We start from the raw sequence: 114,318 nt of genomic DNA, 5'->3' as shown, positions 1-114,318 counted from the left end.
CGTAGATTACAAGTTTGTTCCCTCTCTTATATGGTGGGCCCTTGGTGTCCTTAAATGTTGTTGGGCCTTTCAATGCCCACGAATGCTTCTTATTTCCCACACGGAAGCCCATTTGACCCAACAAAGGAAATGTCAATTACTCAGTTTAACAGCTTGTAGGGTGGGGCAAGTCATTTTTCTTCACTGTACTATATATATGGATACACACACGAGGGAGATTAATTGGCTTGTGCTTGATTGTTTGTCAGATGTTAAAAAAGGAGGAGGAGGAGGAGGAAATTTCGACGTGACAGGTGATTGGATCTTTTTGTGGTGTTTTTTTTTTTTGATAACTGATGTCATCATTGGCTAAGTGATTGGATCTGTTAGGACTGAGACAACAAACAAGACTGCAACTTATAACTCATTGCCAAGTACTGTGTTTCATTGTTATTGACTAGTTGTATTATTAGTTGTTTTCATTTATTCTTCTTCTTTGTCAAGTTTGCGTAAAGTTCGTCATTGTTTTTTATTGAACGTCAATTTTGATTAAAACCCAGTTGCATTACGCAGCTTGGAAAATACAAAACACACGCATTACAAGACTTTCTCCTCAGATGGCTCTTATTTGCCTTTTCTCACACTTTTTTGGGCCTGGGGCATTCATCTCCAGAAAACCAAACGAGGATAGGCTTACTTAATGCATCATCAAGACGTACTTTAGACTGTCCACAAAAAAAATTTCCAGTGCTGTTTACCTTCAGCCAAAAAAGCTAATACTCCTCCGGTCTCAAGTTATAAAATATTTGTAAATAAAATTTTACATATTTATAAATATTATTAAATATATTTAATAATTTTATCTATTCAAAACAAAAATATAAACTTTTTAAAATACTCATCATTTAATATATTACAAAAAATGATGGAAATTAATTATAAAAAGAGAAAGGATAATATTAAAAATAGTATATTTAATGAAACTTCGATCTACTTAAAGTGTCTTATATTTTGAGATGAAAATTTTTTTTTAAAAGTGTCCTATAATTTAGAATGGAAAGAGTACCTTGCAATATGATGGATTTATATTTAGAGTTATATTGAAAAAATCATTTACATCTAATAACCAATAATAATACTAGTAAAATGATATTCTTTTTGGTTTCTTACAAATATCTTCTTATTGGAGATGGTTATGTTCGAAGCCTTGGCCTAGGTTAAATATATGCACTTTATTTAATGAAAATTTGAATTTGAATTTATCATATTATGATGAGTAGTCCTTTTTATTAAACTCAATCACTATTGGTGGCTAATAAAATGATATCAGTGCATAACAAAGAGAGGGAGTGGGAGAGAGGTGTGTTGGATTGCTTGCTTATTAGTATCTGCTTTAGATCTGGGCCTATGCTCATTTTCTTGTTATACAAAATGAACATAGCAAATCGTCATTACAAAATTTAAGTCTAAATTAATACGATATAATGCTACTTGTAGTGCATTGCATAGAATTCTTTTAAGTTATAGCCATTTCATGGGAATTAAGAAATTTTATTACTTCAGTCAACGGTAGCATTAATTTTTGTTGAATAATTTGCACGTTTTTTTAATTTATTTTTCAAATTATTGGATCTTATTCTCGAAATCTCTTTCCGCAGGATTAATTAAATGTGGAGCAAATGAGGATATTTTTGCGAAAGAAACAACTAACAGAATGAACAATTTAGGGTAAGTCTCATAAAAAGAATCAACGCAAACTCTCTTCCTTTAAAAAAAATAAAATACTAGAGAGGTTTCTTTTTGGAGGATCCACCGTAATCCCATGTATTTTTCCAGCCACACCTAATGGCTTCATCTACTATTATTCAATGGCACGATCTTCATTATGACGATTTATTAATATTCAATTAGTATGTTTTTGGTAAAAATCTGGCCATGACTCTATCTTTCACTCTTTTGGGTTTTCTCTTGGTTTTTTTGGTTCTCTCTTCCCAGGCCAACTCTTTTTTCTTTCCTGCCCAACCAAGACAGAAGACACACTCACTGATCCAAATCCAATTTTTCTCCCCCACACCCCACCCCCCCCCCCCCCAAAAAAAAGAAAAGAAAAGAAAAGAAAAACTCACTGTAGTTTTCGGTCCCATTCTTTTTCCGACTTTTCGGCTCCTCGTCGCCGTGTCTCCGGGGAATGGACACACTTCGAAATTCCGCATCTTTAGCAAACGCGGACGTTTTGGAGCTCAAAATATACCTCAGCAAGTAAGTGTGGGGTTGCAGTTTCCTGCTTTTCTTCTTCGGTATTTGCAGTGAACTTAACACTGTCAATTTATCAAACGCATTACTATCCCACACATTACTGTTCTGATGGTAGCATGCTGTCGTCGGTCTCTGAACTTGTCAAGCTCGGGTAAGTGATTCTATGGAATGTGCTTCCTTGCGTGCCTCTCAGTTCGATCGTAGTTAAGACATGAACCACAATTTGTGTATGAGCATTTTCGGTTGGAATTGAAGGAGCATTATATTTGTCGGTGGTATTTTATGTTCGCGTTTTAAAGTTGATTTCTTCTTAAGTTTTATTGATTATGTTATCTATTCAGAGTCACAATTGGTTTCACGTGGAGATCTGAGCTCGGTCGCCTGCAAATTTGGGTGTTTTCAAGCTTCTTTTGATTAATTTTTTTTCGAGTGGAAATCTTTTGATTAAATTTTTAATACAGCCAGATTACACTACTTGCGTATTGCATCCTTTTATTTCCATCCACCATCCACCACACCCCCCTACCCCACCCACAATATTGTCAATAACAAATAAGGAAAACGAACGAAAGAAGTATATTTGTATAGTCACTAATTAGACACTGGAGTTCTACTGGCAATGGGACATCGCATCACAGTTCATCTGGTGCCTCATTTCCCTGCTCTAGATGTGAATGGGATGGCTATGCGGTACTTAGTGACGGTCAGAAGATTTGCACCTGATGATGATACTAGGGAACACTGAAGATGATTGATAGGTTGCTATTTTTGTTGTCATATGAGGTGGCATATTATCTAATGGCTCCAATAAAATCCTCAAATTTAGTCAAATACCAATTTATGTGATGTACCTTCTGAATTTTTCAGTGCTGGCGTGTGTGCTTCTTCCATTTTGGAATCCATACCACTTTTAAGTCAACCTACGTGATTATATCTCCTATTTGTTAAAAACCACATGGTAGCTTCTTATTGGTGTAAAGGGACCGTTTCTTTTCCAGTACACTAGCTTCCTTGTTTAATGTTCAAAATTGAAGTAATGAAGAACTCACGGAAATGCAACTTCAGTTTGTTTTCTACAACTGGCAGGACAAGTTGAGTCTTGGTTTACAGGTGTTTAGATTTCACTTTAGCATTGGCTATTTGCAATTATAAGTTAAAAAAAGAAAGGATGATATATATAATTGTAGTATTGAAATGTTAGTTATAGTTAGTTAAGGGAAATAGCTCTTGGGTAGTTATGAGGATTAGAAGCCTATATATACTAGAGATACCTTAATCCTTATGCCTTTATTATTCAAATGGATGGATTGATCGTATTATTCAGAATCTTTTGTGTCTCTCATTCTCTTCTCTCTCAATCTCTCTCCGCAACTCTCTCTCTTCTCTGTTCTTCTCTCTATTTCTCCCTATTTCTCTCTATATCAGAATTACAATCATATAACAAAGGACTAACATTGAAACTTTTTGTCCAGGTTCTTATGGTGACACTTCCACAGCTCTATTCTGGTCTATACTGTAGAGTCAGTTGACGCTGTATAATGGAAAATTAGATGATGCTGTTGAGTGGATTCTCTGCATTAGAAATTTTTTTAAAATAGTTCTGGCCCTTTGTTGTCCATGTGGTAGTTGGTTAATGCCAAATGTGAACTTACACTCAGAAAACAGAATTTGCTCAAATTTCCTGTACGTTTTATTTTCTCTTATCCTCCCTCCCTCTCACTTTGTGTTTTTGGCAAGATTTTCTCATAGACATGCCATCATGGTGGGGAAAGTCTTCCTCCAAAGAGGGGAAGAAGAAAGAAAATAAGGAAAGTATTATTTATACAATACAGCGCAAGTTAAAAAGCACTTCGGAAGACAAGTGCAACAGTGGATTGGGAGGATCTAGGAGACATACTGTCTCAAATAAGAGATCTCAATCTCCTGTGTTTTCAGGATCAGCATCTCCCTCGACACATGTATCCCGATGTCAAAGTTTTGCAGAAAGGCCTCATGCCCAAGCACTCCCATTACCTGGGCCGAAACCTTCTACCATCTGTCGTACAAACTCTGCAATTAGTGTAGCATCAAAATCAGAAAATGCTAGAGATTCTAAGCCATCTCAGCATTTTTCCCTACCGAAACCTGGATGTGCTTCTAACCAGAGAGAACCTACTAACGCTGAGGAAGATATTGCCACTGCATCCATTTCCAGTGACACCTCTAATGACAGTGACTGCCCATCCAATTCACGTCACCTTAGTTCTCTGGCATTTGCCTGTGCAAATTTAAGAAGAATCACTGTTAACAGTTCCTTCTGGTAGGTTTGGATCTATGTAAACATGCCATTCTTCTTTTCTGCTGTTCTCTCTCTTATATGTTTGCTTCAATTTTTCTTTTTCTCCTCTAACAAAATCTATTATCCACCTGAAGCATGGTGCACGAGGATCAATCATCTGTGACTCTCCCAAAGAACACAAGAGCCTTATCAGAACCAGTTTCCCAACTGTGCAATAATCAGTCTTTGTCTACCTCACCTAAAGGGGGGGCTTTGCATCTGAAGAATCTGCAAATGGTTCACCCAGCTGGTTTATGCAGTGCTCCTGATAGTTCATTGTCAAGTCCTTGTAGAAGTCCAATGAGAGCACTTGGTCCTGAGCAAGATTTAAATGCTGTATTCTGGACAGGAAAGCCTTATTCCAATGTTACTTCTGGACACTGTTCAAGTTCCGGCTCAGGTCATAATTCTGGGCATAACTCTGTTGTTGATCTGTTGGGACAGATATGTGGTCCACAGAGCAGGGGCAGCGCTGAGTTCTCTCCAATACCTAGTCCCAGAATGACAAGCCCTGGTCCCAGCTCAAGGATACACAGTGGTACTGTCACCCCTCTGCATCCACGAGCAAGAAGCACTGCATCGGAGTCACCTAAAATACATCCTGACGATGGGAAACAACAAAGTCATCGGTTACCTCTTCCTCCAATAGCAATCAATAATTCTTGCCCTTTTTCTCCAGCCTATTCTGCAGCCACAACTCCTTCTGCGCCACGTAGTCCTAGCAGAGCTGAAAATCTAACGAGCCCTGGTTCACGCTGGAAAAAGGGGCAGCTGCTTGGAAGGGGAACATTTGGCCATGTATATCTTGGCTTTAACAGGTCTGTAGCAAGTTGCATGATTGGGCATTGGCACATTTTTATTTGTATTTAACTGTTTGATCTATTACTTAATTCTATTTATTGGTATTAAAATTTCTGTATGCATAATTTGTGGAATTTCAAACAAGTTGCTTTTGAACTTGTATATGTCTTTGACCTTCTTTCTAACTCTTGGTCTAAACCCTGGGCTTGACTCAGTTCGTATTTGTAGTTGTTTGTGTCGTATTTGATATGAGCTATCTATATTTCCTGGATTAAGTTATTTCAACTTGTAAGTCTGATTTGATTGAATCAACTTTTGATTTGTAGTGAAAGTGGTGAGATGTGTGCAATGAAGGAGGTAATACTCCTTTCAGATGACGCAAAATCAAGGGAATGCGCACAGCAACTATGTCAAGTAAGCTTGCTTTTGTAGATTGGCGAAAATCCCTTTCTGCCTTCTGTTTAACGTGCTTCACTCATAGTTATTAATTAAATGCAGCACACATGTAATGACAAGGTCTCCCAACATGTAATAGTGCCTGGCTTGTTGTATGCTCCACTGAATTGTAACTCACAATATGCTAAGATTATCTAATATAAAATATATTTAATTAATTTATTTCATGAAGACGACACTATAATTAAATCAACTATTATATGTAAATAATTTATCACGTATTCATGACAACTTAACAATCATTCATAAAGCATGACATTAAGTACTTAATTCATGTTTTCAGTCTCTCTACCACATGATTCCTCCCAACACTTCATACAGTGTTGAGTGATTTCAGTGATGAGAAATTTGAAATCAAAAACAGAAAGGCCCAGAAGTGAAAAAACAGAGAAGAGGGTGCGGTGCTTGAAAGTGGCTGCTGGTGATTGCATGGTTTCCAAAGATGGTATCTGCAGAGACAGAGTGTAAATAGCTATATAGAAAAGAATAGGGTCCGCTGGGCTACAAGGCTGTGTAACTTGTTGCCCTCAGCCTTTTCAATTTTCTTTTTTTGGGGATTTTTCCTATCAGATGGCACTTTATAGTGCATGTAATAGTTGTACTCTGTAATGACATTTCAGCTGTAGGGTAGCTCAATCAATAATAGCAATACGTTAGGTAAGGGCTATTTCAATATCTTCATTTAGCCTGCATTTAAAAAAATATGGTATCATTTTCCTTCTTGGGATTTGCATATGGTATATCTTAAAGTGTTAGAGTAGTTGGTGTGACTAAAGTTTTCACTTTTCAAACAAGAAAAAGATAATGGAGGATTTTGGAAATAAAATACTTCACGTGACCAGTGAAATTATATGTTTCTTGGAATTTGTGTCATACTCTGCAGTGAAAAAGTTTTCTTATTAGAATTTGTGAAAATGACAAAAATTAATGAAGCATTTAACGCTGGATAGAGTGTGGATGATGCATATCTGCACTTAGTGGATACAGTTGGCCAGAATATACGCTACTGAGTTACTTGCAGCACCCAAATGTAGTTCATCATATTGCTATGATATATTCACACATATATAGATCCTTCATATTTGTTATTGATGTATAGTCACACTTGCCAGATGCCTCTTGCAGGAAATTACACTGCTAAGTTGCTTGTGGCATCCAAATATAGTTCAATATTATGGATCTGAGACGGTACGTTTATGAAACTTTTGCCTATATTCTGGTAATGGATTTGACTTTTTGAATATTTTTCCTTTTAAATATTAATACTATCACATGAAATTTTGAAACTGCTGTTGTTTTATTCATAAACCACTTTAGTGATCATTATTGCTTCTGTTTTAGAATCTTTGACTGCTTGAATTATATAAAGTTCTTCACAATAATCTCACCAAGAGATGAAACCTTATTGCTCAGATGGGCAATTGCTATGATATATTCTTTTAAATACTAATCTTTTTTATTTCCTACAGGTAGACGACAAACTTTATATATACTTGGAGTATGTCTCTGGTGGGTCTATCTATAAACTTCTTCAAGAATATGGCAAGTTTGGTGAAAATGCTATTCGTAATTTTACTCGGCAAATTCTGTCAGGTCTTGCATATTTACATGCTAAGAACACGGTCCATAGGTGAGCATGATGTATGATCCTATGAATGCCATATGACTTCTGTTTCTTTTCTCATATTTAGGTTTCAATATTTTGGGAATTCAATTCAACCTGGTAAAATTATTGGATGTCATTTAGGGACATAAAAGGAGCAAATATATTGGTGGATCCCAATGGACGGGTAAAATTGGCAGATTTTGGAATGGCAAAACATGTGAGAGCCTTTTTAAGCTATTTTCATGTATACTCTAATTTTTTATTGTCGTCAATGAAGGAAGTGCCTTCCGGGTATTGGATGTTCTAAATTGAATTAAATATACTATCTACACCTCAACGATGGGGCTGTGGTTTCTAATGTTGCTTCCCTGGAATGATTTGCAGATGAATGGGCAATCTTGTCCATTATCTTTCAAAGGAAGTCCTTACTGGATGGCACCTGAGGTCAGCATGACTTTTTGGTCAAATTGGAGCCTTCTGTTACTTATGTTTTTTAGTTAATATTTTCATGTGGGAGCTTGTGTAAATCTAGGTTATAAAAAATTCAAATGGCTGTAATCTCGCTGTTGATATATGGAGCCTTGGCTGCACTGTTTTGGAGATGGCTACTACAAAGCCACCTTGGAGCCAGTATGAAGGGGTTAGTGATTTGTGAAGACCGGCTTAAACTGTTGTTAATTTTGTCGTATGTGCATTTGATATCTATTATCTGGTGCTAACAAATCTCCATCCGAGCATTGGCATGTCTTGGAAATATCTGATTATTTGCATATTCTGTCGGACATTATGTACTTCAAAGATTGCTGCCATGTTTAAGATTGGGAACAGCAAGGAACTTCCTACAATTCCAAATCATTTATCAGAAGATGGAAAAGAATTTGTCAGGCTCTGTTTGCAGAGGAACCCACTAAATCGACCGTCAGCTGCTCAACTTCTGGAGCATCCATTTATTAAAAATTCTACGATGGAGAGACCCAGTCCGGCTGCTGATCATTCAGAGCTATCTGCTTTTACAAATGCAGTGAGATCTCTGGTAAAAACAATTTAGTTGTTCAAGATATTATTCCTGTGAAGTTTCTGTTATATGACATATTTGTACGCGTATATGGACGATGCACATATGCAGTACATGATTTCATATTTTATCTCCAATTACTTTTCTTTTTGCTGCGGTGTATATCTATATCTATGTTAAAAAGTGGTCCAGGTTCCAATAGTATAATTTTCTTTTAAATTGCATGATACATGCTCCAAACTAAAATATTTACTGAAAGGTTATTAGTACCAGAAAGCCTCACATTGTTTCAGAAAGCATGGGGTTCTGAGTAGATGATTCATGAAATAAATCAGTCCTCTGTGCTTTGATTCTAAAACCTGAGTCATGGCCACCGATTCATGTCTTTTTATGTGGCAGTCAGTTGGGTGAGTAGTTGGGAGTATACATGAAGCCATTTTTATGTCTTTTTGAATCATGATGATGAACACGATAACATAAAATGATGTATCCGCCCCCTCTCCTTTTCCCCAGATTTGCTGTTGAAGTTGATTTCTCTCTTAGTTTAACTGATTAAAATATATGGATACATCTTTCATATCTTCTCATTTACTTTTGCTGATTGCGTTACCTATATTATTCTGTTTGGATAATTCTCTCAGGCCATTGGAACTGCAAAACAAGAGTCATGCATAGACTCAGAAGGGGCTGGTATCTATCCATCTAGAAGCTTGAAACTTGGTTCAAATTTGAGGTTTCCTCTCTCTCTCTCTCTCTCTCTCTCTCTCTCTCACGCATACGCATGCACCCATGTATGGAAATGCTTGAGCACAAGAAAGATCAGTTGCACATGTAGAGAAAACGCGAGTATAGATAAGTGCACGTATATATTTCTAGTGCTTGCTTCTTTCTGGTGATTGCTGTATCCATTTCATATTTAAGTCATAGTACTAGTTTTCTTGGTTGCTAAATTATCCACATGTTCTCCTTCTATAAAATAAATCTTAATATAAAAATCAGATTGAACCTGCATAGATTTAGCATATCGGAAAATCAGCAAGGATATTTCTGCTCTAATCATTTTGGAAAAGCAACAATTAAGAAACTGTTGTTATGATCCTTGTGGTTAAATTTGCCGCTGATTATACACACGGATATGAGAACTATTGTCTGATGTCTAAAAGGTAATTTTTGCTCTAATCATTTGTCCTCTCTATCCCTTGTTCTCATTCTCAGTAATACCCATGGATCAAGGAACATATCATGCCCTGTTTCTCCCATTGGAAGCCCACATTTGCCATCGAGATTGTTGCACGCCAGCGGAAGGACATCTCCCTCCCCAATATCAAGTCCTCATACTGCATCTGGTTCATCCACCCCAGTGACAGGCGGTAGTGGTGCGATCCCATTCCACCAAGCAAAGCAGCCAACTTTTGCACATGAAGGTGTTGATAAGATCCAGAGGTCTCAAATCAGTTATAAGTACGACGCAAAGCATGACCCGTCTTGGGGGATTCCACAAACTACTCACGCCTCCCAGCATACAATGTCATTCGATACTGGTGCTTTGGCAAACCAGATCTGGAGGCCTGTTCAGCAAGACCCAAGAGAGTTTTATAGCGGTGATAAGTCATGCTTGGCTGATTGCGTTTCACAGCAGCTGTTAAGAGATCATACCAGGCTTAACTCATCCATAAATCCCAAGCCCAGCACCCTAATGCATGGCTTCATAAGTGGTCCGTGGCCTGTATCTCAATGATAATCTGGATATGGCCTGAGCTAATACTAGGATGCTCTTCTTGTGGTCAGAGATTTTATAGTCAAATTTTCATTTTTGCTTAGCATTTTGGTTATCGTGATCTGCCTTGGCACATGGTCGTGAGTCGCCTTCAAAGTGTTCCTCGGATTCACGAGCCGTTCTCCAGTGCTGTGAAGTTCTCAATTTTACCGAGGATCTGTCTTTGGAGATGCCAGCATGCCGCAGTCGGCTTTAGTCCTGCGAGGGGGTACCCAAAAAAAAAAAAAAAAGATCTTTATAAAGGAATGTAAAGCTGGTGCTGTCACTGTCTGAATTGTATTTATTATGCTTGGTGAAAACGCAAATGGTGTTGGCACCGAAAGAATTAAAATGAAAAACAGAGAGTAAAAGAAGAATTGGACAGTATTCTGTACAGATGCTTTGGTATCCAAATACAATCGTAGAATTAACCTCGGGTTTCCTCTTGTTTCGATGTTTCTATATTTTAGACAGCAAGAAACAACTGCCTCTGCCCGAAATGGGTTGTTTGCTCCTACTAAAAGCAATGCTTTTAAGTTTTAGTAATGGATAGTGTTAAGTTATTTGAGTTAAGATAAAAAAAAAAAAGTCTTATAATGGATAAAGTTAAAGTTAATAATTAATATGATAAATTATATAAGTCTAGAAAGTGTTTGAAATTTTAAACTTTTCTTATACAATATTCCTCTTCAATTTTTAAAAACAATGAAAATTTAACTTCTATAGTTAATAAGAGTTAATTTTGACCGTTAATTTATTAAAAAATGATAAAATAAAAACTTCAAAGATAACAAAAAAAAGATTGAGAAAATTTTCTCGATCTTTTTTTATATTATTTTTGAGGTCCCTTACTATAATTTTTGAGTTTCTTGATCGTTTTCTCTAATTTTTTAGGTCTTTTACTATAATTTTTGAGTCATTTTTTAAAAACAATGCAAATTTAACTTTTACAGTTAACAAAAGTTAACTTTGACTGTTAATTTATTAAAAAATGGTAAAATAAAAAATTTCAAAGATAACAAAAAAGGATTGAGAAAATTTTCTTGATCTTTTTTTTTTATTATTTTTGAGGTCCCTTACTGTAATTTTTTGAGTTTCTTGATCATTTTCTCTAATTTTTTAGGTCTTTTACTATAATTTTTGAATCATTTTTTTCATAATTTTTAAGATTTTTTTTAATCAATTAACGATCAAAGTTAATTTCTGTTAATGATAGAGGTTAGATTGCATTATTTTAAAAAATTCAAGAGGGTTATTGCACAAAAAGGTGAGTCAAACGTTTTTAGATATATAATTTAAGGGATAATTTGCTTATTTACTCTAACTAATATATAATAAACTAAAATGCATAAAACTCTCTAAATTTTAAAATAGTTACATATAATCTATCTCACCTTTAAAGGTTTTAAAATTAACTCTCCTAACTTTTAATTTTATTTTTTGAAGCCCTATGGTTAATTAACTCTATCATGTTATTAATAGAGTTTTCCATGTCAAATTAATAAAATACACATAGTACATGATATGAAAGAAATATTTTTATTATTTTTTAACACAATTTAAAGAGATACAAAATTATAAATTTTACTTCTGACGATTCTATCATTTTTTTCAGTTGAGAGACTTTGTTTTCATTTTTCATTGTTAACACAATTTAAGAGAAAAATTATAATTTTATTATTCTTTATCAATTAAAAAGGTCTTTTATATTAAACAAATAAAAAAAATCTAAAAGTTGTCATTTATAAGAATTATATAAATAAAAATTTATCTTTTAATTCAAGAAAACTATACACCATTAATAACAAAAAGATATAGATAAAACTAATACAAAAGTAAATGTTTAAAAAATAATATAATTTTTATACATTCATTATTTGCTTACATAAAATAACACGTAAGCTTTTACGTGGTTTTTATTAATTTGATATGACAAACTCTGTTAATAACATAACAGAGTAATTAATAGTAGGGGTTTTGAAAAATAAAATTAAATATTAGAGGAATTAATTTTAAACATTTAAAGGTAAGGGAGTTACATACAATTGCTTCAAAATTTATAATAAATTTGTACATTTTAACTTATATGATAAAGAGATAGGAGTTATAAACTCAAGTTTTAAAATTTTGAGTTCAGATGTCATATTCTTCTATTAATTTTGCCCTTCCTTTCCTCATTTTTAGACAGTCGCCCCTCATTCCTCGCAATACACTTAGGGGGAAAACTTACAAACTCAAGCTTTGAGATTTTAAGTGAAAATGTGACGTCTTTATATTAATTTTATCCCTTTCTTTCTCTCCCCCTATTCCCAAATGGTCTCTCCCATCTTAACAGATAGGTCATCAAACCAATGGATGAAAATATAGATAAAATATCCATAATGCCCCTTAATTTTAAGCTAATTATAGATAACTAGCATATGTTTTAAACATGATGGTCATTCTCCTTGAACTTGTATTTTTATGCTAAAAGCCCTTTACTGTTGTTATCTGGGTTGTCTCATTTACGGTACTTGTCATGTCAGATTATCAATAACAGATGGTATCTTACATGGGATACACAATACTTATATCATGTATAAGTTTCTGCACATTAGATTAGTGAAGGGCCAAAAGCGTCATTCTTACCTCCCTGCCCTTTACCAAATAACCCCAGCAATAGAAGTGCAATCAAGTGAGAGTCCTCCAATTTGCCTGACGCAAGAGAGCAAAACATGAGGAGGGTTTACGAAGAAGCAATCTTTCACTTTCCAGAACAGCCAAAAGAGTGGAAAAGGATAAAAGTGGAAATCAATATACTACTTTTGGTGGTGATTTACTTACAAGGGATGCAAGAGCATGCAGTTTCTTCTACCTGTCTCTTATAATCATCATAGTTAGAAAATTTGCGTCTGAGCATCGTGATGGAGAGGAAGACCAAGGTAATCGCTTAAAGTTAAGAAGGGTTATATAGGCCTAAAAAAATATTGGCTCAAAAGCTATAATCCAATGAGTAGTAACAAAATTAATATGCTTATTTTATATAGTAAATTATTGTATAAAAAATTAAAGATTCTTTTTGATAAATTTCATAACTTGATATTTAGATCTAAATAAGTTAATGTTCATGAATAACCACATTTTGAAATTAAAATAATAAACTAACAATATATCATCACATTCATTAGGTAAATCTATAATTATTACTAGAAATACAATGCTTCTATAATATTAGAAGGTAAGAGAAGGTTTATCCTTACATTTTTAACTTTAATATTTTTAACGTTTAAAAGAAACACAAAATAACATAATTTTATAACGGTACCTATTTAAAAACAATTATTAACAATGAATAAAAAAAATTAAGATACAAATTTACTGTCAAAATTTTCACGTAAATGCATTTGGTGTTCTCATTTTTTTTTTCAGTTCAACATTATCCCATCATTTTTTAAATTGGTGCAATGTCATCGTGACGTGATGGTTTGACCAAATAAATTGTTGGTTGACTCGTTTGACCTATTAATGTTAACATGGCATGGCTATGTGGCATTCACGTCATTTCTTCTCTCAATAAAATTTCCTAGATTTTTTAAGTGAGTCCCACCTTTTAGGCTTTCACTTGTTTAAACCAAGACCTCAAACACAAACCTTCAACATCTTCAAGCACAAACCCAGATTTTCGAAATCAGATGAACTAATAACAACAACAATCATCTAGAGAAGACAAGAAGAAATTAGCAGAGTTTCCACATCCCTAGATTATTATTTCCACTAATATAAGGTGAGATTGAAGTATAATCTACGTTAGAATTAAGGACAAAGCTAGGCCCCTCACAAAGATGCAAATGAAAACTTCAATACATAAAAACAAGGAATCGTCATTTACAAGAAGCAAAACAGAGACTCACAGTTTCAAATTAGAAAGATAATTGAGAATATGTACTTTTTTTTTTATAAAAAAAGTGGCAAGCTTGAAGCCTTGAGAGAATGACATTAAAGTCAAGTCCTATAATACAATCACAAAAGAAAACTACCAATTAACTGATAGCATTTGTATCTTCCCGGATTAAAATTCTGCATTTATCAGGAATGACCGAAATCAACCACATCATCATCTCCCCTTCATCTGCACTCCTCGCTAGGCAATCTGCAACTTTCAAAGCTTCTCCATAGGTGTGATTTAGACTCACTTCCTAGTCATCAAAAATCATATTTTTAGTCTCCTCCAAAATATTCCTATATTTGTGTCCATCACCCCCATCCCTCATTAAAATATCAATGGCTTCGAGGGATTTTGAAAACAATTTCACTATAGTAAATCCAAGAGATTGACAGACTTCCGAACTAGTTTTAATTGCATGTTGTTCAGCCGTAACCACATTCATGAATTCAAGTTTTTTTATAAAAACCTCAGATCCATTCTCCTTGCAAGTTCCTTATCACATGTCTGTGACATCTCAATTTAAATTTTAATAGTTAATTTAGGTTAATAGAAATTAAAAAAAATATTTAGAGGTAAGTAAATTAGTAGGAGATGATTATTAAATTTAACTTAGGATATAATTCTAAATTAAAATTAAGAAAAAATTTAAAAAAATTAATTAAAAAATAATAAAATAATAATAATAAAAATTATTAAATTATTATTTTAATAAAAAAAGAAAAGGTATTTAAAAAAAGGAAGAAAAAGAAGAAGAACGAGTTTGTTTTCGGCGATGTAATGATTACATATAAAATAATAAAAAAAAGAAAGAAGAGAGAGGAAAGAAGAAATAATAAAAAAATATGGGACCCACTGAATTTTTATAAAAACTCAACTGTTTTCTTCATTTCTTTATCCTTCCCTATGCGCGAGCTGAGGCAGAGAGAGAGCGTCTGTGAGCATGAGTCGCCGATGCGGAAGATCTGAATTTTTAAGATAAGAGTTTTAAATAGGATATTTAAGGTGTGATTTTAAGCTTTTCAAGACTAAGTAAGTGTTCTAAAAAATTTTTTTAATCATCCTTCCTCTTTGGTTTCTGAGTTTGTGGTGGTAGAAAATTTAAAATTTGGAAGAGGGATGAATTTATGTTGAATAAATATAATTTTTGAGGTTGTTAGTAGTATAATAAATATTCTAGAGCATAAATTTATTGATGATCTTTGAATTTGTGGCTTATGGATCAAATTCTAAACTAGATCTAAAAATATATGTTAATTTATTGAGGTTTAGATGATTATTTGGGATGAGAAATGAATTATTATGGCTATAGGATTATGATTCTAAGCTAGAGACTCAATTTTTAATTTTTGGATATTTTAGGTGCGAATTTATAAAATAAAAAGAAAATTTTGATAATAGAAATTAGTTTAAAATTTAATTTTTAGATTATTAATGTTTATTGATGAGTAAAAGAGGAGTTAAAAATTTTACTTAATAGTATTAACTCTAAATTCGTATTAAGATTGAGATTATGAATTATGTTATATTTTTTTAATTCTATTATTAGAATTATTTTATTAGTTTCAATAATTGAAACTAATATTTATAAATAATATGTTATTTGTAGATTGTGTTATTGGTGAAGATTGTGGTGGGAGAGAAATTGTAAGGAATAATTTATTGAAAAAGCCACAAGGTAACCATGCTTTTAATTTGTGATTAGTATTACTTCATGTTAATTGGGTGATTATTGAAAAAATTATGAATTTTTGTAATATTGTATAATTGTGTAATATTATTATGAATTTGTTTGATTATTGTGAGAGGTGTTGGGAGACTTGCTATTATTGTTGTATTTATATGCCACATGGTACGCCCCTATTGAAGCTCAATAGGTGGCTTGTAAGGGCTTGGGCTAATCTACCTTTGGCCGGGTAATTTAGCACTGAGTGAGGGCTACGGCTCGAGGTTAATGAAGGGATATAAGGATGGTTATTTGTGTGTATTATAATATTTCTTATATTTTATTAGAATTATATTTTTTTAATTCTCACTTAATAAGCACACACTTAACTGTTTGTATACACTATCATAAATTGGCTTTGGTTACTGGGACTTTTGAGTCTCATTATGTAGTTAACAATTTTTAGGAGAAGAGCCACAAGTGACATGTGGAGGAGTCCCAGAGGCTTAGTGGCATAGATCCACTGTCTCTTTGGGTATTTAATTTATGATTTATAATGTGTTATATTGTCAATATTAGGGCTTTTTGTTTATTGACAATTATATGAATATATAAATGTAATCATGCCTTTCAAACTATTTCTATTTTTGGTACAATTTGGATGACTGTAATTTTAATATTTAGTTTACTTTGGATTGGTTAAAATGGCATGATTATGAAGCCAAATAACTGGCTTGTGTTGAAAATTGACTAAATTATTTATTTTACTTGTTAGGAGTATAAGGATGGATAAATGTGATTTAGCCTAATGGCGTGTGGGAGGTAAAAACTTATCTGAAATGTTATATTGTGTGAGTTGAAGCCAATTATAAAATATTTTATATTAAAATTATTGATATAAAAATGTGTTGGGTGGCTGTAATCCAATTATGATTGAGTTAAATTATTAAAAAAAATTGGTGTGTTACAATGTTCACAAGCTGCCTTTTGATTTTGTTGAACTGATGCATCTACATCAACTCAGACAAGCTCAAGTGGTGAGGGAGTCCAATGTAGCTGTAATTCTATAGCATCAAGGAAAATTCTATTCTTGATCGCACCATTATTATTTTCTTCCATAAGTTGAGCAAAACAAATATGCAAAATTTCATTGGTGGACATTGAGTTCCCATCAAATACTTTTTGACATCTAGTCTTCCATAGAGTTTAGCATACTATACCAAATATTTTCACCTTTGTCCATTAGCTGAATTTACTATTACTTGGATTATGATGTGAATTCCAAGTTGTCCGAACCTATAAATTACCACAAAAGAAATTTTGTAATGTGTTAGGTTTAATAATAGCACTCTAAACCTCATAGGCTCTAGGACACTCACAAAGTATATCTATGATATTTTTCTCTCTATTACACTCAAAGGGACAAAGGTGATTGTTAGTAAGCCCTCTCTTAGCTCTTAGGGAATTAGTTGGAAGTCTCTCATGAGAAACTTGCCACAAGAATAACTTAATTTTTTCAAGAACTGGCCATCCCTAGAAAGAAACCCACCTAAGATTTGGTTAGTCATTCTCCCATCATAAAATGAAATCATAAGCCAATTTAACAGAAAGGTTCCCATCTGAAAATCCTATCCATCTATAATTATCTACCCCTTCTGATCTAGGGGCATTGATCTTACATGGAGAATTGATAGCCTTTTAAGGTAAACATCTTCTCCATTTTTTCAACATTTCAGGTACCCTTGTTGGTGACAAAATCTCTAATAGAAGCTCTCTGATTTCCAATGTGCTTATACTAGTGACATAAGATATGAGGGGTTGTTCAAAATTCAACCACAAGTCCTACCAGAAATTGGTATCTCTTCCACCAACAATCTACCTCCTAACCTTTTTAAAGAAATAATCCCAAACCTTCACTATACTTTTCCAAGTATAAGATGAGCTCCTTTTCTTTCTAATATTTAGAGTAGCCTCACTATCACATTGGTACTTAGCTCTTAAACACTGAACCCAAAGACATTGAGGTTTGCACAAAATTCTCCAACAAAGTTTAAACATAAATGCTTTATTTTGGGCATGGAGATACTTAAAATTCCTACTCCCTTTAGAAAAAGCATGGATTGCATTGAGTAGCTAAGAATAGAAAATAAGATAGAATTTATGAATATTATGTGCCCAACCATACTCAAAAACTTTACCTTTTAGGAGGATAATTTTTCCTAACTTTATGAACGATAGGGTTAAAGATGATTTTAGTTGCTCTAATATGAAGAAGAGGGATCCCCAAATACTTTCCCAAGTCATTAGTAAGACTAACCCCTACCTGTTGACTTAACTCTATAGCTCTATTGAGATGCATATTAGTCGAGCAACACATTTTTGATTTGGTCAAGTTCACTTTATGTCTTGAGGCTCCATAGAAAATCTACATGGCTTTCTTAATTGTATCCATTTGCCCCCTAATAGCTTTTGCAAACAAAAGCAACTTATCAGCAAAGAAGAGATGAAAAATAGAAGGACCCTTTCTAAAGAATTTAAAAGGTTTCCAATGTTTAGCCTAACATTCCTTCTTAATGATATGACCCAATCTTTCCATGCAAAGAACAAATAGATAAAGGCTTAAGGGATCTCCTTTTTTGAGCCCTCTCATGGGAGAGAATTGAGGAGTATCTTCCCCATTCCATAGAACTTTCATGATGCTGGTAGTAACACAGGCCATGATAAGATCTATAATGGATTTGTCCAATCTTAACTGCTTGAAAGTATCCAACAAAAACTCTTAATCAAGTCTATCATAAGCTTTTTCCGTATCCACTTTTAAAGCTATAAAACTTTTTCTTCTTTCTAATTTCTCATGGAGTGTATGATTTATCGAGCAATAATAATATTATCACAATTCTATCTCCATTCAATAAAGCTACATTGTTGGGGTTTACTGAGTATTTCATAACTCCTCTCATCCTAATTTCAAGGATTTTGGTAACAATCTTAAAGCTTGCATTGCAAAGAGAGATAGGTTGCAAATCTTTGAGAGAGGAAGGGTAATCAACCTTAGGAATAAGCACCAAATTAGTTTGATTGACCTCCCTAATCTTGCTTGGATCAACAGAAATTCTCTTAATCATAGAACAAATCTTATCCCCTATAAAATGCCATTGTTTTAGAAAAAAGGGTGCCTAAATACCATCAAATCTAGGGTTGAAAGCACCCATAGTGAAGCAGACAAGACTTCGACTTTCTTAATCTTTCCTTTAACACCATATGCCAGATCCAACCCACTAGCTTTCACTATCTTTAGTAGACTTCAAAATGAATTGTGGAAGATCTAAACGATAAACACAACACTTAAAAGAAAAATCACTAAGAACCATGAATCAAAATCATCAATATAACAAATCAAACATCCTTGTGATATGATGTTGGGAGAGCAATTATTAGGTATTCTTAATGTGATTGTGCAACCCATGCAGAGGAAAAATAGAAAGAAAAACTAGAGGAGAACATAAATGAATGAGGAGATTTTGAGTTGGGAGAGAACGATATGAGTTTCATTGAAGAAGCTTCCAGTCAATTGTATGGCCTTATTCATTGGAGGAGCTTTGAGAACAAGATTGGATGGGAGAAGAGAAAGAACAAATTGATAAAGGAGAGAAGTAACATGTGGAATGTGGCAAGCTTACAAAACATATAATAGTCAACCTAGTAAGACCCTAACGATAGGGCTACATTGTACCAAATTAAAAAAAATATTGAAATGACATTGGCCAAAAAATATTTAAAGATACTAGGTATACCATAAACTTTGAGAATAAATTTATACTTTAACCCATGAATAAATAATAAGTTTAAAATATGAAATTTGTAGGTCTAGCCCACAATGCTAATGGAGCAAACAAAACAAATCTGAGTCTACACTGATTTTTCCGAATGCATTGCATACATCCCTTGAATTATCATGAAACAATGGGAGAGACAAGAATAGAGAGATGTTTATCTTTGATTCCTTTAAAATTCTTTTAAAATTTAATCTTCCATTAACGAATCATTAAAAATTTATACTCTTTCCGTTTAAAAATATAAAGCATTTTTGAAGGAATTGAATGTTTAAAAATATAAAAAAATTTTAATCTTTTGAGGTTAATCACTGTCTTTTTTTTAAAGCGTCCCTATTAATGTTAACTTTAATTTATTGTAAAGTGTTTAATAAGAATAAGTATAAAAACATAGAATTAGTTTGAAAGTAAATAACTATTTTATTGAGAGTGAAATTTAATTAAAAATACCTTATATTTTTAAATAGAGAGAGTAATTTCTATGTTTTTATTAAAAATCTTCAAAGAACATTTAAGAGTCACACCCTAATTTCCCTACAAGACGCATGATATTTACCGTTAAATGGTTTTCTTTTAAAGAAGCAAATTTTAAAAGCATCAAGCATATTACCACATGTTGAAATTCGTAATGGGTCATTCGCCTTGTAACTTAGTGGTATGATCCTGTTGGTGACAAGCCGCAGGTTCAATTCTGCCATTTCAAGCATTTCAATGTTTACCTTTGTGTACTGGGGAAAAAAAAAATCCTAATAGGCGGCAACATATCATGTTCTATAACAGTTTTCTCGCCTAGAAAAAGCCCGACAAAGCTGCGAGCTACTTTGGGTCCTCTCAAGACCAAAAAAAAAAAAAAACCTATTTTTGATCCGTCAGGCTCAAGCTGAATTCCCAGAGTTTTCTCGCCAATTCTGAATCTGTAGCCAGAGAGGTGGGATTAGCCATGTTGCTGTCCATAAAATATTCACCAGATATTCCCTTGACTTGTGGATGTAACGCCACATAACATTGAGTTGCAGCTCCCTACAAACAACCCCCAGGATTCAGTATTCACAATGAATTATTAAGAATTTAGATGACAAACAAGCGCATCAGCAACAGAAGGCATAAATGTCAACTCCAGATATTCCCAGGAAAGACACAAATTACCTGCTGCACAGTTTTCAGGAAGAACTTTCCCACCACGCTAGCAACGGCTGCAAAATCCCAAGTATTAGATGCGTTATTATAGAACAAAACTATTCCCCAGGCAAGGAATAATCCAGAATTAAGAACTGCCAGTGGCCACAAATTTTTATTGCAAGTTCAGAAGGGATCATAGGACAATCTACGATCTCTTGCATCATGGTGAAAACCTTTGATCAAAATCACGTTAAATAGATTGGGCTATTGGCTTTCAAAACGCTAACCTGACAACCATATTAATGTGAAGTTTGTCAGTGTTTACTATAATGCCTAACCTGATCTTAGACAATAAACAGAGCAATCTTGTCATTTAAATCGAAACAGCAGTTTGACCGAGTAAGGATACTTTAATAAACATATTCACGTTAGATTAAGAGAATAAATGATACCATTAAAGAAACCATGATACCGAAGAATATTTGTTATAATTGTCCCCGGATGAAGGGAGTTAGCAGTTATTTCCACTCCTTCTTCCTGTCAACCAATCAAAAATAAAAGTAGCTATAAATCAAACTCAACCAATCAGTTAAGACCATTGGTTTTTAAGAATGTTTGGTTTTTATGGCCATTGACTGTAAAATTTATACAGCTAAGACCCTCAAATATCATTTTCCTTAAAACATAGAAACATCAGTAAAAACATGTGAAGTTCTAACTTCTGAGAGTTAAAGAAATATTGATGTAATTTGACAGCAATTTATTTCAAGTTGGTATAGCTATGTTTACTGAAGGTATTAAGTTAAAAACACATGAAATTAAAAAAAAAAAAAATTATGCCTTTTACAAGTAGAATACCTTCAAGCGCCTTGAAAGCTCTTTTGCATGCAAAATATTAGCAAGCTTTGATTGTCCATAAGCAAAATAACTGTTGTATCTGTAAAATGTAAATAATCAAATAGAGAAAGGGGAAGCATTTTATTTTGGGAACCAGGAAAACTATATATCAAAGGGGGAACGGAACATCAAGAAAGAACATCTATCAAAGGGGAAACGGAACATCAAGAAAGAACATTTATAACATGGGTTTAATAGCACGCAGAAAGAGGGAAAAAGGCACCGATTTATTTAGCCAGAGCATACCTGGATTCATCATTGATCATATCAAAACGAATCCCTTCATTATATGCAAATCTGTGTGCCTCTGATGATAGAATAACTATTCTTCCCTCCCGCTTGCATTCATGCACAGTTTTCTTCATATTTTCCAATAAAAGGTTTATTAACAGGAAATGACCTGCAAAATAGTATTAATCCTTAAAATCCCTAAATTCCTTATTTTAACTTATTCCTAAATATAATTGACATATGAATCATTCAGAGATAAGCTGATGAAAACGTATGATTTCCAAGTTCACTACCTAAATGATTGGTTGCAAACTGCAACTCAATGTTGTCTTGAGAAAGAGTGAATGGGGCAGCCATAATTCCTGCATTATTACTTCAGCCAAAAAATTATGTTGAATTTCAAGCGTGTAATTTGAAAATCAATAAAGATGGAAGTTTATTTCTATGCAATATTCCTAATAATTCTCCCTCCGTATCCCCAACACTGTGCAGGGTTGCAAGAGAAATAGGAGATTGCATTGGCAAATTTCAGAAGAGTTTCTAAAGGCACCCCAGGAAGCAAAAAGGTAATAAATCAACAAGCTATTTCTTACAAACAGAGAGCATTCATTAATCAGAAGATATCAATCAACTGAATTCAGCCACCTGGCGACACATACATAGGCCAGGAGAAACATAAAGGGCTAAAATTGATAAAAAGAAGCTCTAATTTATATGTCTACTACAACTATTGCTGAACATTCTTACATTAGAAGTTTAAGAGGCAGACCACATATTACTAAACTTCTTACATTAGGATATTGAGAGGCAGACCAGAGGAATTGTAATCTGCAGCGAATTTCCTTACTGATGCCATTGAGCTAAGGTCTAACGTCATGACATCAATTTTAGCAGAGGGGATTTCCTTGAGTATTCTGTTTTTGACATTCATACCAGAGTCCACATTCCTTACAGCCATAACCACATGGACTCCACGCAATGCTAGAACTCGGGTGGTCTCAAGACCAAGACCACTAGATGCCCCTGAAATTTAACTAAATATGAGTACCCAAAGAGACTAGTGGATAATCATTCCAATTTCAGATTCCAACTAAGTAATAAGCAGTAGTGTAGTATATCATACCATGTCGAATTGCATTCTGACTCGACAGTTTAGTAATATATGACGGAAAAAAGTTTTTTTCTTTCTTTCTTTTTTTTTCAATTTTGTTTTTAGTTGAATAAGTTTGGCCCTCATCGTCAATCAACCATAACCTCAACATGCTAGATGATCAGAGAATGGCTATATAGTCTAAATATCAAGCTCCTACTACTTCCCTTCCCCTTCCTATCTACATATAGAAGCATTCAGGACATTGAGACATCATCAAAACATTGTTAGATTATAACTTCAGAGTTACGGAGCCTCCGAGGAGGGTATTGGCACTGTCAGTGATAAGTTCGCTCCAGGTCATTGACTAGATTAACACAACTGGTTTAGAAACAAGTCACCACCGATGCATCGTACAAACGGAAATCAACATCAAACCAATAAACAACTTTCCAGTTTTATTAATTCGTCCGATAATCTTACTTACGCTAAGCCTTCATCTAACAAGTGTTGTTAATGTTTAGTTTAGAGAGAGAGAAAATCCAGCCATCGGTCATCAGTGATGACTATCAATAGAAGCACTGCAAGAAATTTTCTCTCGACACCAAAATGATAGTATTTGTGTACAGTAAACCCAATCAGAAGTTTAGAGGGAAAAAAACAAGGAGAAGGAAATGAATGGAAGAAAAACCTGTGACGATGGCGGTGAGATCGTTTCCATCGATTCCTTGAGTAACTTGCTCCGCAGTGGAAGTGGCTGAGAATCCTGATGGCCCCTTCCAACCAAACATCCACATATTTTGCGTTCGCAGAGAAATACGATCATGTGCAAACCAGGAGCTGACTCGTTACACCATTTTCGTCGTTCTCCTTTCATATTTCATCATTTTGCGAGGGATAAAAGCGTACTTTTGTTCACTTGTGTTTTCCGGTTACTTTCGGTAACTTTTAAATTTCATTCCAGATATTAATTTCATTATTTAATAAATAGTTCCTCCTATTTAAATTATAAAACATTTTTTTCAGCTCATTTTAATTGAAAATACAAGATACTTAATAAATTTTAAAATTTTTTGCCTATTTTACTCTTATATTTATCACTTTAGTTTGTTGTGTAACCTTATTAATATTTATCACAATATAACCTTATTGTTAGGTAATTTTATTGATGTGTAAGGAAGTTCATGCGTTTTTATATTATAGTACTTTATTAAAAAAATATTATCTCTCATTTAATTTATTATTAACAGTTCGGGAAAAGGATAAAAAGGAAACTGAATTTTATTAACATTCAAATTATAATTAAAAATGTTTTATATTTTGAATTGAATGCAGTATATTTTAATTTCAATTTAATTTAATTAATCTGTTATTAGATTTAGGGACTAATCTCTATTGTTAAGAATTAAGAATTATATTAATAATTGCTTATTATCAAAATTGTTATAATCTGTCGCTTGGCCTCATCTCCACGGATTGCCTCGCCTTTTAGGTCTCAGAACTTTCTCCCCGGAAAACAATCACTTAAACATTGACCTGGGAAATTGTGCGTGTGGAATACCAATTAGTAATTGCCGATTGCTCGTGGTCCAATGAACATAAAACAATGCTAATAAAAAGAGATAAACATAAACGAGTTGAAATAATCCTCTGTTGAAGACGGTTTCTCGTAATCAAGTAACATTCACTTCCATTCATTGTTCATAGAAAACTGTGAAACATTTTTTATGGGACAATGAGTCTGCTGATTCAAGTGTTAAAAATTTCTTAACTTGTGGAGTTGACCCAAAGTGAATCAAACATGTTCTTCACAATTTGTGGCTCCTTCAAGAATTTCCTGTCTGTCTGCTCCACATTGGCAGCTCAAGCTTACAAAAATCACAGTTCATTCACTATTATTATCAGTCCAGAAGGATGGTTTGCACGATGAGAAAATTGAGGAAGGTATCATGAACCCCCAAAAAAAAAAAACCAGATATGTTAAAAAAAGAATTCTACATTCGAAGTTTGACACAAAGAAAGAGGTCATGATCTCATAATTTACACACACAAACGCAAACAAAAATAAGATCCAAATAATAATACAAAAGAAGCAGAGCAGAGAAGATGAGGGTCTTAAGCCCTTGACTTGAAAGGAATGGCTCGGATGACGATCTGGTGATATACAGCAGCCAGGGCAGCTCCAATGAAAGGTCCAACCCAGAATATCCACTGCATGCATGTAATATAGAGAGATTAGATAGCATTTAACTGTGAATTTTAGGCAAAAGGAATCAAGTAACTTGATTTATTATAAAGAATCAGAATGAGAGGAATATTACTTGATCATCCCATGCAGCGTCCCTGTTGAAGACGATGGCAGCACCCAAACTTCTTGCTGGGTTTATACTCGTTCCTGTGATGGGAATGGTTGCCAAGTGCACTAAGAACACAGCAAATCCGATGGGAAGAGGAGCCAAAACCTACAATTACATCAGACAACATCAAAATAGGTCTAGTCTCTGTTACCAAACAAAACCAAAAACAACAAAACAAAATAGGTCTAGTCTTGCCAAAAAGCAAGACGTTGCCTCTTCTGAGAAGTTCACAAATCATCTTATGCGTTCCCATACAGCTCAAAGTTCCCAGCTTTGGTTTTAGTTTCACAACAGAATAATCTGACAGAAACAAGTAAGCAAAACCGAAGAATCCGTTGGCCAAATAAATAAACAAATAAAATCATTATCTTGTTAATAAAATATTCTACTGCAGATAACTGAAAAGAGTTCGATCAGTTGAACTAATGAACTAACAGATTATGTATCAATTATGTGACTTGTTTGTGCTAATTGCTGTAGGTGAAACTTTGTGGTTGAACTAACTTTGACCTATCATGGTAAAGGACTTGCTTTTGCGGGTATCTTGTTCGTACAATTTCTTATGGACTAACCAAAGTACCAGAACCCTAAAACTTTAACAATGAAAACCAGCAGAACCAGAAGATGTTAGAGAGCCGAGAAATACATACAGGAACATGAGAGTCTCTGGCGCTTCTCTTGGCATCAGTGGCAGAAAACACAGTGTAGACAAGGACAAAGGTGCCAACAATCTCAGCTCCAAGAGCATCACCCTTGGTGTATCCGTGGTTTACCATATTTGCTCCACCATTGTACATCTGATACCGAGCATTACCCTCAAAACCCTTCACAACACCAGCACCACATATGGCTCCCAGACACTGCATCACCATGTAGAACACTGCTCTGGTGAGGGACAGCTTCCTCGCCAAGAACAGACCAAAGGTCACTGCTGGGTTGATGTGTCCACCTGTTACAAACCAAACCAAACCAACATTTACTCAGATCTGAGCTTTCAACACTAGAATTTAACGTCACTGGTGAGATTTAAAGGTTGAAAGAAGAAGAGAACGAAGGGGTTACCTGAGATTCCGGCAGTGCAGTAGACCAGAGCGAAGATCATACCACCAAAGGCCCAGGCAATGCCTTGGATGCCAACCGAGGCACACTTGGGTGACCTCTTGACGCCCATGACGGTCAAGATGGTGATGTAGAGGAACAAGAAGGTGGCCACGAACTCGGCAATGCCGGCTCTGTAGAATGACCATGACTTGAGCTCGCCTGGCTCAAACAAGGGTGCTGGTGGTGGTTCCTTGTAGTCCTTGTCGGTCTGAGCCGCCGTGCCCAACGGCTGCCTCTCTGAGAATTTGTTTGCTCCGACCCTCACATCTTCTTTTGTATCCATGGCAACTCACTCTAGCAGTCTAGCTCTCCCGAATAACCCCCTTTCTTTCACCGAACTCTCAAAGCAAGTTTCTGTGGATGAGGAAGAGATTAGAGGCGTTTTATAGCAGAGGAGGTCATTGCGTTTTTTTGCTCCCAAATTACAAGAATGGACAACAGTCACTTTTGCCGTACACGGAGCAAGCGTAGGCGCCTGTATTTTGAGTATTTTTTGTTTGAGTATACTTTAATATTTTTTATCAAAAAACTATTTTGTCATTTTTGTATTTGAATTATTCTAAAACTAGAAAACAGACTCGTATCAGTAAGAAAAACTACAAAAATATTGTATAATCATAGTAAAAATAAGTTTATTCCTTCAATAGAATATAATATAGTACGTTATAACCTTAGCTCGTCAACATTGGATCCTTTAAAAACAGTAATAAATGTCACTCTAATGGATGCTATCCTTTTCTTTGCGCCGTTCTTAATACTTTTATCTTGGAAGCTTGTTGGATATTTATGCTTGAATATATATATATATACATATATCAGGATATATGCCTTCCCCAGAAGAAAAGAAAATAAAAGAAAACGTTGGAAACTTTCCTAATGCTTTTTAAACGAGGGGCTTAAGTTTCATGAGAGGGTGCACTTAGGGATAGAGGGAGGGAGAGTAAAGTTTTGATGGAAGGATAAGGATTATTCTGGAAAGCAGGGGGAGCGGATGTTGGTAGATTCTGGTTGGGATGTCTGCGTTGTCCTTATCCTGAGACGGGAGGAGGATACAGATCAGGGATGAGTCCAAAAAAAACTAATTAATTTAAATTAAATTTTAAGTGTTAAATTTTAAAAATTTATAAATTTATCTTTTAATTTTATAATTTTATTATAATAAATTTATAACTTATTTTTTAAATTTTAATGTAATTAAAAAATAAGTAAATTTATTTTTTATTAAAATTTAAAATATAAAATATAAATTTATTATAATAAAAATTGAAAGTTAAATTTATAAATTATTAAAATTTAATGTTTGAGGACTTTGTTATACTCTGTCCAGATTCAAGGGTGGCATCCTTGTCATTAATATTTGCTTGTCCTCACATGATTTTGTTTTAAATTAAATTTTGTGCCGTTTGCTTTGCTGCTAAGGGCCGTTTGATCCTTCAAGTAAGCAAGACCAGTTGGTGCCGTCAAGTAATTATGATAATGAAATGTATTTTAAAATATATAATTATAAAAATAACATTAATTTATAATCATTAATAATTTTTATTATATAAATATAATATAGATAAAATTTTTAAAAAATATAATAAATATTTTAAATAATATAAAGTTTGATTCATAATATTAAAAATTAATCTCTAATTATTTATAATTTTAAAAAATGTAGTAAATATTTATAATCTTTATTATACATTAATATTAAAAATTAAATTGATTAATTAGTAAATTTATAATACTTAAAAATTTGATGTCTAATTATTATTATTATTAAAATATTAATTATATTTTAAATAAATTAATTATTTTTTAAATAAAAAATAAGTGATTAAATTTAGGGTAGTATGATTAAATAATATTTTATTTTTTAAATTCGTTATTTAAAAGTTTTATTATTTTAAATTGATTAAAATATATTCAATAATATTTAAAAAGGATTTTTTAAATAGGTTTTTTAAAAATTAAAATCAAATAATATCTGACCTTTAAAAAGTAAGAAAGCACCCCCCCTTAAAAGCCACAAACCCAGACGGATCCCTAGGCCTGCTTGAAGTGCTTCCCGGCCAAGTAAATTTCTTCTCACGTTGTGGGAGAGACGGCCGTTAGCTGGTGACCGTTGGGAAAGTGACATGACAACTATTGGCAGCACATGCGAAACATCAAACCCTATTTACCGTTGCAAAATCTCCCTTCCACATTCAGCTATGCGTTGCGTCCGCTCATGAGTTATTTATTATTCGTGTAGACTTGGTTTCTAATTAGATCTAAATAATAAGTCATCAATGCACCCTCTTACATCATACATTTGAGGGGTTGTTTGAGTTAACACAATTTTATTTTATAAAACAACAACAAAGGGAGAGGATTGTGGGATTTGTTCTGTTAGCATCTCCATCATGGAGTCTCGAAGAGGTCATGTAATCAGCTGGCTGGGCCAGAGACACCATGGTTTCCGTTGTATTTTGAATAAATGCACGATTTAATTTATTTTATTAAAGCCATGGACCTCCATTATATAATTATATTCCTTTCATTTAATTTACTAAATAAATCCACTCGAGATGACAACAAGAGATTCATACTGAAAAAGATACGCCCCTTAATATTTTAATTTCAGAATACATTAATTTTACTTTTTTTTCACGAAAAATATTATAATTTGTGCATGTCAATTCTTATATTAGATTTTATTTTTCCTATTTTTTTAACAGAACTCAGCCAAAAAGAAGAAATGTTTTCGAGTTCCCTAGATTTAAATGCCGGGTATGCATCTGACAGAAAAACAAAAAAAAAAAATGCCGTGTATGTAGAGATCCTCAACTTCACTTGCAGTTTTATTCCGTTGAGAAGGATCACGGTTGATAATGAGGCGGCGCTATCTCAGCCGTTGGATCAACTCCATATCCCTAAAATTCTACCAAATTCTTGGGCGGGGCCAGCTTTAAAGGCACCACCATCACATGACCCTAATCCTCTTTCGGCAGATATATACATGCGAGACAGCTCACCCTGGTGGGCTCCAGCTCACATGCAGGCACGCAGCCTCTAGCCCCCACCCAAGCTCTCACCTTCATTCCTTAGGAGACTTCCCTTACCTGCTTTTTGGGTTACTGCTCCAAAAGCAACAAATAAGTGAGAACCAAAAAGGGGAAGGAACATCAACTGCACATTTATGTCGTGAAACCAACATCTCTATCTCTCCCTGCTTGCCTCTTCATTTATTCCAACGGCTCCATTTCAACCTTTGCTCTTGTTTCATGTCTTGTTTCCTGATGCCTATCCTCTCCGTTGCCAACGAACACTTGAATTGAATGAGACATATCGTATGCATCAACTTTTAACATTAACAATTTCATTGTCCTTGGGATTATTGCCATTTGAATTGAATAATAGTAATAACACCCACCAGTCTATGACAAGTCAAGACTAGTTACTTATCCCGATAGTGTTGTGTTTGGAATGGCAAATAAACTAATCGCATGTTAGCAAGAGAATTGAGTACTCCCATGTAGTAATGCTCGGAATTGAAGATTAATCAATTTTGCGTCATGTCAGGTTCTTTATTGCTTTTGTTCGATTGTAAGAGGCAATAATACCTAACTAGCCAGACTGCTGCTCAGGAATCAGAATGCACTTTTATTATTGATTAATTAATAATTAATTCTACATGTCTCATTGCCTCCCTCAGTTTTTGTCTACATATACCATCTACAGCTGTGGCCCCTCCCTTCTCACTCCCAACAATTTTGCCGATGTCGGCTTGCTGCATTCTTTTGATTTTTGTTTCACGCATCCACTGACTGCCACAGCCATTTTAACAATATCTCTTTCCGTTTTCCCCCTCTCGTTTTAATTCAAAAGTACATCACAATTCAAAACCCAGTAAGGCGCATGAAAGAGGAACGATCTCATGGAATAGAACAGGTTAACTGTACACTGGATATAGAGTAATTAGAGGTCAGATTTACATCATCGTTGAGGGTTTAATTCTTCGATGTTCTGAGGTCTTAACATGATGGCAGGGTCTCTCTGGTTCTCCATTTATCCACAGATTTCTCAGATACCCACGTTTATGCCCCAATGCCAGAATGGTCCCTGCATCAATGAATGAAACTGCGAGCATATAACTGTAGCTGTTGAATTACTTCGTGGATAATTTCAGGTTATTTTCACCACAAAACCTACGAAGGGTGAATGGAACAATGTAAAGCAGTGCTGGTTGGCCTTGCCCATCCATCAAGTTTAGTGCTAAGTATGTAATCATAAGACCTGTCAAAGTCATTCTTTCATTCAGCTATCAAAAAGTTTTGCTCTGGGAAAAAGAGAAAAAAAGTTAAGCTCACATGGGAACAGCCGAATAGACAAGTTGATTGCTGGTTAGCCTCACCAAAGCCATATGCGAGTATTGTCCACAAAAGAAGTATCCATCTCGAAGACTCTTATTTGCCAGCCAATCGTACCTGCATGAATGGCCCATACTGTTCATTGGAAAAGCTTCCTCTCCCACAAGCATGTAACAGGGAAAGTTAAAGTTACAACTGTCTAAGCGTGTGTTTCGATAGGCGTGATAATCGATTTTTTAGTCCAGAATCAATTTTTTGAGCCAAGTTATTCAAACAGCTAGAAAAGAGCAAAAATCGATTATGGCCGTAAACGCGCGTTTTTTCTGAAGTTATCTCCATCAGCTTTCGCGTAAGCTTTGTCAAAAAGTATTGAAAAAAATTACAAAAAAAAAAAGGTTCAAGAAAAAATTACAAAGAAAGCACATAATTTAATAAAAATAAAATTAAACTCTCTTCTTTTTTTTTCTTAATAAAATTTAAACTTTGTATATTCAAAAAATTAATATTTGATATTTAAAAATTAAATTATATAGTAATTTATATAGTTAAAAATTAATTCTAATTACATTATGCAAACATCTTCAATTCTATTAAAATCAATTTTAAAAAAAATATCCAAACAGATTGTGTTATAACATAATCAATTATGATTAAAATCTACTACTTAATCAATTATTTTCATAATTTATTATACCCAACTGAAATCCAAACGAACCCTAAAATATTACAGAAACCAAGGCATTTTTCATTTCATATTTTTCCCACTTGGACATTGTCAATTGTTAAAAATGGCCAAAGTTCGATTTGACAAATTAATTGTTTTCCTTTAAAAAGAAGTTACCATATTGCTTGTAGTTAAAAACAAAAATGAGGAAGAAGACAACTAAGGAGGAGCACAAACCTGAGTCAGAATGCTACCAGCAGACCTGGTATAATAATATCTCCAAATCCTATGATGCTGTAACCACAATGCGTGGAAACTTCAGCAGCATTGGCATACCATCTTCTCCGCTTTTATCACCTTGGGCTGCCTATTGGAAAAATTTGAGCTGTTAAATTACTTACTGCACAGGTACTTTGCTGATGTCATGAAAAAGGTTCTTTATGAGTGTCACGGTTTTAAATGGCAAATAAAAAGACTAACCTCAAGCATCGCGCTTGCATTGAACAGCTTCTTTAAGACAAACACCCAAAACAGGTCGTAGATAAGTGCACAACTGAGAAGAACAGTGCCTACCCGATTTAGAAAAACTGAAATCACCTGAGTATTCTATCAATTGTTGAAGGGACATTTCATGTGCCCTAAACAAAGCTACAGAATATCTAATGTATAAAATAGATATGATTATTATCTACTGACAATCAGAGGGGGAAAAACTTTATTCATCTTAACAAAACTCTTAAAAAAAAAAATCCGTACACAACGGTGTTAAAATAACTTCCTATAGATGATAGCCTGAGCTGAAATTACTACCTTGAGGTTAGGTATTTGCACAAGCTGGAGAACTGTCATCGTGAGCCCAATTCCCTGTCTGAGTGATCAAAGCAAGGTAAAAGGTTATTAACAGCTTGCTGCTTTCTAAGCAGAGACTTGATAGAATCGCCTGAAGTCAGTATCAATGCTAGAAACTCCATATGTTAGATTCAGTAAATGAATAAATTGATGTTCAGGAGAGATGTAAAGAGATTTATAGTGAAGTTGTTATCAGCAATCAAAGAAAGCTTTCATAAAGAGTGTTTTCACGTGAAGCCGAGTCCCAATCTTGGTTTAGCTTTCTTCTAGCTTGTCTAAGCATAAACGGTACTCACAACTAAAATTTTAAACCTTTCCGGGAAAAATGTGGAGAGAAAGAGAGAGAAGATTTTTAAGACTAGGGAAAATATGTCCTTACTAGTATGTCTTGGCCGATCCAAGGAAAGAAGGCCTTGCGATAAATTGCCCAGAGGATAGAAAATGTTATGCAGAATGGAGAAATAGCGAGAGCCAGGTGCGAGATAGCTCCAAGGAAAGGTACTTTAATGCATGACTCGCCAGCTCGCTAGAACCACCTAACTGGAAAATAAAATGTTTCTGATAACATGTAATAAGAGGGACAAGACTCTACAATGGGGTTAGTTTTTGGTCTGATCATCAAAGGAGGCTAACGCTTTATCAGATCCATTTTAAGCTTACCGAATGGAGAAACAAAAATAGTTTCCAAAGAGTTCAAAACTATTTCATGGTAATGTTACTACAAATATGCCAAGACACGAGGTTCATAACTTCCCACAAGTAAGATATTGATAAAAGATGAAAAATCCACACCTTGAACATAAAGCAATCAAGCAAACTTGCAAGCCCTGCAGGTAAAAGAAACTAAGGTTAGAGCCAGTGGTGGACCTACGTTAGTCCCAGCATGGGCAACTCTGGAATCTTCAAAATTACACATGCCTTGTTAGTCTGGTTGCAATATGCCCCCACTTGTTTCTTGATTCTGCGCGCACTCACTAAACGAAGTTGAGACTTGATGGAGAAGAGAAAGGCTAACTTGGAAGAAAAGTGAAAAACAGGTGAGAGGAGTGTGGTACGGCCACCTCAATTCATCTTCACATCATGAGATATTTTATATTTTTATTTACCTTATTGTATTGATGAAAAGATGTTTGAGGTATATTGTAGATATTTTTTAATGTGTATTTTTGGATGAAACTTTTAGTTTTTTTTTTAATTTGTCCAAATAATTTTTACATGCATTTGTTTAAATTGTGATTTAAAATTTCTAATCTTTTGATTAATCAAATATACTAAAACATGATTTATAATGGACTAATTGTAAAGTTTTAAAATTTTGAATAGAATGCTATTTTTTAGAAAAAAAATATCATTAAAGGAGTAACAATGTTCAACTATATTTTATGAATTGAGTTTTGAACAGAATGAATTAAGATAAACTTAAAAAACTTGCTACTATATTTAAAATTGTAGGGTGTATAATTTATTCAATCATATACATATATACACATATTAATTACTTTTTTACATGATCTTATAATCAGTATTCACATATAATTTTGATAATATATTTCTTTTTTAAATTTATTATATTACCCTCAGTAATTATATCTGTGTCTATGTCTATGATGATAATATTTATTATTTAAAATTAATTAATTTTTATTTTAAAAAATTGCTCCCGCTGGTTCCAGAACCTAGATGGCTAGATCCGCCACCGGTTAGAGCTAACATGAAGCAGAACATAATGTCAAAACCAACGAAGACAGAATACACGCAAGAAAATTGAAAAAGATGGTGGCAAAGACGTAATATTTTCATGAAGTGCATTCATGCATTATGATAGTTTTCTAAGCACAGATATATAATTTAGAAATTTGAACATACAGTGCTCAACAGAGACTGCGTCTGCATATACCTCAGTCCTACCAACACAGTAGAGAACAACCAAAAGTTCAATGAACCACAACGACAACGGCAGTAGTTTTTATACTATAACAGGAGACTCGAAGCAGCTACTACAGAAAGGACTACGCCTTTCGTGTTTATGTTTATCACACCACCATCAACTCCATCTATAGCACTTGGCATTTCCTCAACAGCGTCCGACAAAAAAATCATTTGACAGCAAGTGGTAAGATACAAAAAAATCCCAATGCACCAAGAGAATGATCTCTTGTTTAAGGAAAGTCGAAAGTTATGTTCAAAACAGTTGAGAAAACTGACCTTTAATAGCTTGTCTCGTTCAGTAACTGCTTTTCTGGCTCTCCTTGCTGACCAACAAGATGCACACATTATGGTCCCAGTTACAATCAACCGTAGAATCACTTCTGCTACATCAACTGCAGGTCGAGATAGAAAGTATAGTCGCACAAACACTGCAGAAATCAAAGGTGGAGGAAACGATATATTAGTATATAGGAACAGTTGCAACACTACAGAAGGATGAACAATGCATATGTTAATATGTCGTAGAGACAAGAAGAAACCTCACCGGATGAAAAGCTCGTCAGCATTTTCTTCAACCTTTCTCCTGATATTTTTGGTAGTATGACAGCAAGAATGTGTATGTCTAAAAGGGTTTCATCAGCTTCGCAGACCATCTCGAAAAGTTCTGCTAACGAAAATAGACTGGCTATAAAAGTTAGTAATGGAAGCAAACCTAACATTTTTAGCATCTTAATCTGTGTTGATACTGACAGTGTATATTCAAAGCGCTGTGATGTAATGCTCTCTTGGTGAAGTTTAGCGAGTAGATTAATTTTACCTTCCTTAAAATTTATGATGAGAATAGCCGAAGCATTGGCAGCTTGTGCATTTTTTGCCTTTCTAGTGAATTTGCAGAGGCCTCGATGTGCCAAGATCACTTCTCCAGCAAGCTAGCAGAACCCAGAACATACAGTACGGTTATCTTAAAAGGGCCAAGAACTTCGCAATCACAGTGATCAAAGTACATTTGATCGTAGTATAGATAAGCAAATAACCTTATTGTCTGTACTGCAACATTCTACAGGATGTGAAAGAAAAAGGCGAGATTTCAGAGCATTTTTCTTTCTGATTCAATTGTTCTTCCAAATCTGGCATTCATACCAACAAACTCAGCATCCTTTCTGCCATCTACCCAAGTTTTCACTTTTACCTGATAAAAGAAAAGACATAATATGGTTTTCCACAACAGTTTATCCTAAAGTACAGAGGAACTACCAGTTTATATGGAATGTTTGATTGGAAAAGCTTGAAACATTTCATAACAACAAAAAGGCCTTGATTGGAAATGCAGAATGCAGGAAAGTTAACTAAAGAAAGAAGAATTGTAACAGAACCAACAAGCTAAGCCGCCATGAAGTAAAAGAAAAGGGGGTGGACTGGAAGCCAGAGGTGGGACATAGAATTTTGCCAGGTTAACCTTAGTTCTTGGGAAAGTAGTATCCAGCTCACTCCATTAGCTGAACTAGAAGTAATTGCGTACTGCAAAATATTTGATTTGATTACTTTCAATGATAACGTATTGTTATGGTCCAGTTTTGATTACCTTCAATGATAACGTATTGTTATGGTCCAGTTCATATTCTTTGATCGATCTTCCAAGTACTTACTATCATGCAAATACATATGAAAACAAGATTTAAAGAAGAATACATACTCCTCTCATGAAGAAGAATAAGAAACCCAAACAAGATTTAAAGAAATATTAGAACAGGATGGAAGAGAGTATGCATGGAAATACCAGAACAAAATTGTTGCTGCAATCGGGCTTCTTCGGAGCGGAATCGCCATTGTCAACAACGTTCCCAGCTATCATAGAAGCGTTATGGAAGAGCAGCAAGAAAAGTGCAGAAACTAGAACAATCCAGAAAATCTTCCCCAAAGCCATGTCTAGTGTGCATCGTTGAGTCCAGAAAAACAGGTTGCCATTATATATATTGCCATTAATACTTTGGCAGTGCTGCATTTTTTTCACTTCTTGTGTCTCAGCCGGGCCCGTCTTAATTCTGTTACGTTTAGTTACATCTTCACTAAATTTGTTATGTAGTTTACAGAGTAATTATCCACTTGTACACGCTGTATATATACTGATGTAATGTTAAAGTAATAATATTCGTTCTTCTATTCACCATTCCCAGACTTAGTAACATTGTCCTCTCCCGTGGATTCACTATCAGTTCTTTCGAACGTTGCAGGCTATTATAACAAAATGAAAAAGAAAAAAATTAAAAGGACAACAATGGGAAAACACCACCAAGCCACGGCGGTGAAGATGATGCATGTTGCCATGACACGAGGTCCATATACAACAATATATTGTTCCATCTTTCAGTGTTCTTGTTAACGTGTTCGTGACACCCTTAGGCCTCGTTTGCTTTGTGCGAATGGGTGGAAATAGAATGAAAATGGGAGAAGGAATGACCAACATCGATGTTTAGTGCATTGGATTGCTCATTTCAATGGAAGGAAATTTCCATTCCATCAGACCATGTGAATGGGAATCCATTCCTGAGAATAATTATTTGAAGGACCAAATTGTCCTTGTTCATGACTTTTTCCGAACAATCCTACCTTCTCATTTTGCCCTAATTCTCACTTCCATTCTTGTCTCCCTCTTCTCTTCTCCGCGTTGTGAGTCCAAGCTCGTCGCTGCAATCGCCAGCTTCACTGGCGGTAAGTCGTTGCCCATCCCCATTCTTGTTTCGCTGCAATGGCCATGCTTCATTCCTTTGGTTTCTCACCCATTAGCACAACTAGCACAGATCTCGTCTGGTGTCTGAATCCGTAGCCGCGTTCGATAGCTTCAACGCCGGCGAGTTGGTTGCCATTCTTCCTCCTTCACCATCGGCTGAGTCCTATTCTTCCGCCTATCACATTTGCGTCTCTGTTTGGGCATCTTTTCAACGATCCCTGTTCTTCTTCTTCTTCATTGCGTCCCAGTTTATTCATTATTTGAAGTGCTATTTTTTTTTTTTTTTTGGTTGGTTAAAGTCTCCATGGTTGAGTGGTCTGTTACTTCATTTTGTTGGACTTAGCGGGAGAATGAGGTGATTGCTGATTACTTCAATGATAACATAATTGTTATGGTTCTTTTATCGTCCAAGTACTAGTATCATGCAAACACATGTGCAAACGTATACCTCCCATGAAGAAGAAGAATATGAAACCCAACAAGATTTGAAGAGAAATTGGATTAGAAAATGATGGAGCAAAATATGGAAATACCAGAACAAAATTTTTACTGCAACCGGGCTTCTTGGGAGTGGAATCGCTATTGTCAACAACGTTGCCAGCTGTCACAGAAGCATTGTGGAACGGCGAGAATAGAGCAGAAAGAAGACTGATCCAGAAAATCTTCTCCAAAGCCATGTGTAGTGTGTATTGTCGACTCATCTACACATCCATTTCCCGCCTATCAGAGCGCGAGAGTAATGGCATCCGATCCAGAAAAACTTCGTCTTTATATTGCCAATATTATTTTTGTTAGTACTGCGTTAACTTTTGCTCCTGTGGGCTCCTTTCATGTGCTCCTGTGGGTTCCTTAGTTCTATCGAACGTGGCAGAATATTATAATAAAATGCAAAAAGACAGGGATAGAAAAATTAAAAATACCACCAGGCCACGGCTGAGAAGATGATGCATGTTGCAACTGGCCACGGCACGACGTCCATGTGCAACAACACATCGTTCCATCTCGAAGTGTTCTCGTTGAAGTGTTCGTGCTACACTTTCAAATAATTTAGCTGGTTGACTCCTTTTTATTTCTAAAGATAGGAAGAAATTACTATTCGCTCTGCTAAAAAATATAAAATATTTTTAATTAAATATCACCTCTTAATAAAATAGTTATTTATTTTAAAATTAATATTATTTTTTTATATTTATTTTATTAAACACCCTATAATAAATATAAAGTTATTATCAATGAGAGGTAAAAGATAAATAAACACATTACAATAAATATAAAGTCATTATCAATGAGGGACACTTTTGAAAAAATGATTACACCTCAAAAGATTAAAAATATCTTATATTTTTAAATATATAACTCTTTAAAAAATACTTTATATTTTTAAAAAGAAGAAATATTACTTATTTCCCATGGTACTAATTTACTTGTTTTGATATTTTTTTTTATGTATAAGTTTCTATTGAAAGTAATATATTTGGGTCAGCGTTGGATATTAAATATAATCATTTCTCATAGTAGAAATTTGAAACTTATTTTGTCATGTTGTAGAAACTATTCAATACTTGTTTGGTCTTATTCTATTGCTTTTTAATAGCAGTTCTTTCAAGAAAATTTTTGTTTTTATTTACATGTTATTTAAAATTTTAAGAATTTATTAATTATTACTTTTCCAGCTCTACACAATTATGTCTTTTTTAAATATAAAGAATAAGTTCCACCAAACATACAAAATATTTCCATCAAGGTATTAAGAGCACTAGGTAGACTCCTTTTAATTTAACTTCAAAAGTTCAAAACAGCTAAAATAAATAAGAGTATATTAAAATAATTGAAAGAAATTATGACATATTAATTTATTTCTTAATTCTTAATTTATATGCTAAAATAGATTTAAAAAAATGTAGAGAGCAGTTTATGGTACTGATACACACAAATATGTAATGAATTCCATAAGTGTACTATTCGTAAAATAGTAACTGATAAATCAATGTTAATCCCACAAAGAATCAAGTTAATTGATAATTAGGTAATACATTTTTTATTTTTATTTCAATCAAGCAAAGTAAGATTTAAATTTGATTTCATGAATTAAGAAATTGAAATTATATGAATGCACTAAAATAAAAGTTTCAATAAACCACAACTAATCAAGACAATCTAGGGTGACTAATCTCTTTTTTAATTCATAAAGTATGTAATTACTTAAATAAATTTACTTAATATCAATTTGTTAATATAGAGTATCAATAAAAATAATTATCTTTCGATTAATTACACTTCTCTCTTGTATCTTATTCCTAACAAAAATACTCAAGAGGCAAAAAAGCATAAACTCATTTCAATGTGATTATATGAGTTCAATAGATATATTTCTATCTTGTTAGTAAATTGCAATAAATTATAATCCCACATTACTCAATATAATGATCTAATTCATATTCTTCTCTTCCAAGGCAAAACTTAAACCTCTAAATTCACACTCAATGGTAGCCAAGGATTAAATAGACAAATAAGTATAATATTAAGTAAATAAAACTAATATTAAACTCAAATAAATGGTTCAAATATGCTTTAATCCAAAAATTAATTCATTGCTACCCTAAATTAAGAGAAAATTAATCATACATGACTCTCATAATAGCAAAATCAGTAATATATACAATAAAATAAAAAGAAGAAAGAGAAAAAAAAGCTTAATTAAAACAATTTTGAGCAAAATTTTTAATTTTTCACTAAACCTAAGCTTCTTCAACCCTCTTTTGGCTCCTTTTGTTCTCCTTGAATGTTCTATAGCTATTGGAGATCAAGAATGCTCTAAAATGCGGTATCCAGACCTTAAAAAATTCATTAAATATCAAAATTATCGTTTTACTAAAATTGCATTTTTGTTGAACATGACTTATTCGTATTTTCTTTTTAAATTTAATTATTTTGACTTGAACTCCAAAATTTTCATCTTTGAGACCATAAATTAGGCCTTTCTATATACATAAAATCCAAAATTAAAGATAAAATTGATCCACTAACTTTTAATCACATTTACACACTCATTTTCACATATAATCATTCACTTAAACATATTTTTGCTAAAAAAATTAAATGAATAACTTTCAATTATATTGAAGATATTAATAAATTTAATAAAATATTATAAGTCATTAGGTACATTATTTGAAGATCATCAAAACTAGTATGTATGATGTGAAATATTCGGCTTAAAACTTTTTTGTTAAAATGATTACTCCCTACACTTCATGTATCATTGTTCAAGGACCAAGGTTATGTATTTCATATAAATTAGGATATCTTTAATTAAGGTAAAATATTATATAGTATTGTATATGAACTAAATGCTCTCAGTTTAATCACCTCTTATTTTGTTTAATATTTTCTTCAATTTCTAATAAATTCGAGGGTATACTTGGGAAGAAAAAAAAAAGTAACCCCGCCTTGGACATATAAAAGATGGTTTTAAAACAAAAGAAAAAGGTTAAAACAAAAATAGACATAGAAATGACGGTGGAAATAATTTTAAAAAAAAAATCAGAGTAATCTTATATATAATCCAACATTTTTCAGTATAAATATTTTGACCTTAAACTATTTGATAACCAACGACGCCAACAATGCCCCTTAAACTATCAATTGGGCGTTTTAGTTTAAGTTGATTCTAAGATTATCTTGTGACACACACACACACACACATATATATAGAAGGTTTGTTCAAACCCTCCCTGATATAGTCATTATCCTCCACTGTATAAGTAATGGAATAATTCGGGGCCAAAAAAGGATATGACAAATTTTCCATTTTGTTTATAAACTTCTCTGAGGTTTTAATTTTCTATGTTTTATCTTGGGCTGAATTATTGAGATTTCTTTTCTTGTTAAGTTGGCGCAATTCTTACAGGTTGAACCGAGCACTTACTATCGAATTTTAATAATATTAAACCATAGTGATCGAGAGACAAGGGGATGTCGTTGTCCAAGTTAAAACGTTCTCTCCACACCAACCCCACCATGTTCCAGTCCATGCCATTCGAATACTTCGATTAATCAGATACTACTACAAAGCGGAACGTTTATCATCTTGTTGGGCCTTTTGGTTTAAAACACTGCTAAAACAACGCCACTTGAATTATCTTATTATATTGGTACTTTCTAACCACCCATCGAAATTAAATAAAGGTCGTTAAATTATTTTTTGTGAAAATAAAATAAATTTTTGATTATTACCTGTTTTTAAATATAGGATTTTCATGTTTACATTATGTTTTTTCATAGTAAATTACTTTAAACAAGAATAACATTAAAAAAACTTAATTAATACCTATATACTAACTTATAATGACATGGATTATCTGTAGTGTTTAAAATATATTCTCTCCATGCTAAATTATAAAATAACTTAAGATAAAATTACACACACTAATAAAGCTAAACTTATTTTTTTAAAATAAAAATCATAACCTTTCAAAATATAAATATAAATATACAATTATTTAATTACTTATCGAGTAATATTAGAAAAATATCATTAATAAAATATTTTTTTATCAAACAGTCTTATATTTTGGAACAACAAAATTTTATTAGTGTTATTTTATAATTTGAAATAGAGGGAGTAGCTTGTAGTAAAGACAACCAACTCATTTGATAATTTTAAGCAACAATAAGAGCCGGCACTTAGTACGACGACGGTGGAAGCTATGCTTGAATCTGAGAACATCTATACATATTACATATAGCCTATTGATCTATACTACTACATGGGCATAGGATTATCGTTAAATGAAGAATGAGGACAGTTAACGGGGGAAATGGGGACCGCTCAACGTTATTCGTGTGAACTAAATAATAATACGAGGTTCACCGTCAAGCTTTTAATTATGTGAGTGTACACTTAACGATCAAATTACGTTCATAGATCTATTATTCTTTCCCCAAAAAACAAAGTATGTTTATATGTTTTTTTAAAGAAATTAAGTAAATTGGATTCGGAAAAGACCACGACATGCCTTTAAGTTTGAACACAACGTGCAATGGTGAGCGCCCGCCAAAGTACAAAAGAATTGGGCGGTTAAAAGACCACTTGTACAGGATAATTCAATACCTTTCGTTTTCTGACTTGTTAATCGGGAAAGAGAATTCTTACATTTCTCTGTGTATCAAAGGTCGAAATAAGGATTTGTGTAGGTGCGATGACCTCATTTTAAAAAACGTCAAGGACAAGACGAAAGTGACAAGCAACGATGGCAGAAACATGAATATATTGTCATTGCGTCGAAAGGAACAGACGTCATATGATTTGTCCACACGTTGAACACAAATCTTCCGCTGCGCGCTAAATGACTTGCTGGACCAATCCATTACGCAGCCATTCCCTGAGAAGATACAGAAGGCCCAACGGCGCCGTTTCGTGAACATTACAGCTGCACCTGGAGTGTGAGGCTGACTCGTGAGGATGAGACAGTACTGGAAGAGGATGAAATATTTCATTGTCAGCTGTCACATGGAATATTTAGTCTGCCTTTTTTGTTCCTGTATTGCTTTATTCCTGGCTTTCCTATGTACTCCTCCGATTTCATTTATAAATTTCATTTTAAAAGATTTATTTAATTTTATTTATAAATTATGATACGTTCTGATATTTAAAAAGTATTTTTAAAATTACCCTCCAGGAGAGAAAAAAGATAATAGGACATTATTTTTTAAATTTATTATATAGGGCACGTTTGTAATTTTATTTATTTTTATTTTTTATATTTTTATTATATTAATATTAATGAAGTTGATAAAACTGACTTGTAAATGAGATCGGACGAGTATATTTTTTCATTTATATCTTCAACGTCTTTGATTTAGCTACACGCTCATGTTGGCTGCTTAATTACTTGGGTCCATGCAGAACGCTCCAATTCTACCCTATCGCACCTCAAATCATTGGCTAAAATCAGGTACCGTGTTTCTTTATCTCATCATTTTTTATGTGCGTGTGTAGTTGAAGATAACTTTTCCTGGATAACCCTTCGAATCCTGTCTAAAGAATTCAACTCCCAACCAACACATTCACGAAATAAAATTCACAAGTCTGCTACGCCCTAGTAGATTTAACATTTTTCTCACGTTAGTGGCATTCGGTTCCCACTGAAGAGTTCTGGGATAAAATCATATAGTATGAGCTCTCTGATGATAATCTGGTGTGTGATTTGCAGGTTAGTGTTGTTTGCGTCTGTAATGGTTGCTGGTTAGTTATTTGGTAATGAATCGTCTTCAGGTTTTAGAGCTGATTTTGTTGCGAGTCTTGCGACTCGTGCCGTTGTGAGTGTGGCCCACCTCCTGGGGCTCACCAACTCGTTATAGTCGCATCGGAAATTGGGAAAGTTCATTTGGGTTCTCACGTGTTATCATTTCCCCCCCAGGTGGATTTTCTTCCTTTCTTCTTTTGGTTATTACTTATGATTAATATTTAATAGTTTAATATATAAATGGCGATTTGCTTTTACTTGGCATCCATCTCTACCCATTTTTTTAGCAAAATTTTTTCTCGGCGAATCTTTACATCTTCTAGTCAGATATGAAACTTAACATCGTTATCATTCTTCTGTGTACACAACATTTCTCAGTTTCTGGGCCTGAACTCTTCAATCTGTGCTTGCATGGATGGTTCTTATATTTCAGACTACAACATCATTTTTCCTTTCAGTTAAAATTGACGATATAGCTGGAAACTAGCTTTTCTCTTTTTATCATGGCGAGACGATCGTCTTCAAAGGTAGCCGGTGTAAGCCAAGTGTGCGAGACAGGTTGCAGCTCACGACTGTGCAGAATCTTGAATTTTCGAGAAGGTCAAACCACGAGAAGATTGGTTTCTAATACGGGACATTCGAATATACATGCCATTGGTAAGAGTTCTTCGATTTTATTTCTCAAAAAAGATTTGAGTTGCCTTTCTGCCACAGTAATGTCGGCTCTGTTGAACGAAGTATGGAAGTTTCAGCAACGCTTATGCGCTTTTTTCCCCGTTATTTAAAGAAGCTCGACGATCAATGTTTCAATTATGTTCAACTCTAGCGTAAGACCCGTGATTTTTTTCCCCCAAGCTGCAGATAATGTAAACTCAGGAAGTAGCCCGGATGTGCTAGCCATAGTTGACGAGAAGTGCGCTCACAATCACGCTAAAGTAAGTTCGTCAAAGTTGGTTACTTCAAGGTTTGATATTTTGGGATTAATCTCCAAAGCTCATGACTCAATGATGCTGCTGTCGCCAGTTAAATTAAATTAGCTGCAGTAATGCATCTATTGTCAAGAATTAAAACTCTCAAATATATTTTGCTAGTTATGTGAACTCTGAATCATGCTGCATACAGAATAACCCCCTGTTACTGTTGTTCTCTGAAAAATGAAATGTGAAGAACTATAGGTGAAGAGATAAAAGATGAAAAAGTGAGACTGACCCTCGTAGAACCCATTGTCAGAATTCGATCCTAAGTAATTTGGATTTCTTCAATCACTTGAAGTGAAGAAAGAGATAGAGATATATATGAGATAGGGGCGCTAATTAGTGTAGATCTCATTCCATTTCTATTTCTTTCCTCATTTGAGCGATTGAGCAATTGAGGTGATTGAAATCCAATCCTAACTCATTTTTTATCTCTCTTGTCAAGACACTTCAGATGAATTTCAATCTAGTTGATTAATTTGAATTGTTTATCATGGAGATTGGTAAATTGCATCGCATCTACTCTTCTCTTCTTAGTATATTGGGTAGTTCAGTTAAGAGGCTTAACGAAAGAACTCTGACTACAGGTAAATTCCAAGAGGAGTTATCATGGTTGTAAGAGTATAAGCTGTGTGAAGGTTACTGACCAGGTAACAACAGTTCAGGGAAATGAAGCAACAAACAAGGTTGTAACTCAGAATTTCATCAACTGGAAATCTCTACGCAAAGATGGAGCAATCTCCCAACCCCATCAATTCTTCGATGCTTTACAGATTTTATACCCAAACAAGGAACTCCTCCTAAAAATTCAAGACGAAAACTCTCAATCAGTAAATGAACAGTATCAGGCAGGGCAAAAAATGTTGACCAGATTTCCCTTTGAGTCCAAATGGATCAACTCTCAAAGAAGTTATGCAACTCAACGTGAAACTCCGTGTAAGTACTTTGATAGATATAATTTGTTGTGATCCTCAGTCTTTAAACATAGTAGTACTTTTTTTGGCACACAAAAAATGAGTAGCAGTTTTTGAAGCGTAGACCAACAAAAGTGCAACTTTTTTTTACAGACGCTGGCTGTCACTGTCCTCTTCATTCTCCTGGGACATATAATGTGCCATCTGTGAAGCACTCACATTTTCCTTTTTCCCATGCAAGGGGAAATTTAAGGCATGCCATGGGATTAAGGAAAAAAGGACGGTGGTGGGAGACTGCTGATAAAATGTTGCGTAAACTTCCCTATAGTTGCCAAGGAATTAAAGATGGTGATAAAGCACAGGGATTGGAGAGTGTTGGGAGGAAATCAGTCAGTAGTGTCCATTTTGGTTTTGGAAAAGGGGGGAAGTTATCACTTGACTTCAAGGAGAGAGAGAGAATGAAGATAAGAGACTTTATGTTATGTAGAGGGCAGAACGCTGTTTCGGCTCATGAAAGTTGTGGTAGGAACATAACAAGAACTTCAGTCAGCCCTTCACTGCAAAATAAACAGAACATGCATGTTGAGTCTACGGAAAATCTGTCTGAGATATTAAATTGCAGAATTGAGGAGCAGAACAATGAACCACCAGCGGCTGCTGTGAAGACAGTTAAAAATGATTTGCATAGTGTCAAAGAAATTGTCGAAAGGAGTCCTCCTGACAGTAGTTATGCATATTATGGGATTTCAACAGGTATTGTATAATATTCTACCAATCTTCTCTGAGCACATGCATTGGCAAATATTTGCCTTATTTACGTGATCCAACCATTCTTATGCAGGTTTCGAGAAGTTCATAAAATCTGGTAGTGACTTACATCCCAAAGGAATCAGACATATGGATGTGCCCTCTGAACAAGGTAGCAGAAATATGCACAGTCCCACTCAGAGCTTTGACGTGGATATTACAAGTGAAGGAAATGGACCTTTTATGGTAATTGAACTGTTGTCTTCAAATGACAGAGACACCCTTTTTTTTTTTAACAGTCCTTTTGTAATACCTATTATTTTGTTATGATCCCTAATATAGGAATATTAAAAATTGGGGCTGACTAGGATTCACCTAATGTGGTCGATGATCTGAGCTCCTCACCAGAAGTTGCTTCATCAAGCTCTTCATCTAGTCAGAGTGCAGATGATCCTACGGACATGAGAAACATAATTGATGAGCGCCTCAGTGCTAAATCTGCTACTAAGCAAGTTATGAGAGGGGAAATCACCAATCCACCAACCGCAGCTTCCCAACCTGGTATGGTTTCAATTAGATCTTGGGACATTTGAGCGGTTTAATTCATCTATTAGTCTCTCCTTTGTCCAGTGAAGTTAGTTAACACTTCAGGACTCATGCAGATGAGCTGCCAATTCAAACAGTAAATGGTAATTCTAAAGAACACCACTCTGTTGATCTTACAAGATCCTCTTCGGGTCTTGTGGATGATTTAATTACATCAAGGGACATGTCAGTGTCAGGCTGCGACGGGGAAATTTTGAGGTCGTTGAGCCTGAAATGGGATGAACTGGTGATGAAGTGTGAGTTACCAGATCATTTACTGGATCCTTCCGCCTTTGAGGAACTAAAAAGGTTGACGAACCAACTCTCTTACACTACAATCTTGTTTGACTATGTCATGGAAGTCTTCATGGAGCGGTACCAGCACTTGTGTAGATTTCCGCATCATATTTCGATCGAGAAACCAAATGTCCAAGCATATGTCTTGAAGAGAATCATGGTTCATGAGGTTAAAAAATTCATTGACTTGCATTATCACCAGCACCATCGTCCACCACCAAGAACGCTAGAACAGCTTGTCGAAAAGGAGTTGAATAAACGGCGATCATGGCTAAATGTTCAGGTTGATATTGATGATATTGCGACAGAAGTGCAGGAAGATGTTCTCCAATCACTAATATTGGAAATTATATCTGAGATGGATACCAGAGAAGCGTGATACATTGTGATATATCAAATATGAACCAATGCCTGCAACCTACATCAGTCGCGGGATTATTACGCCGCTTACAAGGGTTTACAGACATCATTTCTTTGTTAATCGCAAAATGTTGTGAGCCACTAAATTTACTTAAGCATAATTTTTGTCAGTTGGTTTTGAAGAACAAAACAAGCTTGATTGCTTGATTGCCTTTGGAAGATTACAAGTTTACTTGTGGAGTACAGACATCAGCAAGGCCAACCACTTCACGAGAAATACTTAGATTGACAGGTGCACACGTCATTTGTAGTTGTCCAATTAAAATGTTATAAATAATTTAAATAAAATCATGTGTGATATTTTTTAAATTGATTTTATTTTTATAACAAAATGTATATTTGATTTTTATGTCTTTTTTCTCTTCACTATCATTAATATCATAATCAATTTATATTTAATGTCAACTAAATATCATGTTTTTACTAGACAATTAGATAATGTGGTGCACTTGATCCATTTAAGTATTTCTCCTGTTTTGTTCTCATTTGTAAGAAAAATACTTAAATAGATTGGGTGCACCACGTCATTTTGTGGTCTATCCAATTAAAATGTTTCAAATAATCTAAATAAAATTTTATGTGATATTTTTTAAATTAATTTTATTTTTATAACAGAATATACATTTAATTTTTTCCTTTTCTCTCTTTACTATCATTATATCAAAATTAATTTATATTTAATTCCATTTAAATGTCATGTTTTTATTGGATAGACTACAAATGACATGATACATCCGATTTATTTAAGTATTTCTTCATTTGTAAACCTTTTGATTTCTTTCCATTCTTTGAAAAGAAGAAAAAGAATTTTTTTTTTATCTAGATTGATAGTTTGGTTGTTGATTTCGTGAGATTTTATGGTGTATGTTTAAATTTTTAAAAATAATTAAAATATAAAAAAAATTGTGAATAGTTTGAGAAGCTACCTAGGTAGTTTTCGAAAATGACATGATGTGATGGAAGAATAAGAATGTCAAAAAAATATAGAAATGCACAAAGATATCAAGAGTTTTAAAATAATTAAATAATAAAACATCTTTAAAATAGAAATTATAAAATTCAAAAATAACTAATCAATAATATTTTTTATTGCTGTAACTAAATATAAAATAATTTTTGCTTCTTTTTAAATTTGTATAAAATAAATCTCTCTTTATAAAATACCTTCATTATTTAAAAATTATTTTTTAAATTTTAAAAAATGGGTCCAATCTTATATATTTAATTTTTTTATTAAATATTGTGTTTGGTTTAAAATAAAATAAAATAAACCACATATTCTAATAAACATTAAATAAAGGATTAGTTTGTTATAACTTATTTTATATAAAAATATTTATTTTTTGAAAAAGAATTATTTTATAAGTTTTAATTATATTTTTTTAAAAATTTTAAAAATAATTGGAATATGAAAAATACATTTTTAATTATTTAAAAAAATTACTTTGAAAAAATAATATAATATATTATATGAGAGAAAATATTTTTAAAAAATATTATAACTAAACATAAAATAATATTTACTTTTTATAAAATTTGTTAAAAATAAATTATTTTATAAAACTTTTAAACTATATAAAAATTATATATTTTGTAATCTTAAGCAAATAGATTTATACTATAATTTGAAAGTATATTGAGGATAATCATAGGAGATTGATTTACACAGTAGAACTTTGGAATATACTTTACTCTATCAAGGCATCAAGTGAGCATATTTCATGCCTTATAATTAAGCATGTATTGTCCACAGTACCCACGTTCATTTGTACTTTATTATCAAGGCCAAGAGGGAGCGAATTTCATTGCTGACCAAAAAAGGGGAAAAATTACGTAAAAGTCTAATGGAATGGAACATATTTTTTTGTCAATAAATCTCACAAAATTTAAATCACAACTAATTTTTTTAAAATTTAAATATAATTTAAAATTAAATTACAAAGAAAATAATATCTTTATTAAACATATATTATATTAATTAAATAATTAATTTATAATTTCTTCATCAACAATATACAGTTATAATTATAACTTTTTATAATTATAACTGTACATATTTAATAATTAAATAATTATATGTTATTAGTAAAATTTAATATTAATTATTTATAATTATTTATTAATAATTATTAATTATTTAATTAATACAATAATATATATTTAATAATTTTAAATTATATTTAAATTTTAAAATATTTAATCATGACTTCTGAATTTGTAAAATTTATTTATAAATATAAAACTTGTATATAAATTTAAGAGAAAAAAAAAACAGAAAACAAAGTGAGCCAATTTCATGCCTCATAATTCTTTGCTTTGTGCTGTCCTCGGTTTCGCTGACCCAGTAGTACTTTGTTTTCGTTCCCGCCAAACCTAAAACCCTAATTCCTGTGCCTTTATAGTTGAGTTGCGTTTCAGTGCTCTAGCATACCTTGCCTTCTCAACCTACTACGTGGCCAAAACCCCATCACGCCACCAAGCAGCGCCTCCCCATGGATCCCAAAGCGGTGAAATCAGACCTGGTTTTGATTTTAGACTATGGCTCCCAATATACTCATCTCATCACTCGCCGAATCCGAAGCCTCTCCGTTTTCTCTCTCTGCATCTCCGGCACTTCGCCTCTCAAATCCATAATCGACCTCAAGCCTAGCGTCGTTATTCTTTCTGGGGGCCCCCACTCCGTCCACACCCCGGACTCCCCAAGTTTTCCTGATGGTTTTATTGAATGGGCTGAGTCAAATGGCGTGTTTGTGCTTGGCATTTGTTATGGACTCCAGTTATTAGTGCAGAGGCTGGGCGGGGAGGTGAAGATTGGGTTTAAACAAGAGTATGGGAGGATGGAAATTCATGTAGAGAAGCCTTCTGGGCTTTTCGGGTCGAACAACGTTGGGTCTAAACAGCTCGTCTGGATGAGCCATGGTGACGAGGCTTCAAAGTTGCCTGATGGGTTTGAGGCGGTGGCAAGGAGCGAGCAAGGGTCTGTAGCGGCCATACAGAACCCATCAAGGAAGTTTTACGGCCTCCAGTATCACCCTGAGGTGAGTGGGTGCTTTATGTCTGTTATTTGATCGTTTTGTGAAATTTTAAATGTTTGTTTTACCACTGGAGTAATAATTTAAATGTCAATTAATATGAATTGCAGCATCTTCAGAAATTAAATGTTCTGCTGTCTTTTGTCAATTTTCTTGTGTTCGCACTGCGGTCATAATGTAAGATTGCTATTGATATTGTTTGTCTCATTTATAGGTGACGCATACGCCTCAAGGAATGGAAACTTTGCGGTACTTTCTATTTGAGGTCTGTAAAGTTGCCGCGGGCTGGAAGATGGAAAATGTGTTGGATGAAGAAATAAAAGTTATCAAAGATAAAGTGGGGCCTCAAGAGCATGTCATTTGTGCGTTGTCAGGGGGTGTGGATTCCACCGTCGCTGCTACTATTGTCCATAAAGCAATTGGAGACAGGCTTCATTGTGTCTTTGTCGACAATGGTTTGCTTAGGTGAGAAAATTAGCTTATTCCTCAATAAGCCAAGTTCTTGATTTGTAGTGCATAAATTCTAGATATGGGTATCTATGTTGCTTTCCTCACAATGTTCACTTATGTTCCATTTAGGTATAAAGAGAGAGAGCGAGTGGTGGAAACTTTTGAAAAGGACCTTCATTTGCCAGTTACATGCATTGATGCTGCAGATCAGTTTCTTACTAGTTTGAAAGGTGTAACAGATCCTGAGATGAAGAGGAAAATTATTGGAAAAGAGTTTATCTGTATATTCGATTCTTTTGCGCAAGATTTAGAGCTTAAACTTGGAAGCAAACCATCTTACTTGGTGCAAGGAACTCTGTATCCGGATGTCATTGAATCTTGTCCACCACCTGGTAGCGGAAGAAATCACTCCCATACTATTAAGAGTCATCATAATGTTGGAGGGCTTCCCAAGGACATGAAATTGAAGCTTATTGAACCACTCAAACTTCTATTCAAGGATGAGGTTTCATTCTTTACCCGTTCCCTCATTCTGATTGCTTAAATTCTGAGCACATGATTTCCCATTTGCATGCATGTGTATATAATGCATTGATTTTGGTAATTTCCTTTCATGTTTTAAGGTTCGTCAATTAGGGAGAATCTTGGATGTTCCCGAGGCATTTTTGAAACGCCATCCATTCCCTGGACCCGGTCTTGCTGTACGAGTCTTGGGTGATGTAACTGAAGGCAATGCCTTGGACATCCTCCGTCAGGTACATGATGTTTGTGTATTCATGTGTCCACAATGTTGATTCTCCTTTATGATTTGACCCTGAAGATTCCCACCCCCCAGGTTGATGAGATTTTCATTCAATCAATCAAGGATGCTGGACTTTATGATTCAATTTGGCAAGCGTTTGCAGTTTTCTTGCCAGTCAGATCTGTTGGAGTTCAGGGTGATCAAAGAACACATTCCCATGTCGTTGCTCTTAGAGCTGTTACGAGTCAAGATGGAATGACGGCAGACTGGTAAGGTTTTAATAGGAGTGCATGGTCGTGCTTGTTAGATATCTTGTAATCTTCATTGCAGCTAGTTCGTACTCCATTTGTAGAATGTAATCTTAGGAAGCTTGGGCATGTCAAATTATACGGAGTTGAGATGCTGCAAAATATATTATTATAAATATATATATTTATAATATTTACCTCTAATGAGTTTAAATTGCCAGCCATTTGCTGCTAGGAAACCTACTAAATGAAATAGATGAAGTTATGTAGGCACGTTGCAGGGTTGTCCCCATTTATGACTGGAAATCTTGTTTTGCAGCAGTATTATAACTGCATGATTATTTGCTAGGAATCGGATCTATATTTGTCAATACTGTAGAAATGTGTAAAGACATCCAGACCTGCTTCTTAGCCAACTTGCTGGAGAATTTAGGTGCTTGGTACCGTATTTAACATACAGGGGATTTTCGGGAATGGTTCGGAGGATGTGGTGTTCCATGGCCACATTAGTCTCTTATTATACTATTAGCATTGTACTAATTTATTAGCTCATCTTTTGTTGCATTGCCCCCATACTGAAAAGTAGATTTCAGTTTCCAGGGCATTTATTTTGTGACTTGTGATGCATGTTCTACCCTATCAGAATTTTAAGTATATCCGCATGTTATCTTTTTACTTAAAGGTAAAAAAACTTTTCAGGTATTACTTTGAGCACAAGTTCCTCGATGATGTTGCAAGGAAGATTTGTAACAATGTCCGTGGTGTAAACCGTGTTGTGCAAGACATTACGTCAAAGCCTCCATCTACTATTGAATGGGAATGATGCCCCCATTGCCCTTTCTTCTCAGCATAAAGTGGTAATTTCTTGTATTTGTATATTCCCGAAGGGGACTGACGCTATTCTATTTATCCTGCCCTCCGTTTACAGCTTGGAAGATAAGTGATTCAAGCCGAGCTGGAAAATTTTGAATTGACTGACATGATTTTTTAGATGTAATAGCATTATTAATAGAGGATTACAACCAATGGGAATTGATATTTTCACATGAATGGATTTGGATTTAGGAGGATCATTATTTTACAACCCACATTTTGATTTGTGGAGTTCTGGGTGTTCATATTCCTCGGTTATGTTTGTGTAGTTTTGTGAGGAAAAAGTTTTCGCTATTTCTTGTTAGTGAGCAGAACGTGGAAATTGTGACTGGGTGGGATTGTAATAATTATCATTTGTGTGGCCTACACTGACATTTGTCAGTGAAGTTTTATTTAATAAAATAAAATTAAATACTTTAGAATAGGTGTAAATCCATATTTGCTTCCTTGCCTACTCTCCAAATAGTCAACGGATAGTTGCCACGCGACGGCAGTGGTTGCGTACATGCTACGAAGTTATAGGGTCAAACTGAATGGTTTTTATAATCCAGATTCAAACTGAATATGCGTTCAATCGTTGAACAATTTATGGACCATCCTTGACCCAAAAAAACGAAGAAAAGAAAATGGGCAATAAATATCGTATCTTGAATGCAGATCTCATTGCTGAATCTTGGGACTGATTTGATGATGTTCGCATCAGATCTTTAGCATATGGTAAAAGCAAAATTTAGGAGGAAAAATGATAGCAAGTCCTTCGAAGTGCAAGCTAATTTTTAGCACAAGATCTCTTACTCGCGCCAACACGCAAGATGATCAGGGATTAACTACATGCATTACCCCTGAGAAGTTTATATATATATATATATACACACACAATCACCCTTGAGAAGTTGGTTAAATAGCATTGGTTGCACTGCTGTACAGCTGAGTTCTACTTCAGTTTGACTAGAACCAAGCTGAACCGGGGCCCTAAAAAGCCAAGCTGTGCAGTGAACTTTCCTTTTTGGGCGGTGGGGAAGCAATCCAGTCAAACTAAAAGAAAAGACCAAGTCCTTTCCCGAAAAAAAAAAAGGCACAAAAATAAAAAGACGAAGTCCTCGCTCCTAACCATGGCCGACTCAGTTTTTAAATAGTGCATAAGTGTTTAAAAACTTTTGTCCTTCATAGTATATTAAAAGAATATGATTTCAGATCCCTGTACTTTATTTTAATTTTATTATAAGTTGTTGTACTTTTTTTTAGTGTCCTAAAACACCTAAAAAAAATGTAGTGACCTATAATAAAATTCAAGTGTAAGGATTTAAAATTATATTTTTCTTATTATATTCTTATACTATGATATTCTTCCTTGTGGCTCTGAATAGAAATCAGCAAAATATTAAGGAAAAATAATAATTAAGGACCCTCTAATAACATTAAACTTCATTAAAGACCATAATATTTTGAAATTCTAGTTAAGGACCATCGCCCTTAATTAGGATAAAAAATGTAGTTTGTGAAGTGAGATTTATTAATATTACTTAGAGATTTACCAACCCAACTTGAGAAAATTGCTAACATATATTGTAAAAACATGAAACCTTATTTGAAAATTGATTGTTTAACAAAAAGAACCACTTAAAAATTCACCAACTCGACTTAAAAAAATTTCCAACGTATGTTGTGAAAACATAAATCTCCACTTAAAAATTGATCGTTTAACTAAAAAAATTTCAATTTGGACAAATCATTTTTTGTTAAACAATCAATTTTCAAATGAGATTTTATTTTTTCACAATAGAAGTCAGGTTAGTAATTTTTTAAGTGATGCTTTTTGTTAAACATTAGATTCTCAAGTGAAGTTTTATATTTTCACAATATACATTAAAAAAATTTTCAAGTCAGATTAATAAATTTTCAAATGATGCTTTTTGTTAAACATTCGATTCTTAAGTGAAATTTTATATTTTTACAATATACGTTAGCAATTTTCTCAAGTTGTGTTAGTGAATGAATCCCACCTCACAAAATATATTTTTTTATTCTAATGAAGGACCATGATCGTAATTGAGATTTCAAAATGTTATAATCCTTAATTGAAATTAATGTTTTTAAAAAATCCTTAATTGTCATCTTCCCAAATATTAACATTACTTGAATGACATGCAATTCCCGTTTCCATAATTTCTAGTCGGCTGTCAGTACTTGCTCTCAATTATTGTATGTTTCAACGCATATATATTGACCAAAGCAAGAAAATCGTGAAGGAATAAACGAATCAATTTTAATAAGAGGGATTATTTTCAATAAAATTGTTTTTAGTCCGAGATTACTGCTTTTCTCGTCGAGCTTATGTAGATTCCTTACACACACTGATGATTTCCCGGGAGAAAAATTGGGTCCTTCCTGGAAATGATTTGATTGGAGAGAGCATGAGGTAGGTAACATCTAGAATCCACTTGAATGCCTTTCACACTCTTCCTTTCTTCAATTATTCCATAATTCTTTCCCTTACCAGAATCTTGCTCCCAAAAAGGTGTGGCTTTACCCAGAAATAGGGGAGAGATCCATCCAAAGCAAAATGATAAGTGAGAATTAAAGAATTATAGATTTGATCAGGGAAAAAAATATTGCAGTTTACTTCATTACAATCTCCAGGAAAATCATCTTAACGGTGCCATGGTAAATTTCTCACATGCATGCAATAAGCATTCACCTTCAATTCTTCCCCTTCCTTGGGGACTTGCAGACTCAATAATCTACGCATAATTAACAATGTAGGATTACCTACAAGCACGAAGTCATTGATCAAAGCTGAGTTAGGCTATAGGAGTTAATATTACATAAAATATAGTGAACTAAGCTCCACTTCCCATCTCTGATTTCTTGGGAAAAACTCCATATTTCATCATCAGGGTATTGCCATGACAACTAAGCTTCCCTCTTAGAAAATTTCCTGCAAAATCTAGATCAACTCATGACTCCAACAGTCTAAAATTTACAGAGTGTAGAAGACCAATATAAAAGATTCAACACTTCCAAGCTGCCTTAAGGAGTGCTTGTTTGATCTTTTTTGTTGAGGAAAGAGCTGCTCCTCTGATCTGCACATGAAAGGGTGCTCAAACTAAGATAAATAATATCAACGTGCTTCAGGAAAGACCCTGAGGGCGTGCGTGTTCACGCTCATGCGTGGAGGAGGGTAAACATGAAACATATAAAATCAGCAGGTCATATCCTGCTGTTATCTGGCTTACCTTGGATTTCATGGTTAAATAAAGAGTCCCATCGGCTTCTGATGAATGAACCGAATGAAAATCTAAATGAAGATTGCTTACGGCTTCCATTATCTCTAGCAGAACTCCTTCCCTCCAAGGACACTTCATTTCAATCAAAACCTCATTGTCGTTCATGCAGATAGTAACATTATTAGAAATATCTTTTAGACGAACTGAATCCATCTCTGTCACTGTCTCATCAACGTCACAAGCCTTCCTTTTGTTCATCGCTGGCTTCTTGCCATTATCAGCTCTGTTGTTACAGTAATTATCGCAAGTCCTTTCCACCACATCTTGAGGTGCTCTTTTAGTTCTAGTCTCTGAATCTTTGGACTCCTTGAGAGCTTCCAACTCTCTCACCTTTTTCTCCAGCTTTTTAAGGTGTTCAATTGCCTCATCTAGTATCGAAACTTTGTCATCCTGCAGGATTGTTATGCTTAAAAATAAAATTAAATGGAACAGAGACAGTCAAGTTAACAAGTACGAAGTATAGAATGTATCACGAAGTATAGAATGTATCTTACCCTAGTAATCAAAGGAACCATTGATTTAAGGGTTAAAAACCTTTCATTCAGTTTTGCCCTTCTCTTTCTTTCAGACAGTACATGGCTCAAGCCAATTTCATCAGCTTCAGGTCTCATTCCCTCTTTATAGTCATTTTCTTCTTGAGACTCAAGCAACCAATCTGTGTGCATACGAGGAACTTCAAACAATATCTTCTTCAAAATTCTTTGGTGGGTTCCCCCTCTTGGCCGTTGAACAACCATTGATCCTTCTTTCCTCCAACTGACAAAGTTGGATTCACAATGAGAGTTTTGAAAATGTGATCCCATAATTAATTGGTCTGAGCTTTTAAGAAGAGAAGAAAGAACATTTTGGTAATGCCAATCATCACTATGAACATCCACTTCGGTCTTTTTTTTGTTTTTGCACTCTTGAAGATCTTGCCCACATCGATCGCCTTTGGGAACAGAAGCATTCTTTTCAGAACTAGCAAAAGTTTGAGATATACAGTCACTAGTATTCATGGAAGTATGGGCACAATTACTCAACTCATCCTCCATCACTTGCCAGCTTTGGACATGGGAAGCAACACCATTTATCCTTTCAACCATGAATCTCTCATCCGCTTGCTTATTGACTTGAAACCCATTTGAACTATTATTGGGAGAAGTTGCATTGGGTACGTCATATTCTGATTCAGGAGTCAATTTAACGTCAAAAGCATTATGATCAAATGCTGCACCAACAATTTCTTCACCGTCTCCAGTGTTGAATGCAACTCCAGAGTTCTTGCGAACTTTGGCATCTAAAATATCCAAGTAAGAAGTTCTCATGCGTTGAATGAGACTGAGGTCCTCTGAGACCTTCACCAAAAGAAAGAGGTGACATGATCTATGACACTGGCAGCTAGAAAATCACATGAACAGAGAGATACATAGGTTAAAATGGAGGGGGGAAGCTTACCAGATCGGTTGTGCCTAGCTCAAGAACACCATCCAGAAAAGGAAAGCACACCACTGTCTGAGTGTCAATAAGGAACTAATATCAATATCTATGTATATATAATAAAATCTATGAAAAGTTACACTACTCACAAGTTGTGGACTATGTGGCTTATTTCTTAAATTCCATGTAATGCACAGAAAAAAAATTTAGATAAAAATTATTGTTTTTATTAGATTTCCAGTACTAAATTTGAAACAACTTATATTCCAAGGCTTTCACGGTCTTGGGTGAGGTGTGTCAGTTCCTTGTTTGCAGAAACTATACTTCAACTTATTGCATCCAGTGAGCTGTCACAACTAAGTAGAAAATTATTTTCATTAATCCCTTCTTTTCAGTGTTATTTCAATGCTTATGCAAGTGCCATACTGAACATTACTACAATTACTTTCAAAAGCAAGACTTATTCTCAACAGCACCGACCTAAATGTTACCAAAAGCAAGACTAGTTAGGTGCTTTTATATGAGAATAGGTAAAGGGAAATTAGAATGATACCTGAATGGATGCACTCTGATAATAAGAGGAGATAATCGCCACAAGTGCAGTAATGAAATGGAAACCAGACAAAAGAAGACATGTTTCAGACTGAATGTCATTGAAAACCTTTTAAGGGTACATAAAATAAACCATATTGTAATTAAAACAGAAGAACAAGGCAATAATAACCTTTGCCAGAAGGGAGCGACTAAAAATTCTGCTATCAGCCAAATGGGCATTGTACAGCCAAATGGGTAGGCCTTTCGCCAGAGTTCTTCCAGGCAACCTGGAAACATCCATAGCAAAACATGAGGATTGTATGCGCTCAAAATGATGATTCTCCTCTTTCTAAGCAAAAGGGAAATTAATGACTCCAGTTGAATGAAATTAAAGTAAGAAACTGTACCCTTGGCCCATGTTGAATACGAACGACATGCACACCAAGTAATACCATTCCGTATCAGTGAGATCCTCAGGGGATAGCGCAGCTGAAGACCTTTTAGCTTGTGGACTGGATTCTGCAGTTGCAAGGGACTCATATAGATCTCTGAGCTGCTCACTCCTCCGTGAACCTATTTGATCAGAATTAAGTTCTCCTGCTTGGCTTGTTTTCCTCGTCTTTATGTCCCCATTGTAGTACCCTTCACCCCACTCGAACAAGCTGCATCGCTCAATGCAAAAGAAAGTATGTTTCTCAGCATAAAGATTCCTAACCAACGACCGTACAAGCAGTAATTTCAGAAAATTGAACAGCATAACAGTTCAGCATTCAGAGAGAAGATTGCCGCATTAGCTTGAGCAATACAGATAAGAGACGAAATAACGGGAATATAAAGCCGCCAGTAGAAGAACAGCTCAAGATCTCAACTATAAAATTCCTCAAAGGAGTCAAAGATGGACGAATTTATGTACCCGGGGTTGTTTGGTGAACCAGACCAGTAGATTGCGTAGCTCCACTGAATGCTTCTCACAGCCAAGGCGAGTTGTTTCTTCAGGTTCTCCGGGACCATTTCCTGGTTTTTCCAATCCAGCAGCCACAACTTATCATGAAGATCGAAATTTCATATTTAAGCCCAACATGCGCTCTGGCCGACTTGACCAGATGAAGAGGATAAAAACCAGAAAAAAACCGCTTGTCTGACTCTAAAACTTTGATCCTTTTACTCGCCTAGAACACAACCAGATTCTCGTTTCTGTGATGATAAGAGTATTTTTTTCCCCCAAGTAGCAACAAAAGCACGCGTCTAGCTGGGTTTACAGAGTCCAAGAATGGCATAGTCCAAAACTGTTATCCGATTGTATGGTTATCGAGATTGGCCGGTTTAATTATCAATTAAACCATCTCAGTCGGTGGACACCACTGATTAGAAGACTTTTATGTCCTAATAATTTTCCTTTTGAAACAAAAAACGTGACGTTGATTACTTCAAAAGGTATAAAAGGTCGAAACGCAAGCTATGACAAGTAACAACGCTCGCATATAAACCAACCAAGTCCAAAGTCCAAACCTTTTAGCGGTGGCCCGCCGTGAAGACGTGAAGAATAATACCATCACCAACGTGCTCCGGCATCGTTTTCTGTTCTTAAATCCGAAGAAGAAAAATACAAAGTAAAAAAAACAAAATAAACTATCTGAATTTTAGTGGTACCGGGGACCTACACAGCGTAACACAGCTTAATTTTTGTTTCTCCTTTTCAATACCATACTCAAAAAGGAGAGGACCTCGATAATACGTGACTGTAGAGAGAACAGTCATTCGTAGCTCCATAATTCATACACATGGTGTCGGAAAAGCTTTTTCTTGCTCTCCCATTAATGAACTCAAGAAGGTATTTGTCTTTGTCCTTGTGTGTGTCACACATTTTTTAGCCAGAAAAGAAAAGTCGAAATTACTTACAGGAAAGTTTCCGAGGCAACGTGGCTAAATTTAAAAACAAAAAAATTCCGAGGCAAGGCCCGAGAGGGAGAGAGAAGGAGAGTAGGGCCGTTCCGTGGAGTCCGGGACCATAATAGTGTTTGGTGAAACTTAATAAGAAAAAAACAAGAGTTATTATTACTGTAAGATTAGAAAAATATAATAACGGAAAACAAAAACCAATAATAATGACTTCTGAATTCTGCTGTCTTGTCGGTTTTGGCCCGAGATGTCTTGTCGGTTGTGCACTTTTGTTCCGCCCGGCTTCATCTGCCTTCTTAATTTCCGGTGCCGCCTTGACAAATTTTATGATCAGCAGTTCAGAACAATCACAGCTTATATTATCAGTCCATGTACTATTTTTAATTAAATTTTACTCATTAATAAAATAATAATTTATTTTAAAAATAACTATATCTTTTAATATTTACCTCTATATAAATAAATATTTCACCTTAAAAAATAAAATTTATAAAGATACTTATAAAAAAATAATAATTATACATTAAAAAAATAAAATAACTTATATTTTTTAATATCTAATTCTTTAAAAAATATCTTATATTTTTAAAAATGAGAATATTATTTATAATTTATTTTCAACATATTTTATGATAATTAGTAAAATTTTGAAATTCATATTTTATAGCATAAAATTGATTAAATTTATCTAAAAATTTAACAAAGTTTTCAATTTTATTTCTATTAATGTACTATGTGGACCTTATTATAGGTGTCATTTAAAAAAAATTCATTGTCATGAGACACTTGGAGGATATTAATTGCATTTTTTAGTATTATTTTTATTTAAATTTATTAATTACCAGAGAAGATGTAATATAAATTTAAAATTTTTTATTTAAATATAGGTAAATTAAAAATTTATTATATTTTTAAATAAAGTTAATAACTTAATAACCCCTCATTTATTCTAATAAAATAGTTAAAAATATCTTATAATAAAAATTAAAAGGAATACATGCTTTATTAATATATTTTTTTTCACCGATAGTTAGTGGAGATAAAAAGAGAAGTTCATGATCAAAATAAATTATACAATTTATAAAGAGAATAAAAAAATATTTTCTTTTTAATTTATAAATAGAACTGTTTAAAAATATCAGATATTTTTAAATTAAATATTAAAAAATATAAAGTATTTTTAATTTTTAATATGTAATTATTAATTATTTGTAAATTATTCAATCCTTCACTCTTTATTGGATAAAAAATTCACTTATGTTTAAAAAAAATTACTCAGCCTTCACAGTCACTTTGATTTAAATTCACTGCTTTTGAGACGTGGTGAGATAGTACTACGTGCCAGAACTCGTGGATTTTTAATTTTTCCGGTTCATATGTTGAATTGCATGTCATCCACGATAAGATATAATCCAATCCCGTCCAATATTATTATAAAACTAGGTTTTGTTAACACGCCATGCAGGGTGTAGGGGGAGGAGAGAAGCCTTCATCTCTTTTTTAAAGTTGAGGTAAATTTGAATCATTTATATTTAATTTAAATAGTTTAAATTTAATTTTTTTTATTTTTTATTTTTTATTTATATTTAAAAAATATAAAAATTAAAAATTTTAATAAATATATTTATGAATTTGACAGTTTAAATTTAATATATATGCTCTAAATTTAATATAAAAATTTTAAATTGATTTTTCAAACATATTTTAAACAGTTTAAATATATTCTGAACAGAATAATAAATTTATTAAAAAATTTAATATCAAATTTAGAGCATGTATATTAAATCTTAACTGTCAAATTCATAAATATATTTATTAAAAATTTTAAAAAATTTTATATATATTTTATTTTAAAAATAAAAAATAGAAATATTAAATTTGAATCGTTCAAATTTACCTCTACCTTAAAAGAAAAATAGAGGAGGCTTTTTTTAGAAGAGAGAAGTCAACTCCGCTGTACAAGCCTCTTTCATCTCCTATCATTCAAAATATTGTGTGTTAAAATTAAAATATTGCACATCACAGGGACAATATATGGGTATGTCCTATTATATTACACATAAACAAAAATTAATACTCTTTTTATTTAAAAATATAAAATATTTTTAATTAAATCTCATTTCACAATAAAATAGTTACATACTTTTAAATTAATCATATCTTTTTATATCTGTTTTATTAAATATCCTATAATAAATATAAAATTATTATCAATGGGGGTATTTTTTGAAAAAAGCAATAATTATATCTTAAAAGATTAAAAATATCTTATATTTTTAAATATTAAACTCTTTAAAAATATCTTGTATTTTTAAAACAAAAAAAGTATATATTATTATAATATTATTATATCCCACGTATGATGAAGTTGAAGAGGGGATGTGAATATTCGTCGAGAGAGGGGGGATGTGAATATTTATTGAGAAAATCACAATCAAGGACTCATAGAGATGATTGATTGGGGTTAAATGATTATGACATTACTTCACTGGATCTAATAACTTAAATGTAATTAAAATTTATTGTAAAAATATAAAACTATTCCTGATATATTTTTATTGTGATAGGAGAATTAATTATTGTTAAAATAAAAATGAGATTAGTTTTTTCCTAAATGAAAACTTATTCATCAAATTATATTTTGTGGTTGTTGATGAAAGAATTGATTGTTGTTAGAATAAAAATATGACTTATTTTTTATCTAATAAATCAAACTTATTCACTGGATCACAATACTTATTCTCCTTTACTATTAAGTTAATTTTTTAGAGTTATTAATAAAAAAATTTATTGTTGTTAGAATAAAAATAAGACTTCTTTTTTAATGAAAATTTATTCACCAAATCACAATACTTACTCCTCTCCACCATTAAGTTAATTCCTTTAAGTTGTTAACAAGGGAATTAATTTTTATTAAAATATGAATATATTTTTTTTAGTGGAGAGTTATTGCTAAAAACATATAATATATAAATGATTGGTGTTTTTGTATTTTCATAACAAAGGTAAGTATTTTGATCTTACAGAATAATATTAAAATTATTTAATCATGCAGTGTTATTAATTATGCTTGGGGCCCTTGATCGTGACTTTTCCATATTTATTTGAATAATCAGCTTTCGTATTTCATTTTGTAGCTAGGCAGCTACCCGTCAACGTCAAACCAAGCACGCCGACGCACTGGTGGCCCGCTTTTTTGGTTTTTTAAACAACTTTTCATTTTCGCTTTCTTAGGAAAATTATTGTCGCTGTCAATGGAAGAAAAAATTAATCACTTAATTTTCACAATTTTGACTCAATGTTAATACAGTCACTTAATTTAACTTATTGAATCCAATTCCTGTAATTTTAATTAAAATGCAACTCAATTCTTAAAACTTTAATTTATCATAATTTAATTTTTAAATTTTTTTATGATATAATTTAATTCCTGAAATTTTAATTCATCCTTTATAATTTTCAGTAATTTTAAAACGTTAGTTTTTAAATTTTAAAATAATTTTAATTTTTATAATTTTATTTTTAAAATATAAATATAAAAATTAAATTACATCAAACCATTTAAAAATTAAGTTATAATTAAATAAAAAATATAAAAATTAAGTTGTAATAAGTTAAAATTTAAAATGATAATTGAATTAAAATTTTATAAACAAAGCGAATAATTTTCTTCAGCTAAACTCTTGCCCTGGTTGTTGTTTACTCTCACCTCACCAGCTATTTTAGGTAAACGGTGAACAGTAACTTCCCCACTGAAGTCTGTGCACGAAAGTGACATCTTTATTATTATTATTATTATTTTGGCCGAGTTATAGAAGGAGCTTTAATAGCTAGAAAAACAATGATTGTTTAAAAAAACTTGGATATGCAGATGTTTCTTGCACGGGAGTATTTCTTTCTTTTAACAATTACTAATACTTTTTTTAAAAAATATAAAATATTTTTAATCAAGTCTCACATTAAATAAAATAGTTGCTTACTTTTTAACTAACTTTATCTTTTCATATTTACCCATAGTAACTATCATATAATAAATATAAAATTACCATTGGGTTTTTTAAAAAAAAACAATGATGACACCTTAAAAGATTAAAAATATTTTATATTTTTAAACATTTAATTTCTCAAAAAATATTTTATATTTTTAAACAAAAAGAATATTATTTTTTTTATTAAAGGCAGTATTGTTTGAGGGATGATTAAAGTACTAAATATAAAAACATCTTTTAATGAGATTCAAATATTAATTTACCACATTAAAAAATCTTTTTCGTGAGACTTAATTACTGTGTATGGAGTATTGTTTTTTTTTTTTTTGGTTCCTGCTCAAAGAAATGCAGCATTCAATAATTGTCACATAGTATTGCGGATGATTCACGAAATTTAAGATGAGAATAAATAATTTATTTGTTTTATTCACAAGGAAAAAAGGGAAGGCTAATTCTGAAGATGACTGAGATTAACAGAGTGTGAAGTGTGAAGGGTTCATTGCGTAAGTGATAAGACGCCGTGCGCTGAAATCAAAGAAAGGCAGCAATGATTCTGAATTCAAAGACGCCCATCATTGTTTTCTTTCTTTCTTTCTTTCTTTCTTTCTTGGTCTACTGAACAGAATGGGTGGAATCAGGCGTGGAAAGAGGGTGAGGGAGCCTGGCGCCTCTTTAACTTTTGACTTATTTTTGAATAAAATGTAATGGTTATATATTTTTGATATTAATACAGTGTAAAAGTTTTGAAATACTACGTGTGATTCTCGTTTTAATTTTGTGTAATTTTCTTCATATGAATAGTGCAATTGTGTCAATAATTGAAGATATAATTATTACATATAGAATCTACTTATTTTTAATAATATAATACTGTATACTTGATATTTATTATAAAATTATCTATCATAAGGTTATGGTTAAAATGTTCTTTTAAAAAATAATTATTTTTTGTAATAATTTGATTATTGAAATTTATAATATAAACATTTTTTACTCTAATATAATTTGATCTTATTAACATAAAGATCTTATGATAATTGTTCATTATTTTTGATTATCATGTTGATATATTTATTACAATTATCAATGAAATAGTTAGATAGTGAATTTAGTAAACAAGCAATAGAGTTCCTTATATTGAGAAAAATTTAAATCACCAAAATATGTTTAAATCATTCAATATTTATAAATAGTAAAAATTTTATCAATTTAATTATTCCATTTGTACTTCGTAGAGCTCCGAGTAGCTCCAAGTGCTCCACCCTTCACACAATTATAAGTTACTTTTAATCACTATGGTTGTTATTATAAAACATTTTTAATTATTTCATTAGTATAAAAGATAATAGTTATTTCATTAAACATGTCATAAAATATTTTTTTTAATAAATTTATCCCTATTCAAAATAAAAAAAAGAGATACATAGTGTATAATGAATAATAAAATTAAATTTACAATAAGAATAAAATTAAAAATAATACTAAATAATGTTTTATATTAAGAATTAAATAATATTTTTAAAGGATATTTTGCAATAACGCCGGAGGGAATACTTCTTCCTATCTTTATCACAAGACATTTTTAAAGGGATGAAAGGGGTTTCACGTGCTCCACCGCATCATAGAATATTCTATGTAGGTATTCTCACCCGGTCTATACGTGCAAGTTGTTCTTAACTACCATCTTGCAAAGTTGATGACATGTAATTCCTCCAATAAAAAATATAAAATATTTTTAATTAAATTTCATCTCAATAAAATAATTATATATTTTTAAATTAAATTTATTTTTTTATATTTGTTCTCATTAAATATACTGTATTAAATATAAATTCATAATTAATAAAAATATTTTTTAAAAAATAATGATTATACTTTAAAAAATTAAAAATATCTTATATTTTTTAAATAGAGGGAGTAATTAAATAATAATGAAACTTTCAATCTCTTTATTTTGAATTAGTTATTGATTTAGCCTCTTATATTTAATTTTTATCAATTTGATCTTCATATTATTTTTTTTTCAAATTATCACATGAGTACTTTAAATTTTAAAATATATATTAACTTTCAAAATAATTCAATGAAAAAAATATATTGATGATTTGATATGTATATGTAACTAAATGAAAATAAATTAATCATCAAGTTAGTTTAATTTTTATCAATAAGATTCCTTATAATGTGTTTTGTTCTCTTATTTTTAAAAATCTTAGAGTTTATTTTTTTCCTAACTAAATAATTACAGTTTTTGGCATTAATCTACATAGATGCCCGTAATATTCTATAACCTATGTTAGTTAACTTTAACGGGTTATTTCATTTTTAGACAGTAAGAACTAAATTTATAAAAATTAAATTTGAGATATTAAATCAATAATTGATATAAGTTTAAGGGACTAAAAGTTATATTATCTCCTCTACTATATTAATAGAAAATTGTGAAGGATAGAATTAGAAGAGAGTAATTAATTACTCGCTTTTTTTGTATAAAGTGGCTTATAAAAATCAACATCGATTCCTTCTCAAATGTGACTTATATATATATATATGAGACAAAAGGAATAGCAAGTCTCTTTATTAAATTCTAAATTATGCAGCTACTTAAACATATTTTATTTTAAAAAAGCCATGTATAATATATATATATATATATATATCTTCAGGTAATAAATATAATAGAAACACGCGGTGTTATATATATATATGTATGTATGTATGTATATTAATGAATGTATTTAATAATGAATATAATATATCTGTATATATCTTCAAATAATTTCTTACTGATCTTTTTTTAAAATAGTAAATGCAAGGGGGTCATTCTTTTTTACTCTGACTGCAAGTGGTCTTAACTTTATACCAAGGGTCCAGCTAGCTTGGGCTTCATGTCCTCACGAAGTCCAAAATGTCAATATGCACAATGGATAATTGGACAATCCCGAATGTGCAGTGGAATGGGTTAGAGGGGAAAAAAGTGATGAAGGTTCAGGCCGAGGCATCCGGATCCAAAGACTCTATGTAAGATTCCAGAACCTCTAAAGTAGTGTTCATTTTTTTAAAACTATAGCCTTAATCTAGCCATTCCCTGTAAGAAAAAGAGACACACGCCCACATACCTTGTGTTCGAACTTACTAACTCTTTCAAGAGTGAAATGTGATGTTGCCACTGCAATAACTAGTCATTGACATTTAAATTACCATTTCTTAACAATGAATTGTACAGTACGAGGTTATTAAAATTAGTACATGTCTTTGGGCACTCATAAATGTATTTATAAATAACCTACTAACAAGATACTTATATTTCAATGAAATTTAAACCAATAACAGTGTTATAGATTATAGGTTAAAGTATTATCAACTCAATTAATTTTTATTCACTTGACAATTGGACTATCCTGAGTTTCATCATATAATTCACATCACATCTCTCTTCCTTTTTTCTCGAAAAAAAGGAAAAATTATATTCAAGTTCTACGTATGAAAGTTTATTATTGATAGGTTCTATAAATTTTATAAAATATTTTTTTAAGTTTTAAATTTTATACATCGACAATTAAATAACGGCAAATTATCAATGATTGTGGTTCAATTATCAATATATTTGATAAAGTTGTTAATATTCTTGATTAAGTTATTACTGCATAGAGTTTGATAATAAACCACAGCGCTTGAGGGGTTCTCACTTCTTAGTTCCCACTAATGTCGAGTTGCATTGCTAATGTCCGTCATGTTGACGTGTCCCGAAGAATTAAGATTGACTAGTCAACAGTTTCTGACAAAATCATGCTTAGGGAACAACGTTTATCCATTCCGAATCCCATAACTGATTCAAACTTCTCAAACAACGAGGAGCATCAAGTAAATAGAACGCATAACAAATTGGATTTCACAGAACAAATAATTAAATATACTTGCTTTACGAGTAACCTGCAGAGAGTGGATGTGAATATAGGATAAAGCTGCACGCCTAAAAAGTGACCCTGTGCGGGCCCATCTCATGAACGCTTTACATTTATATTTCATTGATCTTGATATTCAGGCCTTTCTTGCTACGATTATTTCCCAGGTTTGTCACCGTGCAATGTAATTTTACAAAACCAAACAATCAAAATCCAAGAAAAACACTGGAAGCGTGGATGGGATCCCGTCTTATTAAAGTTTGGGAATGAAACAGAAGGCATGTGTGTGTTGGTCTAAAGACGAAGAACATGTCAGGGCATTATTATGCTTCTTTTGATCCTTTACTTTACTTGTCCCCAGGTGTGGCATCATACACCCCATCTTCCCAAAAGCAACAACACCATAGTACTCTAATTTCCCGTGAGAACTATGAAGTCAATGGAGCAGTTAAAGAGAAGTTTTCATGAGTGTAGGTGTAGGATGGTTTTTATTGGCCTAACTGACCAATAAGTTGTACAGTTAGTATTTTTGTCGTGCTGCATTTGAAATTTCTTGAAGAAAAAGAATATTATTTGGAAATTATCACCAAAATTTTAAAGAGTAATTTTAAAACCCTCTTTAACGTGTGATCTATGTATAGAGAAAATGATAAGGGGATTGATTGTGTGTGAAAAAAAAATGTTAGGCACCCCACAACATATATTCATATAAGTGGTTGTTTTAAGTTAACTATATAAATTTATATCACCTTAAAAAATATTTTAACTATATATCTTTAAGAAATAAGATAAAAAAGTAGGAAAATTAGAAAAGAAAAATTTTATTTATTTACAAGTTAGACTTGACCTGAAATGAAATCCTAAGGCCTACGTACCCTTTTAAGGGATCAAAGCTTGTGAAATTTGAGATAAAAATGCATATCTCTTGGTTGAGATTTTTTTAGGAAAATATTAATTATTAATTTTTTATAAAATAATTTTAATGTTGGTTTGTAGTTTTTACTTATGAAAAAATTTTATTTCTTTATTTGGGACAAAATTTTGAGAAATAATTTTGTGAAAAATATTTTAATAAAATATACTCCCTCCATTCAAAAATATAAGGCATTTTTTAAGGAGTTGGATATTCAATAATGTAAGATATTTTTAATTTTTTGAGATGTAATCATTTTTTTTCTAAAAGTGTCCCTATTGATGAAAAACTTTATATTTATTGTAGGATGTTTAATAAGGATAAATATAAAAGGATAAAGTTAGTTTAAAAGTAAATAATTACCTTATTGGAGGGTGAGATTCAATTAAAAATGTCTTATATTTTTTAACGGAGGGAGTATAAAAGCTTCGTACATTCACATTTCAAAAAACGTATTTTATTTTATTTTTAAAAAGTTTTTATTTTTATTTAAGAATAAAATATTTTGAAATATGTACTCGTGATAATTTATTACCGCTCAAGATAAGCTATTTAGTTTATGAATTTACAAGGACTCTAAAAGTCTCATGCAACTAATGATTTCAAAACTATATATATGCAATAATTTATTACTATGTAAGATAATAAATTAATTAACTAACCAAATTACAAGGACTGTGAAAATCTCAAACAATCAAAAAGATATGAGCTTGTGAGGATTCTAAAAGTTTCATGCATCAAATACATATAAATTTACAAGGACTCTAAAAGTTTTACACATCAAATGAATGAATATAAACTTGCAAGTAGAATAATTTTAAAACTATGTGCTTATGATAATTTATCATGCATATTGAACCATGGGAAAACTCATTAGAGTCTTATAAGCAAGCGAATATAAACTTGATTACATCATGACTCTTATGAATCTCAAAACTATAAGCTTGAATACTTGACATGATTGACCACGGCATCATGCCTTATTCAAAGAGAATTGATTATCATCTCTAACAATCATGAGACTCACGTACACCATACTTGAAGACAAAATAAAGAAATAAATATATAGTGGAGGATTGAATGATCACAGGCTATGAAAATGTATTTCAATACTAAGATTTGCCCTTGTATGTCGGCAACTAGATATTTAAAATATTAAAGACTCAAGCTTTAAGCCTTAACTTCATAAAATTTTTTATCGATATACAAGCATGCATGTGGCTTAAAAGAATGTGAACTTGCCTCTTTGAATTTCAATCACCTTGGATTTCTGTCATCTCCTCTTTCCTTTCGTCTTCCTCTGCTTTGCCTTTACTTTCCTTTATATAGACCCACACATTTAGGGTTTATCTAAAAACTCAATCATATCGTGATCTATATTAGTATTTTCATATATTCTTTTGTTATCATTATTTAGAAATTAATTGTTATCTTTCCTATTATTGTATCCTAATTATTATATTATTTTGAAATCTTCAAATCTTAATATTAGATATTATATTGTGTTACCTTGAAATATTCAAATCATAATATTAGAACATATTATATTATGATTATTATATTATTTTGAGATATTTAAATCTTTATAACTCATTATTATACTAAACCGTCATCTAGTTTGATTATATTTGTGTTGTTTTTTATTATTTTCATATCCAATACCTTTTAAATTTTATTTATTTATTTATTTATTATAAAATATTTTTCTATTTTCATTCTTATTATTTTATAAAGATTGCTTTTATAAAATATTTTTTGTTTTTCATTTTCTCTTTTTTGGTAATTTTAGATGTTACCTTGTTTATTTATAAGGGCCTGAATAAAATATGGTGTTCGCAATTTTAATAAGTTGTTGTTTCTTTCTTTTTGTTGGTAAATTGAGCATCTATAGTTGGTATCAATTAAGGAGGTGTTGAAATATTAGTTGTTAGCCTAAATCTATACATATAGTTGAAAGCTAGGCATTTAGGTGGGTGGGTGGGTGGGTGGGTGGGTGGGTGTGTGTGTGTGTGTGTGTCTTGTGTTAACTTCAATTCACCTTATGTGGGGATCTGTTCTCATCACTTTTAATTAAGAGATAAATTGTGGTTGTAAATCTTTCAAATGAAGGGTTATGACGGTGTGATGTGTCATCTTTATCAATGAATATCCAATCTTCTTCTCTCTATTCAACTCTCTGTAATCTTAACAAGGGCTTCAAAGCTAAAGTAATCATTGGGCTAACCTGATTAGATTACTAGTTTTTCAAACTCAGAAGTATATATAATTATCATCTTATAAACTAAAACTAAAGTATAATAGAGTTATGAAAGTATGAGATATCAAAAATATTCAAAGTATGTACATTTTAAATGAAAACATCAACTCAGTAAAATCCAGGAAAGTGCATCGCAGCATATTCCTCGCAGCGCATTACACAGTTTGATAGCCTTTGCTCCTATCATTTGAAAGCAATTGGGACAGTTTTTTGATGCACCTCATTTCTTTATCTAATGTCTGCTTGAGGCGATATAAGTATTTGCATAAAGCTATCTTCACAAACCAACTAATGGCATAAGTTTTATTCTCAAAAGGTTTCACACAAAGGATTTGAACATCCAAACCCATTCTATTCACTTTCCATTCCTTTTCATATGATAAAGGTATCGAAAACTTAATATATGTGCCAAAAGCTACCATTAATACCTAAACCATACTTAATGAATTTAGGATCACCTGTGCACCGCACCACATTCACAAAATAATAGCCATATTTCATTTTTAAGCCTCCACCCTTCAATATCAAAAACTATGGGGGAGGTCCAATATGTGCATTTCATCAATATTCATGTGTAATATATAATATAACTCATTCTTATATTTGCATTAGTATTTTAACCTTGTAAGAATATTCAAATTTACATACGCATAAATCAAGGCCTAAAATACAACAACCAATCATGAACATTCATATAGTACAAGTATATACAAAATGCTCCCTAGTTGGCAACATCTCATAATTACACAAAAATAAATTAAGGTTGGGAGGCTTTATAGTATAAATAATAAATTCTTAAACCTTGGGAGCTTTTCTCTTATCCACACATAAGTTAGAGCTTGTAAAATATTAAGAGAGGGGTGAGTATAATCACTCGATAATTAAAATATATCTATATTATGTAGTGGCATATCAATTAACATTAAATATGAAAGTATGTGAAATACAAAATTACATAGTTACTTAAACACACTGATTCCATTTCACAGTACGTATAAGATCATCCTACATCACACAATCGCATTACAATGCTTGTTATCACAATACTAATAACTATATGGCAATGACAATTCAATAATCATGACTTACCACAAATTCAACAACCATATAACATATCAGATAATATGCATGATCAATTCCTCCTTTTTTCATCTGACTAAAACTGTGAACTATAATTCAAATAGGGTTATGTTTGTATGAATAGACTACCCAAGCTCAGTAATTGTGAGGAGTGACCCGGCTAGATTATTACACTTACTCTCGGATCAAAGCTTCCCCCATTCTTAAATCTCAGGGATGTCATAAAACTCATAGCTGGTCTTCTTGACAAACAAGTAAAAATAATTAGGTTCAAGTCCCTTGACAAATAAGGGGACATCTCTTAACAAAATAGTAAGACAAGGTTTACCCTTTGTTTATGAAACGACGGCCATAAAATATCACGTGGATTTATCTACACATTTCCCTAGGCAAATTCTTGCCTAAGCGATCATGCAATAGATTTATGCTCACGTTTTCAACATGTTCTCATACACAAACACAAGCTTGTTTGATTCACAATAACAAGCTATCATAAATAAGCATTACAATTATTTTCACTTTATGCATTTTACTCCTATTCTTAATCACATATCATACTTTACATTCGCATGCCAACATAATAATATTATCATGTAATTAACTAGTCAACTACATTTTTCAACCTATAATTTCAATATAAACACAAACTCATAACCACACTTATGATTGTAGCAAAAATAGAATAACTGACATTTCACATGTTTTTGGCATGTATTTATTATCATGAAATTCAATCTTTCATGTCAATCATTTCATTTTTAAAATAAAAAATCAATTAACAAGCAATTCTATAAAAAAAAATTCCCCAGCTATTTTAAATTTTAAAAGGTTAAAGGTTTACTTGTTAATAGTACATGGATGATTAATCTATAGTTAATCATGCCTAAACCTATTAATACTATCATTCACACAACTTAACCTATAGTTTTAATTCTATAAATATCCAAAAATTATAATTCTTAGGATCTAAACTTATTCACCTTTGTTTATTAACTTTTATTAATCCCAACTAACTTCATTAAGGTCATTTATGTTGCCCAACAACCTCCAAAACCCACCATTAATACTCAATTTTCAAACATAAATGCCCAACAACAACCATTGATATGTAAAACCTTCAATCCTTGGTTTAAACCACTCAAATAACTTTCATTAACTATATTTAAATCAATGTGTTTGGAACTCATAGCCTTTATGGACAAAAAGGCACATCTAACACAAACCCTAGCTTTAAAACTTATGAAAAATAAGAGAGGAAGGAAGATGAAGGCTTAAGAAACCTACATCTTGTGTTTAGGAGTCCTAAAATTCTCCTAAATCTTTAATTCGTTAAGCCATAGTAGAGCTTTTGGTATTCTCTTTCTCCTTCTCACTTAAATCTCTTTTCTCTCTCTATTTTTCATGTCTAATCAAGTATTATTTTTATAGAAAATGAACCATGCACTGCAGCATGTGTCACATGTGTCACGGCTTATGGTACAAAAAAAGTTTTTTACATCTTTTGGTTAAATGCGTCGCGGCACATGCCATGGCCTCTAACACGAAGGCATTCTCATTTTTTTATCCTTTTCTAATGTCCAGGTTACTCAATTTTTTCTCCGAACCTAAACCTAAGGCTAAAAATATATCCTAAAGCATTCATTAGTCCTTTCTGACCACATACCATATCAATTCTACTTTACTAGCCTTGATTAGTTTGATTATCAAGGTGTTAATTTTTCAAGATGTTACAGTGTGAATACTGTATTTTGTCCGAACATTTTTTCAAATTTAATAAAAATAATAATAAATAACTAAAAAAATATAAAAATAAAATTTAATCATTTTCAGGATTATATTTTCAAAAAATAATAATTAATAGGGTTTAATTTTATTTTGAATAATCTGTTGTTGGTTAGGATTTTGTTTCTTTTAGTTCATTAAAATAACAAAAAAATAAAAATACAAGAATGAAATTTAATCCTTTTTTAGGATTATATTTTCAAAAAATAATAATAATCTTGTTTAAATCTTTTAAAATCTCTTTCTAAATTATCCCAATCATTCAAACATATTGAAAGTCAAATTTTGAGAGTTAAATTTCTCTCCTTAAATCTTAGTTTTCATTTAAAAAATGTGCATGTATACATGTGTGTGTGTGTGTGTGTTAATCTAAAAAAAAGAAAAGAAATTAAAAAAATAATATAAGGCTGGGTGCCACAGCCCAAAAAAGAGAAACCCATAGACAAAAACATAAAGGAGAGTAGAGAGAATGCTAGAAAAAAGAACACGCGCGCGCACACACGCACACACACTTTCGGACAGACGCAGAATGAGAAGAAACAGAAACATGCAACAACAACACACACGAAAGCAGAATACACACAAAGACTAGACATGATAAAAGGAAAAAGGGAAGCAGAACATATAGAGAAAGAAAGCAAAAGAAAAAAAGATGAAAACCAGAGCAGCACCGTATGCAGAAGAAGAAAACACACACAAAAAAGGAAGCCACACACGAAACCAAAGTCAGACGCAGAGAAAAGGAAAACCAGAGCAGCAGACCAGCGTCAAAACATGCAACAGAGAAAGCCGAAGAGTAAGGGAAAAGCAAAACACACAGCCACACATGCACGAAAAAAGCAACAAAGTTGAAAAAGAGGGAGGAGAGACCGAGAGTATAAAAGAATAGAAAACAAGAGCACGAGGGATCCGAACTCAAAAACTAAACGAGCAAGCAGAGACGAAGAAAAAATAGTGACGGAGAGAAGAGAAAGACCCAGAGAAAACACAGAGACAGCACAGAGGAGAAACAAAGGAACGAGAGTTTTCTAAAAAACAAAGACTGAGAGACAGTCAAGCTGAGGAGATGGACAAAGAAGACAGAGTTTGAGAGAGAAAAAACAGAGATTGAGAAAAGTAAAAATAGGGACGGAGAAGAGAGAGTCCGTGAGAGGAAACAAATAGAGACTGAGAGAGGAGAAACAGAGATGTCTGAGAGAGCGAGAGAGCTTTCTAAAAAAATAGAGAAATGAAGAGAAAGAGGAAACTGAGAAGAGATGGAGAGATGGAGTTCTTCTGATTCAAAAACAAGCCAGGGACGTAGAACGAAGAGAGCACTGATCCAAGACCAAAAAAAAAAAAGAAAAAAAAGGAGAGAACGAGGAAACTGAGAAGAGACGGAGAGACAAAGTTTTTCTGATTCAAAAATGGTAAATGTTTTGTTATCTACACTATTGAGTAGATTCTGGTCATGTAGTGATTTTAGGATATGAAAATCCTTTCCCATGCTTTCCTATCTGTTTTCCATGAATAATTTGATTTGATTTTGACATGGTCTTTTAATGTTTTTGGCAAAAAAATAAATAAATAAATAAAGTGATTGCTGTTTAAAAATAAAAGTGTAGAAGAAGGATGAAGATATTATAAATAAAATTTTTCTTGCTAGCTTGATATAATTATAAACATATTCCTATTATAGCTTTTCCTCAAATGATAAAAAAAAAATTTTGTGTGATCAGTAAGCTAAATTTTGAAATTAGATTTTAAATATATTTTGTAGTATGAAAGGGCATATAAATGGGTGGTGGTATAATTTTGACCCTTATAATATTTAAAATAAACCTTGTTATTCAAATTATATAATGCGTGAATGATGCCAGTCGTCATAGATTTTGATGCACAATGTAATATATATATATATATATATTATTTTTGACGCTAGCACTATACCAACAAAATCTTTATCCTTTTCCCACCTGGAAACACAAGCAAACTTAATCATTTGTCCGTGTCCTTTTCAATGTTAGCGTAATTTGAACCGCACAGCGTTGCAGAATCAGAGGCAGGATGTCATTCTTTTATTTTACTCTTCGCTCCCCTCGTTTTTATTTCATTATTCTTTGATCAAAACTTTAACCGTTCAGGTTTAATATTTAATAAAATTGTTGTTTTAATTTTACATAAAAATATATAAATAAATTCAAACTATTAAAATTTGATCTAAACAATGTAAAACTATAATCTTTATATAAAATTATAATAAAAAATTTATTAAAAATTAAAATTTGAACTGTTAAAAAATTTTGATCTAATAATAATGAAACGAAAACAAGGAAAATGAAGAATGAAAAATATGAGACACCCCTCTCCTCTAGAACCACAGCCTAAAGCTTAATAGAAGTTGAGATTAGTTAACTACTATTTCTTTCATTTTAAATTATAAAATATTTTTAGACAAAATTTTACATATCAATAAACCTTATTAAATATACTTAACAATCTTATATTTCTAAAAAAAATATAAATTTTTTAAAATACTCATTATTTAATATATTGAAAAGAAAAGTGATAGAAATTAATTACAGAGAGAGAAAAGATAATATTGAAATTGGTGCATTTAATGAAATTTTAATCTATTTAAAGTGTCTTATATTTTGAGATAAAAAAATCCTTTTAAAAGTGCTTTATAATTTGAGACGAAGGGAGTAATACAGTTTCTCATCACTAAGAGAGATGTTTATATTTAATACTTGACATTGTAACTGTAAACTGTCTTTAATAGGAATAAGAGAATACTTATTCAAAAAAAAAAAAATCCAACCCTTCAAATTTACTTATGATATATATAATTTTAGTGGCTTAAACCTGCCCCCTCGTGTCAATTACTGCTCCCTCCAATATCTTTATGTGAAATAATCGATATTTTTTTTAAAAATTCGAGTATAAAAAATAAATACCTATTATCTTATGCATTTATCGAAAATATTCTTTCTTTCTTTATTCCTCATGTTAATTTAGTTGACACTTCACTCGGCATCCGAATCTGGATCTGAAAACCGCTGGTTGAATGGAATAAACTTCATTGCTCATCAAAGTGACGAGCATCATGTGAGAATTGAATCGTTCAGGTAATTTAATCTAAATAGTTTAAATTTAAAATAATTAAATTTTTATATTTATTAAAATAAAAATTATAAAAAAGTTGTTTATTACCATCCAGACAATTTGGATTTAATTTGAATTGTCCAATTTTAATATTAAATCTTTTTGTAATTTTAAAAATTCATCATCCAATTTACTCGACAATCCAAATTCAAAATTTTAACTTTTATTTTTTTTAAAATACCATCTTTATCTTTATTATTATATTTATTAAAATAAAATTTTATACAAAAATTTAATATTAAATCTAGACTATTCAAAATATATTTTGATAATCATTTTATAAAAAATATATAAATTTTAATTTTAAATTAGGTCATTTAAATTAAATCTGCACTACCTTATGATAAACTATTTATTAAAAAATTATATCTTTGTTTAAAAAGTATAAAATAAAGAATATAAATAAAAATTTTAAAAACTTTAAATCAGATCCGTGCTCATCATGGCGGACCCCTGGCTGAATTGAATCGATCTGGGAAAAAGAAGAAGAAGCAGTACTCTGCCTTTTTCTTTATAAAAAAAAATGTAAAACTTTTATGAAACTGTTTTTTTTTTTTGGTCTAACATAACTTTTATGGAACTGTTAATCATAATGAGGCTTACAATCATAACAACTCATATTTAAATTTACGTGAATGGAAAAAATATTTTTGTGAGTATTAATCTCAATCTCACCTGCCAATGCCTCGTTTAGTCCGGTTGGATGATTTACATACATACATACATACATATATATAAGGGAAATATTCAACACATAGGATACGGGATAGGTAGGACATGACGTCTTACATCAAAAGGATTTGGAAAAGAGCTTGAACATGAAAAATAAAAACCTTGAAAATGAACTAATAACTAATAATCCTTGCAAATGAAAAATAAAAACCTGGCACGCACTTAACGCCAATAGCGTAACGGGACGGGTCTATTTTAGCTTCGCGACCGTCAAAGCGAAGTCAGAGCGCGTCACTTCCAAAAAACTTGGCCGTGACGGTGATGCTAAAGATATTTCCTTTTTTTTTTTAAATTGAATAAAGAGTTTTTTGGGTCATAAAATTAGATAAAGATTAATTAAAATAGTACTTTTTGGTGGGAAGTGCTTGGTGTCAATTTTAGTTTCGCGACAATCAAGGGCTGGGCGGGAATTCCATTCCAAAACTTCGTCAAAATTGCAAATTTTTTTTTTTTGGCCAACTCTCTCGTTTATTATTTTTATTTTCGCTGTTGAAACTCCGAAGTTCGAAATTTCATTTCAAAAATTAGTCCAATTTTCCCAGTTCCCCACGGTGTCTTGTCAAGAAGAGTCGTTTGAAAATAAATCAAGCCTCTTGTCTTACCTTTGTCTCTCTTCCCCTCTGAAATTTTGGTCCGAAGCATTTGTGGGTGTTCCAATTTTTTTTTTTTTTTGGGTCGGCAGGTTTTCTAAATATTAATTAATTAACTTTATTTTTTTAAAAAAGTTTTTGCAGCTTCAAGCTTCAACTGCAATCATCTCTTGTTTCATCTCTCTGGTTTTCAGCATATATCCTGGGCATGGTATTCTACTCCAAGCTCCTCCGGTTCCTTCTACATTTCTGAAGCAACAGAGGTTCGCGTCGACTACTGGGTCTCTCTCTATCTCTCTCACACGCACACGCATGCACGCACTCACAGAAGTGTTTCGTTGTTCGGAGCATTTATTGTATGTGGCAATTAGTAATGCAGCTGGGATTTCGAAGTTATATTTGGCTTGCGAATGGTTAAGAGTGCCCCCCTCTCCCCGCAAATTGTATCGTCGTTGGTTCCTGAGAATGTAGAGGTTAGGAGGTAATGAATAAAATTGAATCACAATCACCTAATTTCTCGGAGGTATGGTGCCATCAACCAGATTTTTTTAATCTCTTTATACTCAATAAGCTTGGTTCCCCTCTGCGCCCTGGAGAAGGTAAGAACTGTTCAGTGACTTGAGTTGTTAATTTTCCAGTACTTATAATGATCTTTTTTTGTTTATTGTTTTTGGGGGGAACTGGTTCATATGATAGTCTTTTTGACATTTGCTAAATTTATATTTCTGTGACATTCCTGGTTTAATTTATTGGGCAAATTGTTGTTCGGTATCTTTGATTAAACTACTCTTCAGTAGAAGGTCCTAAATGTTTTCATTTAAATCATGCTTATTAAAATGTTTTCTGCCGGCGGTGCAGGCGTAGTTAATCAAAAGAACGAGGAATCTCTGCGTGTCTAAAACAAACAATGCAGTTGGAACAAGAGGAACAGGGAAAAGGGGAAATTAACAACTTAGGTCAAGATGTTAAACAAATCGAAGCTTTAGGAGGCATGTTTGAAGGTAACCAGATTACTGGCCTCTGCGTCTTTACCAATTTCATATTTACTTGTGCTATTTGTTACACCGCTCCTCTATTTTCTTTATATTGATGTAGGTGCTCCCGTGCATCACAATGGAAATAAGTCTGATGAACTGTTCCATTCGAAGCAAGAATCACATGTGGATCTTTTTCCTACTAAAATTATGGAATTGCCTTCAACCAGCTTGGAAGTAAGCCAATGAAGGGTTACATGATTTTTGCGACTGTCTCTCTTTCCCTCTCTTGTGTTTTGTGCTGACCATAAAATCATTTTTACATTATATGTCATGGATATATTTTCTTGTGTATTCAATATTTGACTCGTATGATTGATCCCGTTACACAATTGAAATCTTTTCTGCAGAGTACCCCAACTCAACTGCTTTTCAACGTGGGAAACAGGATTCTGAATGACATATTTGTTAGAATAAATGGAGATGTACCTCATGTAAGAGGATGGCATAGCTTAATTGTTAAATAGTTCATAATGCTGCATCCTTTCTTATTTTACCAGAATTAAATTCTGTTGCGTCACTGAGCTGAAGTTCTATAGTGCTTACAACTGATTTGTTTTTAATCTCAGCGTGCAGCATGCCTGTTGAGAAATATTCTTCAAGTGATTGAGTGGCGCTTTTCAAATCAAGCAGAGAGCCTGAAAACCGTAAAATAAAAACTTTCTTTGATATATATATATATATATATGTATTTTATCTGTAGAAGATTTATCTCATTTGTTACAAATTATTTACATTATTGCTTACTTGCAGCAAAACAATCTTTTCAAGGCTCGTGAAGGGAAATACCAATCAAGAATAAATGCACTTGAAACCCTTGTGGCAGGGACAACTGAGGAGAACGAGGTATCTTCTATTTTAATGGATATGAATGTATGCTAATGAAAAATAGGAGAGATATTATTGTAATTTAGGAATTGGAGATAAACATAAAATTAGAAATTATTTAACTGGTTTAATTTGGAGTTTAATTATCTTCTTGTTCGGCTGATTTGACAGTAGGATATTTCAAGTTCTTTACGTCCTCCACCCTGTTATTCCTCCTACACCTTTATTTCTCTGACATCTCTGTCATTCTCCTTCCTTCTTGCCCCCTGCTGTTCTTTGCTATTAGTTCTGCCTCATATGTTATACTGCATATTTTATTATTGGGCAAAACTACCTTCCTTTCCTGAAGAGACTTCTAACTTATGCAGCCTTTCCCTATATTATTTGGAAACCAAAATATTTTAACGGAGAGTTTCGGTTTTTAACATATAAATGAAACTTTGATTCCAATGTCATTTCCTATACTTATCTGTATAAAACCATAGGTTTGATTTCTTTCAAATTTAAAAGGTGATCCTTCTATATTGATTCAATACGTATTTAACACTATGTTAGTTAAGTAATAAATACAAGGGTATTTTGGTTAAAACATGTGCAACGGTAATTTATTTTTTGCCGCAACATACAGGGGAAGTCACTGCGGGGCATCTTCTGATTTTAGGGAGGGCAACATAATAACTTTTCAAAACAGGGGAGAGTTGGATAATTTCAGTATCTTTCAGGGAAAAGCAAATTAATTTACTATTATCATTCTTTATAAAGGTTGGCTCTACTCTCTGCAGGTTGTCACCAGTTGGTTGCAGAAATTGAAGGTGCAAAACTATCTGTAGCTTTATTTTTATTTGGATGATTCAACTGGGAACAAACTATCGGGATAAATTCATGCTTTTGTTTAACTTTATTTGATATCACTTATTTGTGCTCTCTCTTAGTAAATTTTTACACAATTATGAGGCAAGTTTATAATATGGTGGAGCAACTTGTTACAAATATTGATAGAAGTATGGGCTTTAATTAATTAACAACTTAAATTCTCTGATACAGTGCTTAGCACAAGGAAACAATTCAATAGTTGAAACTGATAAGCATACTGCCTATATTGTGTCATCTAATGCAGCAAAAGGACTTAAGTATCCGGACTTCATTGTTCATGAACTATTTCTATATTGTTAACTTTGCTGTTACTATATCATGTAGCGATGCAATTTCAGAAAAACTTCTTCAAGCAATTATTGTGAAAAGCTGAAGAATGAATTTTTCACATTACAAACTTTATTTGAATCTGTTGAAGAAAAATGATGTGGTGTCTTTTTGGCTTCTTACATAATTTGTATCTTCAGATTGCTCTGCAGCATGAGAAAACTGAACTGGAGAGGAAGAAACTTGAAGAGCAGGATTTTGCTCAATTTAAAAGAGACAAAGTCCGCCATGAAATTGAGATTTCTGCACTGAAGCAAGAGCTGGAAACGACTAGAAGGGCACATGAAGAGCAGTGCTCGCTGTTAGAATTGCATCTTAATGAATCTAAAGCTCATTATGAGAAGAGAATAGAAGAACTTGAGGGTCATCTTGCAAATGCAAGGACACAAGTGAAGGAACTGAAGACCTTTTTGAAATCCAAATCTTTGAAATGGAAGGACAAGGAGCATACCTTTGAGAGTTTCCTAAATGACCAATTTGGAGCTTTCCAAGTTTGCCTCATTTATTCTACTTGCATTTATAGTTTGTTAATTTCTTTCTTATTGTATAGCATTTAATATTTCATGTTGTGCAGGAATTGCGAGCTGCAATGGAATCTGTAAAAAGGGAATTACTAAAATCAAAGAGAAGCTACTCCGATGAACTCAAATACTTAGGCAGGATGCAATATTTTAAGCTTTTCCTGGTTTATCACTTATCATTTATTTACTGGTGGATTAACAAGACACGTGTATACCTTCTTTAGGAATGAAGCTCAAAGGTCTTGCTGAAGCTGCTGAAAATTATCATGAAGTTCTTGCGGAAAATAGAAAATTGTATAATGAAGTTCAAGATATGAAAGGTGTATGGCTAGGTTTACCTTTCAAATTTTGTGTTGAGGTCTAATGTATTTTGTGGTGCATTTCTAGATTGTTAACTGACTGCCCCTCCCCCCTCCCAAACTTCATTTTTTTAGGAAGTATTAGAGTATATTGTCGAATCAGACCATTTCTTCCAGGGCAAAGCCAAAACCAGACAACTATTGAGTTTGTTGGGGATAATGGTGAATTAATTGTTAGCAATCCTCTCAAGCAAGGGAGCGAAAGTTGTAAGCTTTTTAAGTTTAACAAGGTTTTTGGTACATCAGCAACTCAAGGTAGGCAGTTCATTCTACATTCTTTCCATTACTTGGTTGTCTTTTGAGTTTGGTTGTTGTGGACTATTGGAAATGATATATCAATATTCAATGGTTGTAGAGGAAATATACATTGACATCCAACCACTTATTCGTTCTGTTCTGGATGGTTACAATGTTTGTATATTTGCATATGGTCAAACTGGTTCAGGAAAGACATACACAATGGTATGGCTTTGTGCGTTTTAATTTCTATTGCAAGTTGTTATGGTTAAACGTGTACTCATTTACTTGTATTCTTGATATTGATTTTTCAGAGTGGACCTAGCTTATCATCAAAATCGAATTGGGGAGTCAACTACCGAGCACTTCATGATCTTTTCCAAATCTCCCAAAGTAGGAGAGGCTCCATCATTTATGAAGTCGGTGTTCAAATGGTTGAAATTTACAATGAAGTAGTTCGGGATTTGTTATCAAGCAACGGTCCTCAAAAGAGATATCCTTTTCCTTTTGACCACTAATTTTTAAATAACACTAAGTTTCTCTCTTATTTGGACCTAGAGATATGCATGCTAATGCGCGATGCACAGATTTCAGGCACAATTTTTTCCACTTGTTTATTTTCTTGTTGAAGGAAAAACTACAAGTATGGTTTATCTTGACTTGCATACAATAGGGATTTGGAATACTGCTCAACCAAATGGGTTGGCAGTCCCCGATGCAAGTATGCATTCTGTGAATTCAATGAAAGATGTCTTGGAGTTGATGAATATTGGGCAGCTGAATCGAGCAACTAGTGTCACAGCTTTAAATGAAAGAAGTAGTAGATCCCATAGGTTGTGTCCTCACTCCTCAAATTTTCTCCAGTGCCTTATTAATGCGATAGATATTGTGGAAATTTCATTTACTTGGGTGTGATCATGTGATAGTGTTCTCACTGTTCATGTCCGTGGCACGGATTTGGGAACCAACACTATATTGCGTAGCTGCTTGCATCTCGTAGATCTTGCGGGAAGTGAACGAGTAGACCGTTCTGAAGCAACAGGAGACCGGTTAAAGGAGGCACAACATATAAACAAATCCCTATCAGCCCTTGGAGATGTGATCTTTGCTTTGGCTCAAAAGAGTCAGCATGTGCCATACAGAAATAGTAAATTAACACAACTTCTTCAAAGTTCATTAGGTAACATTCTTTAATTTTAAAAATTTTCCATTAACGGTCTTTTCCAAGCAAAGTCGTACTAAATTGTGCTTTTTTCCTTCTATTTTCTAGGTGGCCAAGCGAAAACCCTTATGTTTGTGCAGCTTAATCCTGATATTGCTTCATATTCTGAAACAATAAGCACCTTGAAGTTTGCAAAGAGGGTTTCTGGTGTTGAGTTAGGTGCTGCACGTAGCAACAAAGAGGGGAAGGAGGTCAGACAACTCATGGAGCAGGTTTCTTAAATTCTTTGTTTAACAGAGATTTTATTTGATGAAAAATACCCTTGATATAGTGGTAAAACAAATATATTATCACTTGGCCTCTTATCTTTCCTCCAACGGAGAAGGAAACAAAGGTGACAGTTTCATCAGAATCAGATACGTTTCTTTTAGTTCCACTTTTGTGGCAGCGGAACTATTTGTGACAATTGATTATGAAATGAAAATAACTGTACGAAGTCGATACTTAATCATTTATCAATAGCCATTGAAGTAAACATTTTCCTTGCAGTTAACATGTTTGAAGGATGCGGTTGTGAGAAAGGATGAAGAGATTGAGCGGTTGAGAATGCTCAAGGCAAGTCTCGAAAACTCAAATCAGGGTATGATCTCATCGAGGCATGAATCATCAATTCATAGGAGACAACCCATAAGGACTCCCCGACATAGCCAAAAACATTCAGGAATTGGTGAAAATGCTGCTGCTGACATGGGCAACTACTCAGAGTATGATGAGAAGCATTCAGAACTAGGCTTTAATTATTCAATGGACGGACTAATCAAAAACCCAGGTTCCCTACGGTTAAAATTAACCAGAGAAAATAAAGATAAGGATTTCAATGAGGTGGACGAGCTGTTAGGAATTGGAGATGAAAATTTTGAAGAGAGATTAAGTGACATATCAGATGGTGATCTCTCAATGGGAACAGAAACTGATCGATCAATCAACAGTATTATGGAATCCACTCTTTTCCCTGAAGCGAGGTCAGCTGAACTTACACCAACTAGAAGTATAACCGAGAACATTCCAGCTGAGAACACAGAGAAGTCAGCACTCACTCATCCCTTTTTTTAATTTATTTTTTAAAGAAGTTATGGATCATGGAAAAATTAGAATTGTCACCGGCACTGTTGGCGTTTTCAATTTAAATACTATATGGACTTGACATATAGTATTTAAATTGGAATTGTCACCAGCATTAGACTTGTCATCTAACCATCTATATTAAATTGGACTTTGACATCACTTTGTTTTTCATTGGATGCAGATTTACCATTCCATCGTCCATAAAAATTTCCAGAGCCTCACAAGTCCCACGAGTGCAGATAAAATCATCGAGGTTGTCACTAAGTAGAAGCTCCTCAAAGGTTATCTCAAGTATGTTCATCCAATTATCTTTTGTCCAAGCTTTCCTAATTTATACTCTGTCAAATGTTCCAGAACGCAACTCTCTGAATACCTATTATAAACTGATAATTGAGCCAAGCTCCTTCCTCTCCCATGTTTCTTATTTCTTGTCCTGCATGTAGGTGTAAGGAAAACCGCAGCTGGTAGCTCTTCCTCATTGAAGCCGCCTAAACGATAGCAACAGCCGGGATTTTGCCTGAACGTTGTAGAATGACTATAGGGGTAGGAACTAATCCTTGTTATGATTCTGTGCTCCAGTTGTAGCTTATCGCCCGTTCAATCTGTGATATTGGATGAGGCGGTTTAAAACTTTAGCTTGTATCTAAGCATACTAGGGTTTGGCCTGCGAACTTCAGCTAGTTACTAACTTGTTTGTCATCATATCAAGGCGCCATGCGATCTTTATTCAATCTGTTGTATTTCCTCGTTAATTTCTCGCAAGTTCAGTTTTTAAGTTTTGGATGTAGTAATAGGTAGTTTTATAGGTACCAAAACACTGGATAAATGCAAAACCAAGAAATGAAAGGTGCAAATCATGGGCTAAAATATTATAACCTACTAGGCTACCGTCGAGCGTTTAATCAACTAATAAGGAATTGCTCTAATTTAAATATTGGTGTCGAGTTTGAGCCCTATAAATACATACTCAAGGGTCTAACAATACTTAATCAAGATATCAAGATTAGTCTGAATTCTTGTCAAGTCCCCTGATGTGGGCAGGCTTACCATGCCTGATGCACAAAACAGTCGAAGAAAGATCGCATCCCTCATTATTATTATTATTTTCTTTTTTGCATGCTCTTTTGATCACAGAAGCTTGCTTCTTGTGACCTTTGTGTAAGAATATACGTGTATAATAAAATTTATTTATCATCTAATAAGATAAGGTTTGTTATTGTTATATATACATATACATACACACGTATTTCAGGTTAAATGGCAATGTTGCTTGTTTGTACTCAAGATTTTCAATGGACAATTTTTTTTTTTTGGGATAAAAAGGAGGGCTACGCCGAGAATTTAAAGTAATTACATATTAAGGGAATAATTTCTCAAACAATCAGTAGAAACAAGGTTCCTTACAAAGTTAGGAGCAACCTTAAAAGCAGAGGAGTAGGAAATCCCTTTACTAATGTATCTGCATATACATACACCCCGGACACGTTACAAAACACCAAAAGCAAAGCAAGAACGAGAAAGGCTCACAGTCAATAGCAGCACACTGTCATAACCTATATTCAAATATAAGAGAATTTACAAGGTTGTGAAATTTTTGGAGACCTCCAGAATAACGGAGAGAATTCCAGAGCTTTCAACAAGGGTTCAATATATTCTAGAATGTTCTAAAAGCATCTAGAACAATCTAGAATTATCTAGAAAAATCTAGAAAGATCTAGAAGTTTCTAGAAGGTTTTAGAAACTTATGGAGGAATATGGAGATATCTATAATATTCTAGAATGTTCTAAAATATTCCACACGTATCTTAAGGGATAGTCTTTAAATTTTTTTTTATAAATATCTAGATATTTATTGTAGATATTTTTATAGAATATTCTAGAGATAAAATGTACACCGTAGGATCGAATTAATCCCAACCGTCCATTAAGAAGGTGGAAATTTTCTAAAGAAAGGGAAAGGCCTATAAATACCCCTCACCTTTCATTTGTAAACACAAGCAACTTAAACAAAATAATAGAGCTTTCAAGTTCATTCACTCAAACTCTTTACTCTTTACTTGTGTATCTAGCTTTCTTAATCTTTTTGCCTACTTGTGGGTTTCGATTGACTTAATAAAAATTAAGAGGGAGATCAAGTTAAAGCCAGCATGGTTCAAAGAAAGGAAGTTTCAAGACGGTGACAACACGGCAACATTTAGGGTCCACATGCAGTTTGTGGGCATGTAATTTATAACTGATAAATTAAAAATACAATTGATCGGTTCCCATGGCGCGCCGTCTGGGTGGTGTAGTTGGTTATCACGCTAGTCTCACACACTAGAGGTCCCCGGTTCGAACCCGGGCTCAGACAGCTATATTTTGCAGCCTTTGTTTTTGGTCGCAGACCTTTCCCGATTACCACCAGGGAAAAGAACGGCAGAGCGCTGTATAAATTGTTTTCTTTTTCCCTCGTTTATTTTTTGTTTTCTGGGTTGGAATAACTCCTCCCTCTGTAAGTTAAATCCTCTCAATCTCGGACTGAAAAGTTCACTGGGAAAAAATGGATTTCAGAACCCAAGAGGTGCTCTTTATGACTTCTCAACTATCGTTCACAACCAGGTTTCACTTTGCTACATTATTTATTGTTGCTCTGTATGCTCGCATTAAGCTCCTGTTGTCATCTCCTTTATCCTTGTCTATGTAGTTCATGGGTAACTAGAGTGCCTTAAAAAATTGCTTCCGTTTGGGAGCTTGTGTGGCTCTAGTTGCATTTCCCTCTGAAGTATAAAATAATGGACATGAGATACCGTCCATTTCTTTTGCAGATTGTTGCCATTTTACTCACCGTATCCATTTTCTTGATTGGTAGCAATTTGGTCCATTTTTTTATATCCTACAGGCTGTAGAAGACTCTTGCTGGTTGGAAGACTGGGATTTAGTAAAAAATCATAGCTTGATAGTCGTAATCAGTAGGACATGTTAGATTCGGACTTTGAAGAATTGAAATTTAGGGGTTGCTGTTCTATTTTTTCTTCTCGCACTGAAAATGGAAGATGAAATCTGTCATATTTGGCCATGTTGCACAGCCTCCACACTTTTGGATGAAGTGGGTTTCAATGGTTTGCCATCTAAGGGTGCCTGTATTGAGTCAGTAGATAAACAAGTTGATTTGGACCACTTGTGGCTCTTCTCTTTGCTGCAGGGAGCCTCATTCACATAACGTGATCTGTTCCCATTGTGTAGGGAAATTTGATATGGTCTCCATTTCCGTAAATTCCTTGATGACACTGATCTGAAGAATTTGACAGGTAGATACGGCTGTATGCTGAATTTTATCTATTTTTTTTATTTTGAAATTTATAAATCATGCTTGACGATGTCCATAATTAATGAGTGATAAAGGTAAGGATCAGGTGGCTGTAGTTTCAGTCTTTCAGACTTACTCTTGGTTGATTGATATTATGGGGGGAACCAAAATGCTCTTCAGTCCTCTTACCAATCTAATTAACCATGAGCTATTGGGTAACTCTTTCTATATGTAGTACCATACAAAACTATGATAGCCCCATATCACTTGAGTCTTGATGTAATTTACTGCACTCTTTTTCTGTTTTCTGCTCCTTCACATTAAATTTAACATAGAGAATTTAATTTTTGCATAGTAATGATGCATTGTCTGATGTGACCTTTTTGTGGACCTAAATCTTGCTTCTCAATTGAATTACATTGCCCCCGTCTTGTAGCCAAACATGATTGATTTGGATTTTTCTTTCGTCATTGGATGCCACTGGTCTTAGTGATTTCTTCATTTTAGTTGAATAATGAATATTTCTATCGTTTTAAGTGGTTAGTTAGTTTGCAATTCATGATGCAATCTGTTGCATGTGGCAGTTGCCTTTTCTATCAAGATCTTGTCAGGCTCTTTGCGTCGAGGAGATAACAAAAGATTTGAGAATATGTCTGGACACAATAATTCACATGAAAGTGATCGGCATTCAATCAAATATAATAGAAATCAAAAGAGGCTTCCATCCAATAAAGCTGATCTTTCTCATGTGAATTATAAACCCTCTCTATCTAATGCTGAAGCTAAGCAATGCCACAAAAATCCTGATCTTAAGTCCCCAGAGATACTGAGCATGGCTCAGTTTATCTCTGCCATAGGTCATATATGGGATTCTGCAAGTCAATCACTTTCATGTGTCGACTCTAAGGAAATTGTGAATCAAGATGATATATGTTTCCATAAAGGAAAAGTTCTGATTAACTATGGCGAGAAAAAAAATGAAAGGGCATATGGTTCAAATGATACTAGTTACAGTGCTGTTACTATGGGGGATGCTAGGCTTGTTTCATCCTCTATGCCAGCAAACATGGATTTGCCTAAGGTAATGCAGAAAATAGTTGCACTAGAATCTTATAATGGGGATCAAGATTATGTTCATTCTTTATTTAAGAAAATTTTGCAGAGCTCTACAGACATTTCAAATGAGCGTTGGAAAGCAAAGGACATTGAGAGTGAGGAATTCTCATTTAAATTGGGAAATATATATTGGTGTATGAGTGGGAATGCATATAAAGGGCTAAAGCATCCTGTTGAGCTTGCTGAGTCTGAGAACATGAAAATTGCTGCTCCTGTGGCTGGGGGCTGCACTTCAATAGATGCAAGCACCCCTGCGTTTGCTAATGAGAGTGATCAGTGCAATCCTGACATGACCATATGTGATGATCTATCATCATCTAGTGATGGAATGCTGGATGGGCAAAAATTTACATCTCTGTCTGCAGACTACTTTCTTGGGGCCGTTCATGATGCTACAGCAGATGTGGTTGTTAGTCAGACTCTATTTCCTAGAATCTGTTCTGATTATCATATTGACTCATTAGCTACATGTGACAGTGCATCTGTGGGATGCAAACTTGTGATTGATGACAAAGAATTGTTAAAAGCCAAACAGATACACCTCTCCGATACCATAACTGACAATGAATCAAAAGTTGAGGTCTCAGCAAAAGAGATACCTTATCATTCCCTCGCCAAGCAAGAACATGCTTTTTCTGGGGCTTTGGCTGGTGTATGTGTCAGCCTTTGTTTACATCCTGTTGACACAATTAAGACAGTCATTCAGTCATGTGGCACCGAAAAGAAGTCCATTTTTCACACTGGCAAATCAATTGTTTCTGATAGAGGTGAGTTGTTTCAAAAGAAATAATGTGCTTGCTTGAATTCTCTGTAGCTTGTTTTCCTTGCATCATTTAGAACACTTACTCTGTTAAATTAAGGTCTTCATTAGGTTGCCTGTTCTTAGAGTGACGTAGACTGATTTCAGGTTTGCCTGGACTTTATCGTGGAATTACTTCAAGCATTGCATGCTCAGCTCCAACTTCTGCACTGTATACTTTCACCTATGAATCAGTTAAAGCAGCTTTGCTTCCTTATCTCCCAAAGGTGGCTTCTCTGTTTGTATCTCAAGTATAATAAGTGGTGTCACTTACAAGTTGGTTCTTCTTGCTGACTTGTGTATGTGTTGGTCTATTCTCTAACTTCTTGTATCTGGATGGGGTACAATCGAGGGGAGAAAAGCCTGAAAGTTAAACATGGCTGTCAACATATTATTGATAGTTATCTACGCTGAGCATGATTCTTACAGTAATACCAATGCTTTAAATGTTAATGAGATTCAACCATATTTGTGGGCAGGAATATTATTCTTTTGCCCATTGTGTGGCAGGTGGTTGTGCAAGCATTGCCACCTCTTCTATTTTTACTCCAAGTGAACGAATAAAGCAGCAGATGCAGGTTGGATCTCATTATCGCAACTGCTGGTATGCTGAGTTCCTAGTATCATCTGTACTAATTGTACCGTTTAAGACTGCTTGCAACAATGTGATGTTTATGATGTGTTTCTTAGTAACTCTATTTAATTAATGGAATTAGATGTTTGCCTTTGCTGAACATATTGTTAATTTTAGCATCCCTTACTGTTTGTAACTTGGATGCCTGAAATCTGGACATTATACTAAGTGATTCTGATCAGTGCTCTGTGATAGCAGACTTTCACTTTTGCAGTTGAATATTTCCCTCATGGGTCATGGCCCATGTAGATCCAGGTGATTGTTCTAATTTTCCACTACTATGCATCACATGAATTCACGATTTCAGGTTTGCAATGGCTGAAATTATCAGTAAGGGTGGTTTTTATTCATTATATGCTGGTTGGGGAGCTGTACTTTGCCGAAATGTTCCCCATTCAGTTGTCAAGGTTTGTAAATGCTTCAAAACTCAGTTCAGGGTCCATCTGCAACGTTCCAATGGCTGATATGATATAACAATAGGTTTCTTGTACATCCAAAGGTGGAAGAATTAATTTGTAAGAGTGATAGGCATAAAAAGGGAAAGGAAATGAAGATGGGAATGGAAAATAACCCTAATGCCCTAAATATCCTTGTGCTAAGATTACTTCTTTATTTCTGACTCCTGTCAATTTGCAACTCATAACATGAACACACCTTCAGCCTCTTATGATAGTTAATAGTTTAATCTCAAAATTGAAATTGTTCTTCTATGACTGCTGATCGCCGTTCTCCAGTAACTAACTTTTTGGGGATATCATCTGAGACCGTTTGCAGTTTTATGTATATGAAAGGTTGAAGCAAGTGATGTCATCTTTACCATTGAGTGCTAGGCCTAACACCTTTCAGACGGTAAGTTTGTCTAGATTCCTTGCTCTCTCTGCAGTTTTATTTTTAAAATTATAATTTATATGATATTGCCCCACAACCAACTCCTTTTGGCAGTTTTTGTTTCTATAAAGTACAAAGATAAGTTTGTCTTCGTTATTTCATTACTTGCCCCCTGTTTGATGGACCCAAAGCCACCACCCCCCAAAGAAAAAGGAAAGAAAAGAAAGAGGAAAAAAACTGTACTTTAAGTGGCAAACAAATGTGATTCTAGCTTTGTCCTGAACTTGCAAAGTTGCAAAGAATTATTTTTAAAATTGGATAAAGGTGCAAATTTGGCCATATACTATTTTTCGAGGAACATCTAGTAGCCTAAATTATCAGATGGTGCAAAATAAATCATAAACTTTTAAAAATAGGGCATTCAGTAGCCTGCCATTAATTTCAGTTGACAAACATTATGTGGGGCCCACAATAACACATGGCACAACACGTCAGCATAGTAAATGTAAAAATTTAGTTACAAACTATTTTTTGAGGAGCACTGGGTAGCCTTTACTATAAAAAAATGAACCATCCAACACTTTTCCTTTAATTTTGACTAAACACTGTTTATTCTCATACTTATGAGGCTCACGGAGCATTAATTTCCTCAATTTTCTTGCCTTTGTTCTCAATCTCATCTCGAAAAGAGGAGATTTAATGAGTTCTTATCTGAAGACATTCATAAAGACGACGCTAACAAAGTGGAAGAAATAATTTGTGTCTGAATAAAGCTAGATTCAAGCTTTTCTCATGCATAGTAAAATCAAGCTTCCACTTTATTGGCATCGTCCTTGTGAATGTCTTCAGATAAGAACTATTTGAACCTCTTCTTCTTGAGCTGATACTGAGAATGATAGTAAGAAGATTGAAGAAATTAAATGCTTTGTAAGCCTCATAAATATGAAAATAAATGGTATTTGATCAAAATTGAGGGAAAAGGGTTGGATGTTCTTTTTTTTTTTAATAATAGAGGCTACTCAGTGCTCCTTCAAAAATAATTTGTGGCTAAATTTGCTTCTTTACCATGCTGACGTGCCGTGCCCAGGTTGTGCCATGTGTCATTATGGGCTCCACATAACATCAGTCAGGTAAAGTTAACGGCTGGCTATTGGATGCTATGTTTTTGAAAGTTTGTGATTTATTTTGCATCATCTGATAGTTTAGGTTATCAGATGCTCCTCAAAATATATGGCTCATTTACTGATTGGTTCATTTCTGAGATAAGATAGATTAAATGAAGCACATGTAGTTAACAAACCTTAGTTAACTATAATCAGGAGTTTTAGTTTGTTGAAATGATGATTCTCCAACCTATACAGTTACTCTGTGGAGGATTAGCTGGATCTGCTGCTGCTTTTGTCACCACCCCTTTTGATGTGATCAAGACAAGATTACAGACACAGGTTTGTTAAAACGAAAAAGTCCATTGTATGAATTCTTGTTACTGCTTAATGAATATGCAGTAAGCAATATATGGCCAATAAAGCCTTTGATTGATAGATCTGGTGCGGCCATCAATCTAGGGTGAAAGTTACAACACTGTCATCTGTTCGGGAAGCTATAATGGAACATAAGAAAGCTAATTATGAATATCTGTTATTGAGGTTGCAGAATTACACATGCATTCAATGCCTAGTTTTCTACTTCTACATATGTTTTTTAGATATTAGTTCTACATATTGATGAGGTGAAAATGGAGGTACCTAGGCTCCGCTCTATATTAATCTTCCTTTGTACGCGTTTTACAGCCTTGTTATTCTAAAAACGAATATGTTATTGATCCCTTTCTGCATCTGACACGAGTATACTGCAGATTCCTGGATCTGTAAATCAGTATCATAGTGTGTTTCATGCCCTTTGCAAAATAGGAAAGAACGAAGGTGTGAGGGGCCTGTACAGGTATCATCTGCTGAGTCTAACATCTGATAGGGGGAAAAAAAAGGAATCAATGCCATATACTGTCATAGGAGCTATATTCAAGTTCGAATTAGATGATGACTTAATATGCTTCTGAACAAGGGATTGACTTTTTTTTTTGGTTGCCTGAAGGGGACTGACTCCAAGGTTAATTATATACATGTCTCAAGGATCGCTGTTCTTTGCTTCGTATGAATTTTTCAAGAGGCTATTTTCTTTAGAAGAATAGCTTCCCTCTGCTTTGGAAAACAAGCATGGAGATGACAGAAGATACAATGTTAACAGTTCCTCAAGCGTCATGCATCAGCAGGAAATTCTTGACAAGTATAGAGGGTTTGTGTTGGAAGCATGCCGGATCCACTCTTTCAGCCCTCAGGATCAGCAAGGTGGTTCATAAGCTGTATGTTATTGGTCCTGAAGTGGCTCGTGAATGTACAGGCAGCTCTATTCTAGAGGATGACGACTTATTTAGATTTAGCTAAAGAGGAAAATAATCTTGCATTAAAAGCGTGCATGGAAAATTAATCACTGATGTGCATTGCTTCTTCATTGCAGCATACTTCGTATGCCTGCTTCTTGATATCCTACTACTCTGAATCTTGGGATGAGTCGGCTTAAACTCTGAATCTTATTGCGAGGAAACACTCGAGAAGCCATCCACTGATCAGCATTATTGATGAAATGGGAGATTTACTAATGCATGATTGGTTTGTTACTTATAAGCATATGATTAGAGAGGCTAACATGTGTACTGACAAGCTAGCTCATTAGGTTCATGAGATGGTTGCTTAATTTATATTGATTTTGCTGACATGGTTAATAAGCCTCATGCTCATGTCTTGTAAATTGTAATATTTGACTTCTTCACAAATTAATGCCATGGTGTCTTTCTATTAAAAAAAATAAAAATAAAAAAGGAAATAGTTTTTGCTTGGAATGCTTCAAACTAATTGAATTATAACCTCTTATTTTAAAGACAGGCTCCAAGAGACTGAACTGAGTAGAACGTCATTGTTGCAAGGGAAGCTTCGCTTGGTTTAACGGAATGGCCTTTCTAGTTTCTATTCAGGAGGATGATGATACCGGTTCAGCTTCGTTGATTTGAAAAACATATAAGATGGAAATTCTTATTTTAAAATTTCATAAAAAATTATAAATTTTAACGAAACTTTGATGGTTGAAAATAGTAAATATTTATATAAGATAATAATAAGTAAAAAGAACTCAGGTTGCTCTAGGTGAAATTCTATTTTTCTTAGGATTGAGATATACTTTCTCTATTTTAAATTATAGGACACTTTTAAAAAAAATTTATTTCAAAATATCATATACTTTGAGTAGATTAAAATTTTATTAAATATGTTAATTTTAATATTACTTTCTCTTTTTTATAATTAATTTTTATCCATATTCTTTTTAATATATTAAATAATGAGCATTTTTGACTGTTTATATTTTTATTTTAAAATAATAAAATTATTAAATATATTTAATGATGTATGTAAGATTTTATTTAAAAATATTTTATAATTTAAGATGGAGAAAGTATTTAATATATTTTGTATCGATGTAAACCAAATTTTGATCAAGAAGTTAACGTGATAATTTCATTTTCATTTTTCACTGATTAATTAAGTGCTGAAAAGTGGAAAAACAGCCTTGGATTCTTGAGAACAAATAAAAGTGGCACCCCGTCAGAAATCCCGCCAACCATACTGCATCGTTGACCATATTCTGAGACGGACCAATGCGGCATTTATCGATTTTGGAACGTGTATTATTGGGTGTGAGATTCTTGCACATATAATGATTAGTTAATTATTCGTGAATGATCTCATTACCAACCGGTCGTTGTAGTATAGTGGTGAGTATTCCCGCCTGTCACGCGGGCGACCCGGGTTCGATCCCCGGCAACGGCGTTATCCAATTTTTTTAATGAACGAGCTACATGATTCATTCATCCCTTCTTTGCGCTTTCACGTAACCAGAAGCAGAGCCCATTAGAAGACCCTGCTTAGCATCTCTGGATTCAATATCTCTTGCATTTTTCTTATAGACTATTTGAGTAATTCGAAATTTTTTCAAGATATATCGGACCAAAAAAAAAAAAATTCAATACATTACATGTATTTCTCGATTTCGTCTCCGATACAAATTCTTCCCTCTTCTTTTCTTTGTTTTTTTTTTTTTTGGTTTTTCCTTTTTAAATTCCGAGCATTGATGCTGAAGAGTCTCCAAGAAGGTTCCACGTTACACCTCAAACTCGTGCAACGGGTGAAAAAGGTGGGTTCAGCACGTAGGATCGAAGATTTGCTTTCGGGGACTTGGACTTGGACATTGTCTTCTCCTCTCTATTAACTGAATCTATCAAAAATTCTACTTGGTCCTCCTCTTTAAGCATTTTCGTTGAACCACATTGCGATATCTCTTGCTTTTTCTGCCGTCCCGTGCCATGGAAGGTACCGGTGCTGTGCAAAATAGCAACACAAATGGCAAATGCTTGTAATGTGGATAATTGTGCGTGGAAATCAACAGCATATTGCCCTTCTTCAACTACTGTCATGCTAAAAGTAGGACAGCTCTCTTTTGCTCCCTGCAATGGCAAAGAAATCTCATAACTAACACTGAACCAAGGGAACCGCAATAAGAACATGCTGTTCAAGAGATTTGAGTTAGATCACTACATGCATATGACACTAGTTTTTCACTCATTTTTCACCTAAAACAATAGAACTAGATAATTAATCTAAATGGATGTGTGATATATGGTTTTTTTGATTGAATCGTCCAGGTGATCTTTGTCCAGGATTAACTTTCCCAGTAATTATTCACAAACAAGTTTCTTATATCAGGAAAATAATCAGCTATCAATTCAAGAAACAAATGATATGGAAACCCAGCAGTACCTGGACAAAGAGTTCCAGTGTTTGATAATTCCCCATGAGGGGGCGCTCTTCAGAAAATTGAATGCCAGGATTGCCTAAAAGAACAAGGGGACAGGCCATGTCCCACCCACCACAGTCACAACCCCCACCATGTCTCCATCGATCAAGTAAATGCGAGGGACCCTGGTTTTCATCAAAGGGCAGACCGTGATTGCCCCTTGGAATTACCACCTTCACCTGTTCTGGGCCTCTGATTTCATGAAGGCTCTTTCTACTCTGTTCTATCTCTGAATGCTCGCTTGGGTTGCGATGCTCAGTGGCACTTCTTCTACTCTTTCTCATGTATCTGAAGCTTTCCCTCTTCTGAAATGGAATTTGCAAAACAATGGCAGCAATTTCAAGATTCGGACGCAATTCTGTGCACGACCAAGGATAAGATTTTGAATCATCAAAATCAACACTGCCAGATAAAAGCTTGTCTCGAAGTTTGTTCTTAATTGCAGGAGTTTTCTCATCAAGGTCGAATGTTTCTCTCTCTACTCCGACACGGGAAGGTTTTTAAGGTTTTCGAATCTTGGTCACTGTGAGAATCTTTTTGAAGTGAAGCGCTTGGTCTTAAGTTTGCAAGATCATACAACACAAACTCTGTCACCATAGAGTTGTCAAAGGCTCCATCTTTAAATTCTGAACATAAGTTAGAGGAAAACTAACATTTTTGCTACCATTGAGGAACCTCTGCCACAATCATGGGATTCCAAGCCAGTGGCACTGCTTTTCTTTCTAGCATCAACAGAATGAAAGGTATATACCCAATTGAAAGCATTATCCACACTCCACGTCTTGGCCACTAAAAGATCTTCAGGGCATTTCACCTTGAACTCAAAAAAAGGAACTCCATGTCTGTTTTCAAACTTGAGACTACCGTGCAGGTGGACTGGAGAACTTGCACTCCCTGAATGCTGGATATCTCTACTGATAAACTCGGAAATAATATCAGAATACTTTTCTGTGTTAGAAAAGTCATTTAGAAGAGATTTCTGGTAAGCCCTGCTTTTGTTCTTGTTATATTTACCATATTAGTTGATTTGACCTCACCAGTTTCCAGCTTACGCTCGGCCCCCCGGACTTGTCAAAGATTTGGACTTCATGAATGAATTGAGCATTTTCTTGATAGAGGTGGACTGGACGTTAGAATTGGCTTTTGATGAGCACTCGTTTTTTGAAGGAGATAGCAAGTGAGAGACCTCCACCTTGGCAGAGAATGATTTGACCAATGAATGAACTGCATCTTTCTCCTGAGAAACAGTAACTCTATCATTTCTGGCATTTGAATTTATAGAATCTCTTTCTGCGCAGTTGAAGTAGAAAATCTTTCCCTAACATCTGAATTTATGCAAATTCAATAAAGCCATCTGCAGAATTGGTCTCCAAGCAAGCTGAGGATCTGGAAACAGACCGTGACTTCATTTTTGAATCCTTACGCATCAATGAAGATTTCTTTCTAGGACCTTCATCATCAGAACTACATAAAGAATCAACAATGCTACCAGAAAAAGAGGTGTCACTGCTACGTGAAATTTCTATCTTTTTCCTTCCCTCCCTGGTGCTCATTTCTTTTATACTTTATACTTTACCTCCTCCGAACTCTGATGCATGGAAGCACGCCTCATTTCCACATTAACTTCCTGCCCATTAGGTCTAGAGAGAATGCTTTTACATGAAGAACTGCGGAACCTAGCAAACCTGATTTTGGATAAGTCTTCTGTGACGGTCCAAAATTCATCTTTCCCAATGTGTTTCACTTTTTTATATCTCCTCTTGACATTTAAAGGATATTGATGAGATGACAGAACAGTATCGGGACTCAGACCCTCTGAAGACTTCACATTGACATCCAACTTCATCTCTTGTCCCATCAACAAATGCAGAGGCCTTCAACATCATTAAAAAGAAAAACCAAAACAACAATTAGTTCCCGGTAAGAGACCCAATTCACTTGACAATGTGCTGGATCATGCAATTACTGTTTAACAAAATTTAGATCTACTCGTTCAATTATGATAATCTACATATATTTACATGAACTTCTCAATCAGCATAAAATTCCAGGTAGTTTATAAAAAATGAAAGGCAATAAAACCACATGCAAGCACGAGATCCCCCCTCCCAAAAAAATCTCTTACCATTATCGTAATGCAATGTATTTCAGTGACGTTTGCTAAGCTTACTTTCTCATACTTAGAATAGATGAAAATCACTCACGAATCAGAAAATGAAACAATGCAGGAAAAGATAAGGGAAAGAAAGAACAGTCAGATTCATGCATTGCCATGCGCACAACTGGATTTCTAATTACAATTCAGACGCATCTCACCACCTACATTACAGCTATCCACTATCCGCTAAATTACCGAGTTTCGAAATAGCTACAGTATTAACCTCGGAAATGACCATTATTTGAGCAGAAGCGTCCCACCAATTATCTCAAAGTTAGAGATCGCAGAAATTGCTTCAGAAGACCAATCTCGATTTCGAGCACGAAGAAGAATATATGACCTGTCGCTTAAAAATTTTAAAAAGATTAAAGAGAAAGAAAGAAAAGACGGAGAGAGGGAGAACAACTGTGCGATTATGTTTTCTATGATAAACAAATTTGAGTGAAGTGACAGCGATTGAGCTGAATAACTGTTATAATCATGAAAAAAGACAAATAAAGTACAGTCCGATTCCAAAACATATACAGGGAAAAATGTAAAATACAGGGAGGAAAAGGAAAAGGGCATACTCGTATAGATCTCGGCGAAGCAAGTTCGACGAAAGAAAATCCCAATAAGCGGCGTCAACGAACAATCATGTTCTCTAAGCTTGAGGAGAAAGTCTCCATGAGAATAATTAATGAAACTAACCCATTTGCTAGAAGGTTCAATCCTGGCCCATACGGAACTCAGAACTCTCAGATTGACCACGAGAAAGTAGAGTTTAAAAGCAAGTTCAACCACCGCAAGAGAAGTAGCAGTAAAGCACAAGCACAGTTCGTATAATTGGAAAAAGTAGTCTTAGAAGCCGATATACTGAGAGGCTGAAGACTGAAGAGAGAAGAGTAAAGAGTGAGCTATCTCTCTTTCACAGACACAAGGTCAGGGACACGAGTTTTAAAGAAAGAAGAGACAAGAAACTGCTAATTGCACATGTTTACTAGAAAATCCCCATGTCCTTCTTCAAGCCATCATATGCTCTGAGCTTTTCTTTTCCCATTGTTTATTATAAATATTATATATCATTATTGTCCCGTCTTATTTTGTCTTGCCCCGAGAGTCAAGACCAGTGATCTAAGCTGGCCCCAGTCAAAGCACCTCCTGGTTTTGGTGAAAGTACAAGTTAGCCTCCAATGGAACCATCCATCTACGGCTCTATTCCCTCCGTGCACAAGGGTAATCATGGAATTTAAGCACTTCACTGTTAACAATGGGTAGGTTTCTGTTTGGGTTTGGGCCAATTACAAAGAAGGACCCAAATTCAATGTCAATTACGAAACAATTCCCATGAAAACTACTACTTGTAGCCTGTAGCCCTATTGTGAGAAATAACTTACCGTTATTTAAATATAAATTATTTTTTTAAATAAACCTGGAAGTAGTACTTGCTACGTCTGCCTGAAAACCAAGAAAAAAAACATTTATGCATGAAAATATTTAAATGCTCTCATATTAACAATATTAAAATTAATTTAATGATTTAAAGACAGCTACTAACAACTCAAATACACGAGATTTATCTCAAAAATTATAATAACATCCCCAAAATAACTGTCATAAACATGATGGCAAAAAGGTTATACTCATACATAAAAGTTATCACAATTTTCTTATAAAAAAAGTTATTAAAATTTATAATAATATCCTTATAATCTCCACTATAATGGTAACAATAATAATCCTTTTGTAATCAGGGATTTAGGTGCTTCTCCTTCCACCCAAAGTGATGTGTTTATGTGTGCCTATGCGTGTATATACAATGTTATTCGCCTTTCTAAAATTTACAAGTTATTCTTTTTAATACTTTAAAGTGCTCAACGCATGGTTTTAAATTTGTTTAATATTAATAAACATTTTTTAAAGACAAGACTGGATCTAATTTTAATCTTGGTGACATATACTTTGTGAAATAAAAAATAATATCACATAAGATATATCAAACTAAAGTAAATTCAAGGTAAAGGTTGATACCTTAATACAGCAATACTTGATACAAGGTTAGGCAAACGAAAATACGAAACAATCTAATGTTGAGAGAGGCAATTGTCTTGAAAACGAGTCTTGTGGGCCAAAAAAAAAAAAGACAAAAACTCGTCTCTTTATAATTTTTTTTCCATCCTCTTTTACTACTGATCTATTACCAATCAAAAAGTAACTCCGGAAAGATGTAAAAAAATTTAACATTGAATTAATTTTCTTAATTATAGAAAAGTAGTAAGACATTGTAAAAAGAACTAGAGGGATATATACCTAAGAGTCACAATAATGTCTTCATGCTTACACTATTAGGAGTTTAAAAGAAAATGCTATAAACGAGGATATTTTGGCAATTTATATCTAATTTCAGTCCTTGAATCTTTGTAATTTTCACACTTCCTTTTCGGCAAGACTACATGATGCTCGTCGAGAGTGGGCTAAATGACTCTCTCTCTCTCTCTCTCTCTCTCTCTCTCTCTCCTCTCTCTCTCTCTCTCCTCCTCTCTCTCTCTCTCTCCTCTCTCTCTCTCTCTCTCTCTCTCCTCTCTCTCTCTCTCTCTCTCTCTCTCTCTCTCTCTCTCTCTCTCTGAGATAGGAAGACAATTAGATTCCATGCAAAAAAATTAATTATTGCAAGATTCATAATGCAGTTTAATTCAATTGTTAATAAATCTTATAGTAATTAATTTTTTTGTGTGAAACTTTAATGTAATTATACATAATCTAATATTTTTTTATCACAATAAATTTTGGGTTGTATATTAGGTAGATGTTGAAATTTATTTTTTCAATTGTTTCTTTGGATTGAGTTGGAAGTGAAAGCCTAGTGGCTCTAACTTCTATGAAAACAGGAAAGAGGATTAATTTTGTAATAGAAAGTCATCATCTTAAAGCGTCGGGAATGGCACATGCTGTTATCAAGAACGGAATCCACGATATTGTCCAGTTCAGATCCCTCCCACTTCACAGCTAACTTTCTTCAACTTTACACTAAAAGGGCCTGGCGCTAGAATTTCTTCCACTATTTACAATTGTTCTTGAAATTCTCCTTTGAAGGAGGAATTCTCAACCAGAAGCATCTTACATCAAAGATGGCCTTGCCTTTTAGATTAAAACAAAAAACGCAGGAGAAATTCGACATACAATGTGGTGAACGCGGGACGTTATGATTTATAAATGCGTACTAGTTCGAAACAATCTAAGAAACTAGGTTTGTCATTAGGATTACGAGTATCTGACCATCTGAGCAAGAGGGGAAATGTGTGTGTGGAGAGAGGGACGAAATTGGCTGGCAGAGGAGACAAGAAGAATAACGTTCAAATATTTATTATTTCCTATGCCAATAAAGTAAACGGCAAAATTTGTTGCGTGTGATTGACAGGGATCTTAAGGATCGTCAGTCAAGTCTGATTCACTCGGGCCTTATTTGGATATGGAGAAAGCTTTTTAATTGACCAGAATGAAAATAAGCACCCAAAAAAAATTATCCTTGATACGCATTAATTGATGTTTGGCAGAATAAAATAATATATGAATGGAGATAAATAGTTACGGAGACTGAGAGGCCCCCCAAATTAAATATATAAAAGAAGTACATCTGTATCGTTGAGGCAATTTTGGAATGGTTTCCGCTTTAAACAGTGGCATTCCATTGACAAATAAAACGATGGAATGGAATGAATTTCTCGCGGGACTTTTCTCAATGATTCAGCCAAGGAATCAACATGGCATACCAAACTTGCCATCATCCGAATTCATGGCTCTTTTCCTTTCTATCTGTCTTTGAACCAAAGGGAGTATGGGTAAAACGATTTTCTCAGTTTCATACATGCAGCTTTTTTACATACTTTCATCATAACAAAATAATTTACAAAAATGAAATCGTTTGGCAAATCAATATAACAAATCAAATTATTTTCAAAAATAAAATCAGATTGAAAGGAAACCCGCATTCCACTAAACCACAACGCCATTGACACAATTCCAAGATTTTGACATATAGGCTCAATTCCATAGAGTGTGTTAACCAAATTAAATTAAAATTAAAGATTCTATTAGAATTAGAACTCGTAAAAGTTGACAACCAAATCTAGAAGGATGTGTTAATCTTGGTCTAAATCCATCACAATAAAGTCATATCAAAATAGCTTACCTACCTCATGAACTGTATCGTGCCCATGTGACTGTACTAGGCAACTTCTATGTGGGGTTAGAACTATAGGCAAAACCAACGACCAACTTGTACACATTCAAACAGGAACTGAACTATACAGGAGCACCCTATTACAATAATTAAACAGGCTACAACAGTTTCCTAATCATAGGTTATGTGCTCTCATCTTTCCTCGATTTCCCAAACGACTTCTGGGTTTCCAAAACAGGCATGTATGCTTCACTTGTTTTCTTAAAGATGTCATTAGCCGACTTATCAGATTCACGAGGACTCACCAGCTTCTTCTCAACATTCTCAAATTTGGCAGTGGCCCACGGTGCGGTGCCTACGCTTCTGGGAGTATCCGATCCATCTATAGTCAGCAAAGATACCGCATCTCGGGAGGCATACCAGGAATTACCACAAGCAATACACTCCAGCTGAAATAGCAGATCCGTAATCCATAAAAAGTGCAGATGATGGTTTTGGTAGTCAAATAAATAGCCAAAAAAAAAAAGGCGCAAACCTGATAACGGTCTCCATGCCCTGCATGGATAATATCCCTCACTCCAACCTTACATTCCATGCATCTCGAGCAGCGGGCATCGGTCATCTGTATCAAATGTTAGAAAAACTGATGCTCAGCAGCCTTCCTCACGGTATTTAAAAGACAACATAATATTAAGTATTAACAACAGTGTTTATCCTGGGGAATGGGAGGTCAAGAAGGGGGACGGCGTGACCTGCATGTGCTGTGATTCATCTGGCTCCTTCTTGGCTATTTCATCAGCAGTCAAACCCTCCTGAAGATCATAACCAAAAGCAATCATGCAATCAACAACTGAAAAAAGGGATAGCTGAAATCATTGAGCAAATGAGGTTTTAGGAAATGGATTAGACAGTGCAAGTTCCCAAAATGCATGATATCAAGTTTCCTCATAAAACAGAACATGTGAAACAATTTTTTGGAACGCCCAATTTTGCAATGAAAAATTTTAGGTAAAAAAAAAAATAATAATCTACTCGTCATGTTTGACTCAGAATCTAACAGCTAAAATCTAGAAATCTAGAAACTGTAGTAGTATTTGCTCATGGACATAGAGTTCTAGTAAAAGATTTCAGACACTTGAATAGATATAATTTTGATGCTATAATTAACCTAATTTATAAATATTATATGTATATTTATTTGATTTTTCATATTTATTTGCCAGACAAAAGGACAAGAAAGGAATTTTGATGCAACTTGACCTAAGATTTACATCTATAATTTAGGAAACAAGAGTATTTGAGAGGGGGATTCAACTTTGGACTCCAGGAGAAAGCCAAACATACCACTGGAGCCATTCTTGGAGCTTTTATGTGGTGGGGAGATATCAAGGAGAAGGCTAAGCGAGAAGACAGATCAATGAGAAAATGATAGAAACACACCACATATGCCAATCGATCCATGGTTTTTCTTCTTCCTATACCTTGAATTTGATGTTTAGACATTCCAGTATTGTTCATTTTTTTGTTTCTTTAATTTGATGCTAAGTCTCCAACCTAGGAATAGGGATGTAGCCTCAAGGTTGACTGATTGAATTTTAGTTTTTGTGACCAGAATTTTGATAAATACTTATATATGAACAAGACTCCATTTTAGACTCATCTTTAATGTGTACATTGCTACATATTTAGGATTGAATAACGTATCCATAGGGTGTATGCAGTGCACTGAGAAGTGCAGCATAGATCTAGTATTAGGAAGATGAACATAAAAAAATCGAAGCTAGACATAAATCTAAGTGTTTGCGATTCAAGATAACTTTGACAATCAAGCAAGAGAAGAGATAATTATGGTTAATTAAGCAAAGCCTTTTAGACTGATAGATTAACATGATACAGTTGTAATGGCTGTCATACAAGTGTGAAGTAAAAGTCCAAACTCAGAATTATAATTAGTCTCGTGATTAGATGAACCACAATTCACTAGCATAGTCCACATTGATTAAATCACTGTTTCAATTGTATTATTAATTTGATTTGATTTATTATTCATCCATCCTCTTCTTTATATTAATTCTATTGCTTGAGATTAATTAAAATAGTAGTTATGACCTCTTTGCAACATTTGCTCAAAGAATACTCTAGGTATTTATTACTGCCATCAATCCTATACGCTTGCATGATTGCACCAATCAAGTTCTAACATCTATTACTAGAATCTAATTGATATACGAAGAGCTAGTCCACCATTCCACTCTCTACCTTTTCTTAGCTGATACATAAAAACTCTCCCGGGGAGGAAATTCAAACAAGATACAAATTTTTTGCACAAAACAAAATATTAAGCCTTGAATAGTGCCAAATGATAAATATATTATCAAAATCACAGACAAAGGTTGAACCCATGCATGGTATTAACTGATAAAAGAAGACAACCAGAAGCTGCTTGCTTAAATCAGAATTTATTATAACAAAATCCTTGGAAAAAGAATTAATCATGAACAAACAGCTTCAAAGTCCTACCAAGAGATGGGTGGAAATTATCATACCTTCAGTTCATTAGGAGACATGTTCAGAATCTTTGAAGGTTCCAACTCTCCATTCAATAGACGGCGAGCTAGTCTATGGTTCTGCACCAAAAACATGTAAAATGGTGATACAAGCAAATCATCACTATAATTTTAGGAAAACATATCTATAGATGTCCATATCAATTTCTCTAGTCATAAAGTTCACAAAAGCATTGGCAGCAGTGACGGTGGTGATATGAACAAATATGCAGATTCAGATGCTCATAAACAAGAAGGCACCTTCAGACCTTGAGATTAAACACCAACTGCCGCAACTTTTGGTTATACTTCTGATAATCTAAGGCAAGGGCATCATGTGAAGCTTTTTCCAGAGCAACTATGGCTGGAACAGCAGCATCTGGCCAAACAAAAGACTCAGAACTCTGCAGTGCAGCAAAATACAGTTAATCCAAATATCCCCATGAAGAAATTGGGAAGTAAGGAAAATATGATATTGATGAAACTCCCCATATAGGAGTTCCCAATGACATAAAATTCACTACCTTCTTATCCTTGTCTTGGCAATCATTTGTTGTTACTGAACTACCGTTATTGCTTCTATGGTTAACTGCATCAGAGTTGTCCTTTGCTTTGTCTTCCTTCTGTGTACTACCGTCTGAGTTACACATATACTGAATGTTTTGAAGCAGCCTTTCCAACCATTTATCACGATGGGAATCTCCCGTTAGTGCCTTGAAATTTGCTAATATTTGATAATGCTCTGAAGTATTAGCTACACAACTTCCTGGTGTTTCTGATTTAAGGTGTTGTTCGCTCTTCGGAGTTGCCTCTTCATCTCTTGAAACATCCAGAGGTGAAATGTTCCTTCTCCGAAAACTTCTTTTACTCTTCAGTTGATCTTCCTGATCAGCAGTGGCTTCTTCAGTCTCAAGGTCAGGCAGATCAACAATACGCTTTAGAGTTTTTTGAACAAGATCATCAATTTCTTGCTGTTTACTATCCTCGTAGTCCTTATCAGTCAGCTTCCAGAGTTTTCTCTCAACTGTATCATACACCTTTTGCACAATAAACCCTGGATGTTGTTTACGATTTGGGAGCTGTTTGTGTAAGGGAATAAAATGAACCACACATTTGTGCATAACAGATTCTGCAGGAACCTCATCACGGTGGAAACTGTAAAACAACTCCCTTGTATCGCGTGATTGCCAGCTTCCACCACCTTTTCTTTCGGCTTCTTCAGGACGATAAAACCACTGACCTGTCACCATCATACTGCCATTGAAGGACTGCGTAATGTCCTGAGATCAGATCAAGCCATGTATCAGAAGAGGGAGAGAGAAAGAAGACAACCGTTTTTGTGGTAGACAAGAAAGGTCCAAACTACTCAAAAACAATATATTGCACGAGCCTAGAACGCTTGTGACAGATAAAATAGTTTGCAAGGACCAGGATAATACCTTAATAATTGCTACATATGGCTTTTGGTTTGTATCCTCGGGAACAAGGAGTACAGGATCCTCCTGTGGAAAAAGAAAACGAGTGTTGATAATGTTGGGATTAAAACAAAAAATGCATCAAATTTCACATGTTATTACAAAAATAAGGTAAGGACCCAATTTCAAATAACAACCAGCAACCACCATTTAAAACAATTGAAAATTGCACAAACAATGCCTAATTCATCATCACGATTCTAACTATGGTTCAGATACTATAAAGTAGAAAGAGCGGCAGTAAAGGAATCCAGTAGGGATGCAGTATGGACCGTGGAGAGATGCACTGTTACAATTTCAGGTGCATCCATTGTTAACGGACCAAAGTGGCGTGATATATTCATTGGCACTTTATTGCATATACGAGATTCCCCTTCGTTCCCCAATTTTCAAAACGATGTTTCCACCGCCCTCTCATTTCATTGTCCCTAAGCTGAAACTCGTTCATCAAGTACTTTTACTCAGAATCTTATGAGCCTAAAAATTCTCGAGAAAAGAGACCGGAGCGTTATCGTCAATTTCATGAATCCCAGTGGTCTAATAGAAACTAGTTGAATCCCAGCGATAGCTCGAGTTAATCCAAAGCGAAAAGCTCATCCAACAATTAATCAGGCAAGGCGAGAATAAAATCTATCGCCAACAGCAAAACATACAAGTGTATATTGGTTCCCGTCGAACTCGAAGGAATCGTAATGCTTCCTCCTGCCTCTTCCTTTTCCTGAAACCCTAACAGGATCGCCAATTGGCTTGGCATCCTCCTGTGGCTGTTCCTCCTCATCGCCAACACTCACCGAGCCTTCTTGCTTGTCCTTTTGCTTTCTCTTCTTTTTCTTGTCGTCGTCCTCCTCCTCCTCGTCTTCTTCCTCTTGAAGCTTCATCCTCTTCCTCTTACGCTGCTTCGACCGGTTCTCCTCGGAAGCGGAAGATTGTTGCCGTTGCTGTCGTTGCTGCTGTGGACGAGGCGGGGTATCTTCCTCTTCGTCACTGGTGGCGACCTGAGTAAACCGTCGATTTCCCATTCTCCGATGCCCCTCTGCAATGCAATGCCCGAATTTGCTCTCACTGCGATCGTCTGAGTGATGCTCCCCCGCCAAGAGGCGCAGGCAGGGGATCTTTTGATGTACGGAAAAGGATGCGTCTGGAATTAGGGCTTGAACTTGTTCAAATCACGGATTTGCCATGCTCCTGGGTTCCTTCGCTTGCCTCCCCTGTCACATTGATTCAAGTTACTCCTTTTATGCGCTCGGGGCAACACTGTCCTTCTGTGAAAATAAGCAGTGAACCTTACGGCTTGTTTGGTTAGAAAATGGAATTGCAGAAACGGGGAAGGAAAAAGTGTACGGCCCATCTCATGATATTCCATTCGCCATTACTTCTTTGTTGAAACTTGAAACTGCGCTGACCGGGGACCACTTTTTTTTTTTTTAATTTTTTGTAAGAACCAGTGACCATTCATTGCTGGGCCTATCTCAATTCCAAAGACCCAATTGATTCATCAATGAGGCAGATTCCAGTCCACCACTAAATTAAATCAATCTTCATTAATTATCATTTGTATTTTGGTTCTCTGTGTTTATTTTTATTTATGTTTTTATTATATTTGTCATCGTATTTATTTTATATTTACGTTTATATTTTTATCCAAAAGTCATGTTTATTTAGTTATTTGATCGATAACAGATTATTGGTTATTGTTTTTAACAATGCTTCTTATTTGTGCACGTGTTTATTGGGGCCTATCTACAACAATTCAATATTTTGGTTAATTTTTATTATATACTATTTCTCATTCCAGTTATATTTCTACTATGCCAAATATAGTAGGATTAAATGATAATTTTACCCTAAAAAATTTTTGCCTTATATAATTGGTATTCTCAACTTCAAGTAATACAATGTCATCATAAAACTTTTTAAAAACAGTTTAATGTTATGTTGTAGTAACGCTTAACCAACCTTGATTGTCAATTGGACAATTCTAGTTAAGGTTTCAAGGGTAGTTTAATTTCGTGAGTTTTTTAATAAGTAAATTGTATCCTAAAATTTTAATTAGCAAACTTCTTTTTAGTAATGTTCAAATTAAAAGAAGGATCCGATAACGTTATCCATACTTAAAAGTGGCTTTTATTCTTATTACCATAGGTCTTATCCAACGTTGCTTGGGAAAAAAATCAACTATATCTAAACATTCCATGGATCCACCATTGAGCAAACTCTAAGTTTGCCCTTATTTTATCTATGAGAAAATGCATGCACGTGTCCACGAGAAAATGTGAGTTTGTGTAGGTTTAACATATCGTGAGCAAGGAGTGTTAGAAACCATGGAGTGCTCTCTTGACATTTCCCTCAATGAGAAGGACATTGCACCATATTATCCCGATGACAATTGATTAACAAAGAAGGTCAAAATACGTGGGAATGAACAAGATGAAACCTTACCCTCCATGGATATGAAAGCTGACTGTGAGGCTGCAAGTGACGAGGATGAACTGATGTCCCAGACTTCCAAAGACACCCTTCCCAAGTCCAATGACAAGGAGAAGAAAAAGGTTGTTGACACCCTAATGGCGTTCATTAAAGATATTCCAACTCCACCATCATTCAAGGACAAGCTACTGAATAACGTACCATCCATGGAGGCCAACGGTCAAAAGAAGACAGGGGAGCTAACCATTAAAGCCAACGATATTAAAATAGAAAAAACAGGGGCCATTCCATCTATCTCATTCTCCGATAAAGTCAAAGAGGCTCTTTTTGAAAATATGAAATTTTTTATGGTGATTAAACTAAGAGGGCGTCCCATTGGGATTAAAACACTTTGTGATCACATCATCAACCTTTAGAACCCATCCGGCGATTGGAAAATCAGTGACTTGGAAGGCAACTGCTTTGTTATGGAGTTATAAAGTAAGGAAGAATATGACGCTGCGTTAACTGGAGGATCTTGGGTCATCTTCAGTCATTACCTAACTGTACAACCTTAGATGCCATCTTTCTCCCCTAAGACTTTCACTGTCACAAAGGTGATTAGATGGATAAGGATGTCAGGTTTATCATTTCATTATTACCACAAGAGTGTACTCAAATGTATAAGTGAACTCCTCGGGCAAGTAGTAAAGATTGACTATAACACTGAAGACCGGGGGAGGGGGAAGTTTGCAAAAATGGCGGTGGCAGTCAATCTTACCCAACCGTTGATGTCTAGAATATCCGTGGATGGTACTGTGCAACTTATCAAGTATAAAGGCCTTCCAGTTATTTGCTACCATTGCGGTAGGTACAGTCACCTTGAACAGGCTTTGCTCTCAAGAAGCCAGCTCTGCCATCGCTGTGACTAACACAAGTTCAATAATGGCAATTGATAGTACAGATACACCATGCACAGAACCCAAGTAGAACCTTTTATGAAAGCTACAAAACCAGGATGGAGGCCTGACAGGGGGTACCATAAGCCGTTGGAAAACATCAGACCAAACTTCAACCATGGCTCCAAATTTGACCTCCTAGCTACCTCAGATGACATATCTGTGGAGACCACAGAGGCGATGCAGGGATTAAAGAGGAATGAAGCACCTCTGCCTTTAGAGAATGACTTACTAGAAACTAATAATAAAGGGGAAACACGTTAGACATATGTGAGACAAAAGCGATATAAGAAAGCTGTACATCAAAAAGGTGATGTTAAGCAACCTGCTTTGAAAACAAAAGCCACCTAAGGTCAACAAAAGTCTACCACTAAAGATTTACCAAGTTACGCGTGTGAGCACCACATTTGATGCTAGCAAACATGCCGCTATTGTTGTCACAGATAATAAAATCACCCTAAAAAATAAACATATCGTGAGCAAGTATGGACATGTGCTCACGAGCAAGTCTATTATGTCATAACAAGTCAACAATATTAAACATGTAAAAAATATTGTTAATTAAGTTTAATTAACAAGTAAGTGTTATTATATCAAGTCAAGGTTTCAATAAATCAATTACATGTTGTAACAAGTTAACAATATTGGATATGTAGAGAGTACTACTAACAAGATCCTTTAATCAATTAACAAGTAAATATTGCTAAAATGGTAAATTGAGTTATTTTAACAAGTCGACTTCAATTCAGCAACAAATCAAGATTAAGTATGAAAGATGTATAGGTAACAAGTCCTTTTAATGAATTAAAAAGTATTCATTGTGGAATTAACAAGTAAGCATTAATGAAATTACAAGTTAACAAGAACTTGGTTTAGAAACTTTGTTTATGTTGTGTGTGCGTGTAATTTTGCATTACATGATTAAGATATATTATTAGGCTCAGTAGTAGTAATGAAGCCACATGTAATTGAGAGGGGGCATATGCTTACTTGTCTCGGAGTATAGAATTTTATATTTTGTAATGTACACTTTTCACTTATTATACTTTGCACCCCTTTATCTTCATATTTTAAACTTTAAACCCATTTCAATCTTACTTTTTTAGCCTCTATCAACTCAAATTTTTAACTTAGCTTCATGAATATTAGCCCACAATTTCACTATACCTAAATACCAATATTATTTATTAATTATTTAAAAATAGAAAAAAATTTAATATGACTAAATAGACTCACTCCTCACCCTAAATGCTACTCAGGGGCTAGTTAAAAAAAAGGCATTGATAAATAATGAAGATTCAAAACTTAGGAGTAAATTGGGTGAATATTTTTTATTAGTTCGTTGCATTTATGAATTTATAATTGAAAGCTAGATGGAGAACAAAGAAAAAGAAAAAAAAGAGAGAAATAGTTGATTGGAAGAGACAGAAATGTCTTCCTTTTACTGAGGATCCTAGCTTCATCATTGCCTCCCTAACTTAGGATCCTGACTCCGCCACTGCTCAGTGGTTATTTATTTTTTGTAAATCATGGGGCACAAGTTCAAAACCTGGTCACCTTGGGGTAATAATTATGTCAACCAGGCCAATTAGAGGTATTTTTATTATTTCCTTTTAAAATATAATTTCATTTCTATCAATTGATCTTGCAGTGTATTTTTAAATTATTTTAGTCTGTAATTTAAATTAACATCCTACCGTGTTCCATAACTGAATTTCTTCCTATATAATGATGTTTTGATGTTTATCACAGTTTTTCACCTGATTTTTTTTTCGCCAAGTTTTTCACCTGATAAAAGTTTATAGAGTTGCTTCAATCTAAGGCGAGCAAACTATATGTTTTCACTATGAAAGGGCTTTAAGATAATAATGCTATGAAATGAAGATTTTTGTTTCCCCCTTAGAAAAGCATCTATGGCAAACTATGGAAGAATTACAGCTCGTTTGTTCAAAAACTGAATATCTTCACTTCTATATCCGTATTTTTTTCACCATATATAATACTCTCTTTGTCTCAAAGACACTTTTAGATAAAATTTTATATATCAACAGACCTCATTAAATACATTTAGCAATCTTATCTTTTCAAAATAAAAATATAAACTTTCACAAATACCCATCATTTAATATATTGAAAAGAGAAGGGACATAAATTAATTATAGAGAGAGAAAGGGTAATATTAAAACTAATGCATTTAATGAAACCTTATTCTATTCAAAGTATTTTATATTTTAGGATGAAAAATTTTCTTTAAAAGTGCTTTATAATTTAGGACGAAGGGAGTATATCCATATTTAAAATTCCCATCTAACCAGTATGCGATTCATTTATTTTATTCAAGATAAAATGATCACTATTCAACCAATGTGTTGGCTAAGCAAAGCATTTTGATACGTGTCAACTTCTATGGGAGGCCTGAACAGCAATATCATGGATTGAAAAAATAAATTAATTCATACCGACGATGTAAAGACGGGTAATTATGCAATGCATAACAAAAAGGAAGAATGGCAAATAAAATTTTTATCAAAATATTAATGTTCAGTTTGGATCACTGTATGACTAACTACTCCTTTTATATTTCGGCACTAAACTTTAAAAAAAATTGATTTGACACTATTTTTTTAGGAAAAATTATAGCCCATGATCGCTAGAGAAACATATTCACAGTTGATGACTAACTGATTTTAAAATTATACTATAATATCGTAGGTCCTAACTGTAATTAATTTGCACTGCAGAAAGACAAAAATACTCCTATAATGACTATGTGGTCAAAGCTGGTGAATGACACACCATTAAAAAAAAATTTCATTTTTCATTTTAACAACAAATTATTCCATGTGTTGAAACTCATAATTTGTGAAAATGTTGTGTTCAAAGCTAGTGAATGACGCATCATTTGAAAACAATTCTCATTTTCATTTTAACAACAAATTATCCTGTGTTTAAATTCATGACTTGTGAAAAGACTATATTCAAAGCTGGTAAATGATATATCATTCGGGGAAAAACAATTTCCCTTTCCATTCTAACAATAAATTATTCAGTGTGTCAAAATTCTTGACTTATGGAAAGGCTTTGCTCAAAACTGGTGAATGACACACCATTTAAAAAAAAATTTATTTTCATTTTAACAACAAATTATTTAGTAGGACTGTTAGGACCTCCACTGCAAGGGCATTTTTATCTTTTCACAGTGTAAATTAATTATATTTAGGACCTCTAAGACTATAGTGTAATTTCAAAATTAATTAGCCCTCAACTGCAAATGTATTTCTACAGCAGTCCTAAACTATAATTTTTCCTTTTTTATGGGTTCCTTACTTGTATTTTCCCCTGACAAAAAGATGACGAACAAAATTAGTAACAAACGTCGCTTGAAAAAGGGGGGAAGAGAGGGAACGGCAGGGAATTCTCTCCTTTTTCTTTCACATTCTCTTCTATTCTTTTTTCTTACAAGTCATTGGATTAAAATTTAAATGGTTTCAATTTAATCTCTTATAAAATTATTATTAGAATATTAAATTATAAAAATATAAATAATAAAAATCAAATTAAAAAATTCAATATGAATAATAAAATGTATGGTAAAAATCAAATAAAATAAAATATTTTATAAGAAATTAAATTTAAACCATTCAAATTAAGATCAAATGGCTTAGTTATAAGGAAAGAAGATGGGGAAGAAAAGAAGAGCACCCTCTCACGAGGGAACAGGCAACAAGGTGGGCCATTCCAAACATTTGTCGAAAAAGTTGGTTTAGTTATAAAGATGCAATTCATATTTTACAAAATTGTAAATTCATATGTCACTATCAATCAATTTTAGAAATACAAGTTGTATTACTTGATTTTAATTTAATTTTAAAAAGTCATATGAACTTTAACAGGTTACACGAATTTAATGGGGGAAAACATAATTAAGCAGGGGTAACGCGGCCATTGGATTAATCAATATAACCTTAAGTCACAATTTTAATGCCCAAAAAAAGGCGGAGCCATCGGTCAGGTACAGATATACAACCTACAAACAACAGATGAGAAGATAGTAAGGGGAGCAACATATTTAATAAATATAAAGTTATTTTTTCAAAAAGAAGAAAAAAATAAACTACCAGTAGAGAAGACAAATATATAGAACTAGAGAAAATAGATCGAACCCATAGAGTCGGCTTGTTTAGTCTTGACAGTCGCTAGGGTTGCCCTCAAGATTTTGAATTTAAAATAGGAAACAACCTTGTAAGGACTCGCCTTAAATGATCAAGGACCTTAATAGGTCTTTCCTATAAGTTTGATTTATTTATTTTTTTCTTCAAATATTCTTAATTATGTTGATATCTATTATATTTATCTAAATTTTAAAAAATTCCTTGATTTGGACTTTAGATAATGATTTGATTTACATTATGAATTATTATTTTAAGATTATAAATGTTTAACAAGAGGGTATTTTTATACTTGAGATTTTATGATTTGAATTAGGAATTTATGAGTTTTAATGTGTTGTTGCTTGAAATATGAGCATGTTTGCATGATTATGGTGTTGATGTCATTGCTAATATTTATATGTTATTGTCTTATCGAGAGTTTGGAAAAAATTGTTTGGCTTAT

At 33.6% G+C, this 114,318-nt stretch overlaps 12 protein-coding genes and 2 non-coding genes across 31 annotated transcripts; 7 read left to right on the top strand and 7 right to left on the bottom strand.

Annotated features, from left to right (window-relative positions):
• The first annotated feature begins 2,106 nt into the window (after positions 1 to 2,106).
• On the top strand, positions 2,107 to 10,626 carry LOC129322925 (mitogen-activated protein kinase kinase kinase YODA). Of its 3 annotated transcripts, XM_054969393.1 has the most exons (13): positions 2,108 to 2,386; positions 3,708 to 4,534; positions 4,648 to 5,370; positions 5,680 to 5,767; positions 6,935 to 6,997; positions 7,279 to 7,318; positions 7,403 to 7,439; positions 7,557 to 7,632; positions 7,800 to 7,859; positions 7,948 to 8,055; positions 8,215 to 8,448; positions 9,072 to 9,163; positions 9,646 to 10,626. In XM_054969393.1, exons 2-13 carry the CDS (start codon positions 3,987 to 3,989, stop codon positions 10,166 to 10,168), a joined length of 2,592 nt encoding a protein of 863 aa, XP_054825368.1. In that variant the 5' UTR covers positions 2,108 to 2,386; positions 3,708 to 3,986; the 3' UTR covers positions 10,169 to 10,626. The 3 variants fall into 3 exon arrangements, with proteins under 3 accessions (XP_054825367.1, XP_054825368.1, XP_054825366.1); XM_054969392.1 differs by having other exon boundaries at positions 2,107 to 2,238; positions 7,279 to 7,439; XM_054969391.1 differs by having other exon boundaries at positions 2,109 to 2,386; positions 7,279 to 7,439.
• Positions 10,627 to 20,223: 9,597 nt separating this feature from the next.
• Positions 20,224 to 24,670, bottom strand: LOC129323140 (short-chain dehydrogenase TIC 32, chloroplastic). 2 transcript variants are annotated; one of them, XM_054969714.1, is made up of 8 exons: positions 23,636 to 24,670; positions 22,646 to 22,877; positions 22,148 to 22,227; positions 21,870 to 22,023; positions 21,585 to 21,663; positions 21,179 to 21,263; positions 20,754 to 20,800; positions 20,224 to 20,627 (listed from the first exon to the last, which is right to left on the bottom strand). In XM_054969714.1, exons 1-8 carry the CDS (start codon positions 23,739 to 23,741, stop codon positions 20,463 to 20,465), a joined length of 948 nt encoding a protein of 315 aa, XP_054825689.1. In that variant the 5' UTR covers positions 23,742 to 24,670; the 3' UTR covers positions 20,224 to 20,462. The 2 variants fall into 2 exon arrangements, with proteins under 2 accessions (XP_054825689.1, XP_054825690.1); XM_054969715.1 differs by lacking the exons at positions 20,224 to 20,627; positions 20,754 to 20,800 and adding an exon at positions 20,807 to 21,013.
• A 252-nt stretch (positions 24,671 to 24,922) lies between these two features.
• Positions 24,923 to 26,765, bottom strand: LOC129323141 (aquaporin PIP1-3). Its single transcript, XM_054969716.1, has 4 exons — positions 26,364 to 26,765; positions 25,952 to 26,250; positions 25,266 to 25,406; positions 24,923 to 25,155 (listed from the first exon to the last, which is right to left on the bottom strand). The coding sequence occupies exons 1-4, from the start codon at positions 26,683 to 26,685 to the stop codon at positions 25,060 to 25,062; spliced, it is 858 nt and encodes a 285-aa protein (XP_054825691.1). The 5' UTR covers positions 26,686 to 26,765; the 3' UTR covers positions 24,923 to 25,059.
• A 3,595-nt stretch (positions 26,766 to 30,360) lies between these two features.
• Positions 30,361 to 36,243, bottom strand: LOC129322029 (signal peptide peptidase-like 2). Its single transcript, XM_054968057.1, is given in 18 exon segments — positions 30,361 to 30,491; positions 30,582 to 30,665; positions 30,784 to 30,811; positions 30,814 to 30,856; positions 31,641 to 31,707; positions 31,710 to 31,770; positions 31,884 to 32,000; positions 32,214 to 32,267; positions 32,632 to 32,788; positions 33,045 to 33,079; positions 34,150 to 34,232; positions 34,235 to 34,338; positions 34,459 to 34,609; positions 34,726 to 34,845; positions 34,999 to 35,110; positions 35,216 to 35,286; positions 35,289 to 35,370; positions 35,959 to 36,243. Coding segments are annotated over 18 exon segments (1,725 nt in total). The 5' UTR covers positions 36,184 to 36,243.
• A 6,092-nt stretch (positions 36,244 to 42,335) lies between these two features.
• On the top strand, positions 42,336 to 47,403 carry LOC129321773 (uncharacterized). 7 transcript variants are annotated; one of them, XM_054967667.1, is made up of 9 exons: positions 42,336 to 42,452; positions 42,818 to 42,866; positions 43,616 to 43,814; positions 44,013 to 44,092; positions 44,719 to 45,067; positions 45,199 to 45,798; positions 45,887 to 46,038; positions 46,161 to 46,353; positions 46,455 to 47,403. In XM_054967667.1, the coding sequence occupies exons 3-9, from the start codon at positions 43,661 to 43,663 to the stop codon at positions 47,051 to 47,053; spliced, it is 2,127 nt and encodes a 708-aa protein (XP_054823642.1). In that variant the 5' UTR covers positions 42,336 to 42,452; positions 42,818 to 42,866; positions 43,616 to 43,660; the 3' UTR covers positions 47,054 to 47,403. The 7 variants fall into 7 exon arrangements, with proteins under 7 accessions (XP_054823642.1, XP_054823641.1, XP_054823645.1 ...); XM_054967666.1 differs by having other exon boundaries at positions 43,591 to 43,814; XM_054967670.1 differs by lacking the exon at positions 42,336 to 42,452 and having other exon boundaries at positions 42,746 to 42,866; positions 44,019 to 44,092.
• A 2,053-nt stretch (positions 47,404 to 49,456) lies between these two features.
• On the top strand, positions 49,457 to 52,630 carry LOC129322666 (uncharacterized). The gene is made up of 6 exons (XM_054968988.1): positions 49,457 to 50,132; positions 50,341 to 50,591; positions 50,706 to 51,081; positions 51,200 to 51,331; positions 51,412 to 51,587; positions 52,266 to 52,630. The coding sequence occupies exons 1-6, from the start codon at positions 49,587 to 49,589 to the stop codon at positions 52,387 to 52,389; spliced, it is 1,605 nt and encodes a 534-aa protein (XP_054824963.1). The 5' UTR covers positions 49,457 to 49,586; the 3' UTR covers positions 52,390 to 52,630.
• Positions 52,631 to 55,010: 2,380 nt separating this feature from the next.
• LOC129284635 (transcription factor GLABRA 3) lies at positions 55,011 to 59,122 on the bottom strand. The gene is made up of 8 exons (XM_054920162.1): positions 58,593 to 59,122; positions 58,087 to 58,341; positions 57,870 to 57,966; positions 57,699 to 57,713; positions 57,164 to 57,220; positions 56,221 to 57,063; positions 55,676 to 56,116; positions 55,011 to 55,522 (listed from the first exon to the last, which is right to left on the bottom strand). The coding sequence occupies exons 1-8, from the start codon at positions 58,688 to 58,690 to the stop codon at positions 55,451 to 55,453; spliced, it is 1,878 nt and encodes a 625-aa protein (XP_054776137.1). The 5' UTR covers positions 58,691 to 59,122; the 3' UTR covers positions 55,011 to 55,450.
• An 18,736-nt stretch (positions 59,123 to 77,858) lies between these two features.
• On the top strand, positions 77,859 to 85,167 carry LOC129323165 (kinesin-like protein KIN-14J). Of its 6 annotated transcripts, none has more exons than XM_054969754.1 (20): positions 77,859 to 78,024; positions 78,165 to 78,233; positions 78,829 to 78,971; positions 79,066 to 79,181; positions 79,355 to 79,438; positions 79,574 to 79,651; positions 79,758 to 79,850; positions 80,615 to 80,644; positions 81,173 to 81,523; positions 81,607 to 81,688; positions 81,778 to 81,873; positions 81,988 to 82,167; positions 82,268 to 82,374; positions 82,464 to 82,643; positions 82,819 to 82,982; positions 83,076 to 83,329; positions 83,420 to 83,583; positions 83,861 to 84,396; positions 84,618 to 84,727; positions 84,880 to 85,167. In XM_054969754.1, the coding sequence occupies exons 3-20, from the start codon at positions 78,878 to 78,880 to the stop codon at positions 84,933 to 84,935; spliced, it is 2,775 nt and encodes a 924-aa protein (XP_054825729.1). In that variant the 5' UTR covers positions 77,859 to 78,024; positions 78,165 to 78,233; positions 78,829 to 78,877; the 3' UTR covers positions 84,936 to 85,167. The 6 variants fall into 6 exon arrangements, with proteins under 6 accessions (XP_054825729.1, XP_054825725.1, XP_054825728.1 ...); XM_054969750.1 differs by having other exon boundaries at positions 78,106 to 78,233; XM_054969753.1 differs by having other exon boundaries at positions 78,010 to 78,024; positions 78,115 to 78,233.
• Positions 85,168 to 86,712: 1,545 nt separating this feature from the next.
• On the top strand, positions 86,713 to 86,786 carry TRNAV-CAC (transfer RNA valine (anticodon CAC)). Its single transcript has one exon. It is a non-coding gene; the product is annotated as a tRNA-Val (tRNA).
• LOC129322303 (uncharacterized) lies at positions 86,762 to 94,004 on the top strand. Of its 3 annotated transcripts, XM_054968555.1 has the most exons (11): positions 86,764 to 87,034; positions 87,618 to 87,723; positions 88,307 to 88,803; positions 88,885 to 89,605; positions 89,746 to 89,864; positions 90,117 to 90,241; positions 90,579 to 90,678; positions 91,046 to 91,120; positions 92,461 to 92,544; positions 92,955 to 93,040; positions 93,191 to 94,004. In XM_054968555.1, the coding sequence occupies exons 3-11, from the start codon at positions 88,372 to 88,374 to the stop codon at positions 93,285 to 93,287; spliced, it is 1,839 nt and encodes a 612-aa protein (XP_054824530.1). In that variant the 5' UTR covers positions 86,764 to 87,034; positions 87,618 to 87,723; positions 88,307 to 88,371; the 3' UTR covers positions 93,288 to 94,004. The 3 variants fall into 3 exon arrangements, with proteins under 3 accessions (XP_054824532.1, XP_054824530.1, XP_054824529.1); XM_054968554.1 differs by having other exon boundaries at positions 86,766 to 87,034; positions 88,307 to 89,605; XM_054968557.1 differs by lacking the exon at positions 92,955 to 93,040 and having other exon boundaries at positions 86,762 to 87,034; positions 88,307 to 89,605.
• Positions 94,005 to 94,905: 901 nt separating this feature from the next.
• TRNAD-GUC (transfer RNA aspartic acid (anticodon GUC)) lies at positions 94,906 to 94,977 on the top strand. Its single transcript has one exon. It is a non-coding gene; the product is annotated as a tRNA-Asp (tRNA).
• A 249-nt stretch (positions 94,978 to 95,226) lies between these two features.
• On the bottom strand, positions 95,227 to 99,157 carry LOC129321509 (uncharacterized). 2 transcript variants are annotated; one of them, XM_054967287.1, is made up of 4 exons: positions 98,729 to 99,157; positions 98,383 to 98,499; positions 95,965 to 97,875; positions 95,227 to 95,651 (listed from the first exon to the last, which is right to left on the bottom strand). In XM_054967287.1, exons 3-4 carry the CDS (start codon positions 96,283 to 96,285, stop codon positions 95,316 to 95,318), a joined length of 657 nt encoding a protein of 218 aa, XP_054823262.1. In that variant the 5' UTR covers positions 96,286 to 97,875; positions 98,383 to 98,499; positions 98,729 to 99,157; the 3' UTR covers positions 95,227 to 95,315. The 2 variants fall into 2 exon arrangements, with proteins under 2 accessions (XP_054823262.1, XP_054823261.1); XM_054967286.1 differs by lacking the exon at positions 98,383 to 98,499.
• On the bottom strand, positions 96,639 to 97,859 carry LOC129322027 (uncharacterized). The gene is made up of 4 exons (XM_054968056.1): positions 97,573 to 97,859; positions 97,400 to 97,465; positions 97,070 to 97,263; positions 96,639 to 96,949 (listed from the first exon to the last, which is right to left on the bottom strand). The coding sequence occupies exons 1-4, from the start codon at positions 97,857 to 97,859 to the stop codon at positions 96,639 to 96,641; spliced, it is 858 nt and encodes a 285-aa protein (XP_054824031.1).
• A 3,049-nt stretch (positions 99,158 to 102,206) lies between the features above and the next one.
• LOC129284516 (uncharacterized) lies at positions 102,207 to 107,651 on the bottom strand. The gene is made up of 8 exons (XM_054920021.1): positions 106,993 to 107,651; positions 106,304 to 106,366; positions 105,389 to 106,144; positions 105,134 to 105,268; positions 104,865 to 104,945; positions 103,071 to 103,130; positions 102,854 to 102,940; positions 102,207 to 102,767 (listed from the first exon to the last, which is right to left on the bottom strand). The coding sequence occupies exons 1-8, from the start codon at positions 107,356 to 107,358 to the stop codon at positions 102,501 to 102,503; spliced, it is 1,815 nt and encodes a 604-aa protein (XP_054775996.1). The 5' UTR covers positions 107,359 to 107,651; the 3' UTR covers positions 102,207 to 102,500.
• Positions 107,652 to 114,318: the final 6,667 nt, after the last annotated feature.

This window comes from Prosopis cineraria, unplaced genomic scaffold (genome assembly GCF_029017545.1).
Source record: "Prosopis cineraria cultivar Desert tree isolate PC_DT_omini unplaced genomic scaffold, ASM2901754v1 PC10, whole genome shotgun sequence".
NCBI classification, from domain to species: Eukaryota; Viridiplantae; Streptophyta; class Magnoliopsida; order Fabales; family Fabaceae; genus Prosopis; species Prosopis cineraria.
This window is presented reverse-complemented; position numbering and strand designations above follow the sequence as displayed.

Coding starts and splice junctions, on each gene's coding strand:
- LOC129322925 (XM_054969392.1), top strand. CDS start 3,987: ATGCCATCATGGTGGGGAAAGTCTTCCTCCAAAGAGGGGAAGAAGAAA. Junction 4,535..4,647: donor ACTGTTAACAGTTCCTTCTG/GTAGGTTTGGAT, acceptor ATCCACCTGAAG/CATGGTGCACGAGGATCAAT. Junction 7,440..7,556: donor GCTAAGAACACGGTCCATAG/GTGAGCATGATG, acceptor GATGTCATTTAG/GGACATAAAAGGAGCAAATA.
- LOC129323140 (XM_054969714.1), bottom strand. CDS start 23,741: ATGTGGATGTTTGGTTGGAAGGGGCCATCAGGATTCTCAGCCACTTCC. Junction 22,024..22,147: donor GTTTGCAACCAATCATTTAG/GTAGTGAACTTG, acceptor ACTATTTTGCAG/GTCATTTCCTGTTAATAAAC. Junction 20,801..21,178: donor GTATCATGGTTTCTTTAATG/GTATCATTTATT, acceptor GGGATTTTGCAG/CCGTTGCTAGCGTGGTGGGA.
- LOC129323141 (XM_054969716.1), bottom strand. CDS start 26,685: ATGGATACAAAAGAAGATGTGAGGGTCGGAGCAAACAAATTCTCAGAG. Junction 26,251..26,363: donor CTGCACTGCCGGAATCTCAG/GTAACCCCTTCG, acceptor GGTTTGTAACAG/GTGGACACATCAACCCAGCA. Junction 25,407..25,951: donor CCAGAGACTCTCATGTTCCT/GTATGTATTTCT, acceptor ATGTAATTGTAG/GTTTTGGCTCCTCTTCCCAT.
- LOC129321773 (XM_054967667.1), top strand. CDS start 43,661: ATGGCGAGACGATCGTCTTCAAAGGTAGCCGGTGTAAGCCAAGTGTGC. Junction 45,068..45,198: donor AACTCAACGTGAAACTCCGT/GTAAGTACTTTG, acceptor TTTTTTTTACAG/ACGCTGGCTGTCACTGTCCT. Junction 45,799..45,886: donor ATATTATGGGATTTCAACAG/GTATTGTATAAT, acceptor ATTCTTATGCAG/GTTTCGAGAAGTTCATAAAA.
- LOC129322666 (XM_054968988.1), top strand. CDS start 49,587: ATGGATCCCAAAGCGGTGAAATCAGACCTGGTTTTGATTTTAGACTAT. Junction 51,332..51,411: donor CCTTGGACATCCTCCGTCAG/GTACATGATGTT, acceptor CCCACCCCCCAG/GTTGATGAGATTTTCATTCA. Junction 51,588..52,265: donor GATGGAATGACGGCAGACTG/GTAAGGTTTTAA, acceptor AAAACTTTTCAG/GTATTACTTTGAGCACAAGT.
- LOC129284635 (XM_054920162.1), bottom strand. CDS start 58,690: ATGGTCCCGGAGAACCTGAAGAAACAACTCGCCTTGGCTGTGAGAAGC. Junction 58,342..58,592: donor GGTTCACCAAACAACCCCGG/GTACATAAATTC, acceptor TGAGCGATGCAG/CTTGTTCGAGTGGGGTGAAG. Junction 56,117..56,220: donor TGGTTCCTTTGATTACTAGG/GTAAGATACATT, acceptor ACAATCCTGCAG/GATGACAAAGTTTCGATACT.
- LOC129323165 (XM_054969754.1), top strand. CDS start 78,878: ATGCAGTTGGAACAAGAGGAACAGGGAAAAGGGGAAATTAACAACTTA. Junction 79,851..80,614: donor GGACAACTGAGGAGAACGAG/GTATCTTCTATT, acceptor TACTCTCTGCAG/GTTGTCACCAGTTGGTTGCA. Junction 81,524..81,606: donor ACCAATTTGGAGCTTTCCAA/GTTTGCCTCATT, acceptor CATGTTGTGCAG/GAATTGCGAGCTGCAATGGA.
- LOC129322303 (XM_054968554.1), top strand. CDS start 88,372: ATGTCTGGACACAATAATTCACATGAAAGTGATCGGCATTCAATCAAA. Junction 89,865..90,116: donor TGCTTCCTTATCTCCCAAAG/GTGGCTTCTCTG, acceptor ATTTGTGGGCAG/GAATATTATTCTTTTGCCCA. Junction 92,545..92,954: donor AGACAAGATTACAGACACAG/GTTTGTTAAAAC, acceptor AGTATACTGCAG/ATTCCTGGATCTGTAAATCA.
- LOC129321509 (XM_054967287.1), bottom strand. CDS start 96,285: ATGAGAAAGAGTAGAAGAAGTGCCACTGAGCATCGCAACCCAAGCGAG. Junction 95,652..95,964: donor CACTGGAACTCTTTGTCCAG/GTACTGCTGGGT, acceptor TTGCCATTGCAG/GGAGCAAAAGAGAGCTGTCC.
- LOC129322027 (XM_054968056.1), bottom strand. CDS start 97,859: ATGGGACAAGAGATGAAGTTGGATGTCAATGTGAAGTCTTCAGAGGGT. Junction 97,264..97,399: donor GATTCAAAAATGAAGTCACG/GTCTGTTTCCAG, acceptor TTCAAATGCCAG/AAATGATAGAGTTACTGTTT. Junction 96,950..97,069: donor GAAGTCCAAATCTTTGACAA/GTCCGGGGGGCC, acceptor TTTCTAACACAG/AAAAGTATTCTGATATTATT.
- LOC129284516 (XM_054920021.1), bottom strand. CDS start 107,358: ATGGGAAATCGACGGTTTACTCAGGTCGCCACCAGTGACGAAGAGGAA. Junction 105,269..105,388: donor GCCAAGACAAGGATAAGAAG/GTAGTGAATTTT, acceptor GCTGCACTGCAG/AGTTCTGAGTCTTTTGTTTG. Junction 102,768..102,853: donor GGCATGGAGACCGTTATCAG/GTTTGCGCCTTT, acceptor CTGCTATTTCAG/CTGGAGTGTATTGCTTGTGG.